We start from the raw sequence: 128,507 nt of genomic DNA, 5'->3' as shown, positions 1-128,507 counted from the left end.
TCAATCTGTTGGAAAGATTTTTCAGTATGATCGGAACATGAAGTGGTACATCACGTTTATTATATAAATGGTGAGATATGTGTGTTAAAAAGTTAATAATTTAAAAAATAAAATTTCTTACCATTTATATAAAAACAAGTGGTGTACCACTCATATTCCAGTCATAATGAAAAATTTATAGATCTATTGGATGACTTTGGGTAGAAACCATATGCTAATTGGCTGTATGAGCTTCGGTCCTTGATCCTCATGGACGATCTGAGCTGTGGACTGCATTCTTGATGGATTTAACATTAATGGACGGCAAAGATTACACTCGAATGTGGTCCTTCCTTCAATGTTCTTAAAACTCAATTTACAGACAACTACAACACGATTAACACTTTTACTAATATTATATCAACAAACGATCACATTTTCTCATATAAATATGAAATATGAGTTATTGAATTATTATAATTTTCTATCGCTTTGTGTGTTTTCAAGTTTGGGGATAACATTTTCTCATTTAAATCTTTTGCGCTCATTTTATGTGTAGTCTTTATTATTGATAGATTCGTGTTAATAGACATAACTCTCATTAATTGTGTTGTTATAAGTTTAACACGTGTCAATCAATAACAAATACCACAGCACGACCATACACAAAAATATACATAAGATAAGATTTGATCTTGACACAAACGCCTTATGATAACTGGACTTAATAACTCAAAAAATAAACCTAAGAGTTGAAAAATAAAAAGGAATTAACTTGGCTTCTGAACATTTCAGCAGCCATCCCTACTTACAACCAATTCCGTGTGAACACGTATTCAAATTTGATTAAAAAAATCAAAACTTCAATACGTGTCCACAGAAAATTAGTTGTAAGAAGGAATGGCTGGTGAAATTTCAGCAGCCAAATCTTGTTAAAATAAAAATAAAAACGTGCCACTTATAGCTAATCAGTAAATTCGTTCAAAAGAATCAAAACCCACACAGCTTTCAATGCCCCTTGAAAAGTGACCGTATAACATCCCGTCCGTGACTTACCAAGTCATTAACAAACTCATGAGAGAGAGAGACTGTGTGTGTGATGCTGATGCGATTCTCCAGATTCCTGGGTTCGATCCGTTTCTCTCTCTCTATAAATACATGCACCAGCGTATGTATGTCAGTATATATTATTATTGTATATAATGTTGCTGTGAGATCTCCCGTTTCTGAGATCTACGGGCGGTGGTTGACATGGATTTGTTTTATTATTATTATTTTTTATAAAAATAATTACTTGGTGGGGTGGGAATGCACTGGAGGCAGCGGTTCATCGATCTGTTTATGAGATTTTGTTGTGAGTAAACACAGTACATGAATCGGTCGATAAACCTCTGCATCCAGCGCTCACTCTCTCATTCTTCTCTTTATTTATTTTTTATTTTTTGCTGGTATTTCTGAACTTGCTCTGTTTGATTGCTGAGAAACTGTGGGAAAATATGGTAAAGATTGAAGTTTTGGTGTTTTTCCGAACTTCTGATCGGAACCCAGAAGGAAAAAAGCTTGTTCATTTTTTTTAGAAGGTAAATAAAACCAGATTTGTGGGTAATTTGCGTTTAGTATTTTGTTTGTGTGTGCTTTTGGTGGTTGACTGCAGCCTGCAGGTAATTAAATGGCAAATTAATCATTTATCTAGATTATGGTTCTACTTTCCTGAATTCTGAACTTGAAAATACATGATCTATGACTATGACGATAGAAAAAAAATTCACTGTACCAAAAACACGGCTCGCTACACTGACATAATAAAAGTGGTTGGAATTTTTTTTCTAAGTATCCAATCACTTATATTATGATGTTTGTGTATCGACCTTGTTCCCAACCAATTGAACAAACTCTTGATCTATGACATGCTTTTGATTCTAAAGTTTGAAGCTTCATATTTTATTTAAGTTCTTAATTACTGGCTGTAAATTTTATATTTACTATGTTGGTTAACAGAACATTGAGTATTTGGTATTTATGATGAGAATTGAGATGATTGAATTTTGGACTATAAATCTGCCTTTCGAGATGAGCTTATGTGTTGTTTTGTGTTCCAGTGTTAGTCTTCGGGTGCAGAAAACCGAGTTTATAGTGTTCATCAGTGTGATTATCTATGATGCATGGACACGGTGGTATTCCTTCGTATTCCCATGTCATGTCGTATTTTCTTGTGGTCATACAACAATTCTTCTTGTTAATTGGACGTATCTCTGTGTTGTGTCTTTGTGCCCATGCATCGTAGGTGATTATGATGGTGAAACCGATAGTATTGATTGTGGACTTCGAGTTATTAGTTCAATGATACCGAACTGATGTGCTTCTCATACCCGCATAAGATGGTTTGTGGTGAATTAATTGGTTAGAATTCGTTTTTCGGGGGCTGAATTTTGTATTCAAGCGTCTTTCTGATTGATCTTGTTCTTTTGCTTGAACATGAATTTTAGGTGTCCTGTTCTTGACTTGTTCATTCCCTTTTGCTAGAATTGATGTTCTTGTTTATCGACTTTTATATTGTTCAAAACATTTTGCTTCCATATAAGTTTAATTCTTTTGTATTATGGAATTAATTTTCCCTGTTTCCGCTCGTAATGTATCACATGATGTTCTTAATCGTTGGATTATTTCCTAATCATGTATGCATGGATCATAGTAAAATCTTTCTAATACATTAACTTTTACTTTTGCCTTTTTTGTGAAAGAGCTGAAGATTTGGCTGTAATAAAGAAGGGGAGTACATTCTTTTCTTTCATTATTTTTGGTAAAAAAGGAGTTACAATCCAGAAACTAACTCATTTTCTGTTCCCTCTTTTGTGTTTGCTGCCACCATATATACGGAGGCTTTGTAATATGCTCGGAATATCTTATACATTGAGTTTTTCGCTGTTAGATTGTTGGTCAAGTATCCAATAATCTAGATCAACCGGCCAAAAATCTCCATATTTTTTATACATCAGAAAATAGTAGAATTTCCGTTATAGATGATATCCGTGGTAATTAATTGGCTTCCAAATATTTGTCATTTTATTGAGCAGGTGGTCTAAAAGTTTGAACTTGTTTCTTTCTCTTCTAATGGAAAAAAAAAAAAAGCCTTCCGAAAGAGAGCTTGCAATTGGAAAACACAACGTCGTCGTCGTGACTGCATGTATCTGCATGTAAGTGAGAGGAAACTGCAGTTCTGTGGAAGTACCAAGTTGCCAGAGAATCTTCTATGTTTGATGTTTACCTGTAGAATCTGGTATCAAATTCCTTGTGCCAAAGTTATCGGATTGCGGAAATTTTGGTTGGAGTATAGGGTAGGACAATGTTATTAACCTCTATACATTCTCTTCAGTTCTCTCTTCTCTGAGTTGAGATCCTCTTCGGACCTCACTGTGGAGTCTAAGGACCAGCAAATCCGGATTGTTCAAGAGTGAGTTTGGGCCTTGGTTTGTGAAAGGTGCCCTAGCAGAATAAGTTAATGAGAACTGTCAGATTCAATTTGAGTGGTTTGGATTTACTGATCATTGGGCTCCGAACAATGAGATCAGGAGAAGATCTCAACCTCTTCTCTAATTCTATTGGAATTCTTATGAAAATTTGCAAGTTTGTCTTCCTTTGCCATTTTTGTATACATTTAGGAAATAATTAATCTGATATGAGCAATTGTTCTTGGTTAATAGCATGTTCCGGATTTTATCCAATATATTAGTTAATTCTAAATGTAGTTGCCCCTTGCTTTATCTGTCAAATACTGTTTAATTCTTACGTGCGAAGAGTCAATGAAAACGAAGTATATTAACTTTGTGGCCATGGATGGAGGCAGCATATGCCTACTGGGGCAATTGCCCCCAATCAACTTCTTTTGCGATGGAAAATTGCTCCAATTAAAAATATAAATTACTCTCTCATCTTATATACTTTTTTTACTTTTTCACCCTTCCTACAGTTACCCAAAATTTTGACGTTTTAAACACCAGTTATCTAAAATCATGTAGTTGGACAATAAATTGACAAAACCCAATGTAAAACAAACACTTGTTTGATTTGTTTCCTTGAATTTTGACGAAATAGTTTTGGGGGGCTGATAATGAAAAGGACATTGACGCTGGCTATGATGTCGATAAGGATTTCCTTTGTCATGTGTATTAAGTAAAGGTAAGACAAGACATCTACTGAACATCACTTCCAAACTTCACATTCGGGAGATAAAGTTGAGTTGTTCAAAGCTCCTGAACCCCAACCGGCCCCCCCACTCCCTCTTTGGGCTGATGCTCCGTGCTTGTGGAGTGACATACTGCACGTCGAAAAAAAAAGAGAATGAGGTGACGCCACTAGCTAAATGGTTTGAGAATATAACAGCCAGTTCATATCTTCTGCTCAAATTCATTGTCAATCTTATTTTCTATTCCGATAGGAACAGTTGGTAATGCGAGGGAGACTCTTTTGTCGTATATTGGATGAGTAATTCACTTTTTAAACACATGACAAACTTATATTAAACGAATGACGTCATGAGTATTATATCTTAGTTGCAAGAGAGAATCTCTTGTTGCGTGCACTCAGAGAATCAATTTATCAATTATGTAACTAGTTTTGTATATATTAGGCAATTGCTATAGACATATAATCATGCCTTTCATGCCTTCGGGCATGAAAATTGGAATGAGTGGGACGTCACACCATTACAAATACACACCAATAGCTTTCGCATATGTTTTCTTTTCAATTTCATTTCCTGATGACTCAAATTAAGATGAGAAGGTTCAAACGTTCATCTTATGTTATCCCATGGCTAACCGGGAGCTTCAAACGGTAATTCTTAGGAAAGTTTGCAAGGATTTTGTCTTCCTTTGCCATTTTTGGTATACATTTAGAAAATAACTAATCTGATATGAGCAAATGCTATTGGTTAATTGTTTCTGGTTTTATCCAATTTATTAGTTATTTTTTGTTGTGTTGAAAGGATTCTAGATGTAGTTGCCTTTGGTTTTATCTATCGAATATTGTTTAATTCTCACATGTATAGAGTTGTTGAAAACGAAGTAGATTAACTTTGTGGCCATAGATAGAGGCAGCTGCCCTCAGTAAACTTCTTTTGCGATGAAAAATTGCTCCAACTAAAAATATAAATTACGCTCTCACGTTTTATCCTTTTCATACTCTCACTCTTCTTAAACACCAGTTACCCAAAATTTTAGCGTTTTAAACACCAATTACCTAAAAACTGGAGGTCACGGGTTCGAAACCCGCTGTTGGTGTGGAAGCCAGACTTGTGACCAGAAAGAGGTTGAAATGCTTCTGTAAATCTTCACGACCCTCGAAAGGGTTGCTTGCCACTAGTTGTCCCCCTTTTTGAAAAAAAAAAAAAAAAAAAAAAAATTCAATTCAACTTCATTATTCAAAGTTGCCCTTAATAAAATGTTACTGCCTCCGTTCATATTTGCGCCCATGCATGCATCGTACTGATATGTTAGTAACAAATATTGACTGAACCAAAATTAAAATTAAAAAAGAAAAAAGAAAAAAAAGAAAAAAAAAGACCATGAGAAATTCTTCAAATTTTATTTGATAATATGATCGTCCGGGCACGAACGAATATTTGACCCAGCTAATGTCATTACTTGGCAAAAAAAAAAAAAAAAATAATAATAATAATAATCATATATCATACGTAGGAGTCTTTTTCGTCGCACTACATTATTAAAAATTAGAAACAACATATTATATTATTATGAACTCTAATTTGTCATGAGGCCACAACTTTAAAATACTCGAAACTCTAGTTTTCTCGAGTTTATGCTTATCAAGCTACTCCATATATAAACCGGTTTGTTAGCTATCATTCTCTTCGCGTGACGGTGACATTAATTACACCCGGAGCCAGTAAGTCTTTTCTACAAAGCAAATCACATGTATCATGCAAACCCAATATAAAGCAGACACTTGTATGATTTGTTTCTTGATTTTTGACGAAAAAGTTTTGTGGTGATGGTAATGGAAAGGACATTGAAGCTGGCTACGATGACGATAAGGATTGCCACTTTGTCATGTATATTAAGGCAAGGTAAGACAAAGACATCTACTGAACATCACTTCAAATCTTCGCATTGAGGAGATGAAGTGGAGGGAATAAAAGGACTCTTGCATGTGAGAGAGATTCTCTTGTCGTGTATCGAACAAATAATTTACTTCTTGAACACGTAACATTCTATTAAACGAATAATGTTACGAGTATAATATTTTAGTTGCAAGAGAGAATCTCTCGTTGCGTGCACTCCGAGAATCAATTTGTCAATTATGAAACTAGTTGGGTAGATATTAGGCTGTTTCTATAGACAGAATAATCATGCACTTCATGCCTTCGGGCATGAAAATTGAAATCGACACATCAAATGTGGAAGAGGGACGTCACACCATTACAATTACACATCAGTAGCTTTTGCACGTGTTTTCTTTTCAATTTCATTTCATGATGACTCAAATTAAGATGAGAAGCTTCAAACGTTCATTTTGGTAAATACATTTTGATTTCTAAGCATCGGAGGGAATCAAATTTTAAATGTATTCAGAGCCGGTCTTGAGGGTAGTCAATAATAAATTAATATAATAAACTTTGTGTCTGTTCAAATAAAAAGAGTCTGAGTTTTTGCTTATAGAATTTTGTTAATCATACTAGTTATAATTTGTCTCTACAAAAAGAAATTTTACCAACCGCGACTACATGCTTTGTCCTAACATGTTCGGATGTTCCTATAGTTTAAAATATAATCAAAGCTAGTTAATTATTCAACTTTTCTTCTAATTATTTGAATTATTTTAGACAAATTCTCTTTACGCCTACAACTTCGTTGGGAGGCTCAAAAAACTGACCAAACAGAATAAATTTTTTGTTGTTGTCCTTGTTCTTTCTTTGATGATTCGGACACGTCCTTGTTGCTTAAGATGTTAAAACTAGGCTTAACTACATGTACACGCAATCATCTTCTTTTTGTAAAATGAGAGATTTTTCAATGTGTCAGAAATAAAATCTAGTAAATTAAGTGTATTAATACAATTAATTGGAATCATAAAAAAATATTTCTAACTAATTGTCTTATGACATGTGTTGTAGAGGCACCCTCAAAAGTTTCTCTTATAAAATAAACCTATGATTTTTCGCATATATAAATGAATGCAGCAATGTAAATATGATATTCTAAAAAATAACATGCATATGTATACACTTTTTACAATATACCAAATTTTATAACCCTTTTGATCATTTTTGAACGTAGAAGACAAAAATGATGGCTTTTGAAAACGCCTGGTCATTTATGATAATAACTTTAAAAAAAAAAAAAATTAGAGTCGTTTAAGAACTATTTCATTTTTAGTTTTTTTTTTTTTTAATTTTTTTTTTTGTTCTTAATATATGAAAATAATATGAGAAAATAAAGGATGATGAAGGAAGCTGTAAGGGAGCGGAAGAAATAAGGAACAAAGAATGAATAAAAAAAAAAATTTAAAGTGAAGGCAGCTTAAAATAGTTTGGTTTGGTTTTAATCTTCATTTTGTGCAACATCACTTATACTTTCTTCTACATATATCTCTCTCATGCAACATATTTCCTCCACTCATCGTCTATATCTCTATTTTCTTCCATGAATTTCCCTTCTATCTTTAATACAATAATTAAAACTAAAAAGTAAAAACTAAAAGCAAAATAGTTATCAAACGAATAATTGTATATGTAAGTAACTATCTTACTAAATTACTCCTAAACCTCTACTTACAAAAATATATATTCCAGCCTCCATATTTCAATCTTGATGGTAAAAGCATGGAAGAACACACACAAAACCTAACCATTTTCCAAAGTTGAAAATAAAAAGTCTAATTACAAGGATTACTGGATAATTACCCTTGCTTATCTTCTTGTTTCTCATACTTGTCACAAAAACAACGACCCAAATTTGTATATAACAGATTAAGCGACTATTTAATTAAGCCTCTTGATAATCTTTTTCTTCTTCATTATGCGCCTGTTGGCATTGAGAAGAAGAACTGAAGGAAGGAGCTACAACCACAGAAGAATAAACTTTACAACTACCAAATGAAAGTGCACAAAGCTTATTATTCCTGTCCTCATCGTGATCACCATGATCTTGACCAGAAGTAGCAGCACCACTCGATGAACAGACTATAGTTTCTTCGACAAGCGTATCAAAATCGATCCCTCTCATTTGGCTTCGATCCCACAGATTAGCCTTTGCGCTCGACACACTATTTAGAGACGATGATCTTGCATGGTTCTTCATGATTGCATGCTGAAGGAGCTGAGAAAGCCTCGGATTCTTTCTCAAGATGCTGCAGTTTTCTTCATGTGTATTCAAGATGTGACATGATGCAAAGTTGGTTTTTGCATTCCTGCCTCTTAGGAGCCTAGCAGCCTTATCGTACGCCAACGCCGCCTCCTCTTCCCGATCGAAAGTCCCTAACCACAGTCTCAGCTTCTGTGAGGAGTCCTTGATCTCAGCTACCCATCTTCCTGATGGTCTTTGTCTCACTCCTAGAAACCTTTTTCCATTTTTGCTACCTTTTCTCGTGTTTTTCTCTTTGTTTTCTTGGAAAGTTTGTGTTTGGATAGGTTGGGACATTGAGGATGAGTCCATTAGATCAGTTGGAGATCACAAGGGTTTGGGGTTATAGCTTTAGGCTGTGGATGAAAGAGAAGGCATTTATGCATTATTATAGTAATATGGTGAGTGCTGTAAGAATGATGACAGGGATCATGGCATGTTGACATTGTCTCATCTAGGGTTTGTTTGTTTACTAAATAAGAGCATATGATAATACTAAATTAATGAGGGAAAGCAGAACTCTCAAGCATAATTGCATATTCTTAATAAGGTTCTTCACAAACAAGCTGCTCAAAACTCTCTCAGGTCACATTCGAAAACGCTCAAAGTTCAGGAACCTAACTGTTATTACACGATAGTTGAAGGGCTTTTTTCCTATATTTTGATTCTTTCTCACTAACATTAACGGTTGTTAGGGGTTACACTAATTAAGTAATATTAATAATGTTAATCATTTAGAAAACGTCAAGAGAAGTGTTGATAAGCATTTGCGTTTTGTTTTCTTCTAATTACTATTATTTTATTATGCAAGACATGGAGTTTTGTATGGAAAGGCATGCATTCCAAGCTATTACATACGTGTATATATATATATATATATATATATATATATATATGGTAATCCAATGTCGTACTTATTTGACCAGAGATTATAAGTTGTATAAATATAGCGACTCTTTTTTTTTTTTTTTTTTTTTCTCTCTTTTCTAATGACTATAGGTGCAACCAAGCTTAGTTCCGAATAATTAAAGTCGGTTCTTGAGTTTTTGAGCAGGGGAATTAGCATCAGTTGCTATCAAATAATGAATAAATATAAATTTTTGGTGTTATCATCCAAGTAATTGTCATGGTTGGAGTGAAAAAGAAATGTAAAATTTTGGTTATAATTAAACATTTAATTTGGGAATTGTTATTGGCACTCCAAAAATCTCATTTCACACTCCAAACTTTCCATAATTAGAAAGAAAAATACACTAGTGAGGAGTGTAGAATGAGATTTGTGGAGTGCTATCTTTTGTATAAATCAATCGACTTCAATGTCATGTTAAGAATTTTTTTGTAATATGACTTTTATACAGGGCTTGCAATTTTTTGCACGATCTGTTAATCTGATAAGAAACGGCACATAAATAATTAATAGGTTTCGGGTCAACCCGTTAACGAGTCAGGTCGTTATCGAGTCACCTATTAATTAAGAACCCGTTAGGATTGTTATCCGATCATACGTTAAGAATCCATTAAGATAACATGTATGACACGTAAACAACACGAATACAACTGTTTGTTAGGTCTAGACATTAGGCATGACAATTTATTCTATGACCATTATTACAACACGAAACGACACGACTTGTAATGAGTCGGGCTATTATCGGATTACTTATTAAGAATTTGTTAAAATAACATGTTTAACACAACACATACCAAATATAACAAGTATACCACAAACACGACATATATGACTCGTTTACCAAATCTACTTTCGTCCAGAGTAAATTAGTAACAATAAATAACGTGTTAGAGTAAGACCACCATGCAGGTATCTTAATTCCTAAGGTTTGGTAGAGCAGAAAAGGTTGAAGATGATTTAGATGTCTCCCACATGAATGGGGTAGGTGCACACATTAATTGACACGGGTCCAAATTCATACATCACGCAAATCTTAGGGTTAGATTACTATTTCAACATCGCACCAGGGTGATGATCTGGGATGGAATATTTGGCTCAAGTAGTTGCAGAAGAAACGTACAAACCAATGAGGTATCGACAGAATTATACAAAATCGTGATTAGTATATAATTAAGCTCACCGTTAACCTAATTGGGGAATACTGCAAGTTAGTATGCCTCCAATTACCACGAAACAAAAAACACACCTCAAAAGACCAAAATCCAAACAGAGCCAGCGTTTGATTCTAATTTATATTCACACTGCCAATATACTCGAAATTAAAAAGACTAAAAGTTTGGCACTTGTCACATAAACGATGCACAAGCTCTCTGCTTCTTTTGGTTTTATTTTTATTCAAAATTTGAATATATCCCTGCGGAGAATTGTTGTCTTCTGAAAAATAATCAGAATCTTCAGCTTTATTGTTGGATTCTTAGTGTACTTTGTCACTTTCGGACAGAATTTTTAGGTTTCACCGGATGTATATAATGTGTTTATTTTTTCTCAAATAAAACTTTAAGTGTTATTAATTGTATGTAATTATATGTCTATTTTCGCATCATGTGTGGTATGATTAGTCATGTAATATTTATTTTATACCTGATAAAATAGTAGCAATGGTCTCTTAATTTATCAAAACGTGCAATTCCTTTACATACATACATACATACATCTGAGTTGATAGTTTACACATGAGTTATAGTTCTTCAACTTCCATTTTGTAGCCCAATATCAGCAAGTATTGGCATAGCTATCTTCCTCCACTTCTCCAATGTGGATTTGGCAGCTTATAAGAATGCACACCGCATATATCTTTAACTTAGCCATTTCTATCCGATCCTAGCGATCAAACAAGGCCTTTGAGTTTGTGGTTTTATTTTCTTTTCATATTTAGTAAAAAAATACACGTAACCTATCCGTATTTTTATGCACAATTGAAAAAAGTCCGCGAACAAAAAAAATTAATTAGTTATATCAAAATATTTTCAACATATTTTTTAAGAGATGGCCGAACAATACTCACTCACATTTTGCGAGTATTATAATACCGAGTATTTATTAATATTAGCCAAAATTTAACACTTAATTTCATAAATGTCATATTTTATAAAAACTTTTTAAATATAGCAAAAAACTCATGTGAATAGACCTAAATACCCATGAAATAAAAAACACTTGAATAGATCTGCTCAATACCGTTGAACAAAGTGTGAGGACGCAAGGGGAGTCGGTAAATGTCATGGAGCAGTTGCGGGTGTTGTGTCAACTAATTGAGTACAGACTTGAAAATTTGCCGCTTATGTCGAAAATTTAATCGCTACAGTTGATACAATATCGTGCTGGTAGAATATGCTGTGTACAATCATCTTAGCATACATGATATTAGTTGAGGTTTCTAACTCATTGAAATCAAATTTCAATCTAATTATGCTTACGAATTTCTCTTAAATTTGTTGGAGAACAGAGATTTAAACACAATAACAGTTTTCACAAGAGGATCGTTCCAATTTAATTCTAGCTTCTATTACCCGCAAATCTAATTAATCTGTAATTCCTATTAGCAAGTTCTGAATTATACCAGACCTCACAAACCAATCAAAACTAAACAACAGGGTGAGTGTGTGTGAAAATGCTGCTCTCAACAATGGGGTGAGGGTTTTGCCATTTATATTTATTTGGTTTTCATTTTGAGGATATTTACGTCCATTTAAGTGAGTTTTTTTTTTATATATTTGAAAGTTTTTATACAAAATGATATTTACAAAATTGAGTGTTAAATTTTGGTTATTATTGATAAATAATCTATTATACCCATATTTGACAAGCTATACTAGTTAGTTGGGTATTGCCTTAGTAATACTTAGAGAAATAGAAAGTGATAGAGAAGAAGAGAGGAGAGGATCATATTCCCGGTCTTTTACTTAAATAGTTATTACAATGTATGTCACGTAGGACATCATTAGTTAATTGCAGATAGATTTGAAAGTCACGTCAACATCTTACATTGAAAGAAAGATAGAAAAAATGAAAGAGTAGGAAAGAAAATGAGAGGGGATTCATAGGGGGATACTCCACTGCGGACAGCCATTGTATCACTGGCCAAAAGTTCCTTATGTTGTCCACTGATTTCTCATCACACAATAAATCTTTCTGATCCATCCAAAAAAAGAAATGCGGACAAAACTCACTCATCATCTGCCACTCAGACTGAGTGAGAGAGGTGGCAAAGATGGCGGTGGAGATGGCCATCAGAGCTTCCGCCACCCCAAGACCCGCCCTGCCTCCACCTAAACTTCCTCTCAAGCCACCCAAATTTAGACCCACCTCTGTTTCCCTACCAACATCAACCACAATCTTCCTTTTAGGCCTTTTCACCTCCCCCATTGAAGCCAAAGCTTTCAGCCTCTCCAAGGACCAGATTGTCTCGTCACTCACTGAAGTAAGAACTGTATAAAGTTGTTTTCTTTGAATTGGGTTTGCCGGCAATTATTCAAACTTCAAAGTTCTGATCTTTCTGGTTTTGTTGCATGAATTGGCAGGTGGAGCAGACGATTGATCAGATACAGCAAGTGGGTTCGACAGTTTTCGACCGCACGGCGCATGCTCTGGAATCTGTTCTGAATGCAGTGAAGCCCGGCATTGATGTGGCGTTGCCGATTGCGAAACAGGCCGGAGATGAAGATTGCTTCTTCGGCAAGATTGCCCAAGAAGCATCCATGCAGCCTGTTCTAAGTGCTGCAAAGGTTTTTACTTTAACAATTCAGTTGCTACTTGCAATAATCTACCCGCAATTTAGTAAAAAGCTCAATGAATTGCTTGATTTCAGAGCATAACTACACATGCAATCACAAGGTGGTTCGAACTTCGAACTGAGATTTGATTTCGGGTACCTGACTGTTGGATATCTATAAGCAATGCAATTTTCGTTTCTAAGACCTAGTAATTTTTCAAATGTAGTTGTTTTTTCTTTGTATAAGAGATATTAAGGGAGGGGGGATTCGAACTCGGACCTTGGATGCAAGGGAGAATGCTCTTAACCAACCGAGATACAGACCCCACTAAATATAGTTGCTTTAGGTTCATAATGGCAGTGACTGTTTTGGTGAACTTTCGATTTCACGTACATGATTATTTTTAAAATGCTTACATGGTGTGTAGTGTTCATTTCCTAAAACTTGAAAATTTTCGGAAATGTAGTTGTTTTAGGTTCACTACGTCAGGTATATAAGCTTATTACGAAATGGAATTGCTTCATGTATGTAAAAGGGTGCACATATTTGAAACAACAATAAACAGTGATATCTCCTGCTTGAAATAGCTTGTAGAACTTGCATTTATGCACCATATCGATCAGTTTCAAATTCGAGTACTTACATTTAGAAGCTATAAAGCGGATTGAGATTGCAAGTTTTGGTTCATATGGACTAAATATGCTATGGTTTTGTGTTGTACTAACTCTAGGTTCGCTTACTCCTCCTTATATCAACAAAGAATTACCTTCTGATTGATATTCGACCAGAGAAGGACAAGGACAAGGCTGGCATTCCCCACCTACCATCGAGCGCCAAAAGCAAAATGATTGCCATTCCGTGAGTGAGTAACTTCTCCCAGGCATCCTCAACCCTCTAATTTGTACCCTTTCTGCATCCCATTTATGAACTCTTCTTCGCCTCTAATAGTTTTTCTATTCAGTTTGGAAGAACTACGGAACAAATTGAGAGGCCTCGTCAGAAACGCGAAGAAAGTGGAGGCAGAGATAGCAGCTCTCAAGAATTCTTACCTCAAGAGAGTTAACAAAGGCTCCAGCATCATGATGCTGGACTCGTGAGTTCTTTCGTATTAAGCTCCAACTCTTAAAATTTACTACCGGATCATATTAAGTAGCTAAATTACGACATTACTTTTGTTCTTGTTTTTGTTTCGCGTTAATAGGTACTCTGATTAGGAAGAATAGTTGCACGAGCACTAACTAGTCTATAGGCTTTAAGAACCGTTGGACAGTAGCAGATGGGTTCTCAGGAAGCAAGGGATGGTTACAGAGCCGTTTAGACGCAGATTCGTACAATTTGTCTTTCGCCGAGGTCCTTTCGCCATCAACAGTCGTCCCAGCAGCGGCTAGACGTTTTGGCACAACCAGCACATCCGCAGAGTCTGGTCGAAAGCTTCTTCCTGGATCCGACTGAGTAGCTTCTAAATCATTTCTTGTGTTTTTCTTTGATCGATGTTAGTGGGTCTATTTTGTAATTCAATTCTGACCTCTATATATTCTAGTTTTTTTTTTTTTTTTTTTTAACAACCGATATTGATGAAGAGGAATCAAACTCAAAACTTTGGGCGCAAGAAAAATACTTTTAATCATATGAGATATAAATCAATCGGAGCGTGTAATAATTTTAATACAGACGATTATATTTAATAATTATTTGAATACTATTTTGAAGTGCGTAACGAAAATAATTTGATGATGTGATAAGTAATGCATTTTGAAGTGCCTTTCTAGATCTAGCATGTTTGGATCATTCTTGAAATTGAAGCGCCTCAAAGTTTTATTGCCATCAAAATCAAGATTTATAAGGTAAAGTGAGACGCAAAGCTGATTTTTGGATGTTAAGTGACATATATATATATATATATATATATATATCTTTTTTTAAACAATCGATATTATCAACACTAAGGGCAGGGTTCAAATTTGTCTCTGACCAGAATCGAACTTAAGATCTCTCACTTATAAGTGAAGAGGAATACCACTAGACCGTGGTACTAAGTGGTTAAGTGACACATTTTTAGTTACAATGAGTATAGTGAGACTAAAATTGAGATTCGAGGGCATTGATGTAAATAAGCCAAACAAGGGGTGCGCACTGCGCATAGTAATACAAGGTAGTAGGGGTCGGCTTACTCTGTTGAAATAGACAAGGCAGCGGATATCGTTCTTCCTCTTCCATCCCCAGCCACCACCAAAAGCCCCTTTTGAGTTGCAGCTTCGGAGGCTGTTTCCATGACGTCAAACCACCATTCGGATTAGGGTTTTCTCCGTTCGCAGACTTCCCCCAGCAAAAAAATCATGGCCTCCCTCTCCGTCTCCTTCCCCAATTTCACCACCACTTTCCTCGGCCCCAAACTGTACTCTCTCTCTCTCTCTCTCTCTCTCTGTTGATATGTATATATATGTTATTATATCTGTTGATTTGTCTATTTTCTTGCAGTAAATTTCTCGAAAATTCGAAGAAGCTGCGAACTTGTTGTTCCGCTGTACGAGCTCCTAGATGTGCTGCTGCTGCTGATACGTCTTATGGAGGTAAAGTTCATTTCAATCTTTCTGCAAGTTAAAGTTTTTAGCTCTTTTTATTGTAATTTGGGGAATTTTTGTTATTCATTTGTTGCCTAAGACTTAGAATTTAGATTGTAGGATGGGGGCAGATTCGTGGCACCAATTTTTTTTACACAACTTTTGACACATTTTTGTGGTGCACACTTTGTAATGTATTTTAATGATCTGAACCGTCTTTTGTAGTAAGGATAAAAGGCACAAACTTTTGCTTCTGCTAGTTCAAATTTAGTTGATGGCAATTGGCAAGCAAGGTTTTTGTGAGCATCGAAATTCAAGTAGTTGTGTGTGTCACTCCGCTCTTTGTCGTCCATCGGATGAATTGGCAGCTATCCATTGTGCTATGTGGTGAATGATTAAAACGCGAGCTTCAAGTAGTTGTGTGTCCATCGAAAGACACAAACTTACGTTGGATATGTAGTACCAGTGCTTAGTGGTTTAATATATCTGCCTTGAGAGTTCCTCCTGGATAAGTAGACGGCTCCCCTTTGCTCATTTCCCATTTTTGTTGCCTCTGTAGGTAATGCTCCAAAATTCCCTAGAATCAGTGTTTGGGATCCGTATAAACGTCTTGGTGTGACCTATGATGCGTCTGAGGAAGAAATTTGGGGATCGCGCAATTTTCTCTTACAACAGTATGCTGGACATGAAAGAAGTGAAGAATCAATTGAAGCTGCTTTTGAGAAAATCCTGATGACCAGCTTCTGGCAGAGGAAGAAAACAAAAATTAATTTGAAGAGCAAGTTAAAAAAGAAAGTTGAAGAGTCTCCGCCATGGGTTAAGAACTTGCTCAATTTTGTGGAAGTTCCACCTGTTGAAGTTATCTTTAGAAGATTGTTCCTCTTTGCGTTCATGGGTGGCTGGAGTATCATGAACTCAGCTGAAGGTGGACCTGCATTTCAGGTTTGTTCCAAATTTTCTGTTGTGATTGACAATGCTCGAATGGCCTTGTATCTTTTAATCACACCTGATGCCATTTTCTGTTATCCAAGTGAAACCTTCGGTCATAGTAATTGAATGCGTAGGCTAATATTGGCTTGTCCTTAGTGCATCCCTTATTGGAAGCGTCGATTTAAAACTTGTTTTATTTGTGACTGATTTGTGCAAGTTTGGGGCAGAACTTCACTCTCTAGTTAGACATTGTTTTTTTTTTGCTGTGCTATTCTTAGATCCTTTAAGCCTTACATGAAACATCTTCGTTTGTTCACAATGTGGATGATATCTTTGATTGAGTTGCTCTCATCATATGATGAGCCCCAACGGTTTGGAATAGAATATGGTAGTGGCATTGTGGCAGTCTCCTTGTGAAGCATGCCTTGCTGACACAATTAGACTTTAGATAGACCTTTCTCGACGTACACAGCAAATGCCTACCTTCTTTTGCTGAATCCAACATTGGTATCTTTATGTCGTTTTTCTCCCGTATCTCCATCCTTCCATGCTTTTCTATCATAGATTCGTACTAGATAAATGCACCCTTCCTCTTTGTTGATATTTGATTAAAACACTATAATTTGCATACAAGTACTCAGAAAATAGATTACGCTGTTGGTACCCCTTTTTTGGGAACTTGCAATCAATCGAAATATTTGTTACTACAGGTGGCGGTATCCTTGGCAGCTTGCATCTATTTCCTCAACGAGAAGACAAAGAGCTTGGCCAGAGCTTCCATTTTTGGGTAAGTTTGGACAGTAGCCATAGTTGTCTGCCTTCTTCCCCCACTCTTCTCGTTACTTACACCTTTCCCCTATTGCAGACTTGGAGCTCTCGTCACTGGTTGGGTATGCGGTTCGGTTTTGGTCCCGAATATTCCATCAATGCTGTTACACCCGACTTGGACCCTTGAACTTGCAACCTCACTCGTAGTTTATCTGTTCTTGTTTCTTGCTTGTACCTTTCTCAAGTAGTAGAACTCAAATTATTTTATCAGGTTTCCATCCTTTAGAATTCACATTTTTCTGATAGTTGTGAACTGAGCCAAGGCTTGAATGTTTCGTTTTAATGAATTACAAGTCTGCCACTTCAATTTACTCCCCAACGCTAGATTTGACCCAATTTTTCGTCAATTGGCATCGTGTGTGAGAGACGTGCGATTCACTTTTGAGGATAAACCCGTCTATCCAGTATCCACCTTCCATCTCTTTTTCATCCGAGAAAGGGAAAGCCGGGATTCAAGACGTAAATAGCCTACTCGGCCGGGTCTTGTTATATTGGGCCCGAATATGGGCAGATTTGGTTTAATTTGGAGAGAGAAACCCATTATCATCAGCCATAAAGAAAATAGACGGTGTGGATAGCATCAAAATGGTTGCCACATAAAAACGGACGGTGTGGATAACATCAATAATATGAGTTCTCATGCCAATATAAGGGACTTTCTCACCCTGAACTATAGGGATAAAGATTGCACGTCCCCAGCAACTAAGGAATGTGTATTGTTCGTTTAACTGCATATTGGTATGCAAATTTATTTATAGAAATATCGATATCGATTGCATTCGACGAAAATTTATTTTTTATTTATTTTCCTATATCTCACCGATAAAAGGGTGAAGTTTGCATTTTACCCCTTATCCATATCCATCATTGATTTCTTTTTTTGGCGTATGCATCAAATTAAAAGACTCTTTCACGTGAACAAACCAAGCATGTACTAATTAAGTAATTTACTAATCAAATAAGTACTTAAAAATGTAAACAACAGCACTACACGCACCTACATAGCTAGGATCAATCCTACACGATGATAAACAACATCTGAAATAACTAAAATAATTGAATTAGTATGAACTAATACTACAGCTGGGATGGATTATCTATCATAATTAAGCTAATCAAATCAAGCGCCGCCTCTAAATTTGTTGTAAGTGCTGAAGCGATTGTTCTTGGTAGCACAGCAGCCGACGCAGTAGATGAGAATCACCAATACAATAACACACCCGTTAAATATGGCCAAGTTCCTCCACTGCTTCCTGATGTTTGCCAGCACTCCTCCCTTGCACGACTCGCACTCGTAGCACAGCTTCTTCTGGTCGTTGCTCCACGTTTTGCAGTCGCTGTCTCCGACTGCAAGCCCTTTTTTGGGAACTTCCCAGAACGTCGCGTTCTTGTACTCGAATCCGCAGTAGGACGGCGGCTTGCAGCAACCAGACTGATCATCGTATAAACATTTGATTAGTTAGTGCAAATTTTATGAGCAAAAATCATTGATTAAGAACACATCAGTACGTAACGCAACGTAGACGCTCAAACCCTAACAGTGCATGCAATCCAAAATGTAAACCAAAATCCAAATTAATTTTTTCATTCAACGAACGACGTACGCTATTGTCGTGGTATTACTAAAATAAATACAAATCACGACTTTTAAATTGATAATATATGTGAAGCAAAAACATAAAAAAAAATTAGTTACTCATTTATTTGATTATATGGTCGGACTCGAACTCTTTATAATAATTTATTGAGTTAATTTTGGAGTAATCAACCAAAATAAATAAACAAATCCAAAAACAAAATGGTGATTAATTAATAAACATTTTGTAACAATTTTCTAAATATGGATGTAAAACAAATACGACTAAACCCCCTTTTATCCTAATTAAATCTTACCGCAGTTTTCTGCAGGCCATAAATATTACTCTAATTATTTTTTGACAAATGATAGGCAACTTTACTCTAAATTCTATATAATTACAGAGCGTATTCGCCAAAACAATCACTAATCTAATCAACTTCAATAGTGACCCAGTGACACTACTGATATTTTTTTTTTGGTCGAGAATATATATGTGTATACGTATTGAATCAGACCTAAAATTATATAATTAAATAATTAAGTTAATTAATAAATTAAAATTAAAAATCGAGAAAAATAACTAACCTGTATAGGAGACAAGTTTTTCTTGTAGAATTCAGCCTGGGATTCATGAACGTCGCCGCCAAGACTCTTGCAAATTTGCGCATCGATCAAGCAACTCTTGATGGGACCCCAGTTCTTATCATTAACCACGTAATGCTGCATCCAGTGCGAGAAGTCCCCGCTCTTGTACTCCTTGTACCCTCTCCCGGAAACCACCTGCCCTATCCCCTTGTTCGTCACGAGAATGGCGAACACGGTGAACACGATGAGCCCGATGATGACCACGAAGACAACGATTAAGTAGATGTAGAGGAGAGAGTTGAGTCGGCAGCAGGAGCCGATGAGCCCTAGAAGGGACACCACGCAGAAGAAGATGCCGCCGATGATGAGCGGAGTTTGGAGAACTTTTTGGCAGTGGGTGCCGCCGTGGACTTGGAAGTAGATCCCGGCCCCGATGGAGGCGAGGCCGAGGAGGAGGAAGAGGAAGTTCAAGATCCCCACCACCGCGTTGCTTACGCGAAACATTGTTGATAATGGTATTCTGAAAACTGAAAACGAAATGATGAAAAACAAGAAACCCTAATTCTCGATTCGACGGTGCTTGTTTCTTTTGAAAACTGAAAACAAACAATGAGAAACGAAGAGAGGCAGAGGCAAGGGAAAGGAGGACTCGTTTTTTGTGTGTATGCTTATCTGTTTAAGTAACTGTTTTATAGGAGTTTAATACGACGTAAACGGTTGCAATTTTTGGTTTTTTGATTTTGAATGGGTGTCTCCGAATGGGACTCGGTTTTCGAATTATTTACGGATTTGGGATTCTCACGTTGCATCGAGTCCGTTTGCGCGTTTTCCAAAGTGGAGGCAACACGTGTCGAGACGATACATAGGACACGTCGTGTTTACCGTTGCGGTTAACTCTGGGAGTCCAAAATTTGAAAGGGATGTGTAAAACTGAGTCAGGCACGTAGTGAAGAACGCCTACTGTTTAGAGGGAGACGGTTTGATAGTGCGACGTGAACCAACGTGGAAATTTCAAATATTTTTTACATAATTATTTTCTATGCATAAATGAAAGTAAATTTTTGCTTGTATTAGATATTTTTTTACTTTAGGTGGTGTTGTCAGGATTCGACTATTGGGAGTCTTAGTATTAAAGGTTCAAGTTTTTAATAGAAACAGAGCACAAAGCAACAACAATAAAAGTGACATGCACCAAACATTCAAAAGATCATCGGAAGACCTTTACATATATATCTCTCGTACTCCAGATGATCTTGAGAATTTGGGATTACCTTAGTCCTATTGTACATCCGCCACTGATTGTTAGAGTATCCTCTATTACTTTTGGGACTTGGATTATCTGGGGTGAAAAGAGAACAAGAGTTAGTAAAAAATCTAGAGTACACAACTCATTTTATGTAAGTTTCTCTTGAGGTAGCAGATAAAATATTTTTCTCTTGGAGAAATTTTGTTTATTTTATCCTTAGTTTCAAAGAGATATAATTACAACTTTACCCTCATTATATTGGGTTGTGGCCCATAAGCTGATCAATGCCTTACCAACTTCTTTTTCGGCTTGGGCTCAAAAGTCCAAATTTAAGTTGAGCAGGACCCAAAATATTTAAAGTAGTTAAACGGGCCCCGCATGCCACCTCGCAACAGAACCCACGCGCGCACGCACGCACGTGACGCACAGCCCTCTACCTTCCCCTCCCAAAGCTGGCTGCTTCAGTCTCAACGTCCAAACGACACCACCAACCAACCAACCAACCAACCAACCAACCCACATACATTATATTCATCGCCTCCTCGACGGATTTTCCCACACTTTCTCACCACTTTAAATCTCTACCCCCAAAACTTTCTCACCCTCCAAACACTTTTCTCTCTCTAAAAGTCTCTCTCTCTCGAAATTTAAACATGGCTCTAGCTACCCAGCCCACCACCAACCTCCTCCAAAACCCCTTCCTCTCCTCCAAACCCCAACCCAGACCCCAGCAGCTCCCCACCGTGGTCCCCTGCCCGGCCCGGCGTCGTTCAGGCTCCGTCCAATGCTCAGTCGCCGTCGCGCCCACCGCGGCCTCCAAGGTCGCCAAGGAGTACAAGGTCAAGTCGGTGAAGGCGAGGCAGATCATTGATAGCAGGGGCAATCCGACCGTCGAGGTTGATCTGGTCACCGACGATCTGTATCGATCGGCCGTGCCCAGTGGCGCTTCTACCGGAATCTACGAGGCGTTGGAGCTCAGGGACGGTGACAAAGCGGTCTACGGCGGGAAAGGTGTGCTCACTGCTGTGAAGAATATCAATGAGATTTTGGGACCCAAGCTCATTGGCGTCGATGTCAGGTTAATTAAGCTTAATCATTTTGTTTAATCACTCTTATAGTTAACCCATTTCTTAATTCTGTTTAGTAATAGTTTAGCAATAGATGTTAGAAAAAGTTCACTAATTTTGGTAAAGTTAAAGAAAAATTTACCAAGGGACCGTTAGGAAGCCCATCGGGGACTTCTATCGTAGGCACTTATGCTTATAAGTGCTCTTGCTCCAAGTGATTTTGTTAGAAGCATGTCGGAATCTTCACTAAAAATTCAAGTGCTTTTCAAGAAAGCACAGGGATTTGTCCTTTCAAACGGTGTCTGAAGCATTTTTGGCTGCCTGAAAGCACTCTTAGCCATTCCAGAAGCTGTTTGATTATGTTTATATGAATTGTTGAGGCGTATTTGTTGTGTGAAGTTCTGAAATTTTTGCTCTTTGTTTCATTTTTCCAAGAAATCAAAATGAGGTCGATGCACTTATGCTGGAAATCGATGGAACCCCAAACAAGTCGAAACTGGGGGCCAATGCCATTTTGGGAGTATCTCTGAGCGTGTGTAGAGCGGGAGCAGGAGCAAAGGGAGTGCCATTGTACAAGCACATCCAGGAAGTGTCGGGAATAAAGGAGCTCGTTATGCCAGTCCCTGCTTTCAATGTGATCAATGGAGGCAGCCATGCTGGAAATAATCTGGCAATGCAGGAGTTTATGATCTTGCCGGTGGGTGCATCCTCGTTCGCTGAGGCACTCCGCATGGGTAGTGAAGGTTAGTCAGATTTGTTATTCATTTCCAGCCTTTGAACGCTTGACTTGTTATCGATTAGTGAGTTTTCAGCGTTTTTGAACCGTTGATAATTGATAAAGTGTTATGTATTTGCACGGAACAGTTTACCATACACTAAAGGGAATTATCAAGGCGAAATATGGACAGGATGCTTGCAATGTTGGAGATGAAGGGGGGTTTGCTCCCAATGTGCAGGATAACAGGGAGGGACTGGTTTTGCTCATTGATGCTATCGAAAAGGCTGGTTACACCGGAAAGGTAGGACCGTAGTAGGCGTTGGCATTCTTTTTCTCTTGCAAATGAACTTATGGTAATGTGTTATGTGGACTCACAGCAATGTCAATGATGCAGATCAAAATCGGAATGGATGTTGCAGCCTCAGAATTTCTCACTAAAGAAGGGAAATACGATCTCAACTTTAAGAAACAACCAAATGACGGAGCCCATGCGCTCTCTCCTCCGAACCTTGGCGAGCTGTACAAGGAGTTCATTAAGGAATTCCCGATTGTGTCTATTGAAGATCCATTCGACCAAGACGATTGGAGCTCGTGGTCTTCACTTCAGTCCTCTGTTGATATCCAACTCGTCGGAGATGACTTGTTGGTCACAAATCCAACAAAAATTGCTGAAGCCATTCAGAAGAAGGCATGCAATGGTTTACTTCTAAAGGCAAGCATTTTTAATCGCAATAGTTTTCCGTTAAATGGTAACAACCTTGTGATTTGAGTATCTTGATCGAGCTCATCTTCTTCCTCTGAATTGCAGGTCAACCAGATTGGCACAATAACTGAATCTATTCAGGCAGCACTCGACGCGAAAGCTGCAGGTTGGGGTGTCATGGTTAGCCACCGGAGTGGAGAAACTGAAGATAACTTTATCGCTGATCTTTCCGTTGGTTTGGCCAGTGGACAGGTTTGTTGGCTAAGTCCTATAACTATGCTCTCTACTGTTCGACTTCATTTGTACACGAAGTTGACGGATTTCATTTTGTTCCGTATAGATCAAGACCGGAGCTCCCTGCCGGAGCGAGCGGTTGGCCAAGTACAATCAGGTAAAAACTGGAACGATTCCATACCTCCAACACCATCAACTTATGACTTGATTTCCTGAATGTGTACAAAGCATTAGAATTGAAGAGTGACTGAAATTCTCTCTTTATCTGTGTTTTGATTTGGATGCAGCTTCTGCGTATTGAAGAGGAACTCGGCAATGTGCGTTATGCTGGCGAAGCTTTCAGATCTCCGTAAGCTTCGAAATTTTTATCAGATCATTCATCCAAGTCATCTAAGCATCCTTCCAATTCAGATTTCCTGGAAAATCTACACAAATTTTTATAGAGGTTATCAAGTTAGGTGTCATTAGGGTAGTTCCAAGTGCCGAATTCTGGGCATAGGATACCGGGCTTCTTCGTCTTCAATCCAAACATCTCGGTCAATAAATAAGTTGCTGGTCTCGATCAATCATCTTCATGAGTTTATATGGAACCGGTCAAACGACAGGCATCCAGTTCAACTTGGTAGTTCTTGTGTGGCATTGTAATGTAATGTACTGTATTATATTTCAACTTGTCGACTAAATCTTGCAATGTTTTAGAGGCATAACATCATTTACCTTTGAAAGTGTTTTGAGTTCCCAAATCGCTTTGTCATTTTAACGACAGCATTAACCATCGGAGGAGTGTCCTGTGATGTGTTTTCGCGTGTGGACGTGACCATGTTTGAATGGCACAACATAGCATCACGAACATAAACTCAAAGAGAGAGCTTCACTAATCGCTAATATTAATCAAGATCCTTTGATGCATTCAAAATAACTTCTGTAGCAAATTGCAATCATCACAATCACAACTTCGCCGAGTTAGTTATGAAGGCTAACAAAGGCAAGCAAGAAGGGGGACTGCGGGATGACTTGACTCAATAAACTTGACATCATCGTCTAACAACACGCTCTTTTCTCAATTCGCTTCTTGGTGCCTTAGGTACCTTGTTGTTAGCCTTCTGAGGCCAACCGCAAAGGAATGCCTTTTCTAGGGTTTCAAAGCCAAACCAAACACAACAAGAAGCATGAGCTCATTTAGTGATCATCACCAACGATACTGGTAAGAGTTAAACCTGAATAGACGGCCCTGTGTAATTTCCCAAGCGCATATAAAGATTATCTGGTTCTGTCTCAGCAAGCCATGCATAGTCCTCTTCTCTACCATCCTTTATTTTAATTCCGTTTTCTGTAGCCGCAGTTTTCAGCAGACCGCTAAACTCATCAGTGTTTCTATTCATGCGTATTAAGTTCACGAAGGAAAGAAAACCCTAAGTAGAAATCAAAGTTACTTACCAAAGGCAGTATACGGGTAGTCACGGTAGTAGGTACATTTTCTGCCTGCATCTTCTCTGTAAGGAGGAGTGAGAATGTCAAGAACAGCACAAGGAGTGACCGCCGTGAAATTATGCAGATTGCCCCCACTCCTTGGATACAAAACTGATGTCCCACATGGTGCTGTTAAAACCTTGTCAACTGCCAGCTTCGCCAATCTTACTACATTGGAGAGCAATTTCATAATCTCATTAGTTCTCCCGTATTTAAGCCCTTGAAGCATGAAAATCACGAGCATCGCATACGGTTGTATATCTCTCATGAAACCTAGCTTCTTGAAATCACTACAACCGCCATTTGTAACCCTAGAAACTCAGATCATTCGCCATGCTCACTGTCTACTATATTTTCTTAACAAATAAAGGACAATCAGAAACGACAGTAGAAACTCTGATCATTCGATGTGCTCAATGTGTATTGATAATCATCGTTGTAAGTATGTACTGAAAATTGCATGAAAAAGCAGACCTGGAAAGTAATTTGGTCCCTTGATCTCCTGGGCAGGCTCAATCCAATCATAAGATCTCACGTGCAAAGAGCCATAAAGAACTTTGCTAAAAACAGTCATTCCAGGATGGTCATGAAGCGGAATAACTGAGGAAGTAGGAAAACAGAATATACACATCTGCATAAAATCATTTGCTCAAAGTGAGAGTATAAACTTCAGAGAGCTTTGAATATAACGAAGAACCAAAATTCCTTATCGAATGGTAACTTAATATGCTTACCGTAAAACTATCACCTTCATACATATCCAAGTACGTTATTGGTTGAGCCCACCGAGAAACTCTTTTTAGTTGGTCAAGTCCAACAAAACCAAGCCCTCGATCATCATCCTGATTTTCCTCTTTAAGCCCAACATCAGTAGGAGACATCGCATCTGTGAATTCAAAAGAATATCAGAAAATTAAGACAAATACTATCATATGGTGTATCCATACCGTATAGGAACGGTGAATTATATTTGAGACATTGAGTATCCTGGTCTTCTATTTGTTATGAAGGAACTGAAACTGTCATCACCTTTGAGTTAGGCCTCACGATCTTTTGGGTTCATGCATGTTTTAAGCAGGAATCCGATTAGTGTGCATAAAATACACATATTTATTAACATAACGTATGCGACAGCAAAAGACAAAAGCAAAGACATTATTGTCAATTAATTAACCAATGAGACATTCCACATTCCTTATGTAAACTAAACCAAGCTGCTTCCTGTTCCACATACACCGGTATATGCAAATCTATATCAGTGGTAGCGTCGGTCTCAAGTATCAATAAGCAACAAAGCCCTATCAACCAAGACTATATCATCAAAAAAAGGAAAAACAATTGCAACTTCGCTGCAAATGGCGAGAAGACGAAAGAAATGCGATTCTTGATCCAACCGGATTTCACCCCGATAAGCAAACCAGCAACAAAGTTAGCACTTTGGATTTAAAATCTTTCTTTTAGAGCTGAAATCGCAGTTCCAAGACCAACAATGCACGCATTATATCACACAAACATGCTTTGCAGGCAAATTCTCACTGCTAAATTATATATCAGATTCAATGCTGGACATTCCTCCATCATGAGGTAAACTCGGTTAATTCTGAAAAAAGGTTACTTTGGACTGTAATTAGTGAAAAAATCTATATATTCTTACAATTCACCAAAACCCCACAAAATATATTACTCAATTCTTCAATTACACCACCAAAACAAGCAAACCCAATTTCAAAGTTCCAAACTTTTAATAAATTACGTATCAGATGAACAATTTAATTAAAACTTGAAAAAGAAGAACTTATGGGAAGGTACCGAGGACAGAACGGAGCTTATTGATAGCCGGAGAAGAAGGGGGAGGACACCCTGACGGCGTGAATACCGTTTGGCAGAGCTCGTAGAGAGCCTGAACTTTCGAGCCCTTCCTCGCCATGCTTGTGTGGCTTCGAAACGCAGTAAAATTGGGTCCGTTTTTGTAAAAGCGTCCGCATCTTATATGTAGCTTTCTGAAATTTTGGAAACATTCTGGTGGCCACTCACGAATTACAGAAAATTTTGGGAGCGAGAAAAGTTTGTGTTGCAGAATGTACGAAATGTAGGGGTCTTTTGCGGAAAGAGATCATGTCCGGATCCTTTCCACCTAATCCTCCTCATCAAACAATCTGGACTCTTGAAATTTGATTAAACGGCTAAAATCACAAGTTCATTTTAAAAGTTATAATAACTTTAGCCGTTGGATCAAATTTCAAAAGTCTGGATTGTTTGATGAGGAAGATTAGGTGAAAGAGATCCGAAGAGAATCTATTTCCGTCTTTTTGTTCCAGTGAGTCGAGTTGCTCTCAAGTTAAATTTGGTATTCCGTTGTTGGTGAACTAAACTGTATTTCTAGCACACTAAAAAAAAATCCCTCGCAAAAAGCAAGATAGTAACACAATGCCAGTGTGTGTAATATAATAAATAAATTAGCCAGCTCTCAGGTGCCTATTTGTGAAGAACACTAGCTTTCTTGTGTACCCGAGGATAGAGATCCACTCTAAATTTTTGTGTCTGTAATTCAAAGATCGAGACATTCGAACCATTTAAGAGAAAGAAAGGATCTAAACCGTTCAAGATTTTAAATTTTTATACAATAAACTAATTGGAGGCTGTATAATTAAAATTAAGCAGTCCTAATCTTCCTATTCGCGGATCCCCACACATAGAGATTCGAAAAGAATTTCTCGAAAGAGACCCAGTGTATTTTAGAATTACTGACGTGGCAAGACGAGTACACGTGTGTATAATACGGCTCGCTGCATCGAATTCTGCTATTATTTTAAAGTCAAGCCCTTCCCTTCCCGCTCTCCTCCCGCCATTTCAGACATTTTGCGCGGGAAAATCCCTAGTGCGAATCTGGAAATCGAGCTGTTCTGTGTAGTGATTGCGAGTGTTTCTGTGCATAGAGCTTGCGTGTGTCGAGAATGGAAGGCAGTGAAAGCGAGGCAGCTTTCAATTCGCTGAATCTGAATCCGCAGCTGTTCATCAACGACGTCTTAAACGTCGCTGATGACTTGGTCGGCGACGCTTTCGATCATTTCCACCAGTAAATCTCTTTCCATTGATCATAATTATTATTTGTTGTGATTAATTTTATATTATTTTTCTTATTAGATGTGAATTTTTGTAATTTATCAAAATTTTTCTGGGTTTTTTTTTTCAGACAAGCATCAACCTTTCTGACAACTGAGGGCACCGAGAGAGCCCAAGATCTATCCAGGGTATAATTCTAATTTCTACTCTTCATCTTTTTGTGTTTTTCCCCAATTTGCTTAATTTCAATTTATTTCATAATTCCAAGGTTTCTCCTTTCACAAATTCTATGAACTTCTTTGCTTTGTTCTGTTTGAGTGAGAGTATTTGTCTACACATTTGATTATTTTAAAACAAAAGAAAATTGATTGAGGATCACAAAAGAAACTCGAACCCGTGACATTTGGGTGACAAAGTAGCAATTTTTCCGTTGCGCCAAGGCTCGCCCTCCAAAAGGAAATTGATTGGAGATTATAATCTTTGCATTCGAACTTAGTAAGAAGATGCAATCTTTTTCGATAATCCCGTGGGGTTTACTTGTTTGTTTATTTGTTCGTTTATTCCTCTGTAGGGTGTTGATATCATCCGCAAAAAGGTTCAATCAGATCTTGATAAGAAGCTGGCCGTCTGGGAGCAGTACTGCCTTGACTACGTTTTTCAAGTTCCAGAGGGGTTCGACCCGGCCAAGGATGTACGTTCTTTTCAGTTTATTGATGCTTTCAGTTATGTTTTTATCCACACTCCGATTGTTCCGTTCTGTAAACTTGTACAATTTGTTGTCTAAAGAAAGTTATTTTCTACGATGGACCACCTGTCGACGCTTCTTTATGTCAAAATGCAATCGTTGACGCAGACCTGGATGCCGAGCTGGATTTGTTGAGGAATGAACTTACTGAGGTAAATACGATACTAAAGTTGCAAGAATATATCTTGTCTGCATGAAATTGTGAACTCCTTGACGTCCTGATTGACATATCTTCGATGGAATACGTGCGCAGGCTGGTAAGGAGAATGCTGCGCTGAATGGAAAGATCCAATCGTTAGAAGGACAGTCTGCTTCCAGAGATCGTTGTTCTGCGCTTGTCAATGCGACCTTGCAACAATATGAACTAAACTCTTACCATGAGATGTTCCAGGGTAAGTAACTAAATGCTTCCTCCAAATATGTATAAATTTACAGTTTTTTAGCGCCCATTTTTCACTCATGATATTGGGAAACATGGATTTACATATTTCCCTATGCTTTTTTCCCCGTCTTGTGTCTGAAACCTTCAACGAAGTTACTATGTTTAAATGTTTGTACAATATAATGGAAGACTTGACACAAAACTGAACACGATGGTGCTCTAAAATTCATATAGTCGACCCCACTTTAACGCCAGCATTAGTACTCTGTCCTGGAAATTTGAACTTTCTAGCTGCTAGGTTGCCGATGGTGCCCGCATTACAACTTATTCCTTTCTTTCGTCGCTCCACATTTATATATGTTTTGCAGACAAATCTGCATTTGGTAATGTGCTAGGAAAATACATGCATTTAGTCATTCAAAAGTTTGTATCTCGAGCTACGGTTTGAAGCATTGTAAAGACGAAAGGTTCAGTAGATTACGGGTTGATGCAGAGATGGTGAAAATAGCATCAGAACTTCGGATGGAAGTGGGCAAGATGCAGACCGAAAAGATGGAAGAATCCGAACGCCTTAAGATCGGTTGGATTAACAACGAGCACAGAGACCGGTCTGTGATGGAAAGTCGCAGAGTTAATAGCTACAGAGTATGTTCGTGTTTAACTAGTGACCTTGCAAGTCGAACTTGTTTTAGGGCGTTGGAGTTCCATATTTTGTAACGTTATACTCTGTTTTGCAGGCTTCTGTAATGCTAAGTTGGAAGATCTTGAAGCGTTTATAGCTCATACGAAAAACATGTGAGCTTCATGCCTATTTTTGTAGGTTTCTCGGATACGAGGTTGGAAGATCTTGGAAGAATTTTTAGTCGTTTGTGAAAAACTTGTGAACTTTCATGTGTGAATTTCTTCGGTCATGGAAGATCTCAACGGATTTGAATTTTACACAAACTATGAGATATAACCCACGATTTGTTTAATTGATTTCGAGTGAATTTACAAAACCACCACAAAGCCGTTTTAGAAGGTACTTTTGACACAATAACTTCTTAATAAGGAAAATTAATGAAAAGAGTTTAAAGACTTTGAGTTTTAACAATAAGACAAAATAAAAGGTAAAATAAATAGTATCATAATTGATTTTTTAGTATAAAAATGTAATTATTCATTAAAATGAATAGTATCAAAAGTTTTTCGTTAAAGTATCCTTCTTAATATTCACGACGAGACACCATTCTGATTAAATGAAAAACTTGGTAAAAAAACATCGATGGAAAGAAAAGGCTGCAGCAATGTAGTAGGCTCTCCACCATTTTATGAAACTCAATATTTGTCCGACCAGATAAAACTCTAGCAATTCTTATCGGATGCATCCCCAAACTTTTTTATTCCCGTTGATTTCTGCAGCCATCCGATCCGGTTTGATAAACAAAAATCCTAAATCGGCAAACTACAAGTGAATCTTAACAAGTCATATGATACTTTCCCTTCTGTCGAGCCCTGCTTTGGTCTCTGGTTTGATGATCGCACGTGGTAAAAATCCAGTTTTGTGGACAGATGTGGGCTTTCATTCCTTAGGGAGTGAGAAGGCTGAGGGGAAAATAATTTAAATAAATGATAAGCTTCCAACTCTCTTTAACATTCAGTACACAACTGCACTCGGCAGAGTCACCCGAAAATTTTGATGGTAAACCGAAATAAAGCACGACGATGCAAAACCAGTAGCCATCCGTACCCAAAAGTTAAAGGGAGAATAAGAGATTTCTACTCAACGTTACGGTTTGGCAACAAATAGTAGCTTGTATGAAACTATGAATGCATCTTACAATCGGTGTTTTTAGATAAATGTACCTGCATTTGTATTAAATCCTTCGTGCAGAAGAATGACCATCTCTTTTACAGTAGTCAGCTGCAACTAGGTACCAGACAAATGTACCTGCAATTTTACCAAAAATAAAAGTTACGAAAATGAGCTAGGCAAAGCAGATGTGCATGCAATGCAAGAGAAGAAGAGAGGAAGATCTTAATTTAAAAAAGTACAAACCTATGCGAAGAATGAAAGACGAATCTTACATTTGTTGTTATAGAGACCTACAACAAGCTCTCAACGTTAAGTTCTACATAGGAGCACGGATCAGGAATATCAAAGTTGTTTAACACCTGAAAAGACACAAAAATACACAATTAAGGTAGTAGAAATCGACTATCAATCGCGATTAACTCAAAGCAGGAATGGGGAAAGTTTATACATATAGTACAGAATCTAATCCCGTAGCTATAGCCTTGTCAAAAAATTAAGTTCTGATATGTACCTCAGGATGAAAAATGCCAAAAACTCCAATGCGCTTCCCTTTATAGATGATGCTCGCTTGTCTCCCCGGAAGAAACTCGGGATCCTTCAGGACATGTCAAAATTACATGTAAATCATCCATACCAACCCAAAAGAGCTAGCAAAAGACAAAAGTAAAAGATATACTCACATCTGAAGTCTCAATGAAGTATCCTGTATTGTCACCAAGAGGAACAAAAGAAGCCCCAACCGCTTCCATAATTCTGTCCACCAGGCCATGTATCAACTGCAGATCAGAAAGCAAAGGTAAGCAATATGTAATTATTATTCGTAAATGTCACTAGGTTCTAAAGTAGGACAAACCAACAGTATGCACCAGGATGTTCAGTATTGTACCTCTAACCCAGACGTAGCACCGCAGTACAGAGCTGCTAGTTGGCAACGATTTCTTGCACCAACATCTGTCTTCTCATCCAATAGTACTATATCACCCACTTCAAAAATCTATAACAAAATAAAATAAAAAAATGAAAAGTTACAATGTAAAAAGAGTTATATCCATCCTTGCTATAATTCCTTCAATAACTTATCAGAAAAGGGTAAAAAAAGTGCAACCCCAGAAGAGAAAATATATTGTAGAAGATAACTTTGTAACACATATACCTTTATGGGCTTCGGATGATCTTTGTTGTTATTAACAGTTTTCAAAATGCCAGGCATCAGACTCGTTCTGACAAGCTCACAATCAGATGAGCGGGGATTACCAATGACCACAGCCTTCGATTTGTCATCTTTACATCTTAACATTGGGAAGTTTTCTTTCCACGAGCCCAATATGAATGTCAAGACCTCTGTAAACCCATTCATTGCAATCTAACACAAGTTTGAAGCAACACAAAAGAAATTAGAATAAGCCACACTTCCATTAAGTATAAGGTACAACTTAAAACTGTTATGTATCAACTGACAAATCTTTATTACAAACCTCCGATCTGATGAGTTCAGTGAACTCATTCAAGGCTAGTGGCTTCAAAGAAACAGGCTCGCTCGTTGGAATATGCTTTCTCATTGGAATATTATTGTATCCATATGCAATTGCAACATCCTAAACACAAAAGAGTATACTTTGTCAAGAAAAACGGGGAAAAGAGTTTGGTTTATTAAGCCAGTGAGATCGCCATGACTAATTATACCTCCACAACATCACAAGGGTGAAGAATGTCACTTCTGGTTGGAGGTACAGATACAGTAATATTGTCAGATTTAGATTGCTCAGCATGCAATTGCATCCTCTTCAACAGACCAGTAACCTACACAATAATAAAGAATGATGAGAAAAGCAAAAGGATGCAGTATATCAACTAAATCTGCTATACTTCATGAAAACAGCATTATTCCTGCAAAATATGATTACGCAAATAAAAACATTATTGGATGCAGTAAGCAATATTAAAGAATGAAAATGGAAAAAGTAACATGCGGTTATTGATATACCTCTTTTGCTTCCAAAGATACTCCAGCATAACTATTGACATAAGATAGAGAAACATCCATGTTGTAGATGGATAAATCAGGATAAACATGTGAGCTTCCATCAGAATATAACACTTCAACTGGTTCAATCTCAAATTTCCTTTCGCAATATGCTGAAAATGCCGTTACCTAAAGGAAAAAGGTTATGCCATCGTCCACTGACATGTGAACCAAAAACTAGGAAATAAATGCGTTATAAAATTTCAGGTTCTTACTATTGTGTTCAGAACAATCTTGGCTTTTGTCAAATCAGTGGCTGTACATTCTACGAAAACATTCTTTGTCTTTAATGTGATTGCTGAATGTGCACCATTAATAATGGGCGGTAAAGACAAAACAGTTCTGCCAAAATAAACGGAATATCACTTATCAAGATTTAAAGAAATACAAAGCCATATATATAAAGTTATCAACACTATGTTACACAAGCAGTCATTGAAAAAATCCCAACAAAGTTAAGCTTTTCAACACTAGGAAAAGGGGAGGAGGTAGTTAAAAGATGATGAGAAATGTCAAAATAATCAATGTATGAGAAAGAAAATATCATACCTCTTGTGATCATATAAAACAGGAAACACAGGCGAGTTCTCTATTATGTGCAAGAACTTCTTCAGCTTCAAATCCGACTGCAAGAATACAATGGTAAAAACATGGATCACGATATTATTAGGTCATGGTAAAAAGGAAATTATGGAAAAGATTTGTGCAAATTAGCTATTATGGAAATGGTTTCTAAAATTCTATTTGTTGTTTGGTTTGGACAAACTATAACCCATCCCCAAAAAGGGGAAAAAGAAGATAAAATTAAGAACCACGCAGTTAGGAACTCACTTTATAAAATTCCATGAGCTCATCTGCTCTGAAGTTCTTCACCTAATGTAAAAATCAAAACAACATGATATTAAAAATCAAAACAACATGATATTAGAGCTAACAAACTATTTAAAGAATCAGAGTTGTTACTAAATTTTCAATTAATTGGCAATAGCATAAAATTTAAAGAATTACCTGTTTCAAAGGCACAAAATTTATGCTTGAAGGTGGCAAAGCCTGAACATGGAAAGAGAATTGTAAGCCACAAGTAGTATTGGATTGTGTACGTGAAAAGTACAATTAACAATAAAAAAAGAACATGAAAATACTTTCATTGAAATGCATGCTGTACCAAGAAATCTTTGCTTAAGACAGAAATTTCTACTTTTCATTCCAAGAACCATAAGTTTCAATAAAGAATCTAAACCATTACCATAATTTTACAATAAAATCCAAAACCAAATGAACCTTCGTAAAAGAAATCCAGAATATAATAAAGTAGCAAAGTGAACAAGTTTCAAAAGCTCACTTCATATGTGAAAGGGGCTTGTAATGTGTCCAAGTCATGAGTCCCAATGGCAACTAGGGTTCTTCGCCTGTAAAATAGACAACAGGTGTGAACACTAGAGCTGAAAAACCACGGACGATCTTTGGACAAATGACCAGCATTAGCTCTTATCGTAAGTTGATGAATTCAGTCTGATTTGTCTTGTTATTCCTACCCTTCAAGCATTTAAATTAATTAATGAAATACTCTGATTTTTTATACTCTTATCTTAATCTAGTTTAAACTGAGTCATCCGTTTCTATGATAAACTTGAAGTGATTTATATCCTAAGCTGCTCCAATACAGCATAGCAAGACGAGAAAAGAAACAAGGATTCATCAAAGGGTCCTTAAGATCAGATGGATTGGCCTAGTCCAAGAGATAGGCGTGGAACGTAATACAAATGAGATTGGCACAAATGAGAACATGCCAAACTAAATCAAAAATCAAATCTATGAGTCAGAATAGATTACCGGCAGAATCAAATCTATGAGTCAGAAAAGATTACCGGCAGATATTTTGATGGAGCTTGTCTTGGAGATCAATGAAGCTGTTATAACTCGCTTCATCAAATGTTACACCTCTTAAAACAGCACAGACAACAAAGGGGCGTATGGAAGAAGTCTGCAAGCAGATAGACGCCTTTGTAAGCTCAACAATATCACCATCAACTAAAACCACCTACAATATTCCTTTCCCGTAATATAGTTACCTCTGATTTCACATGCATTTTAATCATCGACTCCTTACTAATGTTCGCCAACTTATACGTTGGAATGTCCTCTTGCCCATTGAAAACACGCAGCGATTGAGCAATCCCTTCGAGGCAAAGCAAATCGTATCTACATACAAATCAAACAACAACATTGTACTAAAACCCATGGAGTATGATAAGACATCAATTCACAAAACCAATCCGATTAAGTAAATTCTAGTTTCAAATCAAACAAACACTAGTAAACTCGTAATTCAACACAGAAAAAGAAATCGAAAAATAACAATGTACCTATTCGCCGGAACTTCGATTTTGTAGATAACTTCTTCGTCTTCGTCGCCTTTGCCGCCTTCATCATCCAAATGTTTCTCTTTCCGAATAATTGCTTTCTCAGTCGTCTACAAACACACAATAATCACGATAAATCAGATAAATTAAGCAAAAATTAAATTAAATTAAATTAAACAAAGATTAGAGACTGTGAAAACTGCTTACGACGTCATCGAGCTCGATGCCGAAGTCGAAGCATAACTCCTCGAACTCCTCCTGAGCTGTCAGATTCAAATTCAACACCGCAGAGAGAAAGTGTGAATTTCGGAATTCACAGGTAAATGCATCGATTAAATGGAGAGAGAGAGAGAGAGAGAGCTCACTGTATGTTTTTCCTAGAGCTGCATACAGACGATCGCGGCCGACGCCGACGGTAGGCATGGCGGACGTTTGAGGACTCTGAGTCTCTCTCCGATGATAGCTCTTACGCAGAGACTGCCAGCACAAGAGAGATACGCAAAACCCTAAGCTTCGGACTTTTCCGATGGTATGCCTGTTTTTATTTTTCTTTGGGCCTACTGGATTATTTATATTGGACCAAAATTTGGGCCTTATAGGTGCCTCTATTGGGTTACGGCCCAAATATGTCCATTGTTCGAGGCCACCCCGAGGCCCATAATTCCTTAAACCCTTGCAATAAAATGAATAAAACCCTAATCTCCATTGGCGTTTGACGTTTCTGCGAGACTCGGATGAGAGTGAAAAATCCCAGTCTCCAGAAATCTTAGAGAGAAAAAAGATAGGAGGAGAGAGAGAGATGGGAAGCGATAGCGAAGTAGAGAAGTCAGCGCAGAAGGAGAGGGAGAAGAAGAAGCTGCAGGCTCTCGCTCCGGTAGCCAAACCGCTCGCCGGAAAGAAGCTCTGCAAACGAACACTCAAGCTCGTCCGTAAAGGTATACACGCATACATACATACGGATATACGTATTATAATGCCTGTATAAATGTGTATGAATATATGCATGTATATAATGTGTATATAGATATTTTGCATATGGGTGAAAGTTTGATGATATTGTTGTTTTTCCTGTAGCTGCTGAGCACAAATGCTTGAAGAGGGGAGTGAAGGAAGTGGTGAAAAGCATAAGGCGTGGCCAAAAGGGGTCAGTGTTTTTTTTTTTTTTTTATCGATTTTATCTTTTTACTTTGCTAATTTGTATTGGGAAATCGATTTTATTGTTGAAAAAACTGTATTGAATTGGAAAGGACACACCTTTGTTAGTAGATTGAATTGGAAAGGACGCAACTTTGTTAGTAGATTTGAGGTTTTCGTTTGCTTTTCTTCACTTGGAATGGAGTGCAGAAAAATGGTTTAGTAAGACATTGCGGTCGACTTATCCAATTTTAATGTGATTTAGAAGGCTACATTATGAGTATTGAGGGAAGTGTTTTGGAGTAAACTTATTGGGAGGGTAGGAACTTAATTGGAAATCTTTGTACTGTAGATATCGCACGATCAATGTATTTATCTGTTGCAAAAATTCGGCTTCATCTGCTAGCTCTAGTTGATCTATGCATTTCTTGGATCATAGATGGTTGCTCAAATGGAATCATTAGTTTATAAGTTCCTAGAGATATAAGTGGCTTAGCATATAGATTGCACTCGAGTTACTTTATGAATGTTTTAATGATTTTTTGTGTAACGTGTGCTGGAGTGCAGGTTTTGTGTTATAGCTGGGAACATTTCGCCTATTGATGTGATCACTCATGTTCCAATCTTATGTGAAGAGGCTGAAATTCCATATGTTTACGTGCCTTCAAAAGAAGTAAGTTTACTCAACACTATCTTTCTTCACCATATCGTTCAACATGTCTTTTCTGTTCCTTATAGTTTTGGAAATTTACCTTATCAATTCATTGCACATTATACATTATATTATGCAATATCTGAGCATTCATTAACGTTATCACCTATCGGGTTCATTGATAAAAAACGCTCTAATGCTAGTATTGTGAATCTTGTCTCCAGGATCTTGCAAATGCCGGTGCCACCAAGAGGCCAACTTGCTGTGTCCTGGTGACAACCAAGCCTAACAAGGGGGCACTCTCCCAAGAGGATGAAGATAAAATAAAGGAAAATTACGACGAAGTTGTAGGAGAGGTCAAAGAACTTCACGCCAACCTTTTCTGAAGGCTGGGAAAAAACTTGCCCTTGTACCATCTTATTTGAGGTTTTTTCTTTTTGTGGCCTCTGAATGCCTGCCGTTGTACTTCGTTTAGAAAATTTTAGAATGTGCTTGTTTTGTGTAACTACTGAAGTTGAACGTTAAGCGGAGTTGGATTAGATATGAGATCATAATTTAGCCGGCGATACGGGTTCTGAGTTATTCTGTTCTTATATATTCTGCATTTGTTATATATATTTGACCTGCCCCTGATAAATTAAACACCTTTTGGAGCTAACACTTGGATGAATTAATTCAACTTCAACCGTGTGCGTCCAGACGCTCGGATTAAAAGTCGAAATATAAGAACCAAATGAAATTATGAATTGCCAGATCTTCCATTTCTATGCAGAATACAAGATATCAAGCAAAACAGAAAGGGATATAAAAGGCTGGAACACTTTTACTTGTATTTGTAAACCCATCAAAAGTTATTGTACAACTATGGTATGGAAGCGTTGGCCAGACCGTTGTCCCCCGCCCGTTGCAATCAAGTTTGAATCCCTCTTCCTGTGTACAGTATACCAACTATTTACAAGATTGGCCGACCACGCCAGCATAAACCTAGAAACTATATTTGCCTCCTTCCATCACACAGGCAGGCTACCCTTATTTGGAATACAGCATGGGTTTATACAAACATGTTTATAGCAGATTCTACGCCGAAAGTTAGCTGCTTGACACAATTATTTTGGGGAAATCAGACTCCTGAAGAAGAAGACACCTAAACCGCCAATTGCCAAAGCAAGAACAAGTGGGACAACTGATTCGATATCAGGCATTCTTCCAGTAGTATCTGTTCTTCCTTGGCGAAACCTCTCTGCCGTATACTCCCGCAGAAGATTGCTCAAATTGTCTATTTGGTGCATGATCTGCCGTTGACCTCGTGTTATGGCTAGTATCTGTTGAGTGTGCACCAAGTAACCAAATATGCAAACAGAAGGAAAGAGAACAGAGGATAGATCAATATGTCACCACAAGTGTATTTTAAATACCTCTTCCAGCAGTGGTGAATCCTTGACCAACTGTGAGGACGACGAAGAATTGGGCAGTAGCGTTCCTCCCAACGAGCCATTACTCAAGCTAGTAACAAAAAGAGAAGTTGGTCCGGATCCATTGCAGGCTTCGGCCGGCAGAGCCAAATTTTGCTGGCTTGCTGAAACTCTTCTGAGTGGTATCTTGGAGTTCACCTCTTCAACACGGGATGTAAACTCATCCATCCTCTCATTCAGCGTAGAAATTTGTTCTGAAAGTTGAGTAATAACTCCCTGAAATAATCCAACGCAAAATTGTTGGTGAAACAATTTCATAGTTATGTGCCATCAACAGGAATATTCGAAAAATGGGGTACCTCACCTGGTTCGAAATTGCTGCAGGTGATTCCGGGTTTCTTCCATCAAACCTTCTACTGTTAACAGCAAGTTTGGTTAGCTTGGACAAAGTCTTGTCCCTTTGATTTGAGTAAGACTGTGATATACCCCTGCCCAGTGAAATATGATGTAAAAGAAACCAATCAGTACATACAAGCATGATCAGATGGATGATAGTTCATTATCCTTTCAATTCCAGAAAGAACAGCGGAGAATGAAAATTACCGGTTGAGATACTTGTTTCTCCTATCTGCAGAAGCTCGGGAAAGTGCTTCCTTAGGGCTCGAAACGAAATCATCATCTATGCTGAGCTTTGACTTCAAATCATCTGGCAAGGCCTGTAGATTGATCACATCAGGACAACACACAAACATGACAATGCATGATCAGTTGAGAGTGAGTCATACCATAACATCATTTACAAGTTTCTCCAGCTGAATTTGTTCGATGTAAGTACGAGGAACATATGAACCATCCAGGCCGAGCTTCTGTGCAATATCTTTAACATATAACCGATCCTTTCCTTGCACCTTCAAGCAAGTTCAGTAAGTTAGTGCTAAGCTTTGCAAAATTCACCTAAAAGCAAACAAGTCTTGTTTTCGTTTCCAGAAATGAACATCTGACATGAAGAACAGCACAGGCCGATTCTTTTAAGTATTATAAAAATTATCAATTTATAGTTTGAAAAACAAATAGGAATCACCAATTTCAATATAATCTGAAAAAAGTATGTGTGGCATGATACCTGAACATATTGACGATTAAGTTGCTCCAACCAATCAGTTTTCACGCAAACCTTGTCGTCACAGAAGATATGGCTGCTCCGTTTCAAGATGGATGCAATTGTATACCCCAAGGCCATGAGACCTCCAAGCAGGCGTACGCTAACTTCAAAAGTTATTCTGGGCGATATTATGAAGGGACTATCTGTAACCCACTCCTGAGAGAGAGGAGATAAAGCTAGTCAGAGATCCTACTCTGGAAGAACAAACTATGATATTTGGACGCAACAATCCACCACCAAGCACTTATCAGCAGAATCCTACACACAAATTAATACAAATTTTCACCTTCAACACCATGTAATTAAAATATAACCATGTAAGAATGTGCTCCCATCAAAATCCCCATGTCACAATCTTCAAATCTTTTCCTTAATCCGTAATCCAGATGAAATCATGCTTATTTATATATAGAATCAGAAATTCATTTCACTAAGAAAAACAGCAAGGGTCCTGACTGAAATGGAAAGACACATTTAAATTGTTATTGCAATGGACAAAGGAATAACGGGTGCACCTCATGACCCAAACTTTTCAACTCCACAAGTAGGTAAAATCTTAGGGAAAGAAATAAATGAAAAGGGTAGCTTTAGGTGAAGAAATATCAAATGCTTCCAAGAAGAGGGTTAGTATGCATTGTAGCTCACACATTCGTGAAAAGAAAACAAGTGGGAAACAGGATCACATTAATGAAGATTTTGAGGTCTTAGATGTCTTCTCATATCTAACCAATCCTGAAGATAAACCTTTGTAGATTCATTTCTTTGCCATTGATCAATGATGAAAACAACTCCGATAAATATGTAGGCAATAACACTGGAAGGATAAAGTCAAATCGTATATATCATTTAAGAACTTCAGTTTACAGATGTCGAACCTCAAACATGAGATTGTATTTGCCATCTCTGTTCCTCATCCTTAGATACGACTGACAAGCTTCAGGATCTTCACCTGGTGGTAAAAGATATATGTCATAAGTTTCTTCTGTTCTTTCTTTGTGATCTTCCGATATAACAGCCTTGATTTGATCCACTGTCACTTCCTTTGTTGACTGCGATAAGTAAAAAAAAAAATCTCAGTGAAGCAGTCAAAAAAGTAAGCAATTACACATTGTTTGAAACAAGCAAACTGGAGAAAATGTTTTGCCAAAACAAGAAAATTTAGTAGTCAACCTTTAAAATATAACTAGGGTTCTGAAAACCAGCGAAGGGATTAAACTTGTTGGTGATTTTTATATGTGCTGTCTGAAGATCTGGCTCAATAAAGGCCTTGTACATAGGATACACCTGTACCAAAAATTCTGGATGAGAACCACCATAAATCTTTTGTACTCATAACAAAAATTTTCTAACACAGGATAAAGGGGCAACCGTTTCAGAAATTTGATGGATAATTTCTTCAGGCTGTTGGCCAGCACGTTGAATGTCCCTTAAAACCCGCTTTACAAGGTCAAAGTGAACTCCACCAGTAATAGATACACGAAGATCTAGCAAAGGTCGCAATTTCTCACTTAAAGCATATATGCCCTCAATGATCACAATACGGGAGCTAGGGGCCTCTACTGTTCTGTTAGAAGCACCGGAATGATCATCAATATACAACAGAATCAGAAGAAAATGAAAGCTATCATGTTATGTATGTGGCAAAGCATTTTCACATCATGCAGAGATGCACTACCTGTACCCTATGCAGGAGCTCGTCTTGAAATCATATATTGGAACCTGAACAGGATTGCCTGCCTTTAAGTCATGTATGTTTTCAAGCAATGTATCATAATCTGTCAGGCGTGGATCTGTTCCAAAACATTACAACAATAAGAGTTCAACCATGACTCTCAGATGTGAAATCACTTATTCAATGATCAATAATCGAACAAAAGGATTCAGATATGACAACGGAGGAAGACAGCAGAAGTACAAACCTTTCAGGAAAACTATAAACAAGGAAGTGAGCAATCTTGGAAACAAAGTAAAGAACACAATGACCAACAAAGAATAATCATTGAAAATATGTGAAATTTTGATACAAAATGGAGTTGTTAGTTTATAAGGATCAAATCAAACAGATGTTTGATGGACTCAAAAATGAGATTCTTACCATCATAGTTTCCATCGATGATTCGACTAGCGTCATTGTAGTTATCCATTGTAATAACAGCAATGCTGGGCATGAAGTTGAGCACTTTCTCAGTGAAAACAGTTTTACCAGCTCCAGAAGGGCCTGCCACTCCAACTAGTATTATCCCCTCATTCTTTTGAGCCAACTGCTGACACGCCCGAATTACTATAAAGAAACCCTTCTCAAATGACAGGACATCTGGAATTTGGACAATCTCGTATCGATCACAGTCCTTTCTTTTCACAAGCTGAACCTGATCCCGCAACAGACCAGAACGTGGCCGCGGCGATTCAGTGCCAGAACTTGTATCTTGAGCCATTTAGAGCTCAAAATCTCTGTTATTTCCTACACACTGCACGATTCAACAAATAGCAAAAGCAACATTTAATTCTGAAATTGCAGAATTTTGAACACGGAAATTCATAAATGTACATAGTTGAACATTATGTTAATAATTAACAATCCATTGATAAATTAGCATTCAAGAAATCCTTCCCAGCAGCCAAAATTACAGAAACGCAAAAACGAAATCAAAATCAAGATAAAAAATGCAGATTTCCCCCGTGAATAAATTGTCAAGAAATTAAAATAGCATAAATTTGGAAACTTCGAAATTTTGATCGAGTCAGGGTGATCAACATTCTTCAAGAGAGAAATAGAACAAGAATCAAACAAGTAATAAAATTGCAAAACTGTAAACCTGGAAATTCGCAAATGTCCATGCTTAAGCATCAAGTTAATAACTAACAATATACTAACATTGATTAATTAGCATTCAAGAACTCCTCCCAGATGAAAATACAAACGAAAATTGGAGATTGCCCAGATGAGGAAAATTAAAATCGCAAAAAGCTGAAAACTATGTAAGATTTGATCGAGACAGAATGATCAGAGTTCATACCTTTTTCAAGAGAGAAAAATAGAAGCCACAGCTGCTGCAACTGCTTTCTCTGAGTTCTGGGAGTTTCTGGGAAATTTATAACTTGTTGCAATAATTCTTGTCGGATAGCGCCGATGGATATTTATGTAAAAATTTGACGCCACATGGCGACGATTGGTTGAGTCTGATGCAAAAATTCCTCAGAAAAAAAATGGATAAACTCGGGTGTAACTTCGTAATTACAAAGAGAGCCGTTGGATTAGGTACTGACCTGAAAAGACCACCGTTGATTTGGACTGTACAAGTTTGGAATTAGATTCTTGTTTCTTTTTTACCTTTATTTTTGGGCCACTGATTTTCAGTGAAAAATAAATGAGTGATTTTCCACCTTTGCCAAAAAGTAGAAAGTGACTTATTTATTTATATTTTATGGTGAGGGTATTCTAAATTGATAATATATTAAAAAAATAATAAAAATGAGTTTAAAATTTTGAATTTTATTCAAAAGTCATATTAAATTTTTATTTAATAATAAGAACGATAAAATTAAAAAAAAAAGTTAACTAAAATGGTTTTTGCAAATAAAAAGCTACCCTGGTTTTTCTAGCCGACATCGAGTTGGGATTGAAATCGACCAATGACTTTGAGTTTCATATTTGAAACCCCAGGTGATGAAGAATATTCCGATGAAGACCAAGGTGCTGGCGACGGCAATTTTGAATCCTCATGGTCATGGGACTCGGCATCTTACTTTGGAATAGTCTCCCAAGAACATGAACGTGCCCATGGAAGACAAACTGATTACCATCTTCAAATTTCAAAAGTCGTCTATGATTGAATTTATTCTAAAACTTTCTAATAAATAATAAAAGAACATATGGAGTTGAAACCATCCGTGTTTAGTTTGATGGATATTTTGTGTTTGACTTTATTGATTTAATTTGTGTTAGTTTTCGATTTTGCAGATAATATTTATGAAACTAGACCAATAAGTAGATACTATTTATGAAACGAAATCAAGAATTAGGCACCATTTCCAAAATTATATCAATGGGTGGAAACTCTTTCTAAAACTGGACTATACGCTATTTATGAAACTGGACTAAGAACTAGATACTATTTATGAAATATGACCAAGAATTAGGCAGTATATATGAAAGTGGACCAATAACTAGACATTATTTATGAAATTGAACCAGGAAATATACATTATTTATGAAATTGTACGAATTACTATACAATATTTATGAAAACTAGACCCAATAACTAATCACTATTTATGAAACATGATCAAGAACTAGGCATTATTTATAAAAGTGAACCGAGAACTAGACTCTATTTATGAAACTGGATCAATAAATAGTGTAATACCGTCCAGTTTTATAAATAGTGTTTAGTTTCATAAATAGTGTTTAGTTTCATAAATAGGGTTCAGTTTCATAAACAATGTCTGTGATGAACGTGCAAGTCCAACTAGTCAGTTTTTTTTTAATATTAAAATTGTGTCATTTTCATTAAAATTTAAGTTCTTTTGTCATTTTTATTAAAAATTTAAGAGTTTTTCATTAATATTTAATTCTTTTCATTAAATAAAGTTATGGCATGATTTTTTGTTAAAATAAACTTAGCTCAAACCCCTTTCATGAAAGCTCTCGTATATTAATGTGTCTTGCAAAAGTTTTATGCAGGCTAAAGAGAGCATGATTGCAAGACCCACTCGTGAGCATGAACGAAATTCAACCTTAGTGACCAAATAGCAGAGCAAAATGCCAACGAGGATTAGCTCAGTTGGTAAGGTTCTTGTCTTGTATATCGCCCAAACAAGATTACAGTCTAGCTATCAGCAGTTCTTTTTGGTGCTCGATCTGTAAATTCTTACGTAAATACATACCAGCGGCAACTGGCAGTTAGGTGTCACGCGTAAGTCATTCATGTTCAAGGTCTTGCACTATTGGTGAAAGTAATCAATCCCTTCCTAAATATTTTGTTACAGAAATTTTTTTTTTTAAAAAGCAAAATTACCACATCGATGGAGAGTGTAGGTAAGCAAGTTCCTACTGTGAAGAAATGCAAGAACTTGCATTTTTCATAGGAATAGAAATGGGAAATCCTGAAAATATCACAATTTGTGATACACATAAAAGTTTTCTTATTTCCATGCACACATCGTTTACCTTGTAGATTTTTTGTTTTGATCGCATTCCTTAGAGTTGAGTGCACGGTACACTCTAAAACATAAACTCGTCGACAAAATAAGATAAAGTTAGTATATTGTCTATAAACTCGTTCATGGTACCAAATTTGACACAGGAACCCATTGAAATGGCAAATCAATTCATTGTGTTGTTAATGGGTACTTATTAAAACAGGCCCTTTGAATGTGCTTGTTTTGTGTAACTACTGAAGTTGAACGTTAAGCGGAGTTGGTTTAGATATGAGATCACAAGTTAGCCAGCGATATGGGGTTCTGAAATTATGAAATACAAGATATCAAGTAAAACAGATAGGGATATAACTGGCTGATCTGGAACACTTTTACTTGTATCTTTAGACCCAAAAGGAATTATTGTACAACTATGGTATGCAAGCGTTGGCCAGACTCCGCCCTTCGCACTCAAGTTTGAATTCCTCTTCCCGTATACAGTATACCAACTATTTATAACACTGGCCGACCGCACCAGCATAAACCTAGAAATCTATATTTGCCTCATTCCATTACACAGGCAAGCTGCCCTTATTCGGAATACAGCATGGGTTTATACAAACATGTTTATAGCAGACTCCTGAAGAAGAAGACGCCTAAACCGCCAATTGCCAAAGCAAGAACAAGTGCAACTGATTCGATATCAGGCATTCTTCCAATAGCATCTGTTCTTCCTTTGCGAAACCTCTCTGCCGTATACTCCCGCAGAAGATTGCTCAAATTGTCTATTTGGTGCATGATCTTGGAGTTCACCTCTTCAACACGGGATGTAAACTCGTCCATCCTCTCATTCAGCGTAGAAACTTGTTCTGAAAGTTGAGTAATAACTCCCTGCAATAATACAAGGTAAAATTATTGGTGAAAAACAATTTCAAAGTTATGTGCCATCAACAGGAATATTCAAAAAATGGGTAACTCACCTGGTTCGAAATTGCTGCAGGTGATTCCGGGGTTCTTCCTTCAAACCTTCTGCTGTTAACAGCAAGTTTTGTTAGCTTGGACATAGTCTTGTCCCTTTGAATAGTTCATTATCCTTTCAATTCCGGAAAGAACAGCTGAGGATGAAAATTACCGGTTGAGATACTTGTTTCTCCTATCTGCTGAAGCTCGGGAAAGTGCTTCCTTAGGGCTCGAAACGAAATCATCATCTATGCTGAGCTTTGACTTCAAATCATCTGGCAAGGCCTGTAGATTGATCACATCAGGACAACACACAAACATGACAATGCATGATCAGTTGAGAGTGAGTCATACCATAACATCATTTACAAGTTTCTCCAGCTGAATTTGTTCGATGTAAGTAGGAGGAACATATGAAGCATCCAGGCCGAGCTTCTGTGCAATATCTTTAACATATAACCGCTCCTTTCCTTGCACCTTCAAGCAAGTTCAGTAAGTTAGTGCTAAGCTTTGCAGAATTCACCTAAAAGCAAACAACAAGTCTTGTTTTCGTTTCCAGAAATAAACATCTGACATGAAGAACAGCACAGGCCGATTCTTTAGGTATTATAAAAATTATCAATTTATAGGTATCACCACTTTCAATATAATCTGAAAAAAAGTATGTGTGGCATGATACCTGAACATATTGACGATTAAGTTGCTCCAACCAATCAACTTTCACGCAAACCCTGTCGTCACAGAAGATATGGCTGCTTCGTTTCAAGATGGATGCAATTGTATAACCCAAGGCCATGAGACCTCCAAGTAGGCGTACGCTAACTTCAAAAGTTATTCTGGGCGATATTATGAAGGGACTATCTGTAACCCACTCCTGAGAGCGAGGAGATAAAACTAGTCAGAGATCCTACTCCAGAAGAACAAACTATGATATTTGGACGCAACAATCCACCACCAAGCACATATCAGCAGAAATCCTACACACAAATTAATACGAATTTTCACCTGCGACACCATGTAATTAAAATACAACCATGTAAGAATGTGCTCCCGTCAAAATCCCCATGTCACAATCTTCAAATCTTTTCCTTAATCCGTAATCCAGATGATATCAAGCTTATTCATATATAGAATCAGAAATTCATTTCACTAAGAAAAACAACAAGGTTCCTGACTGAAATGGAAAGACACATTTAAATTGTTATTTCAATGGAAAAACGAGCGGGAAAAAAGACAGTGATGATTTTGAGGTCTGAGATGTCTTCTCCTATCTTAGCAATCCTGAAAATAAACCTTTTGTAGATTCATTTCTTTCTGTTGATCAATGATGAAAACAACTCCAAAATACATGTAGGCAATGACACTGATAGGATAAAGTCAAATGCATATAATATCTCTTAGGAACTTCAGTTTACAGATGTCGAACCTCAAACATGAGATTGTATTTGCCATCTCTGTTCCTCATCCTTAGATACGACTGACACGCTTCAGGATCTTCACCTGGTGGTAAAAGATATATGTCATAAGTTTCTTCTGTTCTTTCTTTGTGATCTTCCGATATAACAGCCTTGATTTGATCCACTGTCACTTCCTTTGTTGACTGCGATAAGTTAAAAAAATCTCAGTGAAACAGTCAAAAAAGTAAGCAATTACATATTGTTTGAAACAAGCAAACTGGAGAAAATGTTTTAACAAAACAAGAAAATTTACCAGTCAACCTTTAAAATATAAGTAGGGTTCTGAAAACCAGTGAAGGGATTAAACTTGTTGGTGATTTTTATATGTGCTGTCTGAAGGTCTGGCTCGATAAAGGCCTTGTACATAGGATACACCTGCACCAAAATTCTGGATGAGAACCACCATAAATCTTTTGTACTCATAACGAAAATTTTCTAACATGGGATAAGGGGGTAACTGTTTCACAAATTTGATGGATAATTTCTTCAGGCTCTTGGCCAGCACGATGAATGTCCCTTAAACCCCGCTTTACAAGGTCAAAGTGAACTCCACCAGTTATAGATACACGAAGATCTAGCAAAGGTCGCAATTTCTCACTTAAAGCATATATGCCCTCAATGATCACAATACGGGAGCTAGGGGCCTCTACTGTTCTGTTAGAAGCACCGGAATGATCATCAATATACAACAGAATCAGAAGAAAATGAAAGCTATCATGTTATGTATGTGGCAAAGCATTACCACATCATGCAGAGATGCACTACCTGTACCCTATGCGGGAGCTCGTCTTGAAATCATATATTGGAACCTGAACAGGATTGCCTGCCTTTAAGTCGTGTATGTTTTCAAGCAATGTATCATAATCTGTCAGGCGTGGATCTGTTCCAAAACATTATGACAACAAGAGTTCAACCATGACTCTCAGATGTGAAATCACTTATTCAATGATCAATAATCGAACAAAAGGATTCAGATATGACAACGGAGGAAGACAGCAGAAGTACAAACCTTTCAGGAAAACTGTAAACAAGGAAGTGAGCAATCTTGGAAACAAAGTAAAGAACACAATGACCAACAAAGAATAACCATTGAAAATATGTGAAATTTTGATAACAGGAAAAATTAAACAGATCCTTACTCTACAAAATGGAGTTGAAAGTTTATAACGATCAAATCAAACAGACGTTTGATGGACTTAAAAATGAGATTCTTACCATCAAAGTTTCCATCGATGATTCGACTAGCATCATTGTAGTTGTCCATTGTAATAACAGCAATGATGGGCATGAAGTTGAGCACTTTATCAGTGAAAACAGTTTTACCAGCTCCAGAGGGGCCTGCCATTCCAACTAGTATTATCCCCTCATTCTTTTGAGCCAACAGCTGACACGCCCGAATTACTATGAAGAAACCTTTCTCAAATGACAGGACATCTGGAATTTGGACAATCTCGTATCGATCACAGTCCTTTCTTTTCACAAGCTGAACCTGATCCCGCAACAGACCAGAACATGGCCGTCGTGATTCAGCGCCAGAACTTGTATCTTGGGCCATTTAGAGCTCAAAATCTCTGTTATTTCCTACAAGTTGAACTTTAAGTTAATAGTTAACAATCCATTGATAAATTAGCATCCAAGAAATCCTTCCCAGCAGCCAAAATTACAGAAATGCAAAAACGAAATAAAAAAAAAATGCAGATTTCCCACGTGAATAAATCATCAAGAAATTAAAATCGCATAAATTTGGAAACTTCGAAATTTTGATCGAGTCAGAGTGATCAACATTTTTCAAGAGAAAAAATAGAACAAGGATCAAACAAGTAATAAAATTGCAAAACCGTAAACCTGGAAATTCACAAATGTCCATGCTTAAACATCAAGTTAATAACTAACAATATACTGATATTGATTAATTAGCAATCAAGAACTCCTCCTAGATGAAAATACAAACGAAAATTGGAGATTGCCCAGATGAGGGCATTATCAAAGAACAGTAACCCGGAAATTAAAATCGGAAAAAGCTGAAAACTTTGTAAGATTTGATCGAGACAGAGTGATCAGAGTTCATACCTTTTTCAAGAGAGAAAAAAATAGAAGTCACAGCTGCTGCAACTGCTTTCTCTGAGTTCTTCGAATTTCTGGGAAATTTATACCTTATTGCTATAATTCTTGTCAGATTGTGCCGATGGATATTTATGTAAAAATATGACGCCACATGGCGACGATTGCTTGAGCCTGAGAGGTACGCGCGAGAAGAAATCGGATGCAAAAATTCCTCAGAAAAGAAAGGACAAACTCGTTGATGTGTACAAGTTTGGAATTAGTTATTCTTTCTTTTTCAACTCAGTTTTGTGCCACTCCATCAAGAGGCCTCAGAGAAGGTGATTCTTTATCTCCATATTTGTTCTTATTAGTTAGTGATGTTCTCTCTCGGGTGATACAAATGGCGGTACATCAGAAGTTTTTGGCGGGGGTGAGGATGAACTCGCATGGTCCGGTTATATTTCATATTTTCTTTGCTGATGACACACTTATTTTTCTGAAGGCAAATCGCTCGAATTGTTGCCATCTGGTTAAAATAATTAATGACTACTGTACGGCTTTGGGCCAAACAGTTAATCTTCAAAAATCGTGTGCTTTCTTCGGTTCCAATACTCCGGTGGACATGTCAAAGGAGTTGGAAGGTGTTCTTAATATGCCAGTGGTTTCTGATCTGGAGACTTACATTTGTGTTCCTGCAATGTGGGGTCGTTCAAAGCAGAGGGGTTTAGTGTGTGTTAAGGGTAGGATTATGAGGAAAATACAAGGGTGGAAGCAAAGCACTCTTTCTCAAGCGGGCAAAGGGGTGTTAATAAAAGCGGTTGCTCAAGCAATTCCAGTATATCCAATGAGTTTATTTAAGTTTCATGAGGCGTTGTGTAATGAACTGGACTCTTTATTATTAGGGTTTTCGTGGGGACAAGTGGGTGGAGAGCGGAAAATTCATTGGGTGTCCAAACATATTTTGGGTCTACCAAGCAGGATTGAGGTATGGGCTTCAAGAATTTTAGTGATTTTAATGATGTTTTGCTTGCTAAACAGTGTTGGCGGCTGATTCATAACCCAAATTCCTTGTGGGCTTTGGTCCTAAAAGCTAGATACTTTCCGCACTACTCTTTCTTTGAGGCTAAACGGGGCAGCCGGGCTTCTTGGGCTTGGACCAGTCTTTTGGTGGGCCGAGATTTGTTATTGCAGAGATTCCATTGGCAAATTATGGATGGGTGTATTGTGCGGTTGTGGATGGATAGGTGGCTTCCTTCCTTGCTGTTGGGTCATCCCCCGCCAGGTGGAATGGTGTTGGTTACTAAGGACACTCGAGTGGCCTCTTTCATTAACCCTTCTTCCTGAGAGTGGGACATTAATTCTCTTCAACCATTCTTATCAGTGGCGGAGTAGGAAGCTATTCTGGAGACGCATCTTGGGGATCCTTGGCGGAATGATAGACTTGTCTGGCCATCCACAAAGAATGGTTTGTATTTGGTTAAATATGGGTACCATTAGGCTAGGTCACGGCACTGCTTCCCAAGGGGTGGGCATCCCTCATCTTCCACTTCTTCCTCGGGCCAAATTTGGAAGTTTGTTTGGAAGTTAAACACCCCGCTAAAGCTTCGTAATTTTATGTGGAGAACATTGTATGAAGCTCTGGCCACAATGGAGAATTTATTTAAAAAGAAATCTGCTCCCTCACCGATTTGTCCCATTTGCAATTGTCATGCTAGGTCTGTTGAACATCTCTTGTTATTATGCCAATGGGTGGAAACTATATAGTTTGGTGGTGTGCTTAATTATAAAGTGGATAACAATGGGGTTACTTCATGGGCGGATTGACTTCATTCCATTGCATCGTGGCAGTTTGGGTGTAAGGCGGATCAAATTTTTTGCTTTCTCATGTAGCTTTTACTTGTTGGCACATATAGAAAGCTAGATGCAATTTTTTGTTCAATCAAAAAGATATCCATCCTACCCAGGTTCTCCTTGTTATATCAAATTATGCAGTTGTTTTCTTTGAAGCTAATAGGGCTTCTCCACCATTGGTGATTGCTTCCTGTACAGCTGCTCTAGTGGAGCATTGGTCCTGCTCGTCTCATCCCTATTTGAAGGTCAACGTTGATGCAAGTTGGAAGCTGTCGATAAGGGATGGCTTCATGGGGATTGTGATGCGTGATGCAGAAGGCTGGTTTGTAGCTTCGGCTCAGTATGCAATCCAGGCTCCTAATGTGGCAACTGCGGAGACTATTGCTATTTTGAGGGGTTGTGAACTGGCTCTTGCTTTAGGACATCAGTGGGTGATCGTTGAATCTGATTTTAAGGACTCAATTTCTTCATTATCAACTTCGTTGGAATCTAACAGATGGGAAACATTTCCTACCTTGGCAAAAGTTTTAAGGCCAGGGAACTCTTTCCAAGGCTGTCACTGGTCTTAGGTCCCAAGATCGGCCAATTTGGAGGCCGACAGGTTAGCATCGCGTAGTAATACGGAGATGTGTAATGTAACTTGGGTCAATCGACCTCCATCTTCGTTTATTTTTGTTTTAAATAAGGATGGATTGCCTTGTCCGCCTTAATCTTTTATGGCAAGGGAGGGGGCGATGCGCAAACTCGGTTCTAGCATCTTCACTCTTTAACCCCTTTTGTTGTTTGGTTTTTTTTGTTGGTCTACTGTTGCTTACCTTGGTGTAGGCTTCTTTGTACTGTTGTGGCATATTTGCCCTGGAAATGTTATTCCAGTTTCCCAAAAAAAAAAAAAAAACTTAGTTTTGTGCCACTAATATATTACGGTAGAAGTATTCCAAATTGATAATATATTAACGTGTCTTGCAAAAGTTTTTTGTGGTCAAACGGAGATTGACCCTCGAGGGCAAAGGCTAACGAGAGCTTGATTGCAAGACCCACTCGTGAGCATGAACGAAATTCAACCTTAGTGATCAAATGGCAGAGCAAAATGCCAACAGAGGTTGGCTCAGTTGGTAAGGTCCTTGCCTTGTGTATCGCCTGAACAAGATTACAGTCTAGCTATCAGCCATCTTTCTTGGTGTTTGATCTATAAATTCTTACATAAATACATACTAACAGCAGCTGGCAATTAGGTATCATGCGTAAGTCATTCATGTTCAAGGTTATGAGTATGGCCTGACACTATTGGTGAAAGTAATCAATCTCCCCCTGAACTTTATGTTAATTAAAAAAAAAAAACAAAATTACCACATCGATGGAGAGTGTAGGTAAGCAAGTTCCTACTGGGAAGAAGTGCAAGAACTTGCATTTTTCATAGGAATAAAAATGGGAAATCCTGAAAATATCACAACTTGTGAAACACAAAAAAGTTTTCTTATTTTCACGCACACGTCGTTTACCTTGTAAATTTTTTGTTTTAATCGCATTCCTTAGAGTTGGGTGCACGTTACACTCTAAAACATAGACTCGTCGTTAAAAGAAGATAAAGTTAGTATATTGTTTATAAATTTGTTCATGGTACCAAATTTGACACATCCAATTGTTGAGATGACAAATTAATTCATTGGGTTGTTAATGAATACCTGTTAAGACTCATTTAGTTTGATTTTACTTTGCACCATCATCACCACTACCAATCTTACTTCTACATTATGGGGATATCAAATTAAACGGGTCTTTAGCGGGTACCCATTAACAACCCAATGAGTTGATTTGCCACCTCTACCCGCCAATGTACAAGTTGCCTAGAGAAGCCGTATTTGGTCATGCCAGCATTTGGTACCTCAACTCAAATTTCCATTGTTGTTTTCTACTTCTCAACGTTTCCTTGGGAAATAACAGCTTAATCAAATAAATTCTTGAGTCCAGCAAGTGAATCACATAATGCAATACAAAGTGTTCACACAAGCTCATAGTGGTCCTATCCCATATAATGTGATTTTTACTCTACAAAAGTGTTTTATTTATTTATTTATTATTATTATTTTTTTTTTTTTAATAACAAATGATAGAATAATCTACACTAAACTCATTTAACTAAAGTAATTGAAATAATTCTCAAAAGAGTATTAATATTTATTTTTTAAGGTAGTAGAGAATAAGAAAGATGTTACTTTAGTCCAACTCTCATACATTACAATTTAAGCGGCTCAGATTCATTTGTTTTAAATTCCGTGAATTTCTTCTGCTAATATCTAGCTGTAAGACGCTAATTTTTGTTTATATTTTCATATAATATACACACACACAAATATTATATATGTGTACATTTGTTTGTTTGTGTATAATATTTGTTAAATGATGTTGTTGGTTTCCATAAAGTTTGACTGACAAACCCAGTCGTTGTGCTTTATATAAGTGAAGACAGAAGACCTCACTTCAGAGAGAGTAACAAGAGAGAGAAAGTAGAGAGAGAGAAAGGGCGATGAAGATGGAAGGCACGCCGGCTGTCCATGGATACAACATGCCTGCAGAGTGGGAACCCCATTCCCAGTGCTGGATTGGATGGCCTGTAAGTATTAACCCTTCTGTTTCCATTTAATTACCATCTAAATAACCGCACGTGCCTTAATTGGGTTTCTTCAATTTTGCATCTTTATGTAGTAGAATTATTCTCTATGTTGTTCTGCGTCTTGTGGCTGACGGGGTCTTTGGAATCTGTGTTTTCTGTACTTTGTTTGTACTTCATGTTTTTGAAAAATACAAAATTTCATAGACGTTTCCTCCGACCCTCGCAAAGCAAGAGCCTTGTTGGCTTGGGATCGCGCTTTTTGTCGTGCTACAGTGTATGTGAAGCCCGGCCAATTCCATCGATATGTCCTCTTGTTGTTGCTCATTTGATGCAGTTGTGATATCGTAGGCTGCAAGTTATTAGGAGGGACTCAATTTTCGAGTACAGATTGTGCTTGCTCTATGTTAGTTATAAGAATGTGGGATAATTCAGCGCAATCTCGAAAATACTCTTGGGCTCGCACTTTTTGTCGTGCTAAGGTGTATTTGAAGCCCTGCCAATTCCATTGTTATGTCTCTTATTGTTGCTCATTTGATGCACTTGTGATATCACAGGTTGCAAGTTATTAGGAGGAAGCCGATTTTCGAGTACAGATTTTTGCTTGCTCTATGTTAGTTATAAGAAAGCAGGATAATTCAGCGCTATCCCGAAAATGCTGAGAGGTGTTTTCTTAGCGTTTTATATGAATTCTAAGTTTTCCCCTCGTGGTAACAGGTCTAGTATCTATATTTACTTGGGATTTGGGGCTTGTGCTGCTCAGTATTCATATCAGGAACACAGAATTTCCTGTTTCTGCCAATGAATGCTCGATATACTACTCTTCTATCATTGATTTTAGGTGCATCTAGTGATCTTTGTTGTATATTTCCATTCCGTTGGGGCTTGGTTCTCTTATTTAGGTACCACAGTCACTCATTGTCCTCGGTCTTCACATTTTTCGTTTCATGGAGGTGTTGATCTTACTTCTGTTTTCATCTCAGCATTCTGTCCCATAAAAAGCTTCATCTTCTTGTGATAATTAAGCTTCGTTGTGAATTATAGGAACGCCCGGATAACTGGAGAGACAATGCAGTGCCTGCTCAACAGGTGTTTAAGAAGGTGGCATCTGCAATCTCAAAGTTTGAGCCTGTGACTGTCTGCGCGAGTGCCAATCAGGTTGGTATAATTTGGAAAGTCTTTGGTATCTCTACTAGTCACTTATATTATTCTCATATAAGATTTAATTGAATTTATTACTCTCAGTGGGCAAATGCACGAAGTCAGCTACCAGAAAATGTCAGGGTTATCGAGATGAGTTTGAATGATTCTTGGTTTCGTGATACAGGACCGACCGTGAGCTTCTTCCTTCGACTCATTTTTAAGTTCTGATGAGATCTTCCTTAGCAGGATACTATGATCTTATATTTTACCTTAGAAACATTATTTTTCTTACAGTTCTAATCTTTTTCTATTTTCGTTAGTTTGTCGTAGGAAAAAGTGCATCTTGTTCTGGTACGCGAGAGGCAAAGGTTGCTGGTATTGATTGGAATTTCAACAGTTGGGGAGGTAGGTTTATAATTTCATCAATTTGCAAGCAACGGAACACTATAATGTTTTCTTGAACAATACAAAAATATTGTTGGAAACTTCGATGTTTTCAGGGTATAATGTCGTTGCTTTAATGTTTACTCATCGCCGCACTTTACGTGGACTTATTCTTGTTTATAGGCATTGATAATGGTTGTTATCGAGATTGGAATCATGATCTTCTTGTGGCACAAAAGGTTAGAGTAACTAAATAGATCATCGTTTGATTGAACATGACGTGTAACTTTGTTCTTTGTGACACTGCTTAATGGTTTTCTGAACACTCATACTCTGCAGATCCTGGAAATTGAGAAGCTTCCAAGGTTTCAACACTCCATGATTCTCGAAGGTGGAAGCATCCATGTCGATGGAGAAGGTAACAAAATTTTAAGCTTATCTTAGCATTTGGAAAGTTCTTGACTCTTTATGAATTGGCTTTCACCGGCAGCAGAGTTACTTCCGGATCCATTCCATGCCTTGAAACTGTTTGAATCATAAATGATGGGAGACTCTGGTCGTTGTTGTAATCTGTTCTTTTTTGTTTCTGTGTCAAAAACCCTTGCTTTTGATTGATTGGCATTTGCACCCACTTTAGACCGCACCTTGTATCTCTCCCTTTTTCGTTATTCTTTATTCTTATACGACAAAATTTGGCGATGGCTGCTTATGATTTGTACTACCATGTGCCTCATCTCGTAAAAGTTCAGAACCCTGTATACGTTTCTTTTCGGCACAAAAAATTGCCATTTACGAAAACTCGTTCTTTCTGCCAGTATGTAGTTGTAATCTTTATGATCTAATCAGCACCTGCTTTCTTCCTTCAGGGACTTGCCTCACCACCGAGGAGTGCCTGTTAAATAAAAACAGGAACCCACATTTGACCAAGGAGCAAATAGAGGATCAACTTAAGGCATATCTCGGAGTGACGAAAATCATTTGGTTGCCTCGTGGATTATACGGTAAGAATTCTACTTGGTTTCTAACTTACTATCTTACGTGAAATGCTCATTGTTCATGATGCTCCTTTTTCCTTCCCCTTGCAGTGATATACATTACGCAATAAGTCTGCATATGCATATAGTAGATATAATTTAGGACGCCTATTTTTAGCGAAACCTAAACTACCTACAAAAATCCTTGACAGGAGACGATGATACTAATGGTCACATCGACAGTCTGTGCTGTTTTGCTAAGCCTGGTGTGGTTTTGTTGTCGTGGACTGATGATGAAACGGATCCCCAGTATGAAAGAGCTGTAGAAGCCGTTTCTGTTCTCTCCAATACTACTGATGCCAAGGGTAGGAAATTAGAAATAATAAAACTTCACGTACCAGGGCCGCTGTATATGACAGAGAGAGAGGCTGCCGGACTTTTTCAGGTATACATTCTACAAACTGCAGACACGGTTCACCCTTCATGTTGCTTTAACCAAGTCTGGATACATACAGCTAAAGGCTAATTTACGTCTGAAAATGTTGATTTAGTCTGATTGTTACATTGTGGATGACTTCTTTAGAAAATGCCTTGGTGCATCTTTTTATTTCCGGTGTTCAATGTTCCTACAGGAGGACTGCGAAGCTAAACCGAGACTTGCAGGCATGAGACTTGCTGCTTCATATGTAAATTTCTACATTGCAAATGGAGCAATCATTGCACCCCAATTCGGGGACCAGAAATGGGATGATGAGGCTGTTCGCGTCCTATCCAAAGCCTTCCCAAACCATGAAGTAAGCTGAATTTATTTTTGATTTTCTCCAGCATCTTCATATACACTTTAGATATAATCGTAATCATATACCTAGTTCAATCGTTCAAAGGTTTGAACTTCTTGGACCTGCAGATCATAAAGCCTCACTCACCCTGTGATTTTTACTAGCTGCAATCGCGAGACTGTAAAACGTATCATTAGTGTATGCTGTGCTAGGCTAGTATCGTTGTGAAAGTGAATACAATATGATAGGAAGCGGTCTCTTTTCAACGCTATGGGAAACAAAGACGGGTTTTACGTAGTTTCTAGATGAAAATGGATTCATCTTCTTTTATATTTACCGGTGTTTGTTTCTGCCGCTTTTTTCTGTCGCTGAACTAGCATTTCAATGTCCGGTGGGTCAGGTGGTAAGAATTGAAGGCGCAAGGGAGATTGTTCTGGCGGGCGGAAATATACATTGCATTACTCAGCAACAACCACGCGTTCCGCTCAGTATCGTCAACCATGATTCCTTTCGTACATAGAATGGTGCAGATAGCTTGATTCATCAGTTCTATGTGTTTCGGGTCCAGGGGACTCATCAAGCAGAGACCGCTCCACTTCGTTCTAATGTTACAGCGTTTGGCTTACAAGCCTCCGAAGTACAAGGTAATAAAGTGCCTAGACCCAGAGACAAAGAAGTTATCGTAACTCTCGTTGATTGAGTTTTGGTGTGTACTAATACTGCTAAAAGGAAGATTTGTTTAATCGAGTTGCATAACATTTATACATTGCATCTTCGGAAACAGCCTTCAAGCACTGGGAAACATCTAAGAACGAACCCAACCCTGAGCTAAATACTATTTTTTAGGTTTTATTCGGTGCCCCCCCCGGGGGGAAAAAAAACCCAACCCAATCCAATCCATGCTAAATGTGTAGGCTAAAAGGTAAAAACCAAATTTCCCTCATGATTTAGCCCAGAAAAATGGTGTGGGCACCACCAGCAAGACCCCACCCACATGGTCATGTCTCTTAGGATTTATTGAATTTAATGGTTGAGATCGAATATAATCAAATTTAACGGTAAAAAAAGATCTAACGGTCCAAATTTAAATCCAGCGGTTAAAATAATCAAAATTCATCCAAATTTAATGATTTTCAATATTTATCGGAATTTAAGTATTTTTAGGTTAAAATGTTTATAAAATTAAATTATCGTAGTGTACATAATTTTTTTTTAAAAAGAATTACTTTAAAAGAAAAAATTAGCCTAAATGTATTCTTTAATAATCTCAGGCTAAAAAATTTAGGTCAGAAGGGTTAGAGCTAAAAAACTATTTCTGGGTTAAAAATTTTAGGTTTTAGCCTAAGGGTTGGAGATGGTCTAAGTTGATCGGTTTAGAATCGGTAGCTCGAGCAGGTTTTCCGTTAACTGCAGCTCGAAATTTTTTCACATTTTCGTGAAATCTTTCCATTGACAGACACCCTTTTGTACCTAGCATACAGCATTCGACCATCATATCAGTAAGAAACTGGTTTTGCCTACCTGCAAAGTCTAGACTTGGCCAGCCGAGGGTAACTGGAGCCAAAGTGATGTAAACTTGGCACTCAAGTTTCACCGTAAATAAAATTTTTACTGTAGTAATATGGCTTAATTTTAACTTTTGAGTTGTCGGTTGGAAGAAAGTAGGTTTATCTCCAGTCAGGCAGTTGACTAAGCGATGGTCCATCGCAGTACCGTACTATCGTGTATAGGAACAAACTCATCAGAAAGAGGGGGAGTATGAGTTTGTTTAAGTCATACAATGGATAACCTAATTTGGTATTAAATTTATCATCTACGAGATTCGAACCTAATATCTCTCACTTCCAAGTAAAGAAGAATATCACCATACTGTAGTACTAAATGACACCAAATATGTTTTAAATGCTACATGTGACACCAACGTTCGACATGCATAAAACTCTCTTAACCATTTTGAAGAGTTCACTTATTATCTTTAAGACATAGGTAATGGAATGATGATGTTGTTTTTGTCATACATTGTTTTATGACTATAAAAACTCGAATGGTTAATGATTAAAAATCTTTATATCGAGAAGAAAGACACTAACAGCTTTCAGCAAAAACCAAAAATGTGAATTATGGACATGGTTTCTCTTGACTCAAATTGTTTTTTGAAGGAACCTCGATGATGCGAGAACATACTTTACTAATCAATTTTGAAAAAAATAAAATAAAATACACTATGAGGATGTAATTCTCAACTATCTTACACTATGAGGATGTAATTCTCAACTATCTTACACCATGAGTGTCACGCCCCAATCCCGGCATACGTCCAGAATTGACACGTGACGTCACAAAAAATCCGTATCTATTATATCCCACCTCCTGGATATGGGCAAGCACAACTCAATAATCGAATCGCATAGTTATTTTTTGTATGCATTATGGCTGCATCTAACCTCCCTGTTAGACTGCCTACGTACCCTAGACAGGGATCAAGCCATTCGTAGTTCGTCATGCACAATCATTGACATACAACATAGTCCGATTAAGTCGAAAGACATAACATTTCTCAATCAATCAATAGAACTTGACAAGCATGAAAATACTAGACTCAGGGTTACATAACAAACCCATCTGAAAAACATGATTTCCCCTCTAACTATATATAAATCATTATGTCGCAACATGATACCGCAATTCACAACATATATCATTTCAAGGAACCAACGAAGCACAAAACCATTCTCTAGCCACATTTATCAACAAGTCTAATCATAACAATAACCATGATATCCAACATAACAATCCAACATGACGATTAACATTTCCACTTCATCCATCACGTAATTTATCACGTTTTCCACATAAAATCGCATTTCATAGTGTGTAACATAGTTAAGAATTAACAAAGTACACATGATTCTCTAAAAATATTAATCAACTAAAATACTCATTATAACCACACTCATATCCAACGTCATTCCATAATCACATCAATCAATAATGTCAACCATCACATCATCAATAACACATACAACAAGTCGAAACGTAAGGCTATAGCAACACAATTCAGTTGAAGACTACATCATTGGAAAAAGGGGATTTTGGACCACCCAACGGACCAAGGCTCCAAAGGGGATTCCGGACCATCACTCAACGGAATCCAAACAGAACTCAGTTCCAAACCACCCAACCGAATTGAACGGAAGTCCAAGAAGCATAACAACGGCTCGAAGGAACAAGACATGATTCAAGTTACCCAATTCACGAAACTCAATGAAACGAAGCAATATTAAGCAAAATACCTCACATCTCCCAAGCAATTCAATATGCATTTCAATCACATGTCACAACCATTTCCAATACACAAGTCAAATCACATTTCACTTCATCATACCAATCACTATACTTCTAACATTATATCTCAATACATAGCTTGTAACATATCAAGGAATCACGAAGCACAATATTAATATTTACTTACGTTAATCAGTCAGTGAGATAACATATCATTTCACGAATTTAATTAAAGAACTCTACATAATTCCCAATTTGGGTTAAGAATGATAACATGGTAATTCTAATTTATTTTCGCAATATCTATTGTGGGTAATTCCCATCTACTCGAATTTAGGATTCTGAGATCACCTTACAGAATGAATAAGAGCAAGGATTTCGGACCACTCAACGGAATCCAACAACATTGGGTTCCGGACCACTCAACGGAACCAAAATATCAAGCGGTTTCTCATAATCTACCCAGACCTGTCATATGTAAAGTCAATGCCAATATTATGGAATTGGTGCACTGGCAAATCGGGCACTCAGATAAGTTGAGAGGCTCGGGTGAGGGACAATAAAATAAGCATGTGATACAATAATAAAACCAGCCATCAATCATAATTTATAAACCTTGAATATAAATCCTTCATAGGAAATCAATACCAAACTTTTGAAAACTCCGAGGGAGTCACCCAGACATCCAAAAGTTCATTTCAAACAACCATAACATCTCACACCCATATTCACATGCACACAATGAAGTAGTAGAATTAGGGCGACACTGTTCATCTAAAGCCTACACCTTTGCAACCATCTCAAACTAAACTCAATGAACTAAGGTGGATACAATCCCGGACCATCACTCAACGGGATCGCGGAGTAAGAGGGATTCCGGACCATCACTCAACGGAACCCAAACCAAGATACGATTCTGGACCATCACTCAACGGAATCGCGGAGTACATTGCATAACCACCAATCAATGAAACAACACATGAATCAAGTTGCTCAAGTTATAAAGGCTCAACGGACAAGAAATGAAATAATGAAACGAGCATTGACACATGTTTCAAAGCAACAAACCCCATGACAATGGGTTAACGGTCCACCACTAGCCCTCACCTCATCAAATCAAGCTAATCATACAAAACAAACCATATTTCCAATATGCACGTCAAATCCCACTTCATATAACTATGTCATTGGCTCAATATGAAAATTAACAATTTATAGGAAAAAATGATTATAAAACCATTTCATATTCACATATATTAAGTCGCTCACATTTCATCATATCATACCATCTATGTAAATCAACCACCTTTCGAATATGCATGTCAAATCACATATCACGATCATCATTAGTACACAAGCCAAATCATGTTTGATAACATAGGTCTATGGCTAAATATATATAAATATATATATAATCACATTTCAATAGAATCACATTATAAGACCAAGTCAAATTCACGGATGATACCAATATAAGAAATCAAAGTAATAGCCATATCACATATGTTCAAGTCACTCTCTAACCAATGTAGGCCCATTAGACTTCACTTAAGTCTCTCATAGTACTAATTTTATTATTTAGAACATTTCGAGACATGTTGACCATAAATCAATTCTCAGTCAACGATGGAGTCCACAACAATCCACAAATCAGATTTACGATCCATAACTTCCCAAAGTCCACATTATGCTTCAAGGATAACATACTAAAGTTTCATTTTGATCCAATGGTCGAATTGTCGACAATCACACAAACAAGTGGCGGTCCAAATTGATCACCACACCCAACAATTGAATCTTTGGAAACCAAGCTAGACATAGGTTCACATGGTCATTAGAAGGTATTTGAAACCTAGGCAACACTCGTGAACGATCCCTCGCACCGCCACACGCTGTGTAAGTCAAGATGGAGGGTTTAGAAACCCCGAATTTCAACATTAACTAGATGAGCTCAAATTTACGTGGTAGCTAGAGCTCAACAAGGGAAACACTTTTCACAACTAGGCCGACAATAAATTCTAACCGGAAACCGTCCAATTTCACCGGAGAAAACCGGATTTCTAGGGTTCTAAACACCCAACTCTAAAATGAATACGAAAGCACAAACTAAGCATACCCACTTGAAGATTATGAAGAGTAGATGAAGTTTCATATCTCACTCGAAGGAAATCGTTGCCGGAATCGCCGAAAAAATGATAAAACCGCCAGAAAAGTCATGGACTTTGCGACCTCGAACTGCAAAGATGGAAAAGAAATGGGAAAATCTAACATCACAGAGATGTATGGCTCGTCAAGAGCTTTCCATGGACACCAAGATCATCCAAAACGGAGCTCGGATGAAAAAGATACAAGCGGGTCAAGTTTGGTGGGTTTATGGGTCAAAATCTCCCTAAAACGGGTTAGTGCAGTTTCCCCCCTTCCATTTTCAGAAACCTCCCTCTTTTCTGGAGGTTTCCCTCCCATTTATAGCATTTTGGCAATATTACCAAAATGTCATCAACTTTAAACGACTCTAACTTCTCCGTTTGGACTCGGAAATAAGATCTGTTTACGCCTACGCGCTCATGGAATCGAACTCTACCTAACCAATTCAAGAGTTGACCGAAAAGGTCGAGAAAATTGGAAATGACTAAAGTAACCCTCACTTTGTTTTTCTCAAATTTGGAGAAATAAAGAACTAGTTCCAATCAAATCTTTGAAATACGTCAAGAATAAAATAAAATAATAATTTTAGGGACGGGATATCACAATGAGGATGTAATTCTCAACTATCTTTAAATAAATAAATAAATAAAAAAAAAAAAAAAAAAGCATGTTGGACAAAAGTTGGCTAAAAAATTAAATATTAATGACATATGGTTAAAATTTTGGCGAGATAAAAAACCAAATGTCAATCACATGCAATGTTCTAAAAAACCCTATTTAGGGCTGGCTAGGCCTAATCTAGGCGGTTGATTATCTCTTCGATTAATACTTAGGTGTTTAAAAAATATGAAATGACGGCTAAACTTCCCTAGGTGGGCGCCTACCCACCTAGACCGACTAGGTTGTGATTCTCACATAGTTCGTTTTGTATTTTTTTATTTATTTATAAATTGTAAGAAACTTTTTAGATATTTTGATGAACATTCATTATATACTTGTTCTTAATATTTTTAATATGTCCTAGTACTTTCCGTCTAAGCATTAAGCCCTTGACTGCCGCTCAACTAGCAGCTAACGCCTTTTAGAACCTTAATCACATGAGGAAAAAATGATCATTTAAGTGATTGAGATTTGACAAAAAGAAAATCAAATTAATCAATTTCTTAAAAAAATTAAAATTTATTTATATTGAAGGGTGGCTTTTGGTACGATATAACAGAAAGAAATGGAAGGGAAGTGAGAGTTACTCAAGAACCAAAAAAATGCATCCATGTGTCATGTGTGGGTCAGATTTGTAATTTGAGAGATCCATCGCCAAATTAAAACCTTGAACAGATAGAAAACACGAAGCCCAAATGACACTCAAGCTCCTTCTCATTACCATCCTCCTCCTCCATTGACTGATTGACATGAACTCCTCAGCTCTTCCGAATCCGTTTTCGAAAACACGATTCCGTTTTTGAAAGCTTCCCTTTTTTGGTTTCTGGATTTATTTATTTATTCGAGAGAGAGAGAGAGAGAGAGAGAGAGAGAGGATCAACAGCTGAATAACGAGTATACCAGATGGGTTGCACATTCTCTGGTTTAGGCGCTCTGTACGACGCCGTGAACGGCGGAGGCGACGTGTGGATCAACGAGAATCGGTTCAAGATCGTGAGGCAGCTCGGGGAAGGTGGGTTCGCCTATGTGTTTTTGGTCAAGGAGGTGGTCGCCGATTCCTCCGCCTCCGGCGGTGGCGGCCTCGCCAAGAAATTCAAGGATTCCTCTCACGTCTCAGGTGATTCAATTTATGGGATTTGTTGATTTTTTGATGTGTTTGTGAGAATTTGGGATCTGGGTAGTGATATGTTTTGAATTTTGTGATCTGGGTTGTGAGCTGTTTTGGATTCTGTGATCTGGGTTGCACTGATTTGAATTGAAAATGGTTGAAGTCTGTATCTTTGAGGAATTAGTGATCTGGGTCATATGGATATATGAATCTGAAATTATTGGTTTTGATTCTCTGAGCGGGGAAGCAATGGTGATTGCAATGAATTTGCTGAATTGAGTTTAAAGTGTGACTCTTTTGTTCTTCGAATGTGTTGAGTGGTAGCATGCATCGATTGTTTGGTAATATTAATGTTTGATCTGAGCCTATGGCATTGTTTCGACCTTCCAGTGACGAATGCATTTGTGATTTGGCCTTCATGTTGTTACTGTTTATGCTTGACTTATGCTCCGGCAATCGATCGGTTTACAATTCAATTTCGGAAATTATTACAGCTTGCTTGTACTATATTCTTTCGCAGATGATGGAAATTATGCTATGAAAAAAGTTCTCATTCAGAATAGCGAGCAGCTGGAGTTGGTGAAGGAGGAGATCCGTGTTTCATCGCTTTTCAGTCATCCCAATCTGCTTCCACTTCTTGATCATGCCATTATTGCCGTTAAGGTTAAATCTGGAGTACTAAGTTTCATATGGCGTATACAATACTTTAGGTTTTTTCCCGGAATGGGAGCCTTCCGTCAATTTTATCATTGTTTTCGGTTTTGCAATCGATTCATCTATAATTCTCTCTTTGGCTGACAGACTACACAAGAACAATCTTGGAACCATGAAGCATACTTGTTATTTCCCGTTCATCTGGATGGAACATTACTGGACAATGCCAAGACTATGAAAGCTAAAAAGGAGTTATTTTCCACCTCAGATGTTCTTCAAATATTCCGGCAGGTGAATGAATATCTCATCCCGCATTTTTTCCCTTTTAACTTGAAACTATTACACTTCCGAAAGAAGGGAATGTCAATCTGAACTAATGATGTCATGATACCGCTCAACATCAAAATGTTAGTGATTAACTGTACATTGTACAACAGTTTAGCTCTCAATGTGACTTTCTTTATTACTGAGGTGCAGTGTTTGATATCAAATTAAAAGTCTTTGCTGTTTTCTGCTCAAGAAACTGTAGATTGTGTGATGCATTTAAATTTTTTTAAAGAAGCCTTCAGTAACACCATAAACAACGTTACAGCATGTTAACTTTTTATTAAGCAATCTATAAATAATATAACTGGTCTAAAAGCCTTCAGCAATGCTACCAAGTTCCGGGGCAATTGATGTGTCATATTCCAATTGCTTTTTTATGTCCCACAGTGATATATTTTGTTGGTAAAACATATTTAGAAGCATCAAAAGCATTCTAACCTAGAAAAAACTATGTTACAGCTTTGTGCAGGACTCAAGCATATGCACACTTTCGATCCACCATATGCACATAATGATATCAAACCTGGTAACGTTCTGATAACCCATAGAAAAGGACAATCACCTCTTGCAATATTGATGGATTTTGGCAGTGCTCGACCTGCGAGGAGGCAAATTCGCTCTCGTACAGAGGCACTACAGTTGCAGGTATATATTTTGAAATCATTTTGGATTTTTCTAAAAGTATTTTTAAATTTTATTTTTTGAAATAGTAACTAATATTTTTTTTGTTCAGTATGCTTAATGCAATCTGATGTTGCGTATTTGTATCTCTTTGATTTCAATTGGTTTAATGTCTTCAAAGAAAGACACCTCTTTAATGTTTAGTTTTCTCATCTGGTAACTTTTGGATGAAAAAAAATTGAAGTGATTTAACTCGCTTGTTATGTAGGAATGGGCGTCTGAGCATTGCTCGGCACCATTTCGAGCTCCAGAGTTGTGGGATTGCCCAAGCCAAGCCGATATTGATGAAAGAACTGATGTATGGTCATTAGGATGCACTTTGTATGCAATACTGTGAGTACTGAACCTTCTTCTTGAACTTACTATTATAGCTCTGAAGTTTGAAAATCGTATTGATCGTCTACCTTCTGCCGCAGTAGTGAACGTTTTATGCTGCGTTGTTTAAGGAACTGTTTTAAAGTGTATGTATACGTATACATAACAGTATCTGGCATGGATGTGACACCTTTGTTGCGTGCTTGTGAAGGCTATTAAGATATTGAATATACATAATATCATTCTGTTATCTCGCATAGTAACGGCTTACTGCCAAATACTCATTCAGTACCATGATCAGCATCATTCTCGTCTGCCATGGAAGCAAAACTTTGCCTCTAGTTAGCTGCTGTCACTATTTTTTTTCTCAGTTCTGATGCCCGATTTTTATTTAACAGGTACGGAATGTCTCCTTTTGAATATGCACTCGGCGAATCTGGAGGAAGCCTACAATTGGCCATAGTCAATGTGCAGATAAAGTGGCCAGCCGGACCTAATCCTCCATATCCAGATGCTCTTCACCAGTTTGTCACATGGATGCTTCAGCCGCAGGCTGCAGTCCGTCCTCGCATTGACGATATCCTAATTCACGTGGACAAGTTGATCGCCAAGTTCTCCAAGTGAGATAATATAGAAGGAAAGAAAGTATGAAAACGAACTTCCTCCGCACATGTCGACATTGCACATTTCGGCAGAGGTCCTTGAAGTCGGATGGACGTCGTGCGTTTTCTTTTGTACTCAAGGGGTTAATAGGGCAACTGAGTTTATAGTAGCTCCTCCAGTATTACATACTTCTTACTTTTTTGCTGTAGGATTAGCAGTTTGTGCATTCGTTTATTGTTATCGTGCTTGTAAGTTATCAAACTGCTTGTCTCCCTTGACTCGAATTCTTTCGATTAGTTACAACACAATAATTTCGATTCATTAAGCGAGCAGCAAGTTTAATTACTTATTCAAACTTGGAACTTCTTCAATTATTGGGAAGATAAATACGACTAAACCAAGAACTCGTTCATAGTACAACTACAACTCGAACAATACTAATTTTATCATAATCGATCTTTCATGACCTACGGGGGTAGAACGCTGCGGTGGTTTTTCATCCTATATCATCGATTCACTCAACTGTTTTCAGATATCAACAATACATACACATTCTCAATTTTCCACAGGCTCAATGCCTTTCTATAAGCACATTTCTTTAAGAATCACAACATACAAGGTTGCTCGTGTGAATACGAAACCTGCCTGTTTGAAGGACATGATATGGATCTCATAAAAATTGTTTGACAATCTTTTCAGTGTAGTCTAAAGAATACATAGGCACCTCACTTGAGTTTGAACTGTCTTTTTACTGTCAGTCCTCGTGTTCATCATCCTCGCCTTCAGAATCTGCGGTAAACAGGAAAGGTAGAGTGAGCGGGTTAAAACATTTGACATTAGTTTGAAAATGGACAAATCCCTAAAACCCTTGAATCATTTTTTTTCCGGCCAGTTGCTGTCATGGTTTCGTGCAGGTAATCCAATTTTTCAATTACCGTTTTCCCCTATGCAAGTAAGGTATATGTCCGACTTATAAAACTGTCAATAGAAGAACTTGTTACCAGATCGAACATCGTCATCAACTTTCCCTCTAGCCTGAATTTGCTTCACGAGCATCCGAACCATCAACTTCCACCAATAAATATGACAAAAGAGCAAGCCAATTAGAAGAGTATTAAACAAGTAATAGTATATAGATCCATCCACTATGTGCTTCTCCTTGTCCAAGGTCAGAAGAGCTTCATAGCTGCCAGAAACAAATGGAACCAAAAATTAATCTCTGTATACGATATCATGAGAAAAAAAGCGTCATTTAACAAGGAAATTCAATAAGTATATGATATATTCTCTATGCCAATGTTAACACCGAAGGGAAAACAGAAAAATTCTCTCTGCACATTTAACTAACCTGGTACTCCATATTATCCAGAATGGAAAGTAAATAAGACGTAGTACCGTCCAAGAGAGAACAAAACTAACAAAAGCAATGCCGGCAAGCATTTCAAAGCCACAATATTTTGACAACTTTGCAATTTCTAAAAACACATCAGATCCTTCATGGAGAGCTAAAATGACCGAGCCTACTCGAGAAAACCTGCAGAGGGACAAAACAGATAATTAAGACACACGAAAAGATAGAGGCTAGCCTGAATAAGAAAAAAGCGAAGAAGCAAGTTGACATGCTTTAAAACTTACTTGAATATGTGAGACGCCACAATTAAAATCGTAGTTGCTAAATGATGAGACATTGACACTACAAAGTCAGAACGCCGTGTTTCCCAAAACACCAAAGCAAAGGTGGAGTAGATGTAGAATCCAGCGGAATACATGTAAAGCCCCTTCAATTTTAATCTGCCAACAGGAAATATGTCAGGCCAGATGAGATGCAAAAGGCAATTGATTGTAGAGCAAAATTACACATATCATCAGACATCAAAGTAAACAAAACCTGATGTCTAAACTGAGTTAAGAGACGAACTTGGTTTTCTGGTCGGGCCAAATCTGATTGCCAGGCCCTACCCAGAAATATCTGGTTTTAGAGAACCAAGGCTCATCGTACGTAACATATAGAGCCAAAAGCTCCGCTGTGAAAAAATAAACACATTTGAATGCCGACTCTTTGAATTTATTAACTTTCTTCCGATTATCACGGGTCTCAACATTCAGCGATGCATACTTCTTTCCAAACAAAAGGCGCTTTGCTAATCTCTGCCATAAAAAATAACAACAAAAAGTACAACTCAAACTGATAAGGACCATAATTTTCAAGTCTACCAAAGTATATAAACCCTCACAAGCAATGAAACACGTAATGTGGATCAACATTATATCGACGAAAAGCTTCAGATGGTGAGATTTGCATTCTTCATAGTTTGATACGAAGAGAGATTTTCCAAGCTTAGCATTTCCCTATGACTAATAATTTCGACATGATATTTGTCTTTACACAACAAATTGGAATGTGGGATTGCAAGCAACCGCGAAAGATCACAGCTTTCATGAATGACAATACAAGAATAAAAACTCAACCAAATCAAAGTGAAAAGATCACAACTTTAAACTGCAAATGTTACCAACGCAGCCTGATACCCAATTTTGTTACCATTTTCCACAATTTGATGGTACTAAAATAACATCAAGTTAATGCACGTGATCATCTGGTCTAGTGGCACTCAGTCTCCGCTTTATTGAAGCATGTCACGAGTTCAAATCTCACGAACGATAGTTATTGATAAAAAGGAAAGCAGCATCAAGTGAATGAAATTGAAATTTAATCATAATACAGTTCCCACAAATAATTACAAAGTGCAAAACTAGTTCCATTCCATAGTGCACTAAAATTAAATCGTCCGATAAACTCGAAAGCTGCAAAGAGTTGTACCTCAAAGACGAAAATGTCCAGGAAGAGCCTGAGTGACGGGAAGAGAAGAACGAACAAAGGGAGGACAAAGAAGTCATTGGGCACTGGGTACGACTCCTCCTCCCAGTTGAGTTTGACCAAATCACTGATTCCAGACAGACCCATTATTTCCTCCATCAAACCCAAGAGTTTGAAGAGGCGGAGGCAGAGGAGGAGGCGGCGGCGGCGGAGGAGGATCGGTAGTGTCGCCGGAAGGCGTCGTATTGGTGGAAGTGGAATATAGATTAAAGGCAATTGACTTTTGAAACCGTACGCAAAAAACTTCAACGGTTTTTAACGGTACATATTTAATCGGGTCATGCAGTCTTAGATAACCCGGTTTGGATTATCCATGGGCGGTCCACTGCAAAGTCGCGGACCTCGTTTTGTGAAATTTGGAAACATGGGCCCATTTAAGTAAACAATCCAATTGGCCCAAATGAATTATATATTATTTTTTCGAATGCACACTCAATGTCACAACAAGCAGTGATACTCTCTTATTACCGATTCATCATGTGGCTAGCGTATATTAGATAGATGGACATTGAAAATGTGGCAAACATATAATGGATAGTTAACGCGGTTGAAACTATTTCTTAATTGAAAGAGAGATCTTTCTTTATCAGAAGGTTAATAGCTTATGTCATCACAATAGATCAGGCTGTAGCCAAGTTAGTGACGGTGCATAGTGACTAGCTCTAATACATATTTGAATACTGAATTTGATTCAGTGGTTTAAACTGAGTAATCGAGGACCGTTAGATTTTCAAAGATAAAATTTATGTTGGCACAAAGTGCATACATGCACTCGTCAAATTAACCTTGAGAAACCCCTAGCGTTTATAAAAAAAAAAGTTCTGGTAACTGAAATGAATTTGTATAACACAAACGTATTATCACAACATTTTGTGCTAATAATACAAGAACACACACACAATCCAGCTTTAGACAACGTTGTCCCCGTTGCAAAAACACAATGAAGACAAGGGAGAAGCAAATCGTGACGTGATCACCTCTATAGGACAAGCAGCTAGAATACTACCATTATACATGGGCCGATGGGCCTCACCCATGTCTCCTCCTCATATCATATATGTGTATACATACATACATATAGATGAACACATATATATATGGGGTATGATAATAGTGCAAACTTGACAATCTCTTACATAATATGTTAACCTGATACAGAATGATACAAAAAAAACATGTTTTGGGTTAATCCATTAACGAGTCGGATCGTTTATTGGAGTCAATCGTTAAAAATTTATTAACGAGTCAAGTCATTATCGGATCACCCGTTAAGAACCCGATAAGATATCGTTTGCCAGATCTAAACATTAGGCATAAAATTTCTTGCATATCCAGTTAACTCCACACAAAACGACACGATTTATTAACAAATTAGTTTGTTATCGGGTCACCTAATCAAAATCCGTTTAGATAATAATTTTGACACAACACAACTCGTTAAGTTAACAGATCTAAAACAAAAATGACACAAACGGGACAATCATTATCCGTTTGCGAGTCCAAATAGTGGACGTTCCATTCCAGCCACTGCAGAGATATTGGAAGTGGGAAACAGCCAAAAATCTTGGTCAACAGTATAGGGGTCATGGTGTGGCCCAAACCAACCTGTATTTAAACTCTTTTAACTTCGTTTTGTTCTTGCCCTTTCCTCACCAAAGAGGGCCCACCGTCACACGAATTGTCAATTATATGTCCAAGTGCTATGTATTACACGAGAAGGAGTACTTATCAACGACCAGATGATGTCATTCAATTACGCACAAGAGATGTTTATATTTCAATGCATGATTGATTTGAGATATTGTTTTAGAGTCATTATGAGTTTTGGTCTTAGAGTCATTCTGTTGGAGTCAGGATTCTCTTTGAATTTATTTGGAGTGTAAGAATTAGGAGATTCGGGCTATTGAAGAGAGAGATTCAGATTCTTAATTTATAACGTGGTCCAGTGGGAGGACTAATGCAAGCCGCATTACAAAATCAACAATCCGAATCTCCTGATCTTTGGCTTCTGAACATAGATATCTGAAACGGGTCTCAAATCCTCCGGTTGTAAGGAAAATCCTTTTCCTGGGGATCCTGTGATCATGATTATTCATTATATATCGTGCGGTCAGAAATCATTTCAAGGTTTAAAATTTAAAATTAAATATAAATAGTACCTAATGAAAACTAACCGTACGATGTACGATGAACGGTTATGATCACATAATATCTAGGATCCCCTAAAAAAGAATCTGACGAGGATACATTTTCTGGTTGTAAGGAAGTTCTTCTGGCACTTGCCTTTGTACCATTGGCTTCTAGGGTTTGCACATTCATAATGTCACCAGCTCATCTCATCTGAGACTGTAACAATGTCTATCATTTCAAGAAGTTAATACAGAAGTAAATATTACTTTTTACCTGTGGAAGATATCTGTCCGATCGATCACTATAAATTCACCCATCCAAACTTACCCCCTTGCATTGTCCAAAAAAAAAAATAAAATAAAATAAAATACTTACCTCCTTGCAAAAGCAGTACAGCAAACACAGAAGCAGAGCAATAAATAGCAAGACAAGCACACGGTTTCTTCACTACTTTTCTTTAAGTTGAAGTGAAATTTCAATATTTACGGCAGCATGCATGAATATACAACACAAGTGTTACAATATTAGGGTGCTAGGGTTGACGGAATTTGGATTCTCTTCGGATCTTGGTGTCTGGAGTTTATGAATCTAAGGATTAGAAAATTTGAGTTTTTAGTTTGTGTGAAAGAGAGATGGAAGCTTTGTTTTTTTTTATAAGATTGGTCGGTGAAATGAGTTAATAAAGATCGTTTGATTTAAAAATAATATTATTATATATTGAATTAATATAAACTAATTAGCAAGCTGGATTGCATATTGGGATTATTGAGTTGTTAGATTAGGACATGTGTTCTGTTTTCTTCTCTTCCCCCAATACCAATACAAAAAGGACAAGGATTGTCTGTCCTCCCACTTCCGGTGCCCTCTGTTTGTGTGGTTATGATTATGTCACGTCAACATTTTATATTACTATTTATTTTTGTCTTATTATCTCTATAAAAAAAAAATACATAAAATGTTGACGTGGCTTAACCGTAACCATACAAAACAGGAGGGCACTGGAAGTGGGAGGATAGACAATCCTTATCTATACAAACAAAAAGGGAAATTTTGAAATAAGTCCAATTTTATAGATTACTTTTTGAAATAGGTCCAATTTTTAATAACTTTTAATTTTTGAAATAGGTCTAATTTTTAGTTACTTTAGATCTATTTCAAAAAATCCCTAAAAAAAAGCATAATCTTTGCTTTTAGGAGACACACATCGTCAAACACAATCAATTTGGGTGGAGAGCATCGCAGCCCCTAGCAGAAACAGAATTTTGACTAGTTCCTATCTCTTTATCGAATAAAACCCTACAACTCCAAGATAGAACTCGCACGAAACGGAGATGCTAATGTGATGTTCTTCCAAACTTCGCAAACGATGGAAAGTCAAAACACGTTTAAGATAAAGACACCTTAGCTTTTGCAAATTCTTGTCTTTTCAAAGAGAGAAGAATTTACAAGGGACTTATTCGTTATTACGTGAAACACGATCCTAAACTTATCATTCAACTATAAGAAAGCTAAAACACGTAAAGATGCGTGATCCATTTATGACACAACCACTTTAACTTCACATATTCTTGTCATTATAAAGTGGGAAAATAACTTAAATAACACTAATGCACTGTCACGTGATATCTAATCTTTTAATACATTGTTCTTTGTAAATTTTTCTTTCACGTGATAACGTATTATTAAACCAGAACGCTACGACGGTAAACATATTTCATATACTCAAAAATTGATGTACCTTTTTGAAAGACAAGTAGGGATTTTAATTCAAGTTGTGAAAGCTAAATGAGGTAGTGAATAGGTCCTATTGTATCCCTATTAAAAACACCATGTATGGAACTCATATAATATTATTCTCTTACTCTGTTTTCTTTGTTCCGTATCTGCATTTATGCCCCTCCTCTTTCCCTTGATAATAGTAAGGACACGTGGAGAGAGAACCCAATGAGCCCTAGTGAGAGCAACCACCAATGTCCTTTCAAATTCAAGGGAGAAGGCAAAAGCTTTAAGCTTTGGTGTGTGCAGGGTGGAGTATTTCACTTTCACTGGCAGCAGCTTCTAGCTTGCTAGCTGTCTTTCTGCTCGGTAAAAAAGTAGAATTTATTGGTATTTAGATTTCCAGGCAGTGTGGTAGTAGCACTCACAGTTATTGCAGCCAGATTATTGGCTTTTTGTATAAGTAGAGGGAGAGAAGTGCTTCTGGCTTTTGGGGTGTTGCTCTCAAATGTGAGATTGGTAAGCCTTGCTTTCTCTCTCTTTTCTCTTTAACAAATACTCTGAGCTAAACTAATGGGAGAGGGGAGGGTTTGAGTCCTAGACACAGTTGGTTGAAGAGAAAGATATTATCCACGAGTTACAATAAAAACTCTTAGTTCTGTTTTCACTGTGCTTTCCTCTGTTTTACTCTGTTTTCCCCTGTTTTGGTTTCTGTTGATTCAGTTATGGAGTCTGGAAAAGTGTTTGGAGGTGTGGAGGAATGCCACAGCAGTGAGTCCGGGTGGACGATGTACATTGGCTCCCACTTCGAAGGCGAAAACGACGGTGGCATGCATCAAGAAGAAGATGATGATGGTGGAAAAAATTATGGTGGTCATCATAAGGATGAAGAGAGTGATGATTCAATGGTCTCTGATGCATCCTCCGGTCCGAGTCATCATCACGGCCGTCCATGTGGAAAAGAGAGGGTGGCAGCTGAGAAAAAGGGCAAGAAGAAACCAGAGAAGGAGAAGCAAACCAGGGGTGGAAGGAGAAAGAAGGAGGAGAAGAAAGAGAAGGCACTGCTGATTCATGGCAAGAAACGATGAGAGGTCAACCGGAAAGGGGTATTTTGGGGAAGGAAAAATTAAAACTAGAGGTTTTTTGTTGTTCTTAATCATCAGCTAATTATTATTATTTTGTAGCTGATTAATTGCATCTCAGTTAATAAAAATTGGGGTGCAATTTACTTTTATGACTATGGTTTCAATATCAAATTAACTTTTTGGTGTAAGCATATATTCAATAAATTAATCAAGTATTATTGTTTATTTTATTAGATAACTAGGATTAATATGCTTGTATTAATCCATAAGTTGTGAGAAATTAGATGCGTGGATTGGCTTTTAGAACTATTGTTTGAGAATTCGCTTGATGAAACGGAACGAGATAAGTTTATTGAAACACTTGGGCCTTCATATCCAACTCAAATCAAGCGAATACTCAAGAATGGCGTCTTGTAAATAGTAGAACATGGTGAATTTAGTAGAATTATAACCAAACCAAAGACATTCTCCATACAAAACTGGTTGAAATTTTTTACACAGCCTGATACAAAAATGTAAATTTATTTGTAAGTATTCAACCACTTATATTATACTACTTGATATACCGAATCACGTTCTGGAAAAAATTTCTTATACAAAAGCAAAAGGAGTTAAAAAGTGTGGTTGGCGGAATTACAAAAGGATAGTAAGTTGGTGAGTAGTTAATTTATAGCCGTATCATCTGACCAAAGAACAGAATATGGTAAGTTGACGCTTCCAAATATAGACCAGCATGTTTCATGGGGTTTCTGTTAACGCCAAATGCATAGAATTATATTTTCTGGTTGCTGTTAAGGTACTGTATGTGGGAATTTTTAATACCGTCACGGGATTTTTAGCCGTTAGATCCTTGATACGTTGAAAGAGCAGCAGAGAACAGCAACACAGTTCTGCATTTAAGCCATTTCCTCGGAAATTCCAAACGTTTGCCTTGTTTTTTTCCTGCTTAAGTTTTAAAAGTTTTCTGCGGGCACTGGAAAAGTTAATTTAGAAAGGCATTTCTTTCATAATTAAACCTTTTTTTTTTCCTCCCATATTTTTATTTAATTTGCAGTCATCAGTTTATATAAATAAAACGAAAATAAAAGACAAGGTTAAAGACGATTACATTAGTGCGTGGAAAGAGAAAAAAATGTGTTTATTATTTTTCTTAAGCAATGATCATGGTGTGTCGGCTTTAACAGTCATGAGAATTGCATGTATCGAATATCATAATAAATAAGATGTTTCGTTTTGCATTTACAATTTTACCTCTCTATAATTGAAAGGTGATAGTACTTACCATGTTTCTTTCTCGAAGTAAAATTCTCCCCCCTTTTTTTCTTCATCAGTTTCTCTCTCTTTCCTCCATCCCTTTCTCGCTATCCTACTTCCTACCTTGGTCTCTCTCTCTCTCTCTCTCTCTCTCTCTTACTTCTCTCTCCCTCATCCTCATCCAACTATTTACTCATCGGGCCGAAAACGGACTACGAAAACTCAAAAATAAAAATATTGTTCACAAAACAATATTCATGCAGGAGAACAGAAAAAATTAGAGAGTTTTAATGAAAAATTTGCGGTACGGTTCACTTTAACGAAAAACCACATTTTTACCATAAAAAGGCAATCCTAGTACTATTCACTTTACTCTTTATTTTGTACTTATCGTTAAAACTCAAAGTTTTCAAGCCCTTTTCAGTTTTCAAGCCCTTTTCATTAGTTTTTCTAAAAAATTAAGATAAGGATAACCAATATTGAACAAAAATTAAAATTAAAAAAATATTAAAAACTCTTCAAATTTGTATAGCTTGAACCTGTGCTAGATCGATGTACAATTTGCTAACAAATATATATGTATGTATGTATGTATGTATGTATGTATGTATGTATGTATGTATGTATAATTTTTTTAACAAGATGAAGATATAACATCACTTTACAGCAAAATGCAATTTGAACCCTCCCAGAAGATTAAAAAAAAGGAGGGGAAGCTAATCATACGGTTTAGAGGGAGCCAAAGTAATCTTTGAACAAAGAGAAGATGGGGTTGGCCTGAGAAGCTCCCTCCAGTCTCTGAAACATGATTCCCTCCATCCGGGCTTGGACTCCGTCGGAAAACGTCAACTCCTGCAGCACTTCCTTCATTGTTCTATCCACTCCAACCAAACTAGCTCCTATGCCACTTAAAATTTCTGGCAGTGTCGGCGAGGGTCTTGCAAGCTCCACGAGTGCAACCTGACACCACACATGCACAGCTGTTCATGAACATCTCAAAGAAAGGATCACACACTCGAAGTTAATAACCAGCATGTTTTTTTGATTTCCACACCTGTTTGTCTTGGGGTATATTTGCCTTGAGCTTTGCTATTGCGACAGCGCGAGAAAGTCCGCCAATAGCATCAACTAAACCCCGTGAAGCTGCATCGTTACCAGTCCAAACTCTCCCTTGTGCAACCTCCTCCATTTTATCTACCTGCCAAGACAACAACATAGGGACACTTATAGATTTCAAGTTACCAGAAGGAAATGCTAGTCCATGAAGCTGAAACAAAGAATGAATTGACCAGCATACAGTCATCAATCTGGAAAGAGCTGCCTTGTCTCGAAATTGCTTATATGCATTCTGTGCAGACTTAGCAAAGATTTCTGCTTCTTCTGGTCTGTATTGGAAACGAAAAGTTGGGTTTCAAAATTTTGCCATTTGTAGGAATACAGGAGAGAACAGATACTCTAGGCAACGAATCTGTTTACCTGAAGGATCGTTGTTCAGCTGCAAGAACTTCAGCATATTTTCCCCTTGATATAATTTCTTTGTTGAAGCCAATCTTCTCATACAGTTTTCCCAGGTTAAACTTCCCTGCAAATGAAAGTTAATATCCAAATTCATAAAAAGATATCACGCAAATATGAAGTAATTTTTATACATTTAGATTCGTGTCAGTTTATATGTTTTTTACCAGAGTGGTTATATGATATAGGTCAAAATGGGGCCGCAGTGTAGGAACCCGTATAAATTCAAACTCACCTGTCACAACTCCAATGGAACCCGTTAAGGTTAGATTTTCTGCAACAATGGCGTCTGCTGCCATTGCCATATAGTATCCTCCACTTGCTGCCACATCAGACATTGATGCAATGACAGGTTTTGATGCAGCCAAAAGTCTGATTTCCCTCCACATCCTGCCCATCATAAAAACATCAGCCTAACTAGTTAATTGTGTGCACGCAGACACACAAATGCACACTTCCTTTTTTACAGAAGCAATTTACAATCAACAATAATGGCCGTTTACACATGAAATTAAGCGAAAATATACTAGCACTTACAAATCAGAAGCAAGGGCATCACCTCCAGGGCTGTCAATTCGAATAATAGCAGCCTTATATCTTTTCGATTCTGGAATGGGAAGAACATCAACAAGACGGGTAAAATAATTATAACAGAAATGATACCAATAACCAGTGCTGAAAGGTTTCATATTCAGCAACCACAAAGTACACAACTGCCCCTTATTGGTCTTGTAATGCTTTTTCCTTCTTTACACATGCCACTGATTTCTATAAATTATATGATATTGCAAGTAAACTGAACAACTTTATCTCTGCTCATTGAGTTACTTCATATAAGTAGTGTTAGAGACGCATTTAAGTACTAAATAAGCAAACAACCATCCACTATCTTAAATAGCAAAGACCCAAGTCTTGATGTTCCATAATTCTTTTCCTTTCGTAATTCATTTATTGATTGGGCCCCTATATGTTCATCACGGTATCAATCTCCCTTTCTTCCCATTTCATTTAGGCAACGCATTGTTGAGTTCATATATTCGCCTAAGAAGATTTCTCAACACAATCACTTAATCAGATCTTAACTTACATGTAAATATCTAGAACCCAAATATTCACTCCCATCTTGAAAACTTCCACATAGGTGAACAACACAACACATGATAAACCATAATGTATGACTAACACTAGTAAATATAAATTCAAAACACACAATTATCTCGTAGATAATAGTACATCCACATCCTGTATCTTTTATAAAGCCTCTGAAAATATACCAAAATAAAGGACACCACGTTAAGAAAATAAACTTCTATACGATAGACATTAGTCACCATACCTCTCACAGTGCGTATTTTCTCAATGAACTGTTCCCCTATAATACTAGAACCAGGAAGACTTAAACCGCCTCGTACACGACTAATGCTACCTGATGCTCTAATTATGGCTATCTTGTCTTTACCGCCTGATAATCCAACAGTCCATTGCTGAACCTTTGAGTATTTCCTGTTTTAATAACGACAAAAGAAGGAATGGGAAAGGAGGGTGAGGGAGGATGGTTATACACACGCATACGGAGCATCTAGTGGACAACAAAATACAAGCAATTGAAGGCCACCAATATGAAAGTTGACTACCTGTAATCAACCATAGGAAGAGTTTTTTCTTTTTGCACTCCAAGTCTTTCCTTCAGCATTGAAATAACCTGCAAGGGATGACTATTATTGATACGATGAATGCTGTTTTGCAGGCAAAATATAGGACTTCCATATCAAAATACGGACAACATAATACTTATAATTAACATATCATAAGATAGAATATAACACTGGAAGAACAATTGAATGTATGTTTGTATGTCATAAATAAACTAAGGTAATTACCAGGCCGTAGGACTTCAGTACACCCTGACAAACTTGAAGGGCTAAACTGATCTTTAAAAAACTCTCAAATTTCTCGAAATATGTTACATTTTAAAATGTCTGGATCCGAAACACACTGAAACAACCTTCTAAGCCTTCCAAGTATCTAAGATTCCCAACATATGGTATTAATTTTGATTATTTCTTAACATACATCAAACGTCAACCCCAAATCAAAGGGAACCAGAACTCCGTACCTCGTCATCATATTGTATGTTTGTGATCCAGCCTTCTTCTTTCAATTTTTCTACTTGGTAGACTCCTTCATTAATGAAATTCTCGATATCTTCTCTTTTCTTTCCTGTAGAAAATTTTCAGAAGTCCATCAGTTACTTAAACTTAAAGACTTGAAAGTTTGTCAAACATCAAATTACAAAGCACCTCTTGTGGAAGAAATCACATCCAGCCAATTCCCATATATATTATCAAGCAATGCTGTCAGCATCTCACAATTCTCTTCGGACATGGTTGTGCGCGCAAGTTGATCACCGGCACTTTTGTATTTACCAATCCTTTCCACTTGTGGCTCGATTCCAACTTTCTCAAGAACACCTGAAAGAGAGTATGAGAATTCCCTGCAACATGAGCTAATGAATAAGCAATTTGCCACAACAGAAACAACGGATTTCGGGGAAACTGACCTCTTACGAACGAGGACTGAACGGTGAGCCCAAACAAAGAAAAGTAAGCACTTGGAGGTGCATATATCTCTTGGCACGCACTAGCAAGGTAATACTCTTTCTCTCCGCAAGCCGGTACATAGGCCACAACAAATTTACCTGCAACAGTGAAATGTCCATATGATCAAGTTTTTTCTCTTCAATGGAGCAATATTCTAAACTACTCTAATAACTCGGGCGCAAGGAGGCAGGCACACTTACAAAAACATAACCAAAATTAACAATAATTCACAAAAAACAAAAACAAAAAAAAAAAAAAAAAAAAAAAAAAACCTGATTTCTTGAAATCCAAGATATGTCTTCGGATTTCTTCGACTTTGCCCCAGCCACAATTCAAACTTTCAATTTGGAGATAGACACCGGAAATTCGAGGATCGTACGCTGCTTTCATCAAATTCTCACAAATTTGAGGCAGCGAAAGTCCGCTCGAAAATCGACTCTTCAGCTGATCAGACACCTGAAAAACGGCAATGAAAATAATTAATTTAGAAAAAAGCCACAAAGAAAAATGCTTTTTTCGAATGCAATCCCAAAAACGCAGCACAAATAATGTAAAATTAGAAAAAAGGCAAAACCTGGCCGCGCAATTTGATGGTCAAGACGCTGCCTTTCTTGACGCGCTGCCAAGGGAAGGCAATGAGCATGCGGAGCTTGACGACGAAGCTCTTCCACGCGCTCGCCTTCTCGAACTGAAACTCGCCGCTCGGATATTCCTTGGTGTCTGCTGTTGTGGTTTTATTTACAATCTCGCCATCGCTCTCCTTCAATTCTTCTTCCTTGGTCTCCGGCGACGACGAGTCGAAGGCGCGAGCTGAAATGCTCCGCAGAGAAAGAGGGGGAGAGGGAGAGATGGATTGGGGGCGGAGGCATTGGGAGCGGAGGGAGGAGGGAGTGAAGAGAGAGGGCGAAACGACGGAGTTGCAGGCGCGGCGGTGGATTGGGGTGAGGTGGTAGGAAGTGTGGAGGAGGATGAGCTTCGACATTCCTCTCAGCTCACCGCAACTGTGAGGACTGAGAAGAAATGAAGAAGAATGGAAGGAACGAAATTTGAAGAGGATGGCAAGGGTTAAATTTTGTCCACGTCACCACTTGTGGCTTTTCACGACGTGTCGTATCCTGGCTCTTTCATCTTAAGAAAAATTACATTTTTACATTAAAAAATCAATCCTGATATTATTCATTATACCATTTATTTTTTCATTATCATTAAAACTTAAAATTCTCAAGCCTTTTTCATGAGTTTTCTTTTTTTATTATTATTTTGATTTAGTTAGATAAATGGTTATCATAGCGAGAGAGTATTCAAAAGATAGTTCGTGTGGTAATAAAATTTGAATTCAAACTACTGTAGTATATTTCGTTAAGAATTAAACTTAAAATTAAAATTTCCATTAATTTTTGCGTTATTTGGATAATACAACCTCTCCAACAACTTTCTCATCAATGTCGTTCGAAAAATCTTACTAGATTACTAGCTCAATAAGCAAGAACAATATTATTTTTTTCCGGCATGAATAGTGATTTTCCGTATGAATATTGTTTTATGAGGGAGGAGTAATGCTAAAAAAGCTAAATTTACAAACTAATCACCAACTTTTGTATCCTTTAATTTTTAAAACTTTATGTTTAAATTTAATTTCCTTAGCAATAACTCGTGAACAATATTTCTGTTTTTGGAGTTTTATTAGCCCGTTATCGGCCCAATTAGTAAATAGTTCGACGGTGACACTAAAATGGCCAATTTCTTATCCTCTCCGAACGAACAAGCATCTCAACCATGGCTTCTGTGGCAGTGGCACCACCACCACTCTCATGCCATTCTCTGCCCACACCTAAAGTCAAACACTTCCTCCGCCCAATCTTACCTCCAAAACCAAAACCACTTTCTTCTCTCTCCGCCGCACAGACAACCGCCCACCACCACCACCACCACCAAACAGACTCTCTCACTTTCCTCCAAGACGTCAACAATCTCTGTGACGCCGGAAACCTCTCGGAGGCTCTGACCCTTCTTCAAGCACACTCTCACGATGCAATTTCCAGCTCACAGCAAGGGAAAGACGCCATGGGAGCCTTGTTACAGGCCTGCGGGCGCCGCAAGGATGTCGAAACCGGACGCAAAGTCCACAACTTGGTCTCTGCGTCGACCCTTTTCAGCAATGACTTTGTTCTCAACACCCGCATCATTACCATGTATGCAATGTGCGGTTCTCCTTTGGATTCGCGCTCAGTTTTCGACGGGCTGAAGAGGAAGAACTTGTTCCAGTGGAATGCGCTTGTTAGTGGGTATGCAAGAAACGAGCTTTTTGTTGATGCCATTGATGTGTTTGTTGAGTTGATCAGCGTTACGGAGTTTAAACCCGATAATTTTACTTTTCCCTGTGTTTTTAAGGCCTGTGGGGGGATTTCGGACGTGGGTTTGGGACAGGTTGTTCATGGGATGGCTGAGAAGATGGGATTGATTTCGGATGTGTTTGTGGGCAATGCGTTGATTGCAATGTATGGGAAATGCGGGTCCGTTGAGGATGCGGCTAAAGTGTTCGAGATAATGCCTGAGAAGAATTTGGTTTCTTGGAATTCGATGATATGCGGGTTCTCGGAAAATGGATTGGATCATGAGAGTTATAGTTTGTTGGGGAAGATTTTAGAGGGTGATGAAGCTCTAGTACCGGATGTTGCTACGTTGGTGACTGTATTGCCTTTGTGTGCTGGGAACGGAGAAGTAAATATGGGGATGATGATTCATAGTTTGGCAGTGAAATTGGGGCTGAACCAGGAATTAATGGTGAATAATGCGTTGGCGGACATGTACTCGAAATGTGGGTACTCAGTTGAAGCTCAAGTCTTGTTTGACAAGAATGACAAGAAAAATGTGGTTTCTTGGAATTCCGTCATAGGAGGTTTTTCTAGAGAAGGGGATGTATGTGGCACGTTTGGTCTTTTGCGAAAAATGCAGATGGAAGGGGAGAAAGTGAAGGTGGATGAGGTCACCATACTGAATGTGTTACCGGCTTGTTTGGAGGAGTCAGAACTTTTGAGCTTGAAAGAACTTCATGCTTATTCATTCAGACATGGGTTTATATATGATGAACTGGTAGCCAATGCTTTTGTTGCAGCGTACACGAAATGTGGGTCACTAAATTCCGCTGAGCTGGTTTTTCATGGTATTGAGACGAAGACAGTGGGCTCCTGGAACGCAGTTATTGGTGGCTGTGCCCAAAATGGAGATCCATACAAAGCTTTAGATTTGTACCTTCAAATGAAATATTCAGGCTTGGATCCTGACGAGTTTAGCATCGGTAGCCTCCTTTTAGCTTGTGCGCACCTGAAACATCTTCAACATGGGAGCGAGATTCATGGATTTGTGCTACGTAATGGGTTAGAAATGGATTCATTCATTGGTATTTCATTACAGTCCCTTTACATCCATTGCGGTAAATTATCATCTGCAAGAGTATTATTTGATAGGACAGAATCGAAAATTAGAGTGTCTTGGAATGCAATGATCGCCGGTTACACTCAGGTTGGACTTCCTGACAAAGCCCTTGATCTCTTTCGCCAAATGCTGTCTGATGAAATCCTACCTTGTGCAATTGCAACAATGAGCATGTTTGGGGCTTGTTCACAACTGTCAGCTTTGCGTTCAGGAAAAGAGCTGCATTGTTTCGCTTTGAAAGCTCGCCTCACAGAAGACCTTTTTGTTGGTTGCTCTCTCGTAGATATGTATGCAAAAAGTGGCTGCATCGAACAATCTCATAGAGTTTTTGACCAGTTAACCAAGAAGGATGTGCCTTCATGGAACGTTATAATTGCAGGATACGGAATTCATGGACATGGAAACAAGGCTTTAGAGCTCTTCAGAGAAATGCTAAGTTTTGGCCAGAAGCCTGATGGCTATACGTTTATCGGAATTTTAACTGCATGTAGCCATGCTGGGTTGGTTAAGGAGGGGATAGAATATTTCAACCAGATGCAAAGCTTGTACAAAATAGAGCCGAAACTAGAGCATTATGCATGTGTGGTGGACATGCTTGGCCGGGCTGGCCGGTTGGAGGAAGCTTTAAACCTCATACATGAGATGCCGGAGGAGCCAGATACTAGAATGTGGAGCTCATTGCTTAGTTCCTGTAGGAGTCATAATAATTTGGACATGGGGCAGAAAATCGCTGAAAAATTGTTAGACGTAGAGCCTGAAAAGGCGGAAAATTACGTGCTGCTGTCTAACTTGTATGCCGCATCAGGTAAATGGGATAGTGTGAGACACGTGCGGCGAAAGATGAAGGAGACTGGCCTTCAGAAAGATGCCGGACGCAGCTGGATTGAAGTCGGAGGGCAAGTTTACAGCTTTGTTGTTGGCGACACATCTCTGCCAGAGTCCGGAGAGATCAAGAAAATGTGGGCAAGGTTAGAGGAAAAGATAAGTGAATTCGGATACAAACCCGACACAGGCTGTGCGCTTCATGAACTGAGAGAAGACGAGAAGGTTGAAATACTACGGGGACATAGCGAGAAGCTTGCGATTTCATTCGGTTTGTTGAAGACGAGTAGAAGTAGAACAACATTGAGAGTCTGCAAAAATCTGCGGATTTGTGTGGATTGCCATAATGCAGCTAAGCTGATATCGAAAGTTGTTGAAAGGGAGATTATTATGAGAGATAATAAGCGCTTCCATCATTTCAAACATGGCCTCTGTTCTTGTGGAGATTATTGGTAAATGAGGAGGGAAACTGATTTCCGAATGCATGAGAAGAAAAGAAGTTGGTGTAGCGGAGATCCGAATGTTTGGGGACAAAAGAAATGACAGGATTAAGAGCGAGGATATCCGAGGTAAAGTGGGAGTCGTCAGAATTGAATATAAGATGAGAGAAAATGGGTTAAGGTGGTGTGGATATGTGAACCAAGGGCCTATAAATGCTCTAGTATCAGAGCGGATGAGATAGAAGCTCAGGGCAAAAGGGATAGAAGAAGACTTAGGAAGACTTGGAAAGAGGCTTTACGAAAAGACATGAAGTACTTGGAGGACTTTGTGCAAAACTAATGCGACTAGAATGACTCAAATTTTGGGTTATATTGATTCTTGTGAAAATCCTCAAAATTCATTGGAAGACGTGGGTTATAACTCTCAGTTGTAAAAAAATGAAATTTTTAGTTTTAGGAAACATTTTGCGTATGAGTTAACGAAAATGTTGCAAGACCTTTGGACATGATCCTACTGTTTGTTAGGTCTCAAAACTATTTTTATTGATTTTTAAAGTTGAAAAAATAGAAAAATAATATAAACTAATAGCAAGGCTCCCAAAGAGATTTGTAGGTGTCGAAAATATTTGGAATATTTTGGTTTATAATGAATCTTGTAGAAGTTCTCAAAATCGATTGGAAAATGTGGATTATAACTCATAAGTTTTGTGAAAAAATTGAAATTTTTAGTTTTAGGAAATATTTTGTGTGGAAATTAACGAAAATGTTGCAAGACAATTAGATGTAATAATTTTATCCCTTATTAGGGCTCGAAACTATTTTTCATTGATTTTTGAAGTTGAAAAATAGAAAAAATAAACTAATAGCGGCCCCCAAAGAGATTTGTAGGTATCCAAAATCTTGGAAATGTCCTAAGTTAATTTTAGGAAACATATGGTGCGAGTAGAATGACTCTAAATTTGGCTTATAATAAATGTTGTAAAAGTTCTCAAAATCGATTGGAATAATGTGGTTATAACTCATAGTTTTTGTGAAATAATTAAATTTTTAGCTTTAGAAAACATTGTGCATTCCAATTAAGGAAAATATTTTGCGTCCCGCTCCGTTTTTCATGCACATTATGCCTCATTTTGCGTGCCAATTTTCTTTGTGGGCTAAGCTCGCCTCATTTTGCATGGCAAAAGCCTGTCTCGTTTTTTGTGCCTCATTTTTCGTGCATTGAGCCCATCTCGTCTTATGGGCTGAATTTTTCGTCATGAGCTCGCCTCGTTTCGCGTGCACAAAAGGCTATCTCATTTTATATGAGCGGAGCCCGCCTCGATTTGCTTGCGCGGAGTGCACCTCGTTTTGCAAGCTATTTTTTTCGTGTGCTGAGACCGCCTCATTTAACATGACAGAAGCCCATCTAGTTTTCTGTGAGCGAAGCCTGCCTTATTTTCTATGCGCTTGGATTTGCCTTGTTTTGCATGTAGAGTCCGTCTCATTTTGCGTATCATTTTTTTTGTGCGCCAAGCCCGTCTTGTTTTTTTTGTAAGTGGAGCACGCCTTGTTTTACGTGCATCCGGGTTATCTCGTTATGCGTGCACAGAATCTACCTTGTTTTGCATGTGTCGAGTCCTCCTCATTTTGCGTGCATGGAGATCGGATCTTTATTCACCCACCGAGCAGAACTTTAAGAAAATATTTTACATAAGAGTTAAGGAAAATGTTGCAAGACTCAACTTTTATAAAAAATTTGAAATTCTCTTTGTTGTTGTTATATTGCTGCAAATATGTTATCATAGCAAATTGAATCTGAAGTTGAAGATCAATATTTATAGACCTTGTTACATATGGCATAATTTTTCCATTCAATTGTCACGTTGTGTTATCAATTTATTTAAATTATAACATATACATTAGTACCGTATTTTAGATTAATAACTTATACACGATGAAGGGTTTTCGGATTCGAATAAAAGGCGACAAACGCATTGTTCTAACTGCCTAATCCACACAAGCTTACAAAGATTAAAACTTCCGATAATTTATAGTTAAGGTTCCGCACCATCAATTTGACTTTTGTTTCAAAGTACATATTCAAGAGGACAAAACCTAATCACCTATCTCTTTTCTGGTTTTTTATGTTAAAATAAAACATACCAAAAAACCTCTTAAATTTGAACAACTAAGAAAAAAGAATTTCTATATAAAGCAAAAAGTTATATTTTTAATAGTTTAAAGTGTTAAATGAGTATCCAAGACGGTTTCAGAGCAAACAAATGCTAAAGCAAAAAGTTACATCTCATTCGATTTAAAAAGTGTGGATCTTCATGGTTATCCTTTCGGTCCTTTACTGATATCTATTTATCGTATATTGTGCGGTCATAAATTATTGTAAAATTTTATATTTAAAATTGAATATGAACAATACTTAACAAAAATTAACGAAATAATTTACAATAAACGAATATGATTTAAAGATTTCCGAAATCTTATTTGCGAGGATCCTCTCTGGTTATCCATATCCAAACGAGATTTTGACAACCTTGGCTTTCGGGTCCGCAATGCCGATCCCTCGCTGAAATAAAACTAAAATAATAAAATAATAAATAAATAGTAAAGAAAAGTAAAGAAAATGACTGCAGAGATTGAGAAGCAGAAAAACTTTGAAAGCCTCGATTTTTTTCGCTTGTTATAGTTTGTCAGCTGTTAGCTGTTAGCAGTAGCAGCAAAATAATTGTGGAAATGGCGAGCCTGCCGTCTCCGTCGTCTCCGTTGGCGCCATCCCCCTCTGCTTCCAGCTCTGATAACTCCGCCACTCAACCCATCTCTCACTCTCCTCCAAATCCACAGGTTTTTTTTCTCTCTATCCTCATCTCTCTCTTTATATACATATATCTATATATATATATATACACACACATACAGATATATATATATATATATATATATATGTATACAAATGGTTTGTGTAATGATTTCTTATGGGTTTTTTCCATTTCGTATTTTAAATACGTTGAAGGTTGAAGCTGGAGTCAACAATGGAGTTCTAGATGCCGAGGAGAAGAAGCCTGGTATTATTTCTGGATATTTTGAGTGAGTATCTCTTTCCTTTCTTTTCCGATTTTTCGCTTCTGTTTTTTGTTTGAATATTTCAAATTTTCAACTTTACATGTTCAGGAATGTATTTTGCAATTACCATGCCATTATTCTCTCTTTTTAGTAATTATATTTCAATTTTTTTGGTATTTATTTTGCCCTGTAGATTCAATTCTAGTGAAAAAGATGAAATCTTGCGTGCCGGTGTATGTAATTTGCTCTACTGGTTATCTGTTTTAACTTGTAAGTTTGGTTTTTGGTAGCATCTCTTCACAGACTTCACTTGTGTTTGTTTATGTGTTTGTCATTTATATTTTGCTAGGCGTGTGTGTGTGAATTTGTTTCCAGGTAAAATCAAATAAAGAGCGAATTACTTAAACTGGTTGGGTTTAAGTAGTCTTGAGTTTTGAAATTTTAATAGATTGTTTAGGGACTGCTCAAATCTCTGCAGAGAGCATATAAACCATGTTTTAGTTACAAATAATTGTGGCCTAAAGATTGATCGATGAATGGATCTTGTGTGGATCATTTTGACATGATATACTGTAATGCAATTGATCGATTTTAGTTATTTGTACAGTAGACTGGGTAGTTAGAGTGGTTTCTATTACTTTGAAAATTAAGCTGTGAAACTCGTCTCAGACTCTCTCATCTTCTGCCCTTTAGTATGCTCGCGTGTTTTAATGGTTTCCTGATTGAAACAAAGTAGTGCTACATTCTATTTGGTTGATTTTCATGGGTTAATTCTTCCCATTTTCTGAATTTAAATTTCCCGGCCTTACACTAGCTTACACTTCTAAGCTCTAAGCCTTGCTCTCTGCTTTTCATTTGCACGTAAACAAAGGGAAACGGTAGTCTTTATCAACCACAAGTCTCCGTAATTACAACTGTAGTAATGTAGCAGTCCATAGTTGTCGAAATTTAGCCATCTGAAGTCTCTATCGACGTTATTAACCACTTCATTGTAAGAAGCTACTACGATACATATCTTAAATTAGACTGAGGAGATTCCTTTGTTTGCAAAATGATACCCGAACATCCTCTGACCCCCGAAGCAGCACATGTAGATGGCATCATTTACCTGTCTTCCCCTTTGTTAAAAATGAAGACCATATGTGAATTCCATCTAGAAGCTCACATGCCCATTACATGGTGCTTTTTCTTTATTTCTTCTCCCTGTAATCGTAATTTCTTGGAATTGATAATGGTTGGTGACGGGTTTTCATAAGCGGAAGGTCTTTGTGTGTGCAGGAGCATCCGAAGGGCTTACTGATGCCTGGTTGATCTACCATTTATGAGCTCCGTTTTTTCAAAATGCATGTCACATATGAGTTTTTAAGTATTTTTAAGGGCTAGGACTATCACGTATCAGGTTATTTTTATAACCAGTGGTTGGGATGCTAGGGCTGTTGTAACATGTTATTGTGAGTCTTTGTAATTAGTTTTTAACATAACACCCCATTGTTTTTGGATCACTCTTTCCCTGCCCTAGATTTATAATTGTCATTGTTATAGTTTGCTCCTACCGATGCCTTCTTCATATTCGGCTCTCCTCTTGCTGCAAGCTTAGCGGAAAGTTTTCCGCTGCTGCCGGCTATTACTGACTCTTAGCTACTCAGTTATATTTCATGCTTAAAATGTACCTTAACTTCTCTTGCATGTTATATCATGAATTTGAACCAGTGCCTAGCACCTGGATGTTAAACTATGACCTTTGTTTGTGTTAGCGACCTCCATAGCGCGAGCCACAGAGAGAAGTTCAAGAAATATGAAGCTGACTATAGCCGTTGGTTGACTGCAAAATACTTCTCAAAAACAAACCTATATGGAGGTGTGCAACGTTTTCTTAATTTATGATGCAGAATACATTTTAAGTATCATTCAGAATTTATTTTGCTTCGTTCTTGCAGGCGACATCTTTGATGAGAGTGTGACAATACATGATCAGGTTATAAAGTCAAGCAGGTACAGTATACTGAACCTTGTTGTTCTAACTGAATTTCCTATGCTATTTCCGAAGCTAATCATGTTTCGTTCCTCTATGTCTAGATGGCCTCGCACCCTCTCATATGCAGACCCGGTCCAGTTTCTTGAAGAACAGAACAGCTTTTCAACTTTTACCGCTACAGCAGAAACCTCGCCTACCATCTCAAACGGGAAGCACCTGGTAAAAAAGAGCGGTTGATGATAGTTTTCTTTGTTTTGTTTTTTTTTTTCGATTTTCAGGGCCTATTTGTATCATATTGTATCATAAACAAATGTTCTGATGCACGCTAACAAATGACTCGAGTACATGGACCCAAAAATTTTGAAAATCTCCAATCAAGTTGTTAAGAAGTTTCTTGTATCTATTGTCAATTTATGCCTTTTGCACCGAAAATGGTCAGATACCTGCCATCTTATTGATAAGATCGTATGGATGCAGATCGTATCGATGACATTTACAGAATAATAACATCGTATGTATGCAGATCGCTGAAAAATTACATCAGACCTCTTAAACTCGTGTATCTTTGACCGTGTTTACTTGTAGAACGATAACATTGTGTGCATCAATACTGCTGAAACCCTGTACTGGATGGAACAAAGCCGAATTCTCCATGGTAGGGATGCAATCATGGCGTGCTTGAATCTTTGGCTGTAAGCTGATTGCCATTTGTGTTAACGGTGACATCTCCCTCAATCCTCAGAGGTGTAATGAGATCGGCATGGATGATTTGAAGGGAAGAGACTCTCTCCTTCAGCTGAGCATTCTCCTGGAGGATCTGTTGGTTGCCTTCTAACAGTTGGATGAGCTTCTCCGAGAGCTGGCGATTGGTAGAATGGAGCTGATCCACCTGATACTGCAGCTCTTCAATCTGCTTCTTCTTACGCATTCGCGATCTCCTTGCAGACTCCCTGTTGGATATCATTCTCTTGAGCTTTCTTTCGTAGTTCATGTCCTGCTCCCCTGCTTCATCGAAGGCGACTTCGTTGCCAAGAGATGAGGTGGTTGCTGAGAAATCAGGGTTTGGAACATGGATATGAGAGTAGGGAAGAATGGGTCAGGTAGATCGGCATGGATTCATTTAGATCCATGAAGAAGAAGAATCTTTGGGTGACTAGGAGGTGCAGAGAGTAAATTCAAAAGGGTTAGAGCAATTTTTTAGTGAGCTTCTAGCATCTATATATACACAACATTTCTTGACCTTCACGTTATCAGAAATTAATTGAGATTAAGCTTCTCCTTGTCATATATTTTAAGAAGTTTAACATTTTTTTGTCTTTACACATTCATATCAACATCTGAAGGCAAGACCTGGACCTGGAGATTATGCCGATTTTCGGGAAGGCAGGTGAGATTATGGAAAGATTTAGAGTGGATGATCACCTCAATTTGCTCATGTGGATGTCTTAATCTTACGTTACTTGCTTCCGACGTCTCGCCGGGAATGTGATTAACAGAGAAATTAGGATTTGCTAAAAATGTAAGGTGAAGGGTGAGTTCATGAAGACAAGTGAACTCATGAAATGGAAAGGTTTATCTTGCAGACCGAAAGGTTTTCAAGGTTAGTTCTTAAGATCTTTTGGTTGCTTCTAGGTTTGATAGTATATTTATAAAGATATATTACATAATAAAAAAGTTCAGGTCACAATTTGGTATTGAATTTACGACAAATATAATTAGGCGTGGTCTATACTATGGACCTTGTACACAAACCTTGAGTCTCGAACCTCAAAACCTTGTGAACCGATGTGTTTTCCTTATTATAGGTGGGTTAACCTAGTTGGGGCGACATATATGTGCTAAAATAGATCCAAACTTGGTATCAAGCTCATATATTTCACCCTTGCATTCTTGTGAGCCGTACTTTCGACTTTTTCTAATCAAGTAAAAATTGAATGTCGCTAGACCAACTGATCATGTGTAGGTTGTTTCTAAGATTTATTTATGTCGTATATACCAATAATTTTGATTGAGAAAGCTCATACATAAAGTTTGACTTAATGAATTCCAATTGATTAAATATTGTCTTTTCCATGGTATTTAAGGATGCAAAGCTATGTCACTACAAGGCACTATCCACAAAAATAACCCTAATTTGGAAACAAAGGGAATTTTGCGAAAAAACAGTTCTTTCACGGGTTTTTTTTTTTTTTTTTTTTTTAAGGAACCAGCTAGTGGTTTCGTCATGGCAGTTTAGTTCATTTTTTTGTAGGCTAGGAACACTCACAATGCAATTTAATCTTCCCATGACCACCATCGTATAATTCACCAGCGTCAAGAATCAAATCTAAAATGTGTCATGTAAACTACAGGCCTGGAATTCGTCCCCAACCATTAAGCGTGGTTTCTTTCATGAGTTTAATTATGCACAAATGCGTGAATTTATTAATAGGAAACAAACAAACGTTTCCGACAGAAACAGAAACAAAACAATGTGCAAATCATGGGCATCACCATCCTCCTTTTGCTAAAATTGTTAGATTTACAAACAATTTTCATAAGATTTGTAGTAGAACACTTCATATAAATTTCAAACTTAATCCAATGTATTGACTATCATTAACATCTGCTTAATCTACATAATCACCAAGTCGCGTGCTTAAACACTTTTACTAAAATTGGCAAGCGAGAAGATATGGAAAGGGACGTAGTGAGATAAGATTCCGGAAGATAATTGGCTTCTTCCTTTGAAAGTGTCCATTCTTGCTTACTGCGAATTACAATTTGACACGTATGCACAAATTTTTCGTTTTGTGTTTATAATGAGCTATTTTTGCATGAGAGAGGGAAAACCAAAAGATTTTTTAGCCAAAATGGTTTATGAGGTTGACATAACTCCTCACTTTGGTCCCTGATATTGAAAATTAATATATGTGATCCATGAGTTTGTCTACTATAAATTATTTTGGTCATTACATTAAAAGTCTGGATCCTTATTAAGTGAAGTGGTTTGACAAAACTACCCTTTAAAGGGTGATCACATGGTCTTTCACGTAACAATTTAATGAGGATATTGAGAGATTTTTCAGGTATGACTAAAATGATATACGATGGACAAACTCATAGACCACTTCTATCGATTTTCATTGTAAGGGATCAAAATGAAGAGTTATGTTAATATCATGAACCATTTTAACTAAAAAGTCAAAACAAAATAAATAGATAAAATTGGTTTATCCAATAATCTGATTTCTACACCTGCAATGAAATATTGGATTGGTGTCTTCACCACCAACTTTGCTTGGACATTCCTAAAATTGTCTTCCTCATCTTTTATACTTAATTTTTTTTGTTGATTAATTAATTTTGTTTTATTGTTTGTCTTAATTTATTTCTTGATTAATTAATTAATTTTGTTTGATTGTTTGTTTTGCATTTGGTGAACTGCTTGTTCACTTTTACCCTAAGTATGCTTAACTTTCTATTAATAAAATATACCTTTTCTTTTTCCAATCAAAGAAAAGTTAATAAATAAAAAAAATGAACATGAGGTATCTACCACCCTAAACCATGAACCTTCTCCAAGTGTGTTGATTTATGCCTTCAAATCTAAAGGGGTTAAAAGAAAACAACACACAACACATCCGAAGTTGGCTAGAGAAGTGTGCTTACCCCTCTGCACTTAAATTTAAATCTTCACTTTCATATTTAAATGAATTTAACATAAAGAAGTTGACTAGAAAAGTGTGCTTACCCCTCTACACTTCAATTTAAATCTTCACTTTCATATTTAAATGAATTTAGCGTAAATTATCGCTTGTAACGTAAAAGAAAAAGAGCACACAACAAGAAAGAATACAAGACAAAAAATCAGTACCCACCATAATATTATTACATATTTGCTTGACAATCATCCTCCAACAGGAACAAGCATAACAAAAAATGTATAAGCTGGTAGAAAAAATTAACAAGACAGCCATGAAAAGTAATCTAACCATAAATACTCCCATCAAAACATAACAAAGCATCATGTACCACAGCAGTATCTACATTTTCGAAAACCTAATGCCGAAGAAAGATCTCAAAAGAGTGCCTGACCATTGTTCGACCCACGAGCAAGTCTTTGGTTCCTTCTACGCTCGTAGGTTGCCGAAGAAAGATCTCAAAAGAGTGCCTGACCATTGTTCGACCCACGAGCAAGTCTTTGGTTCCTTCTACGCTCGTAGGTTGCATCATCGGTGGGCAATTCATGTCGACAAACAGGACAGGTGTTCCTTATGCGTAGCCACGGCACAATGCAGTCACCATGGTACCGATGTGTGCAAGGTAGCTGCTTTGCTTGTTCCCCCGATTTCATCTCATCCTTGCAAACAGCACAGAGTGCATTTCCCTTTTCCACATCCTCCTGAGTTAAAACTACGGATGGGAGACTTTCAACCACAGCGTTGGCAGCCGGAGGCCTGCCTGTTGTTACATTCTCGTTCTCAGAGAATTGACCAAACAACAAATCATATTCTGCAGTGTGAATATAGTCATCGTCTGGATAAGGTGCAACATCTGGATTAATGTCCCAAGTATTGGAATTCAACAAAACTTCCCATTCCAAACTTTCCGAATGCTCATATCTCTCCACACTCACTTCCTCTTCTTGTGCCATCATTGCCGAAACTGAAATTGCCACCGGTCCTGATTCCTCATTGTCAACTTCCTCCCACTCGAAATCTTCATTACTTTCCCTATGGTCCTCCAAAATAAGCGAATCCCAACGTAGCGGGATGCTCATATCACCATCATTCTCTCCATGGACATGATCCTCCGCGCCATACTCATCCCCGGAATTCAAATCAATCCCGATAACCCCGTTCTCATCGTCCTCCGAATCGGTCCCAACCTCAACCAGCCTCACGCAATTCTCGTAAGTATCATCATCCGCCCTACTTAAATTGGAAGTTTCCTCACCAAATTCAGACCCACAAACCCTCCTCCCCACAAAGAAATTCTCCTCCCCGGGATCATCAATCCCATCCCCATCCAAACAATGCCCAAAATCCAATCCCGACCCTAACCCTAAACTCAAATCGAGGTCCAAACCCTCCATACCCACATCGCAATTCGACTCAATAACCCCAAAACTACGATCCTCCTCGTCAATATCTTCATAAACCAAAAGAGGACTGCGAGCGGTTACCTGAGACGACTGCTCGACCCGCTGCTGGAACAGATCCATGACGAAATTGACCTGGTTCTCGCGGCGGTCCAGCAAACCGGATGTGTCGGTCCGGTTGGATGCGGAATTGGGCTCCCCCGAGACGATGTCGTTGCGGATGACGTGGACGGTGGATTGGTACTGGGAGAAGATGTCGCCGTCGGGGTCGTCGGATTCATCTTCGCGGACGGTGACGATGCGGGGAGCGCGGAGGGAGCGATCGGAGGACGGGAAATCGGGATCGGAGAAGTAGAGATCGAGGTCGAGGTCGAAGTCGCGGTGGGCGCGGTAGGTGAGGTGGGGAGGCTCGTCGTCTGGGTCGTGGAGGTGGAAGAAGGTGACCTCCGCCATCGACATGTCGTTTTGGTTTTCTCAAGGGTTTCGGTTTCGTCGTTTCTCTCTGGTTTTTGCGCTTCGATTTTCTGTGGGAGGAAATTTGGGGTTTTAAAAGTTTGCGATCTGCCGACGGTGAAATGACGAGATCACCCCTCGTTTTTTCACCTTTTTTGTTTTCCGGAACGTGAGGGGGAGATGTGTTTGGCAGTTTGTCACTCTCTGATTTCGCACATTCAATATTTGGAATTGAAAATTTCCAACTTGACAACTGACTATAAATTAATCTTTTTATTTTATGAACGATAACGTTAATGGATTTAAATATTTTCTTTTGTTTTATAAACAATAGCGTTAGTTTATAACTTTATAATAATATGTTAATTCAGTTAATTTCGAAGAAGAAAATAAAGGTTAATCAAACAATAAGAAGTGAGATTGATTTGAAACTCTCTCTCGTTGTAGATTACAATACTCTAGAATATCATGTAAAAAAGAAAATTCGATAAGAAGTGTGCTCAAAGTTCTTTAAATTGAGTAGCATATAACAAGAGTACTTGTCAATTTTTTGCACGACCGGTTAACCTAACAAGAAAATAACATCTTTCGGTTCAACCTGTTAACGAGTTAGGTTGAGTCATCGTTAAGAACCCCTTAACGAGTTGGGTTTATAAGTTCATCCATCAATAACCTGATAAGATATTGTTTGTCATATTTAAATATTAAACATGATAATTTCTTGCATTACCAGTTAACCTGGCAAGAAACATCACGACCCCTTAACGAATTGAGTCGACACCTATTAAGAACCCGTTAAGATAGCAGGGTTACACAAAATCACTTGTTAAGATAACAAGTATGACACAAAACACCATCTGTTTGACATGCCCACACGAGAGACTGTTAATTGTGAAGCTCATCATTTCAATTTTTTGTGAAATGCATTTAATTAACAATTTGAATCATGTGGTAAACAAGCAATTTTCTTTGGGCATGGACCGGATACTTTAATTTGCTTCTTAGGCCCATAACAAGGTTTGGGCCCAATAGCTAAAATTAGTTTATGGTTTATTATTCAAAATGAAATAATAAATTAAAAGCAAATTTGTCGATTTGTCACCTAAACTTGTATGGAGAGGTCAATTTCATCCTGAATTTTAATTGTAGCCGATTACCCCCTTAAACTTTTATAATTAGCTGATTTCCCCCTTGAACTTTAGTTTTAACCGATTACATCCTTGAACTTTTATAAATAGCCAAATTCTCCCCGTGGTAGATTTTAAAAAATTTCAACCAATTTTCCTCCATCTTGATCACAAAAACAGCAAATTACACATGTATGAAGGCAAAAATGATGAAAAATTAGATGAACGAAAATTTGAATGAAATTTTTTAAAATCTAATGCCAAGGAGGGAATTGGCCATTTATAAAAGTTGAGTGGGATAATCAGCGAAAATTATAGTTCAAGAGAGAAATTGGCTAATTATAAAAGTTTAAGGGGGTAATCGGCTAAAATTAAAGTTCAGAGAGAAAATTGACAACTCCATACAAGTTTAGGAGGCAAATCAACAAATACTTCTAAATTAAAAACTAAAAGCTTTGATTTGTCAACATAATTACATAGCACACTAGGCAGATAGAAAAAGCCAAGGTAAGGGGAAAATAACACTTTGAAACAAGTTTTCTGGGTCGGATTACTTTACTACTAATGCTAATCAAACTCTAAGCTCCTTGTAATTAGGGAACTAAGAGGAACTTAATCTACTTAATTAATTTCTTCATGAATGGATTAGATGCTCGTCGTGGTGCTTCTGCCTTCTTCACTTTTTCTTGATCATTTGATACCTCAGACACTTCCCCTACCTTCTTCATCTCTCCTGCATTGTTGTTCACCTCTGTGGCGTTTTTCACCTCTGTCGTTTTTACCTTCCCAACATCATCATCCGCCGTTGCAGTTTGCTTTTCGTCTGTTTTCTCTGTTCCAGCTTTAGGTTCTTGCGTTTTCGCTTTCTTGGCAAACAAGGGAGCAGACAGTTTTGGTGTTGATAATGGAATGCCGTTTCCTGACAACTTACTTTGCTCGGTAGAGATCATTTTCTTTCCGGCTGCAATGTCATCCGTGATGAAAGATGCGTTGCAGTTTGAGGTAGGGAAAGTGGTTTCCGCGGTTCTTTTACTCTCGTTGAGCAACCTTTCCTGTTAGAAGACATGAAAGATCATAAGGAACCGCACGGTGGAAGTGGAAACCGGATTGGTTTGCAATATGCAGACTCATAGTTTGGAATTTGAAACCTTACCTCCAGTATGCTGTTGAACTTTTCAGCCAAGTTAGGGAGCTTCAGAACAGTGACAAGCTTAATTGCACCCCTTACTGATTTTTCGAGGGACAGAAGCTTCACGAGTTCAGTCGCTCTCACAAGCTTATCTCCTGAAATTGCCGCACAAGCAAGCATTTTAGCACTTAATAATTTTAATCAAGAACCAAGATTACCCAATTCGGAGGCCAGATGTTGCAATAAAATGTAAAAGACCCACCGTTGCAGCAGGACGCGATAAGCTTTAAGATGCATCTGTCTTGAGCTGCTTCTGTATTGAAAGCTTCATCGTCAAGTGAAGTGGTGTCCAAACCAGCAGCGCCCACTTCTTCTATTTGCTTTTGAATCTGTAAACATACGTGTTAGCATCCGAGGCATTCACCAGCAGCAGGTAGAACAGGCATAAAGCAGGCAATTCTTTTCTCAAACATGGAAACATAAACACGATGAGGTGAGCAGAGTGAAAGGACAAACCTGTACAAGGTGCATGTTGTTTAGTATAAACTCATTTTCAAGGGCTTCTGCCCCTAGATCAGAGGACGCTAGAGGGAACGAAAAATTTAGCGGAGTGAGGACTGGCTTCGGCATCACCTGAAAAAAGTAGGATGGTCAAGATAATATTAACACAGGAAACATCTGAGAGGAAGGAGGTGGCGAGCAGTCCTTACTTGGGGGTATAAGTCAGGACTTTTGCAAACTATACAAAACAATTTGCTTGCATTCAACCCAACCACCCAATAGTTTTCATTTGACTTCTTCTCTTTGCTAGCACTGCATAATAGATTATTTGTTATAGATTCTTGTTTAGAGAAGCATTCCATATATATTCTTTAACAGAAGAATCTTGAACCTGAAGAGTGGGAGCCAACTGCCGCCATATTGGCTTGTAAAAACTCTCATCGCTCCCTATGGAAAGAATAAAGAAAACGACTCATATCCAATCTCAAAAGTGGTTTCTTAGTCATAGTAATCGAATAACTTGAAAATAGAGTGAACATACCTTGGAATCATAGGAGCTTAATTGCCCTTCTTCACTAAATCCAAACCATGTTAAATGTGAACCAGGAGTCAGTGGCAGCCGTCCTCTAAGAGGCTCGCTCCCCTTAGTTATGTTGAATACTCTAAATTCAAGCATCTGCATGTTTCAGAAGAAAAAAAAAAAAACAATTTTATATCAGCAAAGTAAAATAGTTTCAGATAACGAGTGCAAACCATCAGCCAGAAGGAGTGGAGGATAATTGATCAAATTTATTTAAAACTTATGCACTTCTGGACTTATAAATCTACATATCTCAAATCGAAATGGTGAATTCTGTAAGAAAAGCCCTAACATATCAGTGTACAAATATAATATTGATAATAACTTGAAAATCAGACCTGCTCATTTGAGGGGAGACAATCAGAAGCATGAGTGACAATCGCAAGCTCATCCTTGAAGCCTGATGCGGTCACGACAGGTCCATCAAGGGAGAGAACATGTTTCTGAAATGAAATGAATTCAGAAAAACAGAAATCTCCGGAAACTAAGCTCACTACCGTCAACAATTTAGAGTAACTTCAAATCAAAAGTGCGATGCATCAACTAATTTACATAGTTAACCTCAATCACTCCAACAAGTTCCTGGCCGTTTTACGCTAAATATATGAAGGGTCATTGCTAAAGCAGTTCCTAGTGTACAATGTATTAAATTTGTAGAGAGATCACTGCTAAAGAGACAGCTATAAATAACTTAACAATCCCACTCCCCAAGAATAACTTAATTAACCTACAAGAGAAATAAGATTTGAAGTATATCAGCATACCTGCAAACCACTGTCAGTGAAAATGCGAAGGAAGTTAAGACTCGTAATTGCTGCCACCCAAGCTGTACCAAGTGCCACAACCTTCACTTCTTCCCCTTCCAATCGCATAGACCACTGGATTTGCATCACACATCAGCATATACAAAAGTTCTTGTATTCACCATTTGTAGGCAGTTAAATAATTCAAAGTGTGCGTGTATAACTTACCACACCAGAATACAGCATGAATACATAATTTTAAAGGGGAATAATCTAACCTCACTATTATTCGCCCAGCTACTGAATGGGCGATAAATGAGAGTACTCATGTGCTTTTCGCCCTTGCATGGATTTGCAAAAACGCTTCCATTCTCATTAAGTGAAGCCATTGTAAAACCAAAATGATCATTCATTGATGGAACTCTTGGGCCTCGACTTGTATCATGAAAATCTATCTGCATCGCACACACTTAAATGTAAGTACAATATAAAGGCACTCCTGGCTAACAAAAGCAAGTCTTACGAGTGAGAGTTTGATGACTTATGCCATAGGTTACCTCAATATGGGAGAACCCATCATGTTCAATTGTAGTTATGGAGCCAAGCATGTTATAGCACAGAAAGCGCCTTTTTCCGGGCTGCAAAGGAGTAGCACCAGGCTGGAATGCCACCTGCATTTTCGATCTAATTGATGTCATTTTGTTGCTTACTCCCTCATTCTCATTATCAGCATTTTCACTGTGTTTACGCCGTGCTTTTTTACGGGACCCCAACTCAACATTTGGTATCAACCTAAAGCCATCAAAACCATCCTCTTCCAAATCATCCTCATATGCAGTGTGCTTGTGCGGCCTCTTCCTGCTAGGTGGCTTGGATTCCCCAATACTATCTTCACCAACATCACTTAAACTGCCAGAAGTGCTAAGCTCCTGACCCTCCTCTTCGTCAAACAAAAGTAGCCCATTGCTGTTCTTAGACTGTAGATTGGGAACATCTTCAGTGGGAGACTTCATTGATGAAGGAGTCACCGAATCCCACACACCATACTTGCCCATACAATCAATAACAGCCAGTGCATTGCCAATTGGCTTCCACGCCAAGCAACATATTCTCTCATCAAAGTTCTGCCTGTCAATGTCCTGCTTCCGATCAACATCCCAGATGAGAACCTGCTTATCCAAACCAGAAGTAGCCATGTATTTTCCGTTAGGCGACCAAGCCAAGGAACAAATAGGCTGCGTGTGATCACCTCTCAACGAAAACAGCTTTTCAGCTGTGTCTCTATCATAAACCACCACATCATTTCTCAACCCCGGCACGGCTAACTTGTCACCATCAGGACTCCAGCTAAGTACATTCATGATGGAGTGATCGAAACCCGAGTTAGGAGCTACCCCTTTAAGGGTATGCAATGTGGTCCCAGATGAAAGTTCCCAATATATAACAGTCCCAGTGGAATCAATAGAGGCCAAGTATTCGCTGAGGGGATCGAAACCCAAGCCGGTCACAGGTCCTTTGTGTCCTTTGAGAACTCTTGAAATTGAACCATCAACTGTGTTAATAAGCTTAACGCCTTCATCATCACCAGCAGCTGCCAATAGGGTGCCGGATTTGTTAAACGCCAGGGCGCGTATTGGCAGGGTGAATCGGGTTATATTAGTCTGAAATTCTCCACCTAACAAAGTTTAATTATAAAATTAATCACAAATTAACATCTGAGAGCAATAACACAGAGAAATTAACAATAATCCCTTTTAATTCCAGCAATTTCACATATCAAATTGAAACTACCAAAGTAAATTTTGCTAATTGATCAAATTCAAACAAAAATCGAACAAATCGAAAAAACCAATTTTTGCAAAACGCCCAAAATCCAAATATCAAGAGAAATGGAAGGGAGAAAATGACCTGGAAACTTGTAGAGCTTGACGGAGTGGTCGACGGAGCCGGAGGCGAGGCAGGTGGAGTTGGGGCTGAGAGCGAGAGCCGTGACACCATCGCGGTGGTGGCGGAGGAGCTTCGGAGGGCTGGACAGCAGAAGAGAGTCGTGGATAGCGATTGTGGGGTCGGAGGAGGAGGCCGTCACCACGTGGTAGGCTTTCTGGTCCCACAACACCGAGCAGTACGACGGCCCGCCGCCGCTGCTCGTGGGCATGTGGGCCTCTCGAAGCTTCAACGTTCGGATCTTCATGGCTCTGCGTGCGGACCGACGGAAACTCGGATTCGGATTTCGATGGATTTGTTTAATTTTGCGTGAGAAACTAATTGAGAGGAAAAGGCAGTGTGGGTTTTGGCGGGAAAATGGGGGTTTAGGTTTGGCGGGTAAGATTCAAGATTTTTGCTGCTTTTGGGCTTTGATTATGGGCTTTAGAAAATATCTCGGTTCGATCTTACCCAGTAAAAAGCCCACCAGCCCACCCAAATGCGGACGTTTTTTCTTCAACTTTTTCTTCTCCCTAATATATTTGACTTATTAAAAGTAAGTAAATGTTAGTATATTTTCGGATTACAGTTCGATACATGTGCATAAGTAATTTTGTGTTTTTTGTTGACTAATTTTGCGTATGTATCAAACTGATTTGCATAAATGAAAAAAGAAAGGAAGCTTTTTTTCTTTACACAATTTCAAACACCTCTTTGTGGAGATTCGAATGATTAATTAATCGTGTCCGTTCATCATACATTGTGAGGCCAGTTTTCATTAGGTACTATTTATATTCAATTTAAAATTTAAACTTATTTCTAATCGCATGATGTATGATAAACGGACACAAATGATTGATCCATATATCCCCACGAGAGGATCCTTGTCCCATCACTACCTCATCTTTTGACTCTACCCGACCCCTCTCTCTTTGGTCTTAGCTCTCTCTGTCGGTAGGAACATAATCTGCATAAAATGATTTGGTTATTGGGGCATTTCCTACGAGTTACTGAGATACATTAGAGTCTAATTAAATAATGATGCATAATATGTATAATTGTGTTCGTTGAAAGATGATACATATGTAGGCCAAGGTTGGTAACAGGTGACCATGATTATAAAGTTTAGCAAGTAACACATACTGCTTGAATGTGAAAAATATAAGCTATATATTAAAGATAAGAGTGACATGATTTTCTTAGCCAAAGAACTCTTGCATCACAAAGTTTGTATTTCGTCGTTCCTCTTTGTTATTTATTATTTTTTTAAAGGAAACTAGTTAGTGGCTTCGTTACGTCATTCTAACTTTTCAAGGGCTAAGAAGACTTATTTGGGCATTTTAGCCTTCTTCTAGTCATCATTGTGTGATTCAACAACGTCACAAATTGAACCCAAGACAAAACATATAGAATATTGGTCTGGAATTCCGTCCCCAACCACTAAGCCACCCCATAATGATTAACATTTCTCTATTTTCACGTAGCCGTTTAAGAAAACAGATAATATAAATACATTCCGTAATGATTAACATTTCTCTATTTTCACGTAGCCGTTTAACTGATTCACCGACTGTTACATATCTCAAATTCCTAAATCCATGGGAATGTAAACGTTTTCACGCCCATGCATACCATGGTGTTTCAAGTTTGAACCCATTTCTTTACCGTTGATGGCTCTACTTTGGGGGTGGGGAACCTTATAAAATCAGTCAAATCTCACATGCGGACTTGCTCAAGCAGCCTTTGGAATTCATCCGAATTCAAATTGTGAGATGGTAGAGATCCTCATATCCTAGTCGTTCATTGTATATGGTACAGTCAGAAATCATTTTAAATTTTTTATTTAAAATAAACACAAATAATATCTAACGAAAACTGATAATATCTAACAAAAACTGACTACACGATGTACGATAAACGGCTAAGACGTGAGAATCCGGAGATAATGCTCATCCCTCTCTTCACACTTCAAAATGTACCAAACCAACAAGTTTGCAACTTGGTCAAATGAGAAGCATGTGCTTCCATCTCAAACTCCACCTCAAATTTCACCATGCATGTTAGTTTAATTTACCCCAGGACAGAATGACATATGGGGAGGAGGGTCTAGAACTAATTAAAATTACTATAAAGTTGGAAACCCTAGGTTTAATTTGTATGCGGCCAACGTTGGCCAGGAAAAGAAACCTCCTCGTTGCATGCATGGCGGCAGACAGATCGATCCTTTTTCCCAGGTAACTCTACCTCTGTCAAAAACTCCGTAATCATATTTTATCATGGAGAAAAGAAAGGCAAAGTGTTGACTGGTACTAGCCGTAGGCCCGTAGCTTTGCTACTTTGACGGTTTGACCTTGGTTTGGTGATCTTTGTTGGAAATTATATATTATATATTATATATTATAGTATATAATTTTAATAATTGAATGAAAAATATTGTTAACCAATTTCTTATAAAGGTTATGTTGTTTAGTTGTATTCCCTTGATAAGTGATGTATACTTATAGATGAAAGTTTACATCTCTTTGATAAGTAGAAATTGGATTCTATATAAACCCATGAAATCATTGGTATTAAATATAGAAAATTAGAGTTAATTTTTACTCTTGAGAAATAGGGTTTCCCCACTTTATTTCTCTCATGCTTCGTTTGTCAAATTCCGAGTCATGTCTTGAGAGTATGGAATATATAAAGTTCGCCAGAGTCCGAAGATTGAAGTGCTTTGACTTCGGATTATAGATTGTTGAATCCTGGGAGATGGACGCCTACCGAACTACAAGCACAAGAGTAGGGGCGAAATTCTATCTTTAGGACATTGCATTTATGCAAGCCTCAATCTCCAAGTTTGTCAGTTATTCTAACTTTTTCTCTAGTTGTTTATATTAATCTCATATATAATTGATGTTGTGAATTTCTTTATGATTATTATCATTAGGAATTATATTATTATTTTTCATATTTTCTAAAATTGCTCGAACAATCTTTATATATCGACCTTCTTCCCTTTCATCACTAGGGTTCTTCTAGCTGTTCAAGTTTGATAGGAACTTAAAAATGGCGTCTTTAAAGCTAATTACCTTTGTACCTGTATTTTGTTTTATACATCTAATACAATATATAGCTATGAGCAAAGTAGTGCTGGCTGCTGATGAAACTGGTCGTTTAGTGGTGCTGAGAAGCAGCCTCGTCGATGTTGAAAAGGTACACTAGCTTCTTGTTTATTTTCTGTCATTTGATTATCCTTTGATTATCAATTCAAAAGCCAAAAATAACCATTAATATGCACAGGGAGAAGAGGAAGTGAAATGCATCACTATAAGCATAGTGTGTGTCCTACAAATTCAGCATCTTTACAGTTCTAAGAAAAACTACTACGTTTTCAGGAAATTTACGACGGCGTTCCTGCTGCTGTGGAAGAAGTTGAAGATACAAGAATTCTGGCGAGGAAAATAGTGACAGAAAGGAATCTGGGAATGGTAAGAGAGGAACTGTTGAAAAGTAATGGAGAACGTAGATTGATAAGTACAAGTAGTCGTGGTCATGTGAAGGTTAAAATAGCTGGTTTTATACCTTTCAATGCTGACTACCATGTCCCAAAACTTCATCCGCCTAAGAATAACTAAGTAAGGATCGAAGAGCTAGAGAGCACTGGCCGGTGGAGACGCCGGCGGCGGCGGCTTGAATTTAGTTTTAGGGCACAAAGTTTTGTTATACTCTTCATTGTTTCGTGTTTTAGCTAGGTTTTCCACAGAGCTACTATTTTGTATGTGATTTTTTTTTTTTTTTTCTTTTTCAAGGCTACAATTTCCGGTTATGTAAGCATTTTTGATAGAGAGACAAGTTTGGAATATATCATACTTGTATGTATGGATCTTCGCAATAGGTTTATATCAATGTTCGCAAGCCATCCAAAATCAACTTCGTTAATTTGTCTCAGTCAGTGAAGAACGTAATTGTACTTGAGGTCTCACATTCGAATTCCTTTATCCTTCAGTATCGATTCGTATATAAAATAAAAACAAATATAAAGAATTCTTTCTTCTCATTTGTTATTGGGTTTTTATCACAAATGATCTCTGAGATTGATCAAACTCATCATTTCAATCCCTCACTTTCAAAATCAAACAATGTCGTCCCTGACATTCACTACCCCACATCAATGTGGTCATTTCGTTAAGATTTCGTCAACTATTCAGTTAGTTTGTATGTGGGACCCACATATCCAATGAAATGATGACACGTGGATATACACAAAATAAGGGTTCTTATCGCAAATGGTCCCTGACATTGATCCAACTCCTCATTTTGGTTCCTAAATTTCAAAAATTGATAAATTTGGTCCCTGATGTGGTCCATATTTTTCGTTAGAATTTAGTCATTCCGTTAGAATTTCATCCATATTTTTCGTTTGCATGCTGATGTGGTCCCATTAATCCAACATATGGCTCCATGTGGATTAAGTACAAGAAACTAATTTTTTAAGAGTGAACCAATGAACAAGTATTCCGTGATGGCATTTTTCTCGCATCTCACAACCCCAAATTGAAAAAAAAAAAAATTCGATCTGAATTCGATAAAATCGAATCCAAATTCAATTCAAATTTGATAAGAGTATAACCGACTAGAGAGAATGAGGAATGAGTTCAGCAGGCTAAGTGCTTTAGTGGTGTCATAATGCCTTCCTTTTCTTTAGCATACCCTAATGAAAACGACGATGACTATTTTTTCTTTTAGTTTTCATTTTTAGTTTTAAATTTAAAAAAAAAATAGTTTCTTGTAGTTAATCCACGTGACATTATATGCTTGGATTAGTGGGACAAAAATATTGACGAAACTTTAATAGAAGGACTAAATTGGCGTACGGTATTGAAAGTCAGGGACCAAATTTATCGATTTTTTAAACTCAGGAACCAAAATAAGAAGTCAGATCAATGTCAAAGATCATTTGCGATAAAAACCCTTATTTTGTGTAAATCCACGTGTCACCATTTCATTGGATTTGTGGGTCCAACATACAAACTCACATAATAGTTGACATAATCTTAACGGAATGACCAAATTGATGTGCGGTAGTGAATGTCAAGGACAACATTGATTGATTTTGGAAGTGAGGGACCAAAATAATGAGTTTGATCAATTTCATGGACCATTTGTAATAAAAAAAAAAAAAAAAAAAAACCCTTTGTTATTTTATCACATAGTTAACTATTATTTACTACATTTGGTTGGCTGATATATGAATGAATCGAGTAATATAAATAGGAGGCAGATCGTCTGCCCTCTTGCTTGGGTGCTCTTCTCATTCCCTCATATTTGTGCGGTCACAGTTAAGCCATGTCAATATTGCAAAGGTTTTTTCGATTGACTTAACTTTATAAATGTAATCAAAATAATCTCCACTCACCAGAAGTACTATCTAACTAAAAAAATTGCAAAGGTTTTTTCGATTGACTTAACTTTTGACTCTGGTTCTTGACAAGAAGAAGTTTGTTCATAGTAAATTATTTTGGTCATTTCGTAAAAATTTTGTTAATATCCTCGTTAAGTCATCCACATGACCACCTTTGTAAAGATATTTTTATTAAACAAACCCCTCCAATTAACAACGATATTGACAGATTTTTTATGGAAGAACCAACATTACGATGGACAAACTCAAAGATAAATTTTATTGATTTTCATTATTAGAAACCAAAATAAAATGTAAATTACTAATTTCAAAATCAACTTGCGACTAATCAAAAATATTTTAATGTCATGGTTATATATGTCTTTCGCATGTGGCAGATAGATATAAGAATGTGAGACATCAAGCGTTTTCTTTGTTTGAAATTATTATGAATTTTTTGAGAAGTTTGTCTTTTAATAGTTTGATTATGTGGGATATGGGTAAAATTCAATATTTTTTTTTTTTTTTTTTGAAAAAACGATATTATCTACAGTAAGGGAGAATATATGTTTAGTTTCACAATAGGCTAGTAATAATGTAATTCAAATTCGCCTTTGTAACAATCAAACCTAAGACTTCTCACATACAAGTGAAAAAGAATATCAATAGACCGTAGTACTAAATAACAATCAAACTTCAAAATTAAAAGACAAACTTATTAAGCTTTTTGAGAAGTTTGTCTTTCAATAAGCTTTTTAATGTCTCATTAAAAAACGTAATAAGAGATGTTCCCTTACGTAAACGTGATAATTCTTTGAGAAGTTTGTCTTTTAATAAGTTTGATTATCTCTTGCCCTCTACTCAATTGTGGGCATAAAAAACCTTGCATGCATTTTTCGGAATGTTAACGTCGAAATTAATAACGCAATATCACGCAGATACGTTGAAACATATAACATTACGTTAATGTTCAAAACGTTCCAAGCTAATATGACTGGAGGCTAGCTAGCTCGGAATTGTCCAAATCACCATATAAATAGATGTACAATTTTGGACCCTACATTCCATACAAAAAATTGACGTAACGCAACTTGTACCACTGCATTTATAAGTTATATTGTAAGAAAATTAATGAATAAAGTTTAAAAACTTTGAATTTTAACGATAAAAACAAAATAAAGAGTCAAGTCATTAATACCATAATTAATTTTTTAGTATAAAAACATGATTTTTCTTTAAAATGAACATTATCTAGAACTTTTCGCTAAAATTCTCTTATATTTTTTGCCATAATTTGCAATAATTTCAAAATCATTAATTAACAAGGAAACCCACAAGCAAAATTTGTAATAATTTCTTTTTATTATTATCATAAATAATACTCGTTCAATTTCCATTTCGCATGGATTGCAAATTACTACTCGCCGGAATTTCCAACGCACAAAGTTGGCATACCAAACGATCCAACTCGTTCACCGAACTCCCACCTTCTTTTATAGCCTGACGCGCCGCCTCCCGCAACCCCGCGGCTCCAGCCCTCTCAGCCCAGTCCCCACTCACCGATTCCGCCAGCACTCGTGCCAACTCGTCCGAGTCAGGGACTGTACTCGCGCCCTCGCACACCCTGACCCCAACCTTCAGCTGGTCCACGAGCAACGTAGCGTTGCAAAATTGGTCAGCCCCCCTTGGCCACGCCAGCATCGGCACGCCTGCCACCACCGATTCCAGAACCGAGTTCCACCCGCAGTGAGTCAGGAACGCACCCACGGCTCGGTGACTCAATATAAAAACCTGCGGGGCCCACCCTCTGATCACCAGCCCTCTCCCTGCCGTCCGATTCTCAAACCCTGCCGGCACTACGCCATAATCTCCCTCCACGTGTCCCTTTGTGGGTCCCTTGACGGACCAAACAAACCGGACTCCACTTTTCTCCAATCCCGACGCGACAGCTTCCATCTGATGGTTGGTCAACACCGCTTGACTCCCGAAGCACACGTACACCACCTTGTGGTCCTCTGCGCACGCGTCCAGCCACAACTTGATGTGGTCCAGAGAAACTGCGCTGGATCCGCCCCTTATTTCCGTGGGCCTGGACTCGTCATCCTTGTCAACGTGATCTGTAACCCTGTCGGGAGGGAGGAGCGGTCCGACTGCCCACACACGATCGTAACCCAGCTCTTTTTTGAGATGCTCGAGATAAACCCGTTCCAACTCGGTGAACGAGTTGACGACGAGTCCCCAACTTGCCCTGTTACTTTTGTATCCGTCTCGGATGAACTCCGAGTCGGGGTTGCCCTCCACGTAGGAGCGGTACACGGTGGAGAGCTGCCACCAGGGGTATTTCGGGGAATTAGGAACTTGGGGAAATGCAAAAACTTGGTCTTGGTCCTCTGGGTCGTCTCGCTTTGGCGTGCGTTCCCAGAGCGCGTCGACGATGGAAAGCGCAAAGGCGCCGGAGGAGGAGAATATGAGCCGCTGAATACCCAGCTGCGTTGCGAGGCGGTGGGTCCAGCCGAGGAACATATCGGAGATGATGGCGACGGGGGGGTTGGGGTGGGAGTTGAACCAGCGGAGGAGGGGGTCGTGTAGTTGGCCTAAGGCACACATCATGGCGGAGAAGTAGGGGATGGGGAGATCCTTGACGTTCTCGATGCCGGCAGGGATGGAGGGGTGTGGAGGGAAAGGGAGGACTAAGGTTTCGATGGGATTAGGGTTAGGGTTTTGGGAGGAGGAGGAGGACAGGAGGGGGTCGAGGAGAGGGAGGTTTTTAGGGGTGACGAGGACGGTGACGGTGAGTCCACGACTGACGAGTTGGTGAGTGAGGTCGATGAGAGGGATCATGTGACCCTGTGCTGGGTATGGAAACACCAAGACGTGGGGTTTGGTTGAAGAGGCAGAACTCATGGTGGACGTGATGAATCTGTGCTGGGTTTTCCAAAAATATTATTTGAATTAGGGTTAAACCCAGGTAGGTTTTCTTTATAAAAAGCAACGAAGGGAAGACCGGAACAGAGATCTGGACCCATATCTCGATGCATAGATACTCTTTAAGACGTAGAAATATAGTCAGTTTTCTTATTTTTTGTTTTTTAATCAATTTGATACAGAGAAGAAAATGTTAATGCTTTGTTTAAGTTGTGGAGAGGAGGTGAGGAGGTAGGTTTGGTTTATAGTAATTTTTTGGCAAATTCTGGTTGGCATGGGATGGAAAAGGCCAAAAAGGTAGAAGTAATTTTTCAATGTGATCGGTATACGGAGTCGTACATTATATGTTACTATACAAATAGTTAAATGTGTATGTTAAAATGTTAATAACTTAAAAAATAAAAATTTTCCTAATTATATTAAAATACGTAATGTACCATTCGTGTTCCGGTTACAATAAAAAAATTTCTCAAAAGGTAGAGGGGGTGACTGGTGATGGATTGGTAGGAAGGAAAGCAGTACGGTATAACTTAAAGAATAAAAATTTCCCCACTTATATAAAAATACATAGTATACCATTCGTGTTCCGATCATAATAAAAAATTTCTCAAAAGGCAGAGGGATGGGGGTCATTGCCAATTTTTTTTTAACAAACGATATTATCTTCATTAGAGGTAGAGGGCTTAGTTTCACAATGAGATAACATTAATGTGGTTCAAATTCGTCTTTGACGACAATCAAACATAAGATCTCTCACTTACAAATAAAGAAAAATACTAATAAATCGTAGTGCTAAGGGGCTTTTCAATTAGTTCATCATCATTTCTTGTTATGGATTTTCATTAATTTTGTTAATTACGTTTTTTTTTTTTTGTATGATTTCTTTTACTCTTGCAATTTTTTTTATGGATGCATTTTTCTCACCATGCTCAAATGATAATAATGCTCATCATCTTATGTATGTTAGATAAGTTTAAATTTTGTGATTTGTGTCTATTCACTACACATATCTTAAAATGTAAACTTATCTAATCGTAATAAATAGAGTATTGAGTATCACCGTCATTTTTTAGAGTGTTAAGCAAAAATATTCTCCCAAATTTCTTGAATGTCTCAAAAATATTACCTGCTCACAGGCAGAGGAGTGGGAATTAATCAGCTTTTTCCTCTTACATGTCCAATGGGGTATGGGTCTCCTATCCTTTTACACTGGTAGTCACATAATTCACGTTCGTAAGCCATCTGCAAAACTACCAGATAAAAGGGGAAAAGAAGCAATTATTGGGCCTCCTCCACCACTTCCATTTTCTTCATTTATATGATTCTTCCTCTGAACGGAGAAGATGAAGAACAGGAGGAATCGAGAAGAGGAACATTGGCGAGGTGCCGAGGTGAATAGAATCCATCTTCCACCGTTTCCTCTCACGGGCCTGCCGCGCTCCGAGGTCGTTATCATGGTTAGCCCCACAATCCCCTCTTATAAAGTTGAACGTTGACGGAGCTTGGAACCATCACTCTACTTTTAGACTCACGTTCATGGGGTTGTTGCCCATGAATGTAGCGGGACTGTTTTATGTGGAGCCTCCTTCTCCCACATTGCTTATTCTGATGGTTTCTCTCATCCGTGACGGTCTCCCATGTCCTACGCAAGATCACCACTGAGGCCTCATAGTTTCAGCCGATCTATCTTTTGGACACCATATGACTAGTCAGTTTCGGCGGCGGAGTCAGTTTCATGATATGTAGGAAGACCTTTCACAAACTTAGATAATTTGAACTCAGAACATTAGAGATTGACGTAATTTGCATAAAAATAGAAAGACTCTAAATTCAATAAAGATAATTAAAAACATTGCACAAATCCAAAAACCTGAATACAAGGTAAAGAGTAAGCAAGAAAATCTTTAAGATATAAGTAAAAACCAAAGAAACATTAATAGAATAAGTAGAAGTGAAGACTGCAACGCAACAAGAGGAATAAAGAGAATATGAGGTATTAGAGTCATATGCATCAGCATCATCTGTAGCAAGAAAAACAAAATGCGAAATCAGCTAGGGACCATTCTAGTTCCTTAGTGGCTCCGTCACTGGTTAGTTTTTCTTAGTTTGCAACGACTCCACCGTCACTTGTTTTTTCAACGGGGCCTTTCGGCTTCTCCTTTGTTCTTGTTTTGCCTAATTTGAAAATCAAACAAAATTGCATATAAAGTTGAATTAGAGTGAAATTAATCACGTGATTGATTGAATTTTTGGCCCACCAAAGAGAAACTTGACCTGCCTCTACCCTCATGCGCCGTTGATTATTGTTCACCAAACCAGGAAAGCTCGATGTATTGGTGTTTAGGAAACCAACTACTCCGCAACAAAATTTTGACAACATGCAAGATTCATGACAGAAATTAAGGACAAGTAAGTGGTCATTTACTACAGTGGTGGAAAGGAGTTGAGTCATTGCATGACGGTGTGAGTTCAAACGGACAAAGTATATTGGGGAAAAGGAAAACACAATAATAAAACAACAAAAATGTGTAGACCAAAGTCAATTCGGGTTTAGGAGGCAAAGTGATATATACTAATTGAGCTCGAATTTCTTCCTACAAATTACGTTATGTTTGAAATAAGGAATTTGCAATGAGTAGATACAATGCATTAATACATATGATTTTATAAAATTCTTGTTTATTTCTTTTGTGATAATGGTGAAGGGCTTATTTGGAAATGTATTTAAAATGACTGAAACTTTTTTTGTTGAAAATGTTTTTGAAACTAATATTTAGTAAAAACCCAAGTGCTTCTTGTAAGAAGCATATATTTGGTTTTTTTTTTCTTTTTTTTTTAACCAAAAAAATATTTAAAGTGCTTTTAGAACCCAATATAAATTTCACTAACAGCGTTTTTAATCATTTTAAAAACACTTCAAAAAAAAAAAAGTTTTTCTATTGTTGTGTGATTATGGTATAATTCTAGGGTGTTTTTTTTTGGGGGGGGGGGAGGGGGGGGGTGGTTGAGAAACTCCAACTAGTTTTGTGAAGAATAAGGACTCGGTTGGAAATTTTTTTATCCAAAAACGCTTTCAGTAATTTTTAAAACATTTTCAAATGAGCTATAAGATTGAAGTGTTTTTCTACTAAAGTGTGATTATGGTCCTCACAAGATCACTCCCCAACAAGCCCTATAGCACACATGAAATCAGAAAAGTATGAGTTTCTCCTACCACTATTCAAATAATTGAAAATCGATAATCAAATTAATTAAGGAGGGTAATCAATTATTAATTGATTTCGTTTCCTTATTTTCCCTATTCCTAACTCCACAGATCTCCTATTCATTTTGGGTAGTGTATCCACACCCTTTCACAATTCTTTGCCATCGGATCAAGTGAATTGAAGAAAATTAATGACAAAAATTAACAAAAATTTGTCGGATATAGATATGAATATGTGAATAGCACTATCCTTCGTTTTATGTTCTTAAGTAAACATGTGCTTATGTGGAAAGAAACAGGAAAGAAAACAAATCAATAGGCCAAGAATTTTCAAGTGGATTGGGTAAAACTTAGATTAAAGCCCGGCCCATTTACTTTCCAACCCCGTTTAGGAATTTCCGCCACCAAAATAAAGAATGTCCCCAACAAACATAACTCCGTTTAGATTTGGCGCAGAGAGAGCTCCAATGGCGGGTGACACAGACAGCCCGTCTTCTCCCCCAAACAAACGGCGGAAAACCCTAAAATCAAAAATCGAAGAGGACCCAATTTCCCACGAACCCCAAGAACCCGAAAATTCATCTTCTCAGCGATGCCCAATTTGCTTCCTGGAAGGTGGCAAAGTGATCAGAGGCGAAATCGATTGCTGCGACCACTACTTCTGCTTTCTCTGCATTATGGAGTGGTCGAAGAAGGAGTCGCGCTGCCCACTCTGCCGCCGCAGGTTCACCACCATTCGCCGGCCGCCGAAAGACGGCGTCTTTGCCCGCGAGCGAGTCGTCAAGATTCCTGCTTGTGATCATGTATTCATGCTTTTTCAATTTAATTGTATTTCTAATCTGGGTTTCGTATTTTTCGAATTGGGCTTTTCTGGAACGGTTAGATTTTCAAAAAATTTATGCTTAAAGTTTGCAGCTTGCTAACTTTCGATTAGTGTTTCTGTCACATTGTTGGTGTTGTAAATTTACAGTTTGCAGCTTCCTATCAGTCTGTGTTCTTTCAAATTTATGTTTCTGTCACATTGTTTGTGTTTTCAAATTTAAGTTTATGTCGCATTGGTTGTGCTGTAGTTTATGTTTCTCTGACATTGGTTGTGTTCTAGACTTCTAGTTTATGTTAAAGTTTGCAGCTGCTAACGTTTGGCGTTTTTCGAATTCATGTTTCCCTCACATTGGTTCTTGTGTTGTAATGTGCAGGCTCACCATCCATCTAGTAACATGGCTGGGCAAGTTCTTCGTTACGAAGAAGTTACGTGTCAAGTGTGCCACGGCATGGCAGATGAATATCTTCTGTTGCTCTGCGATATTTGCGATTCAGCTGCTCATACGTACTGTGTTGGACTGGGTAATACCGTGCCCGAAGGTGATTGGTTCTGCCTTGACTGCACTACCATTAGGGGAGAACACGATGACAATGTTGATTCTAGTTCTGATTCTGACGATGAATATCTTTTAGGATCATCCGACCCAAATATATCGGCCTTTGACATTGTACAAGAATCATGTAGTTATAGCTCAGTGGCTAATAGATATCTCCCAAGAATCCCTAGAATTCCAAACCACTTTGCACTTCCAGTTGTCCATGACAGGTCTACCAGTATCGCAGATGAAGTAATTACCACGCCAGCAGAAACACTACCAAGTGTTGCAGCATCAGGTGCAAGAACATTGGTTCACCGTCGCTATGTGTGCACTCGAGTACAAGAACTCCGTGAAAATTGGAATGCCATCCAAAGTGGTTCATTGAGCTTCTCTTCGAGTTCAATTAAATCTGGCTGCATTAGTAGTCAAAAGCCTGAAAATGGTGTGGTAATCCATGAAAGATCAGGCCATACACAGTCCTCAGCTTCCACAAGTGGTCAACAACCGAGAAATCGAGACAGTTGTGGCTTAAATGATATCGACAAAGCATGGAAAATGATGGAAATTGCAAAGTCAAGAATGGACGCTGGTAAAAAGTGCAGCAGCAGTTCCGTCAACACAACAAGTGATTCAAGAAAACGAACTAATGTAAATCCTTGTTTTGGTACATCAAGTCAAGCACAATCCTCATCTTCCGCAGGGTATTATCGACCAATAAATCAAGTTGGTTGTGGAACACGTGACACTAAGTCGAAACAGCACGTTCATACAAACACTGGCAGCAGCAGTGGCGTTCAGCACCCAAAACTTCTTTCTAGGATGTCAAGTGCTTCAAAAGAAGCAACAAATGTAACATCGAGTTTTGATATTTTGAGAAGCCAACAACTTGGAGCCTGCGATCGGAGAAAAACCGGAAAGGAGTCCTACAAATGCAGTCCTCGTGAAAAAGAAACAATAAGACATCAACCTGTAAAGTTGGAAAAGGATACGCAGTTTAGGGTTACGCCTCAGGATGCAGTCGCACCTAGCGAAGGCCCTTCAGCTAGACATATAAAGCAGGCTGCAGCAAACATCATTCATGAGCAAAATAGGTCTGCTTGTTCAGTAAATGAAGGAGCACTTTCTTCTTTTTATGCCAAACCACAGATCAGTACTTCTTCCAGTAAATTAGATGCGCAGAAGAGAAATATTGGACGGGGAGAGAGCTGTTTGGAAGGCCAATCAAGAAAAGATGCCAAAAGTGAAATCGCGTCTGTTGTGAAGGTGAACTTGAAGATGTTAACCAAAGACAAACCATTAGGTATGATTTTTACTTCTTAGTTTAATATTTGATCCATATACATATACGTATCATGGTTAATGCTATAGTTTGCAAGTAACTAGGGCAGGTAGTACAAACTTAAGCACACTATCGCTATTTTAGGACATCCGCTTTTATATTTACTCCCGGGGCATCCAAGAATTACTTTGACGACAAGTATTCCTTCTACTTCCTGGCTCTTATAGTAGACAGATATTACCCTGGCTCTCGTCTCTGATTGACTCTAGTGCTGGCATGATGGAATGTTGAGTACGATAAGGGAAAAGCGATGTTGTGTTACTTGAGTACGATGAGGGAAAGGCATTTTACATTTCAATGCATTGTTAATTGAACAGAAATAGTTGGGCGCATTTTCACTGTTTGATTGCCTTTTGATGAAACAAACGTGTTACTTGAATTAGGAGTTAACTAATTTACTCGAAATCTTTTTGTTTTTTCAGCAGTTGATGCATTCAAGGAAATCGCAAGGCTTTCCACGCATACCATTTATGGCGCTTGTGGTTTAAAGCATTCAAAGTCTGGTACGTACTCCTTCCCTAGCTTAGAATGCCCCCACACTGAGCAGTTTCAGCCGCCGCACAAACCCAGTCTGATGCCAAACTCTTGTCGAGCTTGCTTTGATGGTTTTGTAAAGGGCGTAGTCAGTTCTATTCTGTGTGGTTCAGCTGGTTCCGCAAAATTAAGCCAAGCTCCATCTTAACCGGTTCCAACTGCCACTGTTCAGCCACAAATAAAGTAATTTCTAAATTTTATTGATGAATCTTATTCCATAGGAGAGCAGGAATGTGGAGTAATTTTGCAGTAGTATCTTAACTCAGGTGCAAGGAGTCGGGGAGCCCTGCTCTGACCAACTTAAAAGAAACTACTTTCAGAATATATATAACCATATTGTATTTGCTTTTCCTCATTTCTGTCTATACTTTCTCTGGTTTTCTACTACTGTTTTCTTGCCATACTCAGATGGAAGCTACAAGCATAAAACAGAAAACGAAGAACACGATTTCATCTTTATTCCTGCACTTCAGCTGATCCAGGATCTTCTTGATTCGGAAACTATCTACATTTCTATATCGTAGGCTGCTTCTACCGCTGATGACGACGTTCTTCGATGCTGCAGAAATTAGAGAATCCCAAATTCCCTAACGAAAACTGATAGCAGCTTGTCCTCTGTGGTTCCGTTCTTCTATGTCAGACTAGAAGTTGAATTAGGTTAAAATCTGCAAGATGTTCCGAGCCTCTGTCTCTGCCCGATTGTTGCAGACCTTCGGTTGCCAAGGGTGGGGTAAAGCCCTGAACTTTTCAAGAAACAGAATCCATTCATCCTCGCACATATCAGCAAACCTTCACGAAGCTTGCTGAGGCTGGTAACCGATCATTTCCATTCTTCAGATTCCTGGGATGGTACCTGCTCGCTGTAGCCCGCTTCTCCCATCCACATCAGTTCTTTTCGGGGGCATGGACAATTTTGAAGCAGTTGGATGCCAATTTGGCTGGGAAGTGATTCCCTCAGCCCTATCTTCATCCTCTTCCAAAGTCTCATCTTGCTTTGAGAGCAAGTTTCGACGGTTAGACCCAAAAGGATACGAAACCTGATCAAAGAAGCGACTCGATGTAACGTGTGAAGGATCAAGAATCCCAGCATTCTCACAATCCATATCAAACAGAAACTCTTCGTTTCCTTGTTCGGCCTCAAAGTTTGTCAAGTTCGCATATGCTATGTTCTTCCTGGCGTCGAGGCATACGGCTTCCAGTTCGCTTGGTTTCTCCTCTAGTCCACTCTCTAACGTACACAAGAATTTCTCAAATACAACGTAGTTAGATGGAAGCAAATACGAAGATTAGGTGTGTTTTGACAAGTCACGTGGTCTGGATGCTCATACTGAAGTTTTCAAGTTTCTCTCCTACAAGTCGAGAATGCTAGATTAGTCAGTATCGACACGTAGTGTGCCCATATCACGAGTGTGTAGCAACACCATCCAAATTTCCAACCTCGTAACTAGGCAATCAAGGTTCGCATTGCACCATGTGACATCCAAACACACAACCCGCAATGTGCTCAAAACACTGGCAAGTGCTGCCCAACACCAAAACCCTCGGAACCCTAATCATCCGATCTTCCATGCCAATCCCAAGCTTACTTATTTCCCTCAGTTGTTAGGGACGGAATCGGATCCCTTTGAACCCAAATAAATTGAGCCTCTTAAGCAAAGAATCTGAATCATTGAAATTTGATCCAACGACTACAAACAAGAAACCTTTTAAAAATTATGATAATTGTAATTATTGGATTAAATTTTAACAGTCTGAATTCTTTAATTGTAGGCTCAGTTGTTTAGCTCCGAAAAAAATCTGGCACTGTCGGGGGAAACCCCCCACCTCTCCAGGGGCCACGTCGCACTCGCAAGGACCAGGCAAAGCCACACGCGAAATCACCATGTGACCACGCCACGTCACCCACCGCATCCCTTTCGTAACCCATTAACGACAGGTCACTCGGGAAAGGCGGGCACATGCCCCCACTCCCTATTTGTCGCCTTTTCCTCTTTTGTTTTTTCCGGGATGGGTAATTCGCGGGCCCCACGTTCCATCCCCACGTGACACCGTCACGAGAAAGAGAGTGACCCCCCCACCGGCTACCACGTGCTCTCACGTACCCAACAGTGTTACAGAGAGAGAGAGAGTCGTAGATATGTAGGCCTATGCCCTAAGATAGGGTAGCCCTCCCAAACCTATGAAATCCCAAACCACTGCGTGATGCCGCCATGCTCCTTCCTCGTATGACGTCACGCAAAACTCCAAGGGGTTGATTAGGTATTTCGCCAGCATAACGACGTTAGCAGACAGTAGCGGCGGCGTATGACGGCGTTAGAAAAGGGCGGGGTGAAGTAGGGGATAGGCGTGGGGAGAGATTGGGGTCCCCACCGCACGAGCCTGCAGGGATTGATGAACCATGAACGGCAGGGGATGGGCTCAGGTGAGGGGTGGCCTGCTCACGTGCGTGGTGCTTAGCCGTTCGTTTCGTTCTCGTGCTCTCTTTGGCTGAGTTGGAGTAGGGGTCCCGTCACGTCATTGCGAAAACATACGTATGCGTATCACATGGGCAAGCCTAGTACAAAGGATTCCCCACCACCAACCGAAAACTGCCTTTCACAGTTTTCTCGTGCCCAAAAATATCCCCAAGGGAAAAAATGACTTCTTTACATTCTCGATACGTCACCGTGATTTTTCATATCAATAAAATAAATTGTACATATTTCATATTTTTACATTTGCGTGACTTTATTGGTCTTGAATGTTATAGTGACGTTGCAAAGTGTAGAAAATTTGTTCTCTTAATAGCTTTTCCCTACAACGAGATCACTACAGTGCCAAGTTTAACCCACGTTATAATGAAAATTTGAAGTGCGTCATAATGTACAATTTGTTAAATATCCCACATCGGCCAAAGAAAGAAAGAAAGAAAAGTTTAAATATCTTAACCTCACTCTAACTAATACTGAAGTTTTTTTGTGATAAACCCTCACATCTACAGGATTGTGCACGTGGTAATTAACAAGTTATTAATAATATTAGTGTTGTTAGATGTAGGCTTTTAGCTCGTGTCTCTAATAATTAACAAGTTAAAGACAATGTCGATGTTGTTGAAAGTAGAGCCTTGGCTTGTTTCTCTGAATACTTCATAAGTAATAACAGTAAATCTGAGTCACTTGTATTGAACAATAAATTTATGTACAGTATAGACTCCCCAAACCCTACTAGATGAGAAATTTTTCAATGTGATGGGAACACGACTTGATACACCAAGTGTTATATTTCAAGTGTTTGGAAATTGAAAGAAAAAAAAAATCTAACCACTTGTACTATGACACTTGATATACCAACCTATGTTCTTAGCACATTGAAAAATCTTTCTGCCAAATCTTGTTGTGCATGGCTTTTTAAGAAAACATGTTTTGGGAGAAGTGCACTAACGCCGTCAACTAACAGGAGAATGCCGAAACCGCTTTTCAGACGATCCCAAAACCGTCTTCTCAATATTTTTTTTTTCTTTCAAACAGAAGAAACGGGATCGCGTAATAGTGGCGTGGGGGGCCCACCCACAACGCAAGGGTGAGTTGGCCACGTGATTTGGGAGGCTGACGATGTGGTAGGCAGACATTTTCAATCACGTGATGGAGCGCGTATTCCGCGGGAATACCGACACGCGTCCACGTCCGTAAAAGTCGTGGAGAAAACTAATTAGTTGCTCCCTAATACAATGATTTAATTAAGCAGAAATATTAATTAATTTAATCAAATATGTCAGTGAGAAAGGCTGTGAGGGAATAGGGAATGGAAAATCCAATTATCCTAAAACGCCAGAGGCAAAGCACAAATGATTTGTTAACTAATCCCCAAACGGATTCCTTCAGAAGGGAATGTCCATGTTTCGCCGAAACACTCTGTTACTATAAACAAAAGGCCCCCAATTTTCCCATGATTTTTTAAATTCCCCCTTCTAGTTTGATGAATTTGACTTTAATATTAATGAGAGAGCGAAAGATAAAGAGTTCGTCTGGAACTACTTTTAAATGATTTAAAGGGTTTTTGTGAATGTTTTTAAACTAATCCTTAATAAAAACGTAAATGAATTCTGGAAAGCACTTCAAGTGATTTTAGAAATCAATTTTTTTTTTAAAGCGCTTTCAGTCATTTTAAAAGCACTTCCAAACGAATTCAGAGTTAATATGATGTACTTATATGATATATTAATTAAATCAAAAGTTTGCATATCTTTTTTCAAATTGAATAAGAACGTCATGAGGTCGAAGTTGAAGTACATCGAAAACTTGTTCATAATCACGGATTCTTCTTTTATTTTCTTTTAAAATTAGCTTATTTTTATATTAGCATACCAACTATTGGTAAAGCTTTCGATTTAATATATAGGAAAATGAGATTTCAATCTTGATTTCTATTCTTTTGGATTTGGCTAATATTTTTTCTTTGTTCTTGCTATAAAATTTATATTAAAAAACTAATTTATAAATAAAATATTGGTGGTATAATTGGTACATGAACCAGGTGTACTGTCATTATGTATTGGAATCTTTAACCACTTTTTCTATAAGTTGTTTCTAATCACTGTTTTTTTTTTTAAGTTATTTAGTGGAGGTAGGGTTAGCATAAAGACGTGGTCACAAATAAGTAATCATATATTGTTTAGGGTAATAGGTCCTCTAATTTTATATGATTACTATAATTAATTTCACTATCTGGACATGTATTATAATTGTTTAACGGAAGGATCAATGATAGGTTAAAGGTCTTCATGGGATAACATAACCAACATTACTATTTGTGTCACAGCAATTTAATATTCGTTGCTTACGTCCGAGATTACTCGTATTCAAGTTGGATTTATTATAGCACTTGAATTAGTAATAGATAATTGTTAATTTATAAAGAAATCTCAAAATAAATGAACTAATATTGCACCCTAAGAATTCAGCATATATATCAACCCCGCCATATCATATAGAACTTACTAAGGATAGAAAACTCATTTGGTAATTACTTTCCGTTTAAAAAAAAAATGAAAACTGAAAGCCAAACTTTAAAAACTCAAGAAAGTAGTTTTTGCCTTTTGATTTTTAGTTTTCATTTTTTTGAACACTAACAGTAGTTATCCAATAGTCGGGTTTCAGTTTTCAAAAAAAGTAAAACCTGAAAAAAAAATGGTTACCAAAGGGTCTCTCAAACTTTTTCTCATTGAGAGCTGTTAATCGTATTTTCTTGTCAAATCATGTAGATATATGACTCCTAGTATTGATGTATAAATAATAAAAAATATATATGTATGTTTATACCGATCCCTATTATATAGAAATCCGACACTAATTAATTACAAATATAATCCATAATAATTTGAAAAAATTATACTTTTGATACATAAATAGTTTTAATGCCGTATAACCCTAAGTGTGAAGATATTTCATGAAGAACTTTAGGGATTTGTTCAAGACTAATGGGGGATTATGGGACCCAAATTAAAGCCGATGGAGGGTGACAGATTTAGTTCGGTTGGCCCATCTCCCATCTCTCATCTTCCATCTCCAAATTCCAAAAGGTGAAAGGGCCAAAGCAATTAAGAAAAGCAAGTGAACAAAGGCAGTGGCGCTACTGTTTGTGTTGGTGGTGTTCTTTCTTTCGAGGGTATTCTGATGCACGTGAGGTGGGGGGTCAACTCAGGTGGCCCCAAGCCACTGGTTTTGCCTCTGTGACGACAAGTGAAAACGACCGCACATCACTTTTCCGGTCACATCTTCCTTGCAGCGGTTGAGCCACTCAGGAGTCATTACCCCCTCTCATCTGCCCATCATCGTCCCAAACCCTAATCGTGTTAATTACCCTTATCTACCTATCTGTATTTTTATTTACAACTTGGTTTCTTGTACGCGTGGTGGTGCTATCCACACTCAGTTTTATCTCTATTACATCATTTTCAGTTTCTGATCGTGTGATCGAATGATTTGAAGAAAATTAATGAACAAAAATTAACAATGATGTGTGAGAGGTAAAAATGGGTGTGTGAATACACTATATACTCTTCTTTTATTAGTTGTTGCTTTCTCCCGTGGTTCTCGAATCATTTCATTCAAGGATTCAACAGTAAATCATCGAATAGTGGCAAATGTCGGGGTATAGTATACACTAGTACATACTAGAAAACCCCTTAATCTAAAATTTTCAATTAATATGTTTAATTATATGATGTATAGTATAGTACTTATCAACAAGAGAAATTTTGCTAAATTTTTTTTACTACAACACCCCACGCACGAGTGAAACTAGCATAGGATTGAAGGAAATGGACTCTCATACCTATGATAGAGATGTCACACAGATAACATGATTAACGACTCATACCTATGTTTTCTCCTCTATTATCGTGGTATAACAACATAAGTCGCATATGATATGGCATATACGATCCGTACGTATACTGCAAAATTATCGTGTGAAACTGAAATGTCAATCATCATGTAAACTTCCACCCAAGTATGATTTATATTATAAATAACTATCACACCCTACCTAATTCATGTGCTAACTAATTGGGTTGCTTAATATAAAAACAATTATCAACTAAACATTGGACCGCAGGTGATGTAAGATAAGATAGCAGCATTAGATGCATTTGCATCTCTTTGGGCAGGTGATGCAACATGTGGGGTTCAATTTTTGTCCATACAAAATTTTATCCTATATTCATGGGATGGTCACGTGTGGAACTTCCTTTGGAGTCTAGTTCTTGTTGATATATGTAAACAAAGTACAAGTTTCAAGTTTCCTGCAAAAAATTTAAACAAAAAAGAGGAATTTCTAAAACTTCTGGTGGTCTTAGAAATACAACACATCTACTATTTTCACTTCATTAATCATCAATAACTTTAATGAAGGGGAACAAAAAAACGGATTTCACTAGTTTGGAGCATAAATGTGAATTGGGCATTGAACACTAATTTTAAACTCCAACACTGCTATATATTAATCAAATTTTGCTTGTGTAAGTTTATCTTGCGTTGAAGGTCTGAAGCCCTAACAAAGAAGGAGGGAGAGTGCGTCATGTAGTCGACAACCGGCACTCCTTATGTTGAAATCTCACATCAGTCGTTTCTCTGAAAAAGAGTTTAAATATATCCTCCCCCACTCCAACTAATACCAAAGTATTTTGTGATAATATCTTATACCTCTCGAACTGTGCAGGTGGTAATTAACAAGTTGAGGACAATACCTTTGATCCATCTCTACATTTTAAGTCTATATTTGCGTCCGGGTTTCTCTCCTAATTCATCACCATGCCTCTTGATATAGTTAACAAAAGATGAAAATATATTTGACTAATTAGGACATGATGGCATGGTGTTAGGAAACATGAGTGGTAGTAATACTAACTAATAATTAGTTATAATTAAGGAACTAACTTGAAGAGAACAAGTGTTTGCAAGCATCTTATAATTATTGGGTCCGCTTTCGGGTGGGCGTCACATGACAATTCATAATCATATAATTAATAAATAACTTAACATATCTAATTCTTGCTTGACACGGCATTTGGCTTATTACTGAACAACATGTTCCCTAAAAATGTATCAAATCCAATATATTTTGGCAAATCACAAGTTAAAAGAAATATTAAATTAATTAAGACAGGTTCGAGGTATATATCCAGAAAATGTTATTTTGTAAATAATTTAGATGAATAGAAGCATCGGTGCCATATGTTGAGAGTAGGGTGGCTATATATGACAATAAGGAATATTTAAATGTGGAATTTTTTAGTGTATCAGAACCACGATTATGTATATTATTATATTAGTTAAATTGTTTTATGTTAATATGTTCTAAAGATGAGACATTCTAACTTATAATCGACTTATTACAACACTTAAATTAATACACCACGTGACTTGTGTTTCGGTTAGACCCTGCAAATGAATCATGTTTGTCATGTTGGTGTTGTTTTCATGCTATACTCGTTGTTTTAACGGGTTTTAAATCGTGTCAAACCCGTTATCTTAAATTCTTAACAGATCGTGCAAAAATTTTCTTAAGCCTAGTTTTTGAGGACTTACAAAAGTTTCGCGACTTGAAACATGCATGGTACGACCTATTAATTTATATTTTTGTTTTTGTACGACTTGTGAATTCAGAGCCATGTTCTCCAAATTTTAATATATGCCAAGCTGTTGAATCGTTGATTAATTAACATCAAGATTCTTCATGAACATGTGACGAGTAAGAATCCACGAGAACATATTACACATTTTATTTGATTTTTAAAGAACAGAATCTTTAATTATTTGTGATTACTGTAAAATGAAACATTTACAGATGGATGATTCCAGATGAAATCCCATCCATTGCACAATTATAGTGATTATAAACGTAGAGTAATAATTTTCTGGAAAATATAGAAAGTATAAGCAGAAAACTTTGGAAAATTAGTGTGTAAGATGAAGAAGAGAGAGGACTTATCTACACAAAGCGCTATCATGGTTTACAAAAACAATAAAGTTTTATTTCACTAAGTGATCGGCTGTATAAATCATATAACGTTATCACAACTCACAAAAATAATAATACACTAATAATAGATATGTGTGTGGTTCAATATTTTTTTTTTTTAACAAACGATATTATCTGCACTAAGCGAGTGAAGTTGACTAAGTCTCACAATGTGCTATTAATGTTGTAGTTCAAATTTGCATTTAGTGAGAATCGAACATTAAACCTCTCATTTATCAATAAAAAAGAATACCACTAGATCGTGGTACAAAGTGACACATTGTTCAATATTTTTAGCACTGAGCTTTATGATGGTGTCATGAAGAATGTATGTAACCCATATCTCGACATATGTTGAGGAGCAGGCCCTTTAAAGAAAATGATTCTCATATTTTTTTTTTTTTTTTTTTTTTTGAAAATATGAATTAGTTGTGGGACGCACTCTACATTGAACTTTAAAGATCCGAACTGTTTATTTTGTAAGTCTCAATTCAGAGATCACCATTGCAAAAATTCAATTCAATTCGAAACCATTTGCCTATTTAGTTATTACAATGTAATTTCATTGTTTCATATAAAACAAAATGTTCGTCAATTTCTTAGAACTCAATTAAATGTCTCAAATATTTCTGATTTGACTAATATTTTATAATAATGATTTAAGAGGTGCAACTTGAAAAATAGACGGTTCGGATCATTAGAGTTTGATGTAGTGTGGACCCACAACTAATCCTCATTTAAGAAAAATGAAGATCCCTTCTATTAAAAGCTTTGACATATATGACAAGTATAAACAACTATCGTGGCGTTACGTTCATAACGTAAGCATTTTGTTTGGCAAAATATTGTATAATTGACATCAAATTTTATATTAATGGTATACTCATATATAATGTAAATCATGTAAGTTACTCCGAAAACAAAAAAAAACATGGATGGGGTACATCGGCAAGTGGCATGCGACGGCCCACAGATAGAAGCCCCGCGTTTCCCGGCACAGGAAAGCCGAATCAATGACTGAAACTCACGAGGACGGAGTGGACCGGCACGTGACATTTCCTCCGTTACCACCAACATCCCCTCTCCGTCTCTCTCAAAAACTCGTGAGCTCTGACTGAGTGGCAGTAATAACAATATAATTGGATAAATAATCGGGATTTGTGCCACTAATCATCACTCAAGTGTGCATTAAATCTCGGGATAACGGAGGTCAACATTCTACTGTTCCCTCGTCGACGCTCGGCTTACCCCTATCACGTGACTCTCCTTTTTCTGATTCGGCCATTTTTTGCTTCTGTTCCGTCCTGCATAACTTGCATGCCTTCGAGAAATTTTTCATTATGATCGGAACATAAGTGGTATATCATTTATTTTTATATAAGTCGTAGAAAATTTTAATATTTAAATTATTAACTTTTTAACATATATATTCCATGATTTATATAGTAACATATAACGTACTATTCCGTGTTCCGATTACATTAAAAAATCTCTCTCTGATCAGCGTGTGCTGCCACAAGTTATGGTTGCTGAAGAGCTCCAAACTCCCAAAAAACGCAGGGAGAGAGAGTGTCCTGTCCTTTCTCTCTGGTCTTTGCCCCCCCCCCCCAAAACCCCTGGTGCACGTGCGATTTATTAAACCCTAACCCTATCTCCACAGTCACCCACTGTTTCATACTGTGAAAATATTATTTCAGAATAATTAAGAACATTTGACGATGTACGGTGTATTTATCTAATGAATTGTGATGTATATTTGAGTATATATAATTATGTTTTCTGAAAAATGTAAGATATTTTTTATCGATTAAGAATAAATTTGCGGTACAATGTTGCATGACTACAAGTATAAGAGGAGAATTATATTTCCATCAATGCCAATTACAGTTCTTAACCTATTTGAACCGCCATTCTTGCATCGACACCTTGAATGCAGGTGCAATATAACTCATGCATGTTAGTAAAAGGTGTTGAATTCACAACATTTGTTGTTTGTACAATACTAGGATTAGTATACTTCTGAAACTAGTCACTCAATTATCCTTTGTTAGAATAGATTATGAATTTGAATCCAGACAATTATTCTCAGATACGTACAACAACCAGCTACCTAAATCCAAAAAAATATATTTCATGAAGAAAATTTCAAGAAATAATTTGAGCTTACTTTATTTTTACTGTCATGAACGACTCGCCAAACTATCGGTCTTAGGAATTCTCCAACCCTAGGCTAAAACTCAAATTTCCACTTCTATTCCCCTCCAAAACTCAACCCAACCCAAGGCTAAAATGTGGACTAAAACCTAAAACTCAAATGGAAGCCAAATTTAGCCCAGGATTAGTGGGGTTGGCCCACCTTATATGTATATTTTATTTAATTTTATATTTATAAAATCATTGAATCCAACGGTTAAGATATAATTTGATGAAATTCAACGGTAAAAAAAAATAAAAAATAAAAATAACGGTCCAATTTAAATCTAACGGTTAAAATAATTAAAAAAAATCTTTCATTTGTTTCATATTTGTTCATAGTGTTTAACGAGTTTCATAATGTCGGTTAGTGATTTTTCAGTATTTATCAGAATCTAAATATTTTAAGGTTAAAATGTTCATAAAATTAAATTAGGATAGTCTACATAATTTTTTATTTTTAAAAAGTTACTTTAAGAAAAAAAAATAGTCTAAATTCATTCTTTAATAATTTGGGGTTAAAATTTTAAGCCAGAAGGGTTGGCGCAGAAAAGTTGTTTCTGTGTTAAAACCTAAATTTTCTGGACTAAAAATTTTATATTTTAAGTCAAAGGTTGGAGATGGTTATAGGAATATAAAGTGATTCGTAAATTTCTTTTCTGGTTATAACAAAAATACCCTTTATTTTCATAACTAAAAAAGAAAAATGCTCTTTTCTGAAAAGAAAATTAAAGTTATGATTATTTTCGTATGTGGACAAACGGACAGAACACTACTCGGGATTGCCAAATCATAAAAACAGTAAATAAAAGTCGGGATTGCCGAAAATATAAAAAACTCCAACCCAAAAAGTAAATAATCCAAGTTCAATGAACCCATAAATTAAAAATTAAAAATTAAAAAACAACGCTTAGCCCGTCAGACTAAACGGCGACAAGTGGCCATCAAACAGTACCCCTATCAACCTCCGTTTCAACCACTTAACGACGTCAGCCCCGCCGTAACGTCGTTATTCCAGCGGCGGGTTTCACCTAACGGAAAACAACAAAAACAAATATTAAAAATACAGAAAGCAATGAATGGCAGACTGTATAAAAGATCTCCAGCCAAAGAGCTCACAAGCTCACCGAGAGAGAGAAATGGAGTTTTAGAGAGAGAAAGAGAGGAGAGAGAGAGAGAGTACCGACTATCGGCGCACTGTTCGTCATCGGAAATTTGAAGAAGGAGAAGGAGCTGATAAGAATTTCCGAAAAGGTGAGATTTTCATGCTCGAAATTTCGGAGCCGATTTTTCTCGGTTCATGCATTTCTGTATGATCTTTTTCAAGCTCTGAATTCAAAGCACTTTTCGTCAGTGAGATTCGACTCTGGAGCTGAATCGTTACGTAAGCTGCTGTAACAATTCGAAATTTTCAAATCGCAGAGACTGAAGGTTCGAATTTTTTCTTCCCTTGGTTGATTTGAATTTTTCGTAATTTTATTCGGATCGCTATCGGTTTGTAATTCTCAAGCTCCTGATTTTTTTAATAAAATTATTTTTCGTCAGTGAAAGAAGATATTTCAAACTACTCTGATGAAAGTGAACACGATTCGAACGATTTCTTCTATAAATTGTTGAAAGCTTCAAATCGTCTTGATATGTATGGGGAATTTTCATTTTATGGTTTTTTTTTTTTTGCTTTCCGATTATAAATCAAGGAAGAACTGACGATTTCGTGCCGAAAATTGAAACTTTGCAGGCGAAGCAAAGCAATTGATATCGAAAAGCATTCGGAGAATTCGAATCAAAGCTTGGATTTTTCTTTCCTTCTCCTCTTCTGAAAGCGAAAGCGA

At 37.7% G+C, this 128,507-nt stretch overlaps 23 protein-coding genes, 1 long non-coding RNA gene and 1 pseudogene across 30 annotated transcripts in view; 13 read left to right on the top strand and 12 right to left on the bottom strand.

The window, feature by feature from the left end:
• The first annotated feature begins 1,061 nt into the window (after positions 1-1,061).
• On the top strand, positions 1,062-3,749 carry LOC137710762 (uncharacterized). Of its 2 annotated transcripts, none has more exons than XR_011065008.1 (2): positions 1,062-1,147; positions 3,054-3,749. It is a non-coding gene; the product is annotated as an uncharacterized lncRNA (long non-coding RNA). The 2 variants fall into 2 exon arrangements; XR_011065007.1 differs by lacking the exon at positions 1,062-1,147 and adding an exon at positions 1,154-1,559.
• Positions 3,750-7,975: 4,226 nt separating this feature from the next.
• Positions 7,976-8,961, bottom strand: LOC137711470 (ethylene-responsive transcription factor RAP2-11-like). The gene has a single exon (XM_068450717.1). It carries the CDS (start codon positions 8,649-8,651, stop codon positions 7,983-7,985), a length of 669 nt encoding a protein of 222 aa, XP_068306818.1. The 5' UTR covers positions 8,652-8,961; the 3' UTR covers positions 7,976-7,982.
• A 3,480-nt stretch (positions 8,962-12,441) lies between these two features.
• LOC137709750 (calcium sensing receptor, chloroplastic-like) lies at positions 12,442-13,506 on the top strand. The gene is made up of 2 exons (XM_068448728.1): positions 12,442-12,730; positions 12,831-13,506. Exons 1-2 carry the CDS (start codon positions 12,521-12,523, stop codon positions 13,122-13,124), a joined length of 504 nt encoding a protein of 167 aa, XP_068304829.1. The 5' UTR covers positions 12,442-12,520; the 3' UTR covers positions 13,125-13,506.
• A 1,717-nt stretch (positions 13,507-15,223) lies between these two features.
• Positions 15,224-17,652, top strand: LOC137710766 (protein CHAPERONE-LIKE PROTEIN OF POR1, chloroplastic-like). Its single transcript, XM_068449888.1, has 5 exons — positions 15,224-15,417; positions 15,501-15,592; positions 16,143-16,525; positions 17,224-17,300; positions 17,379-17,652. Exons 1-5 carry the CDS (start codon positions 15,359-15,361, stop codon positions 17,527-17,529), a joined length of 762 nt encoding a protein of 253 aa, XP_068305989.1. The 5' UTR covers positions 15,224-15,358; the 3' UTR covers positions 17,530-17,652.
• Positions 17,653-18,332: 680 nt separating this feature from the next.
• On the bottom strand, positions 18,333-20,146 carry LOC137709668 (tetraspanin-11-like). The gene is made up of 2 exons (XM_068448654.1): positions 19,506-20,146; positions 18,333-18,773 (listed from the first exon to the last, which is right to left on the bottom strand). The coding sequence occupies exons 1-2, from the start codon at positions 20,007-20,009 to the stop codon at positions 18,462-18,464; spliced, it is 816 nt and encodes a 271-aa protein (XP_068304755.1). The 5' UTR covers positions 20,010-20,146; the 3' UTR covers positions 18,333-18,461.
• A 1,111-nt stretch (positions 20,147-21,257) lies between these two features.
• LOC137710479 (enolase 1, chloroplastic-like) lies at positions 21,258-24,143 on the top strand. Its single transcript, XM_068449511.1, has 7 exons — positions 21,258-21,829; positions 22,254-22,561; positions 22,683-22,837; positions 22,931-23,248; positions 23,345-23,491; positions 23,580-23,630; positions 23,761-24,143. The coding sequence occupies exons 1-7, from the start codon at positions 21,405-21,407 to the stop codon at positions 23,824-23,826; spliced, it is 1,470 nt and encodes a 489-aa protein (XP_068305612.1). The 5' UTR covers positions 21,258-21,404; the 3' UTR covers positions 23,827-24,143.
• Positions 24,144-24,270: 127 nt separating this feature from the next.
• LOC137710480 (plant cysteine oxidase 3-like) lies at positions 24,271-26,986 on the bottom strand. The gene is made up of 6 exons (XM_068449512.1): positions 26,753-26,986; positions 25,678-25,829; positions 25,418-25,574; positions 24,913-25,111; positions 24,691-24,811; positions 24,271-24,605 (listed from the first exon to the last, which is right to left on the bottom strand). Exons 1-6 carry the CDS (start codon positions 26,868-26,870, stop codon positions 24,534-24,536), a joined length of 819 nt encoding a protein of 272 aa, XP_068305613.1. The 5' UTR covers positions 26,871-26,986; the 3' UTR covers positions 24,271-24,533.
• Positions 26,987-27,829: 843 nt separating this feature from the next.
• Positions 27,830-29,932, top strand: LOC137709878 (protein MIS12 homolog). Its single transcript, XM_068448857.1, has 7 exons — positions 27,830-28,019; positions 28,137-28,194; positions 28,578-28,697; positions 28,793-28,903; positions 29,005-29,143; positions 29,627-29,762; positions 29,869-29,932. Exons 1-7 carry the CDS (start codon positions 27,898-27,900, stop codon positions 29,930-29,932), a joined length of 750 nt encoding a protein of 249 aa, XP_068304958.1. The 5' UTR covers positions 27,830-27,897.
• A 793-nt stretch (positions 29,933-30,725) lies between these two features.
• LOC137710292 (phenylalanine--tRNA ligase beta subunit, cytoplasmic-like) lies at positions 30,726-35,834 on the bottom strand. The gene is made up of 19 exons (XM_068449224.1): positions 35,680-35,834; positions 35,522-35,577; positions 35,318-35,424; positions 35,024-35,153; positions 34,820-34,935; positions 34,294-34,360; positions 33,960-34,001; positions 33,783-33,824; positions 33,501-33,577; positions 33,167-33,293; positions 32,913-33,080; positions 32,612-32,728; positions 32,404-32,523; positions 32,082-32,291; positions 31,815-31,922; positions 31,609-31,704; positions 31,440-31,523; positions 31,201-31,287; positions 30,726-31,063 (listed from the first exon to the last, which is right to left on the bottom strand). The coding sequence occupies exons 1-18, from the start codon at positions 35,735-35,737 to the stop codon at positions 31,219-31,221; spliced, it is 1,794 nt and encodes a 597-aa protein (XP_068305325.1). The 5' UTR covers positions 35,738-35,834; the 3' UTR covers positions 30,726-31,063; positions 31,201-31,218.
• Positions 35,835-36,043: 209 nt separating this feature from the next.
• Positions 36,044-37,682, top strand: LOC137711273 (H/ACA ribonucleoprotein complex subunit 2-like protein). Its single transcript, XM_068450506.1, has 4 exons — positions 36,044-36,249; positions 36,389-36,458; positions 37,016-37,121; positions 37,325-37,682. The coding sequence occupies exons 1-4, from the start codon at positions 36,114-36,116 to the stop codon at positions 37,484-37,486; spliced, it is 474 nt and encodes a 157-aa protein (XP_068306607.1). The 5' UTR covers positions 36,044-36,113; the 3' UTR covers positions 37,487-37,682.
• Positions 37,683-37,916: 234 nt separating this feature from the next.
• LOC137710890 (inorganic pyrophosphatase TTM1-like) lies at positions 37,917-42,766 on the bottom strand. Its single transcript, XM_068450046.1, has 12 exons — positions 42,692-42,766; positions 41,770-42,142; positions 41,350-41,464; positions 41,043-41,238; positions 40,845-40,958; positions 40,550-40,723; positions 39,636-39,830; positions 39,298-39,420; positions 39,116-39,228; positions 38,877-39,000; positions 38,516-38,788; positions 37,917-38,422 (listed from the first exon to the last, which is right to left on the bottom strand). The coding sequence occupies exons 2-12, from the start codon at positions 42,107-42,109 to the stop codon at positions 38,207-38,209; spliced, it is 1,983 nt and encodes a 660-aa protein (XP_068306147.1). The 5' UTR covers positions 42,110-42,142; positions 42,692-42,766; the 3' UTR covers positions 37,917-38,206.
• Positions 42,767-45,303: 2,537 nt separating this feature from the next.
• LOC137711611 (inorganic pyrophosphatase TTM1-like) lies at positions 45,304-48,785 on the bottom strand (annotated as a pseudogene).
• Positions 48,786-53,590: 4,805 nt separating this feature from the next.
• On the top strand, positions 53,591-57,776 carry LOC137711023 (agmatine deiminase-like). 2 transcript variants are annotated; one of them, XM_068450217.1, is made up of 10 exons: positions 53,591-53,735; positions 54,777-54,890; positions 54,978-55,067; positions 55,196-55,280; positions 55,443-55,498; positions 55,599-55,677; positions 56,126-56,260; positions 56,446-56,678; positions 56,866-57,027; positions 57,413-57,776. In XM_068450217.1, exons 1-10 carry the CDS (start codon positions 53,649-53,651, stop codon positions 57,530-57,532), a joined length of 1,161 nt encoding a protein of 386 aa, XP_068306318.1. In that variant the 5' UTR covers positions 53,591-53,648; the 3' UTR covers positions 57,533-57,776. The 2 variants fall into 2 exon arrangements, with proteins under 2 accessions (XP_068306318.1, XP_068306317.1); XM_068450216.1 differs by lacking the exon at positions 53,591-53,735 and adding an exon at positions 53,861-54,009.
• A 5,964-nt stretch (positions 57,777-63,740) lies between these two features.
• Positions 63,741-67,104, top strand: LOC137711011 (uncharacterized). Its single transcript, XM_068450203.1, has 6 exons — positions 63,741-64,219; positions 64,731-64,873; positions 65,012-65,155; positions 65,651-65,836; positions 66,081-66,205; positions 66,586-67,104. Exons 1-6 carry the CDS (start codon positions 64,006-64,008, stop codon positions 66,809-66,811), a joined length of 1,038 nt encoding a protein of 345 aa, XP_068306304.1. The 5' UTR covers positions 63,741-64,005; the 3' UTR covers positions 66,812-67,104.
• Positions 67,105-67,214: 110 nt separating this feature from the next.
• LOC137711013 (ceramide synthase 1 LOH3-like) lies at positions 67,215-69,884 on the bottom strand. Its single transcript, XM_068450204.1, has 6 exons — positions 69,612-69,884; positions 68,709-68,938; positions 68,426-68,581; positions 68,139-68,324; positions 67,792-67,976; positions 67,215-67,579 (listed from the first exon to the last, which is right to left on the bottom strand). Exons 1-6 carry the CDS (start codon positions 69,765-69,767, stop codon positions 67,545-67,547), a joined length of 948 nt encoding a protein of 315 aa, XP_068306305.1. The 5' UTR covers positions 69,768-69,884; the 3' UTR covers positions 67,215-67,544.
• A 4,355-nt stretch (positions 69,885-74,239) lies between these two features.
• On the top strand, positions 74,240-74,602 carry LOC137710233 (protein SOB FIVE-LIKE 2-like). Its single transcript, XM_068449168.1, has one exon. The coding sequence runs from the start codon at positions 74,240-74,242 to the stop codon at positions 74,600-74,602; it is 363 nt and encodes a 120-aa protein (XP_068305269.1).
• Positions 74,603-76,397: 1,795 nt separating this feature from the next.
• LOC137710706 (serine protease SPPA, chloroplastic-like) lies at positions 76,398-80,984 on the bottom strand. Its single transcript, XM_068449808.1, has 13 exons — positions 80,543-80,984; positions 80,241-80,424; positions 79,929-80,066; positions 79,669-79,839; positions 79,485-79,588; positions 79,003-79,070; positions 78,705-78,871; positions 77,906-77,975; positions 77,604-77,758; positions 77,330-77,435; positions 77,151-77,238; positions 76,908-77,051; positions 76,398-76,813 (listed from the first exon to the last, which is right to left on the bottom strand). The coding sequence occupies exons 1-13, from the start codon at positions 80,948-80,950 to the stop codon at positions 76,583-76,585; spliced, it is 2,034 nt and encodes a 677-aa protein (XP_068305909.1). The 5' UTR covers positions 80,951-80,984; the 3' UTR covers positions 76,398-76,582.
• Positions 80,985-81,743: 759 nt separating this feature from the next.
• LOC137711603 (pentatricopeptide repeat-containing protein At1g18485) lies at positions 81,744-85,271 on the top strand. The gene has a single exon (XM_068450859.1). It carries the CDS (start codon positions 81,745-81,747, stop codon positions 84,679-84,681), a length of 2,937 nt encoding a protein of 978 aa, XP_068306960.1. The 5' UTR covers position 81,744; the 3' UTR covers positions 84,682-85,271.
• A 1,918-nt stretch (positions 85,272-87,189) lies between these two features.
• LOC137709771 (uncharacterized) lies at positions 87,190-90,093 on the top strand. The gene is made up of 5 exons (XM_068448755.1): positions 87,190-87,500; positions 87,670-87,743; positions 89,474-89,577; positions 89,657-89,711; positions 89,796-90,093. Exons 1-5 carry the CDS (start codon positions 87,393-87,395, stop codon positions 89,929-89,931), a joined length of 477 nt encoding a protein of 158 aa, XP_068304856.1. The 5' UTR covers positions 87,190-87,392; the 3' UTR covers positions 89,932-90,093.
• Positions 90,094-90,361: 268 nt separating this feature from the next.
• LOC137710231 (basic leucine zipper 43-like) lies at positions 90,362-90,685 on the bottom strand. Its single transcript, XM_068449167.1, has one exon. It carries the CDS (start codon positions 90,683-90,685, stop codon positions 90,362-90,364), a length of 324 nt encoding a protein of 107 aa, XP_068305268.1.
• Positions 90,686-93,545: 2,860 nt separating this feature from the next.
• On the bottom strand, positions 93,546-95,318 carry LOC137710759 (uncharacterized). The gene has a single exon (XM_068449883.1). The coding sequence runs from the start codon at positions 95,234-95,236 to the stop codon at positions 93,836-93,838; it is 1,401 nt and encodes a 466-aa protein (XP_068305984.1). The 5' UTR covers positions 95,237-95,318; the 3' UTR covers positions 93,546-93,835.
• A 1,329-nt stretch (positions 95,319-96,647) lies between these two features.
• Positions 96,648-101,602, bottom strand: LOC137711673 (protein ENHANCER OF LHP1 1-like). Its single transcript, XM_068450935.1, has 12 exons — positions 101,219-101,602; positions 99,868-100,985; positions 99,589-99,765; positions 99,332-99,445; positions 98,906-99,010; positions 98,529-98,663; positions 98,379-98,434; positions 98,197-98,299; positions 98,003-98,119; positions 97,749-97,875; positions 97,511-97,641; positions 96,648-97,409 (listed from the first exon to the last, which is right to left on the bottom strand). Exons 1-12 carry the CDS (start codon positions 101,499-101,501, stop codon positions 96,975-96,977), a joined length of 2,901 nt encoding a protein of 966 aa, XP_068307036.1. The 5' UTR covers positions 101,502-101,602; the 3' UTR covers positions 96,648-96,974.
• Positions 101,603-107,969: 6,367 nt separating this feature from the next.
• LOC137711099 (UDP-glycosyltransferase 89B2) lies at positions 107,970-109,849 on the bottom strand. Its single transcript, XM_068450303.1, has one exon. The coding sequence runs from the start codon at positions 109,521-109,523 to the stop codon at positions 108,006-108,008; it is 1,518 nt and encodes a 505-aa protein (XP_068306404.1). The 5' UTR covers positions 109,524-109,849; the 3' UTR covers positions 107,970-108,005.
• A 3,345-nt stretch (positions 109,850-113,194) lies between these two features.
• LOC137711256 (uncharacterized) lies at positions 113,195-117,446 on the top strand. 2 transcript variants are annotated; one of them, XM_068450488.1, is made up of 4 exons: positions 113,195-113,552; positions 113,946-115,410; positions 115,872-116,166; positions 116,392-117,446. In XM_068450488.1, exons 1-3 carry the CDS (start codon positions 113,217-113,219, stop codon positions 116,129-116,131), a joined length of 2,061 nt encoding a protein of 686 aa, XP_068306589.1. In that variant the 5' UTR covers positions 113,195-113,216; the 3' UTR covers positions 116,132-116,166; positions 116,392-117,446. The 2 variants fall into 2 exon arrangements, with proteins under 2 accessions (XP_068306589.1, XP_068306588.1); XM_068450487.1 differs by lacking the exon at positions 116,392-117,446 and having other exon boundaries at positions 115,872-116,311.
• A 10,337-nt stretch (positions 117,447-127,783) lies between these two features.
• Positions 127,784-128,507, top strand: part of LOC137710688 (transcription factor BIM1-like) — a 5,732-nt gene continuing 5,008 nt past the window's right edge. For 2 of the 4 annotated variants that reach the window (XM_068449786.1, XM_068449789.1), the window contains exons 1-3: positions 127,784-127,929; positions 128,030-128,106; positions 128,414-128,507. The exon at positions 128,414-128,507 is cut by the window's right edge and continues 261 nt beyond it. The gene's annotated coding sequence lies outside the window, so the exon portion shown is untranslated. Of the gene's footprint in view, positions 127,930-128,029; positions 128,315-128,372 lie in introns of all 4 variants that reach the window. The other 2 variants (XM_068449787.1, XM_068449788.1) reach the window with 2 other exon arrangements.

Source organism: Pyrus communis, chromosome 12 (assembly GCF_963583255.1).
Source record: "Pyrus communis chromosome 12, drPyrComm1.1, whole genome shotgun sequence".
Lineage (NCBI taxonomy): Eukaryota > Viridiplantae > Streptophyta > Magnoliopsida > Rosales > Rosaceae > Pyrus > Pyrus communis.
This window is presented reverse-complemented; position numbering and strand designations above follow the sequence as displayed.

Coding starts and splice junctions, on each gene's coding strand:
- LOC137711470 (XM_068450717.1), bottom strand. CDS start 8,651: ATGGACTCATCCTCAATGTCCCAACCTATCCAAACACAAACTTTCCAA.
- LOC137709750 (XM_068448728.1), top strand. CDS start 12,521: ATGGCGGTGGAGATGGCCATCAGAGCTTCCGCCACCCCAAGACCCGCC. Junction 12,731..12,830: donor TTGTCTCGTCACTCACTGAA/GTAAGAACTGTA, acceptor ATGAATTGGCAG/GTGGAGCAGACGATTGATCA.
- LOC137710766 (XM_068449888.1), top strand. CDS start 15,359: ATGGCCTCCCTCTCCGTCTCCTTCCCCAATTTCACCACCACTTTCCTC. Junction 15,418..15,500: donor ACTTTCCTCGGCCCCAAACT/GTACTCTCTCTC, acceptor ATTTTCTTGCAG/TAAATTTCTCGAAAATTCGA. Junction 17,301..17,378: donor GCCAGAGCTTCCATTTTTGG/GTAAGTTTGGAC, acceptor CCCCTATTGCAG/ACTTGGAGCTCTCGTCACTG.
- LOC137709668 (XM_068448654.1), bottom strand. CDS start 20,009: ATGTTTCGCGTAAGCAACGCGGTGGTGGGGATCTTGAACTTCCTCTTC. Junction 18,774..19,505: donor AAAACTTGTCTCCTATACAG/GTTAGTTATTTT, acceptor TACGATGATCAG/TCTGGTTGCTGCAAGCCGCC.
- LOC137710479 (XM_068449511.1), top strand. CDS start 21,405: ATGGCTCTAGCTACCCAGCCCACCACCAACCTCCTCCAAAACCCCTTC. Junction 23,492..23,579: donor TTGGTTTGGCCAGTGGACAG/GTTTGTTGGCTA, acceptor TGTTCCGTATAG/ATCAAGACCGGAGCTCCCTG. Junction 23,631..23,760: donor GGTTGGCCAAGTACAATCAG/GTAAAAACTGGA, acceptor ATTTGGATGCAG/CTTCTGCGTATTGAAGAGGA.
- LOC137710480 (XM_068449512.1), bottom strand. CDS start 26,870: ATGGCGAGGAAGGGCTCGAAAGTTCAGGCTCTCTACGAGCTCTGCCAA. Junction 25,830..26,752: donor TAAGCTCCGTTCTGTCCTCG/GTACCTTCCCAT, acceptor TTGAATTCACAG/ATGCGATGTCTCCTACTGAT. Junction 24,812..24,912: donor GACTACCCGTATACTGCCTT/TGGTAAGTAACT, acceptor GCTGAAAACTGC/GGCTACAGAAAACGGAATTA.
- LOC137709878 (XM_068448857.1), top strand. CDS start 27,898: ATGGAAGGCAGTGAAAGCGAGGCAGCTTTCAATTCGCTGAATCTGAAT. Junction 28,195..28,577: donor GAGCCCAAGATCTATCCAGG/GTATAATTCTAA, acceptor ATTCCTCTGTAG/GGTGTTGATATCATCCGCAA. Junction 28,698..28,792: donor GGTTCGACCCGGCCAAGGAT/GTACGTTCTTTT, acceptor TGTTGTCTAAAG/AAAGTTATTTTCTACGATGG.
- LOC137710292 (XM_068449224.1), bottom strand. CDS start 35,737: ATGCCTACCGTCGGCGTCGGCCGCGATCGTCTGTATGCAGCTCTAGGA. Junction 34,361..34,819: donor CTCCATCAAAATATCTGCCG/GTAATCTTTTCT, acceptor TCTATTTTACAG/GCGAAGAACCCTAGTTGCCA. Junction 34,002..34,293: donor AAGCCCCTTTCACATATGAA/GTGAGCTTTTGA, acceptor TTCCATGTTCAG/GCTTTGCCACCTTCAAGCAT.
- LOC137711273 (XM_068450506.1), top strand. CDS start 36,114: ATGGGAAGCGATAGCGAAGTAGAGAAGTCAGCGCAGAAGGAGAGGGAG. Junction 36,459..37,015: donor ATAAGGCGTGGCCAAAAGGG/GTCAGTGTTTTT, acceptor GCTGGAGTGCAG/GTTTTGTGTTATAGCTGGGA. Junction 37,122..37,324: donor TTTACGTGCCTTCAAAAGAA/GTAAGTTTACTC, acceptor TCTTGTCTCCAG/GATCTTGCAAATGCCGGTGC.
- LOC137710890 (XM_068450046.1), bottom strand. CDS start 42,109: ATGGCTCAAGATACAAGTTCTGGCACTGAATCGCCGCGGCCACGTTCT. Junction 41,465..41,769: donor CATCGATGGAAACTATGATG/GTAAGAATCTCA, acceptor GTTTTGGAACAG/ATCCACGCCTGACAGATTAT. Junction 40,959..41,042: donor TCCATCAAATTTCTGAAACG/GTTGCCCCTTTA, acceptor TTTTTGGTACAG/GTGTATCCTATGTACAAGGC.
- LOC137711023 (XM_068450216.1), top strand. CDS start 53,911: ATGTTTTTGAAAAATACAAAATTTCATAGACGTTTCCTCCGACCCTCG. Junction 55,281..55,442: donor GAATTTCAACAGTTGGGGAG/GTAGGTTTATAA, acceptor TCTTGTTTATAG/GCATTGATAATGGTTGTTAT. Junction 57,028..57,412: donor AAGCCTTCCCAAACCATGAA/GTAAGCTGAATT, acceptor CCGGTGGGTCAG/GTGGTAAGAATTGAAGGCGC.
- LOC137711011 (XM_068450203.1), top strand. CDS start 64,006: ATGGGTTGCACATTCTCTGGTTTAGGCGCTCTGTACGACGCCGTGAAC. Junction 65,156..65,650: donor TTCTTCAAATATTCCGGCAG/GTGAATGAATAT, acceptor ACTATGTTACAG/CTTTGTGCAGGACTCAAGCA. Junction 66,206..66,585: donor TGCACTTTGTATGCAATACT/GTGAGTACTGAA, acceptor TTTATTTAACAG/GTACGGAATGTCTCCTTTTG.
- LOC137711013 (XM_068450204.1), bottom strand. CDS start 69,767: ATGGAGGAAATAATGGGTCTGTCTGGAATCAGTGATTTGGTCAAACTC. Junction 68,939..69,611: donor TGGACATTTTCGTCTTTGAG/GTACAACTCTTT, acceptor TTTTTATGGCAG/AGATTAGCAAAGCGCCTTTT. Junction 68,582..68,708: donor TGGCCCGACCAGAAAACCAA/GTTCGTCTCTTA, acceptor TCCTGTTGGCAG/ATTAAAATTGAAGGGGCTTT.
- LOC137710233 (XM_068449168.1), top strand. CDS start 74,240: ATGGAGTCTGGAAAAGTGTTTGGAGGTGTGGAGGAATGCCACAGCAGT.
- LOC137710706 (XM_068449808.1), bottom strand. CDS start 80,950: ATGTCGAAGCTCATCCTCCTCCACACTTCCTACCACCTCACCCCAATC. Junction 80,067..80,240: donor CTTGGATTTCAAGAAATCAG/GTTTTTTTTTTT, acceptor TCACTGTTGCAG/GTAAATTTGTTGTGGCCTAT. Junction 77,052..77,150: donor CTCTTTCCAGATTGATGACT/GTATGCTGGTCA, acceptor TTGTCTTGGCAG/GTAGATAAAATGGAGGAGGT.
- LOC137711603 (XM_068450859.1), top strand. CDS start 81,745: ATGGCTTCTGTGGCAGTGGCACCACCACCACTCTCATGCCATTCTCTG.
- LOC137709771 (XM_068448755.1), top strand. CDS start 87,393: ATGGCGAGCCTGCCGTCTCCGTCGTCTCCGTTGGCGCCATCCCCCTCT. Junction 89,578..89,656: donor AAAAACAAACCTATATGGAG/GTGTGCAACGTT, acceptor TCGTTCTTGCAG/GCGACATCTTTGATGAGAGT. Junction 89,712..89,795: donor CAGGTTATAAAGTCAAGCAG/GTACAGTATACT, acceptor CTCTATGTCTAG/ATGGCCTCGCACCCTCTCAT.
- LOC137710231 (XM_068449167.1), bottom strand. CDS start 90,685: ATGAACTACGAAAGAAAGCTCAAGAGAATGATATCCAACAGGGAGTCT.
- LOC137710759 (XM_068449883.1), bottom strand. CDS start 95,236: ATGTCGATGGCGGAGGTCACCTTCTTCCACCTCCACGACCCAGACGAC.
- LOC137711673 (XM_068450935.1), bottom strand. CDS start 101,501: ATGAAGATCCGAACGTTGAAGCTTCGAGAGGCCCACATGCCCACGAGC. Junction 98,300..98,378: donor AGTTGGCTCCCACTCTTCAG/GTTCAAGATTCT, acceptor TCTATTATGCAG/TGCTAGCAAAGAGAAGAAGT. Junction 98,120..98,196: donor GTCCTGACTTATACCCCCAA/GTAAGGACTGCT, acceptor TACTTTTTTCAG/GTGATGCCGAAGCCAGTCCT.
- LOC137711099 (XM_068450303.1), bottom strand. CDS start 109,523: ATGAGTTCTGCCTCTTCAACCAAACCCCACGTCTTGGTGTTTCCATAC.
- LOC137711256 (XM_068450488.1), top strand. CDS start 113,217: ATGGCGGGTGACACAGACAGCCCGTCTTCTCCCCCAAACAAACGGCGG. Junction 113,553..113,945: donor AGATTCCTGCTTGTGATCAT/GTATTCATGCTT, acceptor TGTAATGTGCAG/GCTCACCATCCATCTAGTAA. Junction 115,411..115,871: donor AACCAAAGACAAACCATTAG/GTATGATTTTTA, acceptor TTGTTTTTTCAG/CAGTTGATGCATTCAAGGAA.